General features: G+C 39.0%; 14 protein-coding genes and 4 pseudogenes across 22 annotated transcripts; 8 read left to right on the top strand and 10 right to left on the bottom strand.

Moving 5' to 3' along the window:
* Positions 1–9,829: 9,829 nt before the first annotated feature.
* LOC104767152 (18.5 kDa class IV heat shock protein pseudogene) lies at positions 9,830–10,469 on the bottom strand (annotated as a pseudogene).
* Positions 10,470–11,021: 552 nt separating this feature from the next.
* LOC109130753 (uncharacterized) lies at positions 11,022–11,478 on the bottom strand. The gene has a single exon (XM_019240751.2). The coding sequence runs from the start codon at positions 11,463–11,465 to the stop codon at positions 11,229–11,231; it is 237 nt and encodes a 78-aa protein (XP_019096296.1). The 5' UTR covers positions 11,466–11,478; the 3' UTR covers positions 11,022–11,228.
* A 1,307-nt stretch (positions 11,479–12,785) lies between these two features.
* LOC104767150 (plant intracellular Ras-group-related LRR protein 6) lies at positions 12,786–14,950 on the top strand. Its single transcript, XM_010491189.2, has 3 exons — positions 12,786–13,226; positions 13,789–13,958; positions 14,046–14,950. The coding sequence occupies exons 1-3, from the start codon at positions 12,939–12,941 to the stop codon at positions 14,728–14,730; spliced, it is 1,143 nt and encodes a 380-aa protein (XP_010489491.2). The 5' UTR covers positions 12,786–12,938; the 3' UTR covers positions 14,731–14,950.
* A 386-nt stretch (positions 14,951–15,336) lies between these two features.
* Positions 15,337–16,044, bottom strand: LOC104767151 (uncharacterized; annotated as a pseudogene). Its single transcript, XR_015591611.1, has one exon. The product of XR_015591611.1 is annotated as an uncharacterized LOC104767151 (transcript).
* A 2,769-nt stretch (positions 16,045–18,813) lies between these two features.
* Positions 18,814–25,734, bottom strand: LOC147921018 (uncharacterized). 7 transcript variants are annotated; one of them, XR_015590709.1, is made up of 19 exons: positions 25,126–25,730; positions 24,871–25,003; positions 24,301–24,767; positions 23,982–24,212; positions 23,760–23,827; positions 23,573–23,682; positions 23,239–23,305; positions 23,065–23,159; positions 22,892–22,963; positions 22,550–22,797; positions 21,678–22,373; positions 21,521–21,607; positions 21,351–21,452; positions 20,979–21,224; positions 20,668–20,756; positions 19,870–19,970; positions 19,595–19,778; positions 19,313–19,519; positions 18,814–19,202 (listed from the first exon to the last, which is right to left on the bottom strand). XR_015590709.1 is itself a non-coding variant. In XM_087500873.1 (4 exons), the coding sequence occupies exons 1-4, from the start codon at positions 21,831–21,833 to the stop codon at positions 21,109–21,111; spliced, it is 345 nt and encodes a 114-aa protein (XP_087356999.1). In that variant the 5' UTR covers positions 21,834–21,979; the 3' UTR covers positions 20,965–21,108. The 7 variants fall into 7 exon arrangements, 1 of the variants encoding a protein (XP_087356999.1); XR_015590710.1 differs by having other exon boundaries at positions 19,313–19,514; positions 19,921–19,970; positions 20,879–21,224; positions 24,871–25,734; XR_015590708.1 differs by having other exon boundaries at positions 19,313–19,514; positions 20,879–21,224; positions 24,871–25,730.
* Positions 19,289–19,750, top strand: LOC147921019 (uncharacterized). Its single transcript, XM_087501346.1, has one exon. The coding sequence runs from the start codon at positions 19,289–19,291 to the stop codon at positions 19,748–19,750; it is 462 nt and encodes a 153-aa protein (XP_087357472.1).
* Positions 25,735–32,172: 6,438 nt separating the features above from the next.
* On the top strand, positions 32,173–33,659 carry LOC104767149 (uncharacterized). The gene is made up of 2 exons (XM_010491187.2): positions 32,173–32,519; positions 33,327–33,659. Exons 1-2 carry the CDS (start codon positions 32,330–32,332, stop codon positions 33,446–33,448), a joined length of 312 nt encoding a protein of 103 aa, XP_010489489.1. The 5' UTR covers positions 32,173–32,329; the 3' UTR covers positions 33,449–33,659.
* A 1,286-nt stretch (positions 33,660–34,945) lies between these two features.
* LOC109130908 (protein neprosin-like) lies at positions 34,946–37,905 on the top strand (annotated as a pseudogene).
* An 844-nt stretch (positions 37,906–38,749) lies between these two features.
* Positions 38,750–42,105, top strand: LOC104767148 (UBP1-associated proteins 1C). Its single transcript, XM_010491186.3, has 6 exons — positions 38,750–38,953; positions 39,058–39,132; positions 39,316–39,407; positions 39,582–39,761; positions 39,969–40,178; positions 40,691–42,105. Exons 1-6 carry the CDS (start codon positions 38,867–38,869, stop codon positions 41,871–41,873), a joined length of 1,827 nt encoding a protein of 608 aa, XP_010489488.1. The 5' UTR covers positions 38,750–38,866; the 3' UTR covers positions 41,874–42,105.
* A 42-nt stretch (positions 42,106–42,147) lies between these two features.
* On the top strand, positions 42,148–44,097 carry LOC104767147 (UBP1-associated proteins 1C). The gene is made up of 6 exons (XM_010491185.3): positions 42,148–42,553; positions 42,655–42,729; positions 42,824–42,954; positions 43,184–43,556; positions 43,673–43,780; positions 43,881–44,097. Exons 1-6 carry the CDS (start codon positions 42,467–42,469, stop codon positions 43,941–43,943), a joined length of 837 nt encoding a protein of 278 aa, XP_010489487.1. The 5' UTR covers positions 42,148–42,466; the 3' UTR covers positions 43,944–44,097.
* A 216-nt stretch (positions 44,098–44,313) lies between these two features.
* Positions 44,314–52,752, bottom strand: LOC104767146 (uncharacterized). The gene is made up of 16 exons (XM_087501637.1): positions 52,323–52,752; positions 51,834–51,936; positions 50,756–51,275; positions 50,439–50,676; positions 49,624–49,919; positions 48,818–49,000; positions 47,899–48,657; positions 47,697–47,794; positions 47,545–47,604; positions 47,375–47,463; positions 46,490–46,948; positions 46,264–46,338; positions 46,020–46,090; positions 45,860–45,917; positions 45,527–45,749; positions 44,314–45,435 (listed from the first exon to the last, which is right to left on the bottom strand). The coding sequence occupies exons 3-16, from the start codon at positions 51,151–51,153 to the stop codon at positions 44,813–44,815; spliced, it is 3,630 nt and encodes a 1,209-aa protein (XP_087357763.1). The 5' UTR covers positions 51,154–51,275; positions 51,834–51,936; positions 52,323–52,752; the 3' UTR covers positions 44,314–44,812.
* Positions 52,753–53,845: 1,093 nt separating this feature from the next.
* Positions 53,846–54,994, top strand: LOC147921017 (uncharacterized). Its single transcript, XM_087501345.1, has 2 exons — positions 53,846–53,876; positions 54,582–54,994. Exons 1-2 carry the CDS (start codon positions 53,846–53,848, stop codon positions 54,992–54,994), a joined length of 444 nt encoding a protein of 147 aa, XP_087357471.1.
* A 10,587-nt stretch (positions 54,995–65,581) lies between these two features.
* LOC104768191 (uncharacterized) lies at positions 65,582–67,627 on the bottom strand. Its single transcript, XM_010492117.2, has one exon. The coding sequence runs from the start codon at positions 67,625–67,627 to the stop codon at positions 65,582–65,584; it is 2,046 nt and encodes a 681-aa protein (XP_010490419.2).
* Positions 67,628–70,155: 2,528 nt separating this feature from the next.
* LOC147921016 (uncharacterized) lies at positions 70,156–71,541 on the bottom strand. The gene is made up of 3 exons (XM_087501343.1): positions 71,537–71,541; positions 70,439–70,879; positions 70,156–70,351 (listed from the first exon to the last, which is right to left on the bottom strand). Exons 1-3 carry the CDS (start codon positions 71,539–71,541, stop codon positions 70,156–70,158), a joined length of 642 nt encoding a protein of 213 aa, XP_087357469.1.
* Positions 71,542–71,815: 274 nt separating this feature from the next.
* LOC104747873 (uncharacterized) lies at positions 71,816–75,412 on the bottom strand (annotated as a pseudogene). Its single transcript, XR_015590497.1, has 13 exons — positions 75,104–75,412; positions 74,728–74,903; positions 74,560–74,643; positions 74,213–74,454; positions 73,886–74,129; positions 73,660–73,739; positions 73,452–73,536; positions 73,135–73,271; positions 72,948–73,061; positions 72,815–72,862; positions 72,617–72,701; positions 72,474–72,524; positions 71,816–72,344 (listed from the first exon to the last, which is right to left on the bottom strand). The product of XR_015590497.1 is annotated as an uncharacterized LOC104747873 (transcript).
* A 1,936-nt stretch (positions 75,413–77,348) lies between these two features.
* Positions 77,349–81,666, bottom strand: LOC104747874 (U-box domain-containing protein 34). The gene is made up of 10 exons (XM_087500519.1): positions 81,343–81,666; positions 80,717–80,844; positions 80,504–80,625; positions 80,295–80,416; positions 80,095–80,208; positions 79,430–79,704; positions 79,243–79,344; positions 78,722–79,150; positions 77,859–78,608; positions 77,349–77,758 (listed from the first exon to the last, which is right to left on the bottom strand). Exons 1-10 carry the CDS (start codon positions 81,557–81,559, stop codon positions 77,546–77,548), a joined length of 2,472 nt encoding a protein of 823 aa, XP_087356645.1. The 5' UTR covers positions 81,560–81,666; the 3' UTR covers positions 77,349–77,545.
* A 15,614-nt stretch (positions 81,667–97,280) lies between these two features.
* LOC147921015 (uncharacterized) lies at positions 97,281–97,912 on the top strand. Its single transcript, XM_087501342.1, has 3 exons — positions 97,281–97,437; positions 97,584–97,762; positions 97,844–97,912. The coding sequence occupies exons 1-3, from the start codon at positions 97,281–97,283 to the stop codon at positions 97,910–97,912; spliced, it is 405 nt and encodes a 134-aa protein (XP_087357468.1).
* Positions 97,913–105,235: 7,323 nt separating this feature from the next.
* Positions 105,236–105,580, bottom strand: LOC147921014 (uncharacterized). Its single transcript, XM_087501341.1, has one exon. The coding sequence runs from the start codon at positions 105,578–105,580 to the stop codon at positions 105,236–105,238; it is 345 nt and encodes a 114-aa protein (XP_087357467.1).
* Positions 105,581–113,695: the final 8,115 nt, after the last annotated feature.

Below are 113,695 nucleotides of genomic sequence, written 5' to 3'. Positions count from 1 at the left end.
AACATGAACACGAACTAGTACAGGTGTATCTTCACGCATTGTGTCGGTAGGGAGAGAATTTGATGTTCAAAACCTAGAATTACAACGTACGTACCGTCTGATTATATATGTAGAGTAGAGTTCGGCTTTAAGATTGTGGGACAACCAATCATAACATGTGAAATAAAGTGATGCAACAAACAAACAAACTCACGTGTAATAGCTGGAAGATATATATACCAAAAATATAAATGGAAGGAGAGAGTCTTTTCTCTTTTGGCTTTGTCCATCGCATAACCAAAACTCTATATACTATATACTCAATCAATAAATAAAAATCACATAGACTACTCGGCGAAATGAAGCATATATAACCATATGATACATAATTGGGGAAGTTTATTTGTTTATTATGTCAATTTTTTTTTGTGATTTTGCAGACTTGTGTTTAGAAAGAAAAAAATCTCAAAAATTATACAATCTCTTTTTTTTTTGATAAAAGTTACTCTGTTATCATATATACTATTAGAGAGGATATACACAAATTTTAAGCATTAGGATTTTTTTTATATCTTTTTTGTTTGTCTGAAATTTTTAAAAGACTATGATTAAGAGATATACTTAATTATCATTTATAATGATGTGTATTTTTAATGTATTTTGACGATGGAAATAATACCGTAGTGAAATATCGATTCGAAGACATATATAATCGGTATTCAACAATTCGATGTCATTGCCTTCGCATTCCTTTCATCAAACACACCAATCATTATAAATGAAAGCAATATTTCCTAGTCATGGTCTTTGGAAAAAAATAATATATATATAGATAGATAGTCTTTACAAAATTGTTCTCTTATTATATCATATTATGTATATAACACCAACTATTACATAAATGGAAATCTTTATTCGTTTAGAACATATGTAATAGTCTCTCAAACACACCAACTGCTACAAATGAAGACGTGAAACTAGTATGTAACGTTAAGACGTTAGATTTACTGAATAGAAAAAGAAAAAGAAAAAAAGTGTTCGTTTTTAGCCATGTGTTGATTTTAAGCAACAAAATGAAACGAAACTGACTTCCAAAATTAATAATCGAGAGGGTCCTTACAAAACTTAATGAGAAGTGTTGTAGATTTAAAAAAAAAAACTGTAAGAAATTTGTATAACATAACATTCATGCTGTGACTCTTAACATACAAAAAAATCGTTTTCACAAGATAATATTTTCAGTCACGCATGTCGCAAATTATGAAACGAATTAAAATTACTTGGACAAAACATGATAATAATAACCTAATAATAAATTATGGATGTTTTGAATCATAAAGAAATGAGTGAAGAAAAATATACCAATGCATGATCAAGAACAGCTTTATCTTTATCTTTACATATTCTTATATTTTTTTGGACATAATTTTTAATAAAGTCTCGTATTTTTTTAATCTTCTGCTTAACCTTCAGAATACTTTTTTGGTTGTGCAACCCGAAGAGAATGATGCTTTTATTTTTTTCTTTCCCATAAACCTCCATTACTATGTATCATTTATCAAATTCGTTTAGCAAAAATTGGATTAAAATCAATTTCAGTTAAACAAACATACATATTCTAAAAAAACAAATGCTTTTCAACTAAGATTGATAATAGTATGATATTATCAATCTCAATTTAAATTACTTTCAATGTATTATTTAGTTAGATTTTTTATATAATACAGTCATTTATAACCAATTGTTCATTTTGAATGTGTTATTTAGTTAGATTTGGTTATACCCAATTTTAACTATGATATAAATGCAATACTGTTCAATCACTGAAAACATTCCGGTAAGTTCATGTAATCTAATGCATACTCAATGATATGTGCTAATTGCTAAACAAAATATTTCTTTCTAGAGAACTGAAGAATTACAAAAATTGAGTTATATGTTAGATAATGTCAAAAATAGAATTATACATTTAAAAAATCAGAAATTATTCTAAATTTTATTACATTTTCCATTTTTATAAGATCTTGTGAACTATCCTCATTGGCTGTAAGATTTTGTAAAGGAAAACAAAAAAATATTAGGTAAAATAAAATTATAACATCATAATCATATATCCACCACACCACATATCCAATATTCGTAGAACATTAACCGGTTTAGAACCAAAAGAACCATTCACATGGGCATATAAAGTCAGTGCAAGATTTTTTCCTAAGTACTTCATCTAATTTTTTGTAATCGTTTCTCATTAAAAAAAACAAGAGAATTTCCTTTTAATTTTATTATATAAGATCCTCACAAGTCACCAGACTATGATAAAAATGTTGGTAAGGAATCTTCCGCATGTTCCTCGTTTGTACAAAACATTCAACATTTTGGGGTGTCGTAGGAAGGTAATTATGAGCTATATATTGTTAGGGAAATACATTTTGAATATAACCTTAATAAGGGTTAATAATCACATTCAATGCTATTAGCGTATTGCCAATACATGTTATAAAAAAAACAAATTAGTAATAGTCATTAAAAGTAAAAATGTCAAATACTAGTTATGCAATTTAATCACTAATCAAAATGAAAATGCATATTAATTTCTAAAAAATAAATATCCAATCAAAATGAACATATTAGATTTGATATCTTACTTATGGTGTTTAAAACTTTTATCATCATGTCAGCAATCTAAGTCTTGATCCATCTTTCTCGTTGGAGAATTCTAAGAAGTTGACACATAGACAGTTGACAAATAGACACTTCTTCTTTTGATATGTGTCATCTTTTAAACTTAACCTTATAATTATTTATTTCCATTAATTTTAGTTAAATTCAGAAAATTATGTCAGCCACGGAAGTGTTAGCATAGCGATTTCAACATCAATCCATCTATTTCGTATATTGTTATTGTTAACTTGGTTTACATTTATCTATATTCCACCGATAATAGTGGTGAATACCAGGATCGTTAAGTTGGAGACCTCGTCTTCTTCTTGGTACACATGTTTCATCAGCAAGTATGTACGGATGTACCTATTCTTTGAATGAAAGTTGTGAGAGATTTGTAATAGGAAATTGTTTTTTGGGATTTGCAATAACGAAGGAACCCACTTAGTTTTCCTATCTCTCTCTCTCTCTTGGATATCTTATGTTTTGGATGAATCTTCAAGATCATAATACAATATCTTATGTTCTGGATGGATGAATCTTTCAGAACTGATTGCAGTTGAATGTCTCTCTCAAACACTTTTTTGTAATTGTAGGAGTTCATGATGTTTGCTCAAATATTGAAAGTGTTATGACTTACTGATGTATTTGCTTGCAAAAAGACATTTACCCTGAAGACTGTTTGAATGCCCGCGTGAAGAACCAAAAACAAAAGGGTCAATCATAATATTTCGTGGGAAATTCTTTCCTTTCTTCTAATAAATCACATTTTTAATCTTCAACTAGCACTTTAAACCTCAAGATAATTTCACTAATATTATAAATCTTTAAAATGATTTCACTAATACTTTAAACCTTAAAACTAATTTTTCTGTTTGCACCGCCATAAAAGATGACAGAACAGTAATATCCATCAACGTAGAATAGTTTAATTAGGTTGGTTTGATTTAAATACTTGTTTAATTAAATAAAATTTTGTCCAACCCTAGTCTCATCATGGTTACTTATTAGTTACACCATTGATAAATCTCTGAAATAAGTAATTAAAACACAAGAATCCGGTTAAAATGCATGTATCAAAAATATTAATAATGTGAAGAGTAACGTCATAAAAGTTTTGCTATGATGAAAAATGAACAAAATTTTATCTTTTACTATTTTATAAAAACCTAAAACTAATCTAAATTTAAATTAAACCAATATAATTGAACTATTTCGCGTTGAAGAATATTATTGTTCCATTATTTTTTATGGCGGTACAAACAGAAAAATTACTTTAAAGATTTAAAGTGTTAGTAAAATCATTATAAAAGTTTATAGTATTAATGAAATTCTCTCGAAATTTAAAATGCTACTCAGTGATACTTCAAGTTTTTAAATGTGACTTTCCCTAAAAAAAATTATGCAAGGTCTCCTAATTGTAGTGTATGTTATAAACGGATAATCATGAGAGTGATTATCCATCACTTTGATCTTATCTTCTTATCACTTGGTCCCCAAGTTACTTAGTAATCAAGTAACTTATACTTATCCATTTACAAAAGCCCCTATATATATGTTCTTTCCTTCACTTGTAAAAGCAAGACAAGAGAGTAGAAAGATGTAATAATAAGAAGTAGAGAGAAGAATTTATTTCACTTACCTCTCATCTCTTTCCCCTTATATATTATAGTGTATATAGTTATACATATAGACATACATATACATATATAATATAATAATATTCTATGTTTGCGTTATGTTTTATAACACGTTATCAGCATGATGTTTTTACCATTGGAGCTTTTACGAGGTAAGTAAATTCATATTGTTTTGGTTTATATTTATAGAATATAAATATTATAGACATTGTGAAGTTATGCATTTTCCCGGATTGATCATTATAAGTTGTAGGCATTGCCTCTTTTACGATCAAATATATACCTCTATCATATCCGGATAGATCGTTAGATATATGGTAGGCTCTGCCTCCTTCACGATCAAAGAAAAGCTATGTCTTTTCCGGATAGAAAGATCGTTATATATGGTAGGCTTTGCCTCCTTCCAGATCTAACAAAAGACTATGTCTTTTCCAGAAATATCGTTAAAAATGGCAGGCTATGCCTCCTATATGATCAAATATAAAGGCTATGTAAATTTTTTGAATTGATCGTTATAAGTGGTAGGGTTTACCTCCTTTGCGATCAAATATATAGCTATGCTATATCCGAATTGATTGTTTGATATATGGTAGGCTCTGCCTCCTTCACGATCAAATAAAAGCTATGTCTTTTCTGTATAGATAGATTATTATATATGGTAGGCTTTGCCTCCTTTACGATCATATATAAAGCTATATAATATTTGGATTGATCATTTGATATGATAGGTTTTATCCCTCCATTACGATCTAACAAAAGGCTATGTCCTTTCCAGAAAGATCGGTTTTGCCTTCTATACGATCAAATATAAGGCTATGTCATTTCCGGACTGATCGTTATACATATAGGGGTTCTGCCTCATTAATGATCAAACAAAAAGCTTTGTCTTTTCTGGATTGATCGTTATATATGATAGACTCTGCCTACTCTATGATTAAAGAAAAGTTATGCCTATTAAATTCTTATATATAAGACTATAGCTCTTATTTTATTTTCTGAATATATATGTTTGTTTATTTAATTTTGTTTATTCATAAAAATAACTATATGTGTTATATGAGATTTAAAGACAATGGAATGTCTTTAAAATAAAAATATATTTCTCTTACGAGAATATATGAAGCACTTGTCAGTATAACATAGACAGTGCAAACATAATTGAAAAGTCTAGATGAGTTAGTCTCTCGACTTTCAAAGATATCAGATTCATAATTATCGATGTCTAGTGTTCTCCAAAGTCTCAAAGAAACTCATGGATTTTTAATGACATTTTGTTTTAATAAAATTATTATGTTGAGACTATAAATAAATATGGTATCGCAAGATCGGCCATATTGGAGAACCGCATGTATATGATTATATCATGCAAAAACAAAGATGGCAAAATGATAGTAAATATGAAATTTCCTAATGCTTCAAGCATAGCGTTACCGGTCAAGCCATCCCGGTCAATCAATGATAATAAAAATCATTGTGAATTTGTTTAGAGGAACAAAAGTTCTTTTAAAGTATTGCATGTCCCCGTTCACATTTCATGAGGTTGTAAGCACTGCACTTCAATTCAGGTAACATCTATTTTATGTTGAATTGTATTAATTTATTTAAATTTGTTTAAAGTTTTTTATTTATTATTTACGGAGTAGATGGTTATATACTTCCTCCTTAATTCTGTAGTAGGCTATGCCTCCACAATCATATAATGTTGGCCCATTCACCATCATTTTGGATTAAAAGCTCATTGGATATATATATATATATATATATATATATATATATGATGTTTTGATTTCTTTGATAAATCCCCACCTCAAATATAACCGATCTAAAAATAAGATTCGGTCAAAGGTGAATAGACATAAAAGTCATCATCTTGAGAGGAGGTAATACTAATATCACATCTTATAAGGATCTACGATTATAAACATAACCAAAATCGGTATGTTCTTGATCCTAAAGTGGGATTCAGTACGAGATGAATGAACTCCAAGAGTTATCATCTCGAGGGGAAGAATTCAAGGAATCCCACATCGACAATAAGTCGATAAATTTTGGTGAATTTGACACCACAGAGCGATATAATTCTGGTGAAGTCATATCCTTTAGTTTATGATATATATATATATATATATATATATATATATATATATATGTCATATGTGATAAAGTGGAACATCCATGATGTTCACTCTTGAAATGAACTATGATGAATCGTTCATAATGCAACTCCAAGAGATTGCAAAACGATTCATGGTGATTTAATCTCCATGTTCTTTACATGAAACATGCAGTTTTGTATGTAATAAATATTATATATGAGGCCAACGGTTTGAAAGAAATATTTCTCCCATGTTATATATTCATGGTTGGAGATTAAATATTTCTCATTTTGAATCTTATGGGTGTGTGATACATATTTTAAATGCTCCTCCACACCGCATAAAATATACCATCCAAAGAGGATGAAATATATAGATGCAGGAAATGAGTCTCCGCTCTAATAATATTGAGTCATCTTATGAGAGATGTGCCTATTGCAAGATTTGCATATCATCATGTTGGATGATAAAATTCTCCATCATTATGGGAGAATCATTGAATAGTTTTGGATCTTTGAACAAATGAATATGAACTTAAAAGTTCAAAAGTTCAACAGATAACTATTCAAAATATATATTGCAAATCAAATGCAAAAAGCTGATAGATGAGATTTCATATAATTATTGATCCTCACATAAATGAATACGAACTTGTAGTTCTGAGAAATCTCACATCCCAGCTAAAAATGCTCCAATAAAAATATGTCTCTGACGGATGACATACGAAGTCTATGACACATAAGAAACGTGATAGACTACTTTGGTTCCTAAAATAAATAAAATCATCGAAAAGAAAAAGAAGGAAATTAAAAAGAGGATTATACTCTCAAAAGAGGAGCAAATGAACTCTTAAAGAAGAGTAAATAGACTCTTTAAGAAGAGCTAATAGACTCCCAGAGAGGATGCACATAGACTCCTAAAGAGGAGCAAGATACTCCTTAAGAGGAGTAGAGAAAACGATTGATATGGTTAATAACGAAATCAGGTACCTGAATTAAATCATTTATATAATGATTAAAGAGATCTCGATTAACCATGTCATTACGAGAAATTTGGAACCAAAGACATACATGTCGACAATAAAATATTATATCCCGCAATGTGATTAATGAGGATCATAAATCTCCGCTATGTGAGCATATAGAGATATATATTGGCCAATAAAGAGGTAATCAAGTCTATATAAACTCGTATAAAAACGAGTAATTTTGGACTAGTGGTCCAAGCACTAAAAGGGTATAATGATATATAACAAAATGGTGTGTCGCGCCATGTTTTGTTAAAATACCCTACCAAACAAATGAATGCTATATAGATGACTTGAAATATGCCTTATGGGATGCTTAAAGAACTTATCCCGAAAATATATGATATCATAATTATGTTCTCTAGAACTCATAACAGTGATGATTTTGAACATCATCAAAACTCTTGAAGAGTTATATGGAATGAAAGATCTTGGAAAGACAAATATGTCTCTAGATATTCCAAACTAAACATCTATCGAAATAGATGTTATACTAATCACTTCTAAAAGAAGTCAAATATGTATATATAGTCATATAAGATCATATATAAATGCTGACGAACATTTATATATCTTATGAATTATGCATAGCATTTTTCTACTAATCTCTTTGCAGCATATAACTCATTCTCTATGAGTAGATTTTGAGTATGAGTTAAAATGTATCTTCTATTGCAAAGGTATGATTAACTTGGGCTTAATATATTTTGGAACCCCCAAGTTTGGTTTAGTTGGTTTTGCAGATGGAAGATTTATATCGGATCGATATAAAGATATATCGCAAAACAACAACTTCGCGACGTTTCAGTGATAGACTTTGGCCGTCGCTTATTCAAGTCATGCTAAAATAGTTGTGCTTCATATGCCATATCGAGAATCCCTAATGGCTCAGATGATGCTTGAACGTCAACCAATAGTTATCTGCCTAAGATTGGAGCCTCGTAACATGTTGACGAAGAACTTCGAACTGAGGATTCAATCAGCATCAACTAGTTAATGCTTGTTTGGACCCATTAACAAGAAGCAACTGAAAGGCAACAACTCTATTTGAAGACTTTGTTGCATATGTCGCCCAAATCAAAGGAAGCTACACCAAGAACGACAAGACAAGATATATTCCTCTCTTACGGTCAATAATTTGAGAAGAATAAGGAAGTTGATAGCCAGTACATCAGCTCAACTAATAATATAGTAGATGTACTTACAAAGGTGCTTCCTGCTACTTCATTCAAAATGCATTTTCAAAGATCAAAATGCATATTTTGAATATGATACATCTAGGGGGAGAATATGATGATTCGCGTGGCTGCACTCTTTTTCCCTTATCATGGTTTTTATCTCACTGGGTTTTTCCACGACATGGTTTTTAACGAGGCAACAAATAACACGCAGAATATCGACCTTAAAGGAGAATGTCAATAAGAACAAGACTCGTCTATTCCAGGGGAAGATTGTGTCACTGTACTCTTTTTCTCTTATCATAACTTTTATCTTATATGGTTTTTCTATGATAAGGTTTTTAACGAGGCAGTAAACAAAAAGTAAATGGTGATAAATAATCAAAGAAGAATAAAATAAACGGATAATTATGAAAGTAATTATCCATCACTTTGATCTTATCTTCTTATCACCTGGTCCCCAAATTACTTAGTAATAAAGTAACTTATACTTATCCATTTACAAAAGCCCCTATATATATGTACTTTCCTTCACTTGTAAAAGCAAGACAAGAGAGTATGAAAGATGTAATAATAAGAAGTAGAGAGAAGAATTTATTTCACTTATCTCTCGTCTCTTTCCCTTTATATATTATAGTGTATATAGTTATACATATACACATACATATACATATATAATATAAAAATAATCTATGTTTGCGTTATGTTTTATAACAGTGTATTCTATTTTTTTTTAGTTGGAATAGAACACATTCCAATCGATAGATCCACTCAAATTATAGTAGTAGTCCACATTTTCTACATATTAGCACTTGAGAAAGGAAACAAATTAATCGACACTTACCAATGATCCATTCACTAATTTGAAGGGCTTAGAATATTCTACCCCACATTTTCATTCAAACAAATTGTGTTGGCTTTCCTAATGTAGCTCAACTCAAGGATATCAATATATATGAATCCAAATCATTTTCCTGTTGGAAAAACTCAGTAGCATCTTCTGGATTTTGTTAGTGATGTTGATGCCGGCTACTAGAATCATTGAGTAGATGTTAATTTGAAGTCTAGCAGGAGATAGGAAATCAAAGAGGAGTTAGGAGAAGGAGGTACAAAATATTAGAATAAGGTATTATGTCTTGTCTTTATGTCAAATGTGAGCTTTCTAGCGACTAGTGTACTTTAGATATTATATGTATTGTGGTTATCCCATAGTAAAGAATAAAGATTTTAGATCTAGACGCAAGTAAGTAATAATCGTAGAGAAGATAAATTTTCGCCAACTTGATCATTAAGTACATAGAGTCTTTAAGTTTTTAATTAATTCATTTAGTGCATAGAGTTTATAAACTTAAAACTTAATTAATCATCATCGCCGGTGATCTCCACGACTCTCACGTTACGATTCTCCTCAATCTCCGGCAGCTGTGATGGCGAAGAAGAACCATCTTTCGCGACGAACACGACGAGATACCCATCTTCCATCCACGCCGTGACCTGATCCGTCAAGGCGTTGTTAGGAAGCTTAAATCTGCTCATAAACTTGTTGTCACCAGTACATATCTGAAGATATCCTTCGTCGTCCACGAACACAATCGCTTCGTCTTGACTCAGTCCAGGAAGATACGCTTTGAAAACGTGAGCTGTTGGAGTCTCCGTCCAGTTGAGCTGCGTCTCGACGGTCGAAAGCGAAGGGAAGTGTGAGAAAGAAAGAGAGATGGTGATGAGAAATCAAGAAAGGTGTTCATGAGTTCACAGATTCTCTCGCCTGGAGATAGTCTCCGGCGATCGTTGATGGGAATTATTGACATCTTATTTTTCTCTACTCTAGAAAGCAACGGAAGCTTAGCTATATAAATCATAATACTACTCGAGAGAATTCTAGAGTTTTCTTGAGATGGTGACAGTTGTGATGAAGCTGAAGCTAGTAAATTACTAACTAGGCCTAGATCGAGTTGAAGTATAAAGCCCAATGGTGCTTTCTCTAAAGACCTTTTTCTTTCTCTATGACAAATTTGGTGTTTGTGTATAAATCAAATGTAGATTTGAAATATTTTACGGTTCATTTGTTTTTGGTTAGAGAAATCTAGTGTGTCATTTTCTAGGTAGATAATCAATCATATTGAGGAACTTCCTTTGCAAAAATGATATGGTGGCAAAATGTTAGTCCTTAGTAAACATGTTTTATTTTCACGATTGTGTTCAACTAATAGCTAGTGTAATATCTACCGGTGTATTTATTTCTCAAGTCGATTGATACAAAAAAAAGAGCTCGTTTCACATGAATAAAATCAAACATTTTCAAAGTTTACTTAGGAAAAAAAAACATTTGATAGGTCCTAGACTCCTAGTTATGTGTTAATCAACTGTGTTGATCAAAAGAATAAAAACAAGAAAACAAGTATAACATTTTTTTTTTCTTTTTTTTTGGACAAAGAACACAAGTATAACTTTAGGTAATTTTCTCTTCATATAAAAAGTTTCACAAACGTAAACAACTTAAATAGACAGTAAACGAACACTATCTAACACCGAAATGATATGAAACACTTCCCCACGATTTAGCCCATATAACCCAAACTAAATGAGAAACACCACACAGTTCCAAGTTGATCGTATTCATGGTCGTTGAACCCATCCAGATGAGCTACTATTCAAGTGACGAATCGATCTTCCGTACAGTTCTTGAGAAAACAAGAATATCATCCGGCTTGCCAGTGCCATTGCCGCCGTCTTTGACATTGTCATCGTCGCTGGCACCTCTGCCTTCCACTATAGATTCGCGAATGATGGCTCTCACCGTCTTGTTGTCTTGAGCCTTTCCTGCCTCACTGGTGACGTCTCTCTTCTTATCTTCGCTTTCCATTCTCTCTTTCGTTTCCTCCATATCTTTCTCTTTGTTCTCTTTCTCTCACAGGTTCACTATTTTCCTGTAAGATACTTCTCGACTTAAGACACGAGAATCCAGAACACCTGTCAACGTTAGAGATGATTACGTGTTGGTGTTTGATGTCTTTTTTTTATGATGGATACGTGGAAGGATGAGTCAAAATAATTAAGAGGAAATGTTACAAGAAAGCCCCTAAAAAGATTGAAGTATTTTGAATAAAACCTTTGATCGATCGTTGAAATGAGTTTCAACTTTCAACTTTCATTCTAAACAAATCTTCTTCAATCTAAGTGTGAAAAGTTATGGGTGTTGTGTCACCTTTTGATGCTATACTATAAACTACACTTATATGTGTGTGTGTGTAAGTGTAACAACCCCAATGGATATATATTTTCTTAACTTTTTTGATTTAAACACAAAACTCTCTACACATAGAAATGTAACAAACCAGACATAAAATTTAGAAGATTTTAAGGTAAACACAAATTTAAGTTCTTATATGTAGTTAGTTTTAACAAAGGAGATGATCATGAGCAAAAGTAACAATTTTCACAGCTAGTTTTGTGATTGAGATGAAAAGGAATTCGTAATTTTGAATCAATCAAAGAGTAATCGGAGAGAGAGAGAGAAAGAAGTGAAATTGAGAGTAGGTGTTCAATGTGTAACAAGCATTTCGTAGTATTTGAAAGTTAATATAGTAAATCCTAGAAGAAACCATGTATTTAGGATTAGGGTTTATATGAAGTAAATCTAAACTTTCATTTCTTGAAATAATATTTTTATTTTTATTTAAAAAAGTGGAGAAAGATGAAAGAGATAATGAACTTTATTTTTAGAACATCCGAGGAAAAAAAAAATCTATGGGTCAAGTCCCATATTAATGGAGAATATTTCCAACCATATCATATGCATGTACTTGCTTGCACACATACGTGTACATATCAATACGTACGGATTAAACAGAGATTGATGTGTCAAAAGTACATTATCAATTGGAATATTCGTACTTTTTTTTGTTTTAATACAAGTTCAATGCTTTTGTGATTTTTTTTTCTTTTTAATAGTTTAGTGAGAAGTGAGAACACATTCCCTTTTGATTTGGTCAAAAGATGCCCATAAAACAATAAAGACTGATTAGATATAAAAAGAGTAATTTGCGTAGCATTTTGACTTTTTTTTAATCAGGTGGTTTAGAAAACCTTGACCACGAATTAAAAATGAAGCCATGCTTCTTTAATTACCAAATTAATCTATTTTTAATTTATAGCTTTAATATTTTGTTTAATTTAAATCGATCTACTTCCTTTTTAAATTCCCACCACAATTCTCCACCGTACATCTCCTATAGTCTCTCCGTACACACACATTTGTGAAAAACATATTAAGCTTTTTAAACTCTCTCTTTCTTCTATGATCATTTGATCATTCTCTTCTTTTTCTTCTTCAACCATAACGTAAAACGAGTGAAAGATGATATGCGAGGAGGCATATCATCATCAGCAACCGCAAGTACAAAAGGAACAAATGATGATGATGGATCAACGTAATACTAATCATCATCAACGGAAGAGATCACCATTATCGTCACCATCATCTCCATCATCACCTAGATCACCATCGTTCAATAACATTATTGATAATGAGGAAGAGAGGCTAGAGGTTGTGAATCTGAGTGGGATGGCATTGGAGTCTCTACCCAATCCTTCACTCAATTTAGCTCAGATTTGCAAGCTTGATCTCTCCAACAATAATCTCCAGGTTCATTTCTAAACACACACATATCTATAATAATGAGACATTTTTCTTGCATGATTTACTGCCATATCATAAGCATGTATTTGGATAATAATTGTGAAATATCACTTCCATCAACAAAATCATATGATAATGATAATTTCATTTTTATTTTAATATTACAACAACATGTTTTTTGTTTTTTTTTGTGCAATATTACAATAACATGTATGGATAGTTTTTACTTCGGTTTTTTTTTTTTTTTTTTGGTTTGGGTTCCTCGAAATTTTTGAAAATGGCCAATTATTTATGTTAATTTTCAAATATTGCTTGGTTATTCGATATAGTGGCCGGCTTAGTACTACTTGTAGTTCAGTCTTAATCTTTGTCCGATTCAAATGTCAGTCCCTATTAAATAGTAGTAAAATTTACAATGACTTCTCCGACAGAGACAATCCAAAATTATGATTTAAAAAAAAAAACATTGATAAGATGTATTTTAATGCTGGAAATAATGTAAAATATTTTGTTTTCAGATTCATATACAATTTTCCTAACGTTTGGTGCTATTTTGGATGTTACACAGACGATACCAGAATCACTAACAGCGAGACTACTCAACTTGATAGCATTAGATGTTCACTCGAATCAGATCAAAGCTCTGCCAAACTCCATTGGTTGTCTCTCTAAGCTCAAGACTCTCAATGTTTCCGGCAACTTTCTTGTTTCCCTCCCCAAATCTATCCAACATTGCAGGTTTTCCCCCATTACTTTCATAAAACTCTGGCATTACCCTCAACAAACCATATAATTCACCTTATATTATTGGTTTTCTGTTCTGAGGTCTTTGGACGAACTAAATGCAAACTTCAACAAACTCATCAGACTACCGGACTCCATTGGATTTGAACTCACCAATCTAAGGAAGCTCTCTGTCAACTCCAACAAGCTCATTAGCCTCCCAATCTCCATTACTCACCTCACCTCTCTCCGTGTCCTCGACGCCCGTCTCAACTGCCTCATGATTCTACCGGACGATCTCGAGAATCTCATCAACCTCGAGATCCTCAATGTCAGCCAGAATTTCCAGTACCTCTCCGCTCTCCCATCTTCCATTGGCCTTTTAATGAACCTCATTGAGCTCGATGTTAGCTACAACAAGATCACTGCCTTGCCTGAGTCCATTGGCTGCATGAGACGGTTAAGGAAACTGAGTGTTGAAGGAAACCCGCTTGTGTCCCCACCCGTCGAGGTGATGGAGCAGAATTTGCAGGTGGTCAGAGAGTATCTGACACAGAAGATGAACGGTGGCTCACCAAAGAGTCCCGGCAAAAAGAAGTCGTGGGGATTAGGCAAATTGGTGAAGTATGGGACGTTCAATGGCGGATCAAGAAGCTGGAACAGAGAGGAGAGAGAAGGGTTCATCATGCCTGAGTACCGTTCCATTGACAGTCTTGCTTCGCCTAGGTATTCTGGAATGTTCTCTCCCCGTCGTCTGTTTTCTCCAAAAACCTACTTCAGCAGATAGGAGAGACAACAACCAAGAGTTTCCATATTCCTACAAGCTATGCACAACTGTAGTATCAAGGCCAAGCTTATTAGCATCATAAAATGTATAAAGAGTATCTCAATATGTTCCTCAGATTCTAGAATTCTTGTTTTTTTTTTCCAATTATTCATGCTTGCACCAGGTTCCTGTTTCTATACACCAAATTTTGTTTATGAATAAAGTGTCTTCTTTCAGAAAATCTATCCCCTTCTCTTCCTGATTCTTTAGACATATTAGCAAAAGATCCTGACAAAGAAAGCAATTCCAAAAAAGCAGAAATTTAAAGCTAACACACAGGGCGTCACATTATTTAGTTGGCTAGAACTCTCAGTTATATCCCATACTCGGACAATCACAGTCTAGTTAGATGAGCGAAACTATGTATTTCACATACCAAAGTATCAACACTTAATTCGTAGCCAAAGGAGAATATTTTCACTTTCCGACTCTTAATTCCTCTGCTATAGCTAATATATGCCTGTTTAAAGATTGAAACAAGACAAACAAATTCACTTAAAGATCCAAACTTTCCTATTTGCCACTATATTATTCCTACACAGAAATGCACAAAGATGCCAAAAGAACTCGATAGAACCGTTACTAAGACTTTGATTCAAATCCAAAGAGATACAGGACTGAGTTCGAACAAAGTCACAATGGACATACAAAACCTAGAAAACTCTTAAAAAAAACACAACTTTTTTCAAGTGAGATCACTCTTATGATTGCATCATTACACATTGCACTAATCTAAAAAACCTAATGAAGATAACCAGGAATCTTAATCCTGATAAATAGCATACTCATGACATAACCGATCACAATCGAGGAGACTCCAGCAACCGCATAAGAAGCTTTAACACTCTTCTTGGCTTTGTTCTTATCAAGAGCTAAATCAAGCATAACGATCCCAATCCCACCGAGAACGAACATGAACCCAGATGAGAGACCTTCAATAATGTACTGCCCGTTAACCCGACCCGACATAAACACCACGGGTCGTATAGTTCCAGTGATCGGATCCTGAGTCGATCCGATACCCGGAGGCTCGACGATGACGTCGTAGACGAAACCTGATACGACGAGGAAGTACGTGAGGAGGATCAGAGCGTATACAGTCATCGGAGAAGGAAGCGTGAAGGATGGGATCTTGAGACGGAGACGTGGTGGTCGGAGGAATGAGAACGGGAGGATTCGGAGAAGGTGGAATATAGGATCGATTGAGGATTGATCTGAACCGTCCGATACACCGGAGCCGGTTGCTAGGGTTTGTGAATCGGATCTTGGAGCCATTTTGTCGGATCCTCGGAAATAGCTCTTCGAGATCTGTGTACTTGGAACTATCAGGAAGAGTTTCAGAATTGGGCTTGTTTGGAAACAAGGATTAATCTAACCGTTGTGCGAATACGTCTGAGAATTCTCGCTTGATTCGATTTTTGCCACCGAAGATATTAAACGTGCAAAGAGACCCTTTTACTGATGTTTCTACTTTGGTTAGAGACTTTTTTAAGGGCGGACGCACCTTCGCATGCATACACCGGGGCAGCTGCCACGGTCAAATATTTTGAAATTAGTATGATCCTAATTTTATATGAGTTTTGAATTCTGCCCCTATTAAGTTGAATCCCTTGATGATCTCAAATAAACCATCTATCTACGTAGCTGGTGGCGTTTGCATAACATAAATATGCGTCAAAATTACATTTCATATACAGAAAAATTGGTCATAACTTTGTTTTGAAGACGATTTTGTGTGCTCACGAAAAAATGCATTTTGATTTATTCTTTGAGCTCGTGCATTTAGTATTCTTTTGTATGGACTTTCACGAATTTTATTGAAACAAAGTTATTCTTATTTTCCAAATTCTGAATTAGTATAATTTTATATGAGTTGAACTTTAAGGTTTGAACTTTTTATGTGCCAAAGAACAAACAAAAACAAAGTATTTTAACAAAGATTCCGTTCGTGTACTATTATCTGCTGAAAACATATTGCATGCTCGTCCCACACTAACAAAAGATCATGAGCCAAATATTTTGTTCCAAACAAAACGCTCAGAAAACGAAGACCAAAGTAGTGAGGTCTGAGGCTCAACTCGAAGTGTCTATGGCTGTGCAGAGACAAATCAACAGCAGCCAGATGACCATAAAAATGCATTACACGCTTCACAAACTGGAGTTAACCCGGTGTGGGTGGGAACCACTGGCTGGGAGAAACAAAAAAAAAAATAGCCATGCATGGCGACAAAACCTTTTTCAAACAAGACAATGTCAACTTCACTTTATGCCCAAAAAAAATTTGATCCCTAATCTTTAGCTTCGTTTGCTTGCCCTATCGACCGGGCCTATGTGTACAAACAGATCACAAATGGTACATAGGCAATTTAACTCCCAGAAGCCACTGCACTCGATCGCAATTCCACAAAATTTCTTTTTTGGTAGCCCTCTCAAAATATGCTTCATTTTGGTAAACTAAGATAAAGAAAACAAACGGTCCGGTTAAGCTTTTGAATGCCAACTCCCCTTGAATATTCAAAAAGCAATTGTTCAAGTCAAATTGATTAGTTTTTAATTTTTAATTATACAAAGTGTTGAGAATTGAGTTCTTGATTAAATCTGCAACAAAGAGAAATCAGTCAGTCGAAGGACAAAGAAGAAGAAGCAAAGCAGCAAAGCTCCCGTAAAGAAGAAAATGTTGTCGGAGAAGAGACGACGTGAAGAGAGGAGTCAAGGGAGGAGAAGAAAGTCAACAAACCATTTGGGTTTGTGTTTTGTGAATTGGGCCATCGGTGATGATAAGGCCCATATGAATAAGTGTTTAGTTAAGGTCCAACAAGAAGAGTTGTGATAACTAAAGTAAACCTAGTCATAGTTAGAGTTTAAGTGAGTTGTTAAGAGTTGTTGAATGTGTAAGAGTGAATCAAGGAACTAGAGTTCCAATGAGTAAGTAGAGTGGCTACTAGTGTGGCTTGTGTAAGAGAGTAGAAGTATGGCCTAAGGTATGGGCATAAGTGTGTGTGTGGCAAAGTGGAGAGAAACAACTATATGTATGTGTGCTTGTGTTGTAAGGAAGATATCCTTGAGATCCGAAAATAAAATGTAATCTCTTTGTGTTGTCTCTCTAAGTTCTCTAACACTTTCTTGTTATTCAATGAACAAAACAGAGTGTTCAAAAACAGAGATAGAGAGATGAGAGAAACTGATCTTACAAGTGAGAGTAAGATCCTGAAATGTTAACACAAAGTGAACAATGGTTTTTGTTTTTGACGTCAAGATAGTGACAGTTAAAAAGTCTTTTTAATATTTGGATATTGTTTTAGTAGTTTTAATTATACAAAGTGAACAATGGTTTTTGTTGTCGTCACTCGAACGCAATTTTACTGTGACTTTCTTACTAGTAATATCTAGTCAAAATTTTTATTTCTTGATCACCTGCAAGTAAATGATTCAAACGCAAGTTCTTCGTTTGCATTTACCATTAATATTGATTAATTTACGATATTATGTATAATAATGTTGAATATATTTATTAACCGAACATTGTTTCGTACATTGTTAACGGGACATTGTTTCGAAGAATAGTAATGCTAATAATTAAAGGCCACGTGAGATTCAAGGAGATGAGATTAAACCCTGATAGGATCAAATACAATATTCTTCTAAATTGCTTTGGGGAAATATATTTGTTAAGATGCTTGCTAAAGGCTGCCAACCCCAACCGATCCTTGTGAGTTGTGAGTTGTGAGTTGTGACATACAAAATATGGCTTGACTCTATATATCGAGAAGAGTGGAAGCGAATCTCCCAATAACATTTTCGAAGATTTTACAAAACTTCGATCACTATACAATAAAGTTAAACACTGTTTTATAACGAGAAATACCCTAAAATGCATTAACACAAGTTTTATAAAATATTACACATTTCATAAATTTTCAAAAATAGCACTATTTAACATATTAAAATATTAAAATTTAATTTTTCTTAGGTTCGGATTATCAATTTCACATTTTGAGTATAGTTTTCAAGAATAGAGTTTAGTATTTTGAATTTAGAATTTAATTTTGAAAGATTAATTTTGAAATATATTTGGAAATTAGAGATATTGTGCTAGAATAAAAATCATGATGTGGATAGCCTAGAGAAGTAGGCGACTTCTCTCCCAGGCCCAGTTCCCAAGGTAACCAAAAGCAGTAACAACTTTTGAAAAAACCGGATCTCAACCACTAAACAGTCCTACAAACGGTAATACCCAACGGTCTGTCAACTCCTCTGTAGATTGACCGGTGGTTTACACAAGCTACGGTGCTGTTTCTTCCCTCCGGAGACGGCTCTGCTTCACCATTTACCGGCCAATGGCCTCCACAACCAAAAGCAAAGAACCTCAAAATGGCTAGTATGTTTTTCTCTACCTCATCCACCAACCAAATTATCCCCTGTTGAACCTTGATCTGCAGAAGCCAGTAACCCTTTAAACCTTGGTTAACCCTGTTGACAACGATAACTTGTTCCTCCCGCTGTCTCAACTATATACAACATGGAAAAGCGAATCTCGTACTACCTCAAAGGAAAAGTAATTGATATGGAAGCCCCACCACCCCCTCGCAGAAGAATCCGAGCTCCAGAATTAGATACCTCAGCACTTATCGAGGAAAACTCTCTTACCCTCATGGGACGCCTTACTAACCCCTCGGCACAAAGACTCTGGTCCCTCTTCCCCTTCCTTGTTAGCCGCTGGGACCTCAAAAGAAAAGTTGTTGGAGCTGACCTGGGACGAGGATATTGTCAGTTCAGATTTGATTTTGAAGAAGATATCCAAAAGGTATTGGCCAATAGACCTTACCACTATGATTATTGGATGGTCATCCTCCAACGCTGGGAACCAATAATCTCTGATACATTTCCCTCCGAGATTCTGTTCTGGATAGAAGTTCAGGGACTCCCCAAACACTACTGGCAACCAAAAATGCTCCAAACCATTGGAGAAGAACTAGGGTAACTGGAAACGATGGAGATAACGGATGTTTCTGCAAAGATAAGAGTAAAAGTTGATGGCCTCCAACCTATTATAAAGGAGACTATAGTAGAGTTCTCTGATGGTAAAGAAGTGCTTATTACCCTGGAATACAAAAATCTAAAGAACCACTGTCTCCACTGTGGTAAACTTACCCACGAGATAAGATCCTGCCCCGATCTACCCACAAAAGGAGATGAAGTACCTGTAACGGGAAAAACCCAGGTTTCAAACACCAGAGAAGTGTCCAGAAACTAGGTCTGGGCACTAATACCCGTTACTCGGCTCGTACCCGTCCCGAAAAAAAGGGTACCCGCAGCTTCAGGTCGAGTAAAGGGTATTATAATTATATTACTCGTGAGTAAGGGACGAGTATAGGGTATTAGTTTAGTTTTCAATACTCGTCCCGTTACTCGTCTTTTTACCCGTTTTGTTACCCGACCCGTAAATACCCTTTAATATTTTGTGTTATTATTATTTATTATTAATTTATAAATATATTATAGAGTTAAAGTTAAAGCCTATGTTCAACTTAGTCCAACTGAAATGATATATACGACGCCCAATTAAATTAATATTTTATTTTTATTTTTTAAGTTTGTAATTTTATAATTTTTGGACCTATATGTTGTATACATTTATGAATTTTTCCTTTTCGGATTTTGGAATATGAAATTATTATTGCGATTATTGACAATTTTTTTATCGGATATTCATTTTTCCGGGTAAAGGTAAAGGGTCGGGTATTTAAAGGGTCAACTATTTTTTTCCGGATACCCGTTTTTTCGGGTACCCGTTATTTACGGGTCAAGTACGAGTAATTTTTTTCTATTATCCGTTAGGGTTGGGTCGGGTAAAGGGTATAAGAAAATTCAAGGGTACCCGTCTCGTGTCCACCCTACCAGAAACTACTACACCCCTCAAGATAACTTCAGGGCTCCCACTTCCTCTGTGCAACTCGCTGAGCCCAGAAGGGACCACCTTGAAACTCCTAGAACAAAAAAAGAGAGGTTAGGACAAGAATCAAGCCAAAGATCATACACTTCGGGGGCTAAAAACTCAAATTTCCCTAGGAGTAGCCACATGAGACAATCACATTGTGCCCATCCTTACCATGGTAGAACGTCGTCCCGTGATATTTCCTCTCCCCATCGGTATCATAGAGAAAACTTACCTTCACAGCACACTAGAATGCAGTGGAGAGAGAAAGTACCTGCAATCCTATCCTACCATACCGAAGCCTCTGACTCCTCAAGGCCAAGACGTCCTCCACTAGAAAGATTGGAGACCAATCCCGATCCTCCAACTCCTCCACCCCCCTTCACTCCTGCTGCTGAGACAAATCACCAAGTGGAAAGGAACACACGTATACCCACTCCTGTAGATATCCCATCGAAAGAACAAGTTATGAGTGAACTAAGGGAAGTCACAGTCCAATACCTTGCAGTTACTGACCCCACTGAAAGTGCAGCAAGAAAACAGAGGGTTATTCAGGGAGAAGCAAAGGGCTTAACAGATAAGACTGCAGAGAACATAATCCAAAGTACTGTCTCAGCCTCCCATATAGACACGACCCAGAACTCACCTGTTGAGGAGAGATCCCGAGCCCAAAGAACAGATAACATCAACTCAAGTGTCCAGGCCTCGGAGGAAGCTGTAAGACCCACAAAGCGAGGAAGAGGACGACCTGCATTATCGAAATCTCAATCAAAAACATCATTAAAATTATTGGGAGCAAAAAGTCAGAAGAGAAACCTCACTAATGGGTCCCCAAAGAAATCTAGCCATACCAAGGGAAACACTCAAAAGGGAACACACCTTGCTGGACCAAGCCATCAAAACCTTACAAAAGAGAAAGCACTATCCTAAGCTAGACCATCAAAAACCAACCAACCAAAAGGAGTAATAATACCTGCGATGACGAGGAAGAAGGTGGATTTTCAAAATCCACCAAATCCTCTTCCTTAAAGATTATGAGCTGGAACTGTTGTGGGTTGGGGAATCCCACAACAGTTCGGCGACTCCGTGAGCTATCTTCGGATACCTCACCAGATATCTTATTCCTCATGGAGACAAAAAATGGTGATGATATGGTGATGAAGACCTTGGATTGGATGCCTTATGCACACCACCTGTTGGTTCCCCCACATAGCCCGGGAGGGGGAGGACTTGCATTATTCTGGAAACAACATGTGGAGATCACCATACTAGTCTTATGTAACAATTATATAGACACGAGCATTACAACAGAAGGAAAAACATTTTTCTCTACTTTTGTCTATGGTGAACTGGAAAGGACTAAGCGAAAACTTATCTGGGATCAGCTTACGACCATTGGACTAAATCGTGTAGAACCGTGGTTCCTGTCTGGAGACTTCAATGAAATCATAGATGCCTCAGAGAAACAAGGGGGTCCACCACGACAAGAAGGGTCTTTTGGAGACATTCGCACCTTTATGTCAACATGTGACTTGTATGACCTCCGACACTCTGGGAATTTCTCTCCAAGAGGGGCAAAAGGAATGATCACATAGTCTTCTGTAGGTTGGATAAAGCTATGTCGAATGGAGCATGGGCTGAAGCTTACCCGTCAAGTCGTAATGAATACCTGCGATTCGAAGGCTCTGATCACCGCCCCATAATCATAAATTTTGACCTCTCACAAAAAAAGAAACGGGGTGTATTTGGATATGATAGAAGATTGAAAGAAAACGAGGAGATTAAAAGCTTGATCCACAGGGCCTGGATGGCTGATGACCAAGAAGGACTAGAAGAGAAACTTACCAGATGTTGACGAGAAATCATCCTTTGGTCAAAAGAAAAGCATCAGAATAGCCAACAGAAAATCGAGTTATACAGAGCAAAGCTTGAGGAGGCCATGACCAGTCCCGAAGCAAATCCAGAACTGATCTCCAATCTGAATATGTGCCTCCTACGTGCATACAAAGCAGATTAGGAGTTCTGGAAGCAGCGTAGTAGGCAAATGTGGCTAGCTCTGGGAGATAAAAACTCCGGATATTTCCATGCTATTACTAGGGGTCGCAAAGCAATAAACAAATTCTCAGTGATAGAGGATGAGAATGGAAACTCGGTCTACAAAGAAGAACAGATAAGTAAGGTCATTACCGAGTATTTCTCAAAGCTGTTCTCGTCGTCTGAGGGGGACACGACTACCGCAATAAATGATTCCATTGAACCCTGCATCACGATAGAAATGAATCAGAAACTCATTGCCATACCATCCCCTAAGGAAATCAAATTTGCAAGCTTCTCAATCCATGCAGATAAAGCTCCTGGACCTGATGGATTCTCGGCAAGCTTCTTCCAGTCAAACTGGGAGACAGTAGGACCATACATCATCATAGAAGTTCAGAACTTCTTCTTATCAGGAAATCTGCCGAGAAATTCAAACCAAACTCACGTAAGAGTCATACCTAAAATCCAAAGGCCACAGAAGATGACAGATTATATACCAATAGCACTATGCTCCGTGTTCTACAAGATCATATCCAAAGTGCTGACAAAGCGTCTTCAGCCTACCTGCAAAACATCATTTCTTAGAATCAATCGGCATTTGTTCCAAAAAGAGCAATCACAGACAATGTACTAATTACTCATGAGGTTTTACACTACTTTAAGAACTCGGGAGCTAAGAAGCGATGCTACATGGCCGTCAAAACCGACATGAGTAAAGCGTACGACCGCAGAGAGTGGGATTTTATACAACTTGTGATGACAAAAATGGGTTTTCACCAAACTTGGATTAAATGGATAATGGAGTGTATCACTTCTGTGTCTTACACTTACCTCCTAGATGGATCTGTTCACGGAAAAGTCAACCCACAGAGAGGAATCCGCCAAGGTGACCCTCTCTCACCATATGTCTTCATACTCTACAGTGAGGTTCTATCAGGACTCTGTAAAAAAACACAAAGAGAAGATAAATTACAAGGAGTTCGAGTCTCGAAAGCCAGCCCTCGAGTCAACCACTTACTTTTCGCGGATGACACAATGTTCTTCTGCAGATCTGATCGTCAAAGTTGTGAGGAGCTAATGAGAATCCTGAAAGTATACGAGAATGCTTCAGGACAGATGATAAACAAGAATAAATCCGCTGTTACCTTCTCAAATAAAACAGGAGAAGGTACAAGGAACCTAGCTAAGCAGATTCTCGGAATTCAACAAGTCGGAGGTTTAGGTAAATAGCTTGAACTACCTGAATCCTTTGGAAGGAAGAAAAAAGACATGTTTAACGACATTATCAATAGAATCAAACAGCGTGCAATGAGCTGGTCCTCGAGGTTCCTCTCCACTGCTGGAAAATCCACCATGCTCAAGTCAGTGCTTTCTGCCATGCCAACTCACACAATGTCCTGCTTCAAGCTACCAGGATCTTTATGCAAGAGAATCCAATCGGCTCTGACTAGATTTTGGTGGGACTCCTCACCTGAGAAGAGAAAGATGTGTTGGATATCCTGGGCAAAAATGACAAAACCAAAGAAAGAAGGGGGTCTGTGCTTTAGAGAAGTTGCTACCTTTAATGATGCACTTCTAGCAAAGATCAGCTGGAAAATACTCACCAAACCATCCTGTTTACTAGCAAGAATCCTATTAGGGAAGTACTGCCATCACCAGTCTCTTCTGGATTGCACACCATCAGGTTCAGCCTCTCATGGATGGAAGGGTATCTGTATAGGAAGAGATCTCCTAAAAGCACAACTAAGAAGAGCTATAGGATCAGGGGCACGTTCCTTGGTGTGGAAAGACTCGTGGATTTCACTAAAAGAGGCAACGGTACCAATGGGACCAATCCCTGCAGAGTTGCAGGATACGAAAGTTGCGGAACTGTTACGGCCCCAATCAGATCAATGGGATGCTCAGAAGATTAGAGAAGTTATCCCCTCGTATGAGAAACAGATTCTTCTCCTAAAACCCAGCAGACTGGGTGCAGAGGATAGATACATTTGGCTACCAACTCCTTCTGGAGAATACTCTGCAAAATCTGGATACCAATCTGCCATGTCAAAATTTAGAACCAAAACAAGATCACAAAAATCATGAAGATTTCAAATGGGAAAAGGAGATTTGGAATGTTAAGTGTTTACCGAAGTTAAAGTTCTTCCTTTTGAAAGCAATGAGAAATGCTCTTCCCCTGGGGAAAATATTGAAAGAACGCGGCATCAATCTGGAGGCCGTATGCCCTTTTTGCGGAGAAGAGGAATCGACTGAGCATATGTTCTTCCATTGCAGTTTCGCCCAACAAGTGTGGGCTCAGACACCATTCAAGAGACAATTAGACTCAAGGACGATAACAAATCTAAGGATGGGGATCGAACTGTTAAGTAAATTCCACTTCTTACCTCCAACAGGGCTTGTCGATGGATCACTGGGTACCTAGATCATCTGGTACATCTGGAAACAGAGGAATAAACTCATTTTCGAAAAGACGACTTCCTCAGCCAGAGTTTCCCACGCTAGATAATGGAACGCAGCCCAAGTTGTAATACACAAAAGCACAATCAATCAAGCCGGAAAACCTCATAGGACGATCAGTGCGAACACGATCCAATGCTTCACCGATGCTGCTTGGAACGAAGCTTCTAAGGTGGCAGGGCTTGGATGGATCTTTAGAGACCCGTGTACCGGAACAGTAGCTTCTGGGCAAGCTTCAGTAGCCCACGTTGCCTCCCCTCTTATAGCCGAAGCACTAGCCATGAACCAAGCTATCCAATAGGCCTCAGATCTGGGATACCAGACTATTTCTATCACTTCAGATTCACAAACGCTAATCAAAGCAACCAACTCGGAGATCCATCACAAGGAGATCCATGGGATTCTACACGACATCCTAAACGTGGCACAGAGTTTTGAGAGAATCTGCTTCAAGTTCATCCCACGGGAAGACAATCGAAAGGCAGATGAACTTGCAAAAAACGCTTTAACTCCTGCTTCTCTCAATTTATCTACCTATAACCCTCTTATTATCTCATCCGCTTTAAATGTAGACATTGAACCAGTACCAACCATACCGGTTGAAACTTAATGAAAGCATTTGGTTTGACAAAAAAAAAGAGATATTGTGCTAGATTTGGAAAAAAAACTTATTTTGGTGCTATTTTTGAGAATCTTCCTTTTATAATTATCTTAAATTTGGAATAATTTGTAAAAAAAATATATGTTTATGGACAAAATCTAGATTTTATATACCAACTAGATAAGACCCCGCACGATGTGCGGGTATTGAAATTGTTGAAGAGAATAAATCTTAAACAGTGTTTTAAAAATATTTTAAAAACACTGTTTTAAGAATAAATCCTAAATCTTAAACAGTGTTTTAAAAATATAAAAAGAAATTTTATTTCTTGAAGTAAATATATAAATAATTTTAGTTAGAGAAAAAATCATATTTGTATTTACCTTCATACACTTAATTTTTTTTTTATATATTATAACAATTATTACAATAATCTAAAGCTAAATTATACCCTACCAAAATCATATTTGTATTTAACTTCATACACTTATTTATATTTTAATATTTTAATATATTATAACAATTATTACAATAATCTAAAGCTAAATTAGACCCCTACCAAAACTTTTGCCAAATACTCATCTTTAAAAATATTATTATTGTCAAATTTCAAAAACGTCTCAAAACTTATTACAAAATATTTTACATGCAAAGAATTCATTAAAGAAACATATAATATAGTAACCACATAGAATTTTACTGTATGTTTCACCATTAAAATATGCTCTTAAACCCTAAATTATTTTATTGTTAAAGCATGCTCTTTATCACCACCTATAAATTTTCTTTTAAACAAATTAAACAAATTTTATGTTTTTTGGTATAATTATAGTTCTTATAATTACTAAAATTGTATTATGACATAATTTCATTAACTATTAATTGTTTTTACTCCAAATATATTTTGGATGAACAACTGGTGAAAATTATTTACTTTATTACAATGATTTTATGACCAACCCAATTAAAATTAAGAAATTGAAAGAAAGTTAATATCACATAATTAAAATAAAAATTTGAATATTATAATCATGATGGTATATATAAAGCCTTAGATAATTCAAATATACAAAATAAAAGTTTTATAAACAATCCAAAACATTTATATATGTCATAATCATGTTAAGGATCAATGTCTTATTTACTCCTCAGAAGTATCGCATTGTACCAAAACTACTTGGAACTATGACCTCATCTCAAATATTCTCGAATCGTAAGTTCTCAACTTATTTCTATCCGAATCAGAAGTTCTCATATATTTCTCTATATACCTGGATTTAAACGGTTTACGAACCAAATTCGATAGAAAACCACATATATCAGGTTTGAAACCAATTTTAAAACGGTTTATCGTTCCAACTTCCCAAATTACAAAATCGCTACCAAATACATAACCACCGACTCATTTTTGAAACTTATAACGCTACTAACTGTAAAATTACTTTTGGAACCTCCATCAGTGTCTCCATTCTCTATTAATTTAGCGGGCTTTATATACTTTGATTCCATTTCATTGCATCTGATAGCTTCCATTGAAGAACCCGCACGAATAAAAGACCCAAAATAGATCAGCAAAATTATACTGGGGAAAAAATCAAAGATTAAAGATTTTGATATAAACATGTAAATTTTATGTAGATATAATGTTATTTTCTTAATTAGTTGTTCCTATTATGTTTCAAAAATAATGATTCTTTTGACATAACTTATGTTATTTTTTATAGATTTGTTATTCACTATTTTCTGATTAATAATAATATACATGCTTAATAATTTGTTATTCACGGTTTGGCTAAGGAATTCAATATAAAGTATGACTGTTTTGTATAAGTTTAATTATTGTAAAATTTTTAGGATAAATTCTTTTTTTTTTAAGATTAGGCCAAGGAATTCAATATAATGTAGACGATTCTTTTTTCTTTAAAATTACAAAATTGTATAATTTAATACAATTTTTAATTATTATTTTAATAATCTACAACATAATAAGATTTTGACACATGTTGCGATCTTATAACTTAGTAACTTTTGAAACCATATATAAAATTTAAAAAATATGGTAAAAATGTTGGCCTCGACAAAACGAAATTACAGTGAATTTTTTCTAATCTTTGTTGTCAATGTAAACTTTTTTTTTTAAAGGCATTCAATTTAAATTGCAGGAGAATACAAATTTTTACAGGGCCAGAGCCCAATCCGGAAGCCCGTTAAGAGAAAATGAAAAACAAAATGAAAAACCAAACCCATAGTTAGGAAGGAACCAGTAGTTGAACCCAAAGTTAGAATTGAACCAGGTTTACGGTTGGGAATTAACCACCTCAAACCAACTCAAACCAAACTCCATTATTGCACCTGAATCGTCCAAATGCATTCACGATGAAGAGTTGAGATCTCATGTAGATTAGGTCACATTTGTTGTTATCATCGTCGCTTCTTTTCCAGAGAACCAGAAGTGTAGAAGTGAGAGAGACAGTTCCGGTTGAGTGTCTCGCAAACTAGAAGCTTTGTTTCGGATGAGCATGTCTATTTGACGAAGGAGGAGATCAGCCGACTTGAAACTATTCTAGTGAAGCTGATGATTTCTTTCCGACCAGATTGTGTAGATCGTGGCTTGCCAAGCTAGTAGTGCAAGTTTCCTAGAGTCAGGTGAGCCCCAGAAGTGCAAAAGTCGTTGGATAGTCATGTTCCAGGATCGGGATGTGTGGAGGTTGCAGCGAGTAGCAATAGCAGACCAGATCGACCAGCTAAAAGAGTAGTAAAAAAGAAGATGGTCTCGAGTCTCTGGTTGGATCCCACAGAGTAAACACAGTGGATCAACTTGGAGACCCCAATTAAGTAACCGATCTCTAGTAGGTGATCTATTCAGTATGAACAGCCAAGTAAGAAATTTATGCTTTGGGATACCTCCAGAAAACCAAACAAGAGTATACCAAGGAACAGAGGGTTGTATCGCCTTTATCGCTGAGCAGATGGTGCCTGTAGTATGATGGTCCTTATGCGAGTCATCAATCCACCAAAGGTAAGTATTTGGATCCTCTGTCAACTGAATAGTAGAAAATTCTATGTGGAGATTGACTTGTGATTCCAACCTTGCAGGTGGAAGATTCCAAGCGCCATGTCTCCACAGTTCTGATAGGCGAGTTCCTCGACGAATACCAACTTGATAGATCCCATCTCCTTGAAGGTAAGTCGTCATTTTTCCCGACCTACTCCAGTGATCCGTCCAAAACAGACACGTTTCGCCATTTCCAGGTTTCAACTTAATCCAAGGGTAAACCATTTCTCTAATCTTCAGCAGCTTGTTAGTTAACCAAGAGTGTTTGTTGCTTGTTTTCCTTGTTCAGAAGCTGCTAAGATTACTCGAGAGGACTTCTCGCCTGAACCACGCTACCCAAACTGATCTGGATCGAAAGAAAATTAACTAGATGAGCTTTATCATACAAGCTATATTCCAAGCCTGTAAGTTGTGAATCCCTAGCCCCCTTCCTTCTTTTCTAACGTGACAGTCTCCCAAGCAACTCTGGCTGAAAGATGCCCCTCTGTTGTGCCCTTCCATAGAAACACACTCGGAAGAGAGTTTATAATTTTTACACATTTCTTTGGCAAGACAAAACCGGAGCACCAGAAGTTGGAGATCCCTGCTATGATCGAGTTTAGGAGTTGGAGCTTGCCTGCGAATGATAGTGTTCTAGTGGACCAAGCATTGAACCAACCCTTGACCTTCTGAATCAATGGGGCACAGTCCAACAAGGTGAGCTTCTTTGTACACAGAGGTAGGCCTAAGTATCTTATAGGCAACTGTCCATGACTAATCCCAGATGAAGAAGTGATTTGGTCTATTTCAGGTTGAGATAATCCAGAGGTGAAAAAACTGGTCTTAGGAATACTAATGGCTAGACCCGACACATCTTCAAAGTCTTTGAGGACTTGTAAAACATTGTGCAGCGAGGAAGCTGTCCCATCTATGAAAATAAGCAGATCATCAGCAAAACAAAGGTGAGTTAGTTTCATCTCTCTAAATTTATTATGATATTTAATTCTTCCTTCTTCTGCTGCTTTGTCTAAACAAGCTGATAAACAATTCATGGCCAACACAAACAGGTATGGTGATAGGGGGTCCCCTTGACGCAGTCCTCTTCTTCCCTTGAAATATCCATGCACGTGACCGTTAAAACCAACTGAGAAAGAGGGAGTGCAAATGCAAGCTGTAAGCCATCGTAAGTAAATCTCCGGAACTTCAATACCTCTAAGGCAACTAAAAATAAATTCCCATATAACCGTATCAAATGCCTTAGCAATATCTACTTTGATGGTTATTCTTTTAGGTCCATTGGCCTTATGGTAGCCATTAACCAGTTCAGCAGCTAACAATGTATTTTCCACTAGCAATCGACCTTTAATGAATGGTGTCTGGTTTCTCTGAACTAGGTCTGAAAGAATTGGCTTTAACCTCGCAACCAGCAGCTTAGAAACCACCTTATATAGTGTGTTAAGACACGATATGGGTCGGAAATCAAATACAAGTGATGCTCCCGGGATTTTAGGAATCAGTGCAAGGATGGTTGCATTAATCGCTGAAGGGAGGAAGGAGGTGTGGAAGAACTTGAGAATACCGGACGTCACCTCTTCACCAAGAATTCCCCAAGAGGCTTTATAAAAAGCTGAGGTAAAGCCATCCGGCCCTAGAGCTTTATTTGCATTAAGCTTAAACATTATCCGCTTTATCTCTTCAGCTGTAGGAAGTTTTACCATAGATTGCTTCAGGTCTGAAGAGCATCTATAAGACAACGTACTCTGGTTCCAAGTGAGAGGCGTATTGACAGGCTGCATTACTGACGGTGCTAGGATTGATTTAAAGTGGGTTATCGCCATAGAACTCATCTCTAGTGGATCATTAATCACTATGCCAGAGAGAGAAGTGAAAGATCGGATTGCATTGAATGCATTTCTCATCTGCATGATTCTGTGAAAGTAAGTTGTGTTCAGATCACCCTCCTTTAGCCAATTTAATCTCGACTTTTGCCTGAAAAAACCCTCTTCTATTGTTCTGAGAAACGCCCACTTTGCGTGAATGTCCTTTCTTGTTGATAAATTTTAGGAGATGGAGTCGCCATTGCCTGAACCTACACAGTTTGAAGCAAAAGGTTAGTCTCACGCACTCTGTTTTGGATATCTGAAAAATTCTCTCTCGATAGTGTTTTTAACTCTCGTATAAGTGTTTTTTGTTTCGCACTCAAAGAGGACAAACAGGGCTCCAAGGAAGAAGAACTTCCAACCAGATTCCATGCATTCTCAATCGTAGGGTGGAATTTAGGATGCTTGGTTAGAAATTGAAAAACTTGAAGGGTTTTGTGCCTGCAATGGGGAGGGGAGCAAAAAGGTTTATGAGGCTGGGGGAGTGGTCATAGATTTCAGGGGCCAGAAATGATACAACACTATCAGGATACAAGGTAAGCCAGTGGTTGTTTATGAGAACTCTATCTAGCTTTTTGGCTATTGGGTTTGAAACGCTTTTATTGGTCCAGGTGAAGAGAGGGCCTTGAAAACGCAAGTTGAAAAGTTCAAGTTGCAAGAGACAATCCCGGAGCTCCAACATTCGAGAAGTAAAGTGGTTGATGCTAGGATTTGAATGCTCAGCTGGATGGATTATCTAATTAAAATATCCACATAGGGCTCAAGGGATGGTATCAAACATCAATCGCTGTTGAAGACTCAGAATTTCACACCAAAGGTCTGTTCTCTCATCACTTAGATTTGGAGCGTATACAGCTGTAAAATAAATGCGATGACCTCCTTGAATAGAAATCTCACAGGTGAAGAGGTGTTTGGACTGGTGAAGAACAGTTATTGCTACATGAGCTTTCCATATGAGGACAATACGACCATCCTCATCAGAGTTTTGGTTCGAGATGTAATTCCAGCTAGGAAAAGCTTGATTCATAACTCGGTTCAAATTTGGTTCTTTTATATGGATTTCTAATATAGCACCAAAAGTATGCTTATTAATAGCTAGCCAGGATGCAAAAGGCTGATGCTTATCCGTGTCATTCATACTTCAGATATTCCAACAAAAAGGTTTTATATACATAGGAACAGGTAAGAAGTTAGGAGCTTTGAAGATCCCCTCATTGACTAGGAAGAGAATCTCCAGTAACTACAAAAATAGGGTTGTCATATTTTCAAAAAAAAAAAAAATAGGGTTGTCAATGTAAAATTTCCTATTATTCGGACGTTCTGCCGTTCTTCCGGTTTAGTAACAAAAATAAACGACACGTAGTTTTCATGTGAATAGCAAAAACGGCAAGACTTGGTTGCTTTGATTAATGAAACAATCTATAATAATATATCTCCGTCATGCTTCTTCTTCATTAACTCACTCATAAAGGAAGCCAAAAAAAAAAAGAGTTTGATTTCGTCGTCTTCAATCACAGCGTTCTTCTTCTCTCGCGAGCGTAAAGAAATATTAAAATCGACGTCGTTTTGGTTCTAATCGTATTCCGGCGAACTTGACTCGGAGGCTTGCTTATTCGATGGCATACGTCGACCATGCGTTCTCGATATCGGACGAAGACCTAATGATTGGGACTTCGTACACCGTCAGTAATCGACCACCGGTGAAAGAGATCTCACTCGCGGTGGCTCTTCTCGTCTTCGGAACCCTGGGAATTGTCTCTGGTTTCTTCATGGCTTATAACCGAGTTGGTGGTGATCGTGGTCACGGTACGGTTCCTTTGATTAACCAATTGTTACTAATTCTGCGCTTCACTGTGTTCTTGATTAGCTTAGATTGAGGAATTTAGTGGATGATTTGGTAGTCCTGCTTGTGTGTAGACTTGTTAGTTTCCTGAAGAAACCTCTAGTTTGGGGAGATTTAGGGATTAGCTAGAGAACTTTTTAGGAAACTGCTTAGTGTTGTTGGACTTGGTTTTGGTCTCTGTTTGTAAGGTTTTCTAGGGATCAATTAGTGAAACATGTGGATCTCTCTCTCTCTCTCTCTCTCTCTCTCTCTCTTGATCAAACAAATCACCAGAGGCATTAGATTTGGTTGCTCTCTCTGATAATTTCCAAATCACCAGAGTCAGATTTTTTGTGGAAATCGATAAAGTTTATTCCTTTGATCTCATCTTTGCAATATATACTGAAATTACTGATCTTCCCTGGTTGCCTGAAACTTCTTAATTGTTCATTTTACACATCTACTCACTGCTATGTTAAACAAAAGCATCTGCATCAGATTCTTAGTATAATAGAATAGGTTATTTTCTTTACCAGTGCTACAGGAGACAATCACTTGTTTCTTATTCTCATTGTCACTTCCACAACTAATCGTTTCTATGTAAATCATTGTCCTTGGGGTTCTTTCTCACTTCCATCTTTTTAAACAAAACACTGGAGAAGTAATCTACACCAAGTGGGGTTTAGAACGTAAAACAGGGCACAGCCTTTCAGTTTTGTATTTCGAGAAAACTATTCAAACTAATGATTACTGAAAACTCACTCACTCTTTTTGTTTTTGTGTTGAAACAGGGATTTTCTTCATTGTACTCGGATGTCTTCTGTTTATCCCGGGCTTTTACTATACACGGATTGCATATTACGCATACAAAGGATATAAAGGTTTCTCCTTCTCAAACATACCATCTGTTTAAGCCTTATGAATCGGCGTCTCTTCTCTCGTACACTCAATGTATAGCTTGTTTCCGAAGGAAAGTTTTTTTAAATCGCTTAAAACCACTGACTTGATTATTCTCTTTAGTGTGATTTTACATTACTTGAATGACCTATGTAATGTGTTTGCAAAAAAAAAAAAAAAAGAATGACCTATGTAATGTTTGATATGTATCTCTTTTTGGTTTCTCATTCTCTATGTTAGATCATGAGTCTTTGATAAACATCCTTGTAACGTATAGACTAAGCTAATCACAGGTGATGTAATTGGTGTGTTTACTTCAAAGTTCAAACCACAAGTTAACAACTTTCAAAAAAAAAAAAAAAAAAAAATGTAGAAGATGATCGATGATTTTACTTAAAAACAAGTTTTGGCAAAAGTTGTGTTACTTTAAACATTGTAGCAGTCAAAATGCAGAGCAATAATAATTATTATGGTTGTCTTTTTTTTTTTCTTTTCATCTAAATCAGATTTATGGCAAACGCAAGTATATGTAAGTACATAGTTTGGCATTTTCATAAAAAAAGCAAACATTTCAAAAACTATAGGTTCATATTGCTTGTTGCTTAGCTTAGCCACTTAGTAACATATTACCATATAAAAGTTTGATAAACCCACAAAAGTATTTAAATGTTTTATTTCCAAAACTGTCTTATATAGATGAGCTTAGTTTTGTGAATGTTAATCGAATATTACTCAAATGTATTATGTTACTGTGTGATTGCCTGTAAAAGTTGAGTAAATTAAGTTGCTTGCATGTACATAGGTAATTGATCCTTTGATAGATTAGATTATATATATGTGTGATTCGAGTTCTATGACTTATCTAATCGATTTCCCTCGTCACTCAATTTTCCTGCATGAATAAATCTTTAAACCCCTGAGAACTTTGTGACACCCAAGTCCAGCTTTATTTACTAATATCTTAGCCGTTTTTACTACTTTAGTTTATCAATTTCGTCCATCCTCATATTATTTATACCATATACAAACACTTCATTCTACTCTAACAAATTTTGTAGTGCATATTGTTAGTTTTAGTGGATCGATCCTTCATAACAATAACGAACTATTGTGTACACTTGTAGTTATTTAGGTTTTAAATTTGAAAAATACTTTAAAATAACACTAAAATAAATTTTATGGACAGTTATAGTATATATTCCACAAAACAGCACTATTTGACACAATTACAAAAAGAAATTTTGGTTTTGGTTCTTCATTTTACATTTACAATATGGTTCTGAAAGGGTAAGATTTAATATTTACTATTTAGAGGGTTTTTTTTAGAAATATATTTAGAGGCTTTAATTTTGAAATATGACGCTATTTTTGAAACTTTATAGATAATGTGCTACATTTGAAAAAAAAAACTTATTTTGTAAAATATGAGAGAATTGTCTATTAAAATTTAATTATTTAAAACATACTACTGCTGATATTCTTTCTCTATTTGGATTTTGCAAAACATACCACCATGAAAGTATGCTTGAGTTCTTAATTAAAAATATGCCAACAAATAAAAAGAAAATTTATTTTGTATAGTAAAAATTTGATTTTGTACAATATTCATCTCTAATTATACTAACTTTTTAAAAGCTAAAATTAATAGTAAATTGATCTTAGTCTAGTGACAAATGATAAATCTACCGAGGACAGACACAATTACACCAGAAATTGAGTCTAGTTTCCTATGAATGTATGGATGTGGCTAATGGGTCAGCCTGTTATGACATAATGTTGAAAAAAAAACTAAAATTAATATAGATTATCTTTATTGATTAATTTTTCCACTTGTCAGAAAATTTATATTACATTAATCATTAGTAAGTGAAAAAAAATCTATATCAATGTATAATATTCAGTTTAACCAGATATTATTTTGCTTGAAATTAATAATTTATTATCCTTTTCTTATTACAATAATTAAAAATATTCTATTAGTGTATACATGACCTTTCTCTAGTATTATATAGAGTGTTTAACTCAATCATCTATAACCCCATGGTCTATAACCAACTAGAAACGCTTCAGAAAATAACAAAACATTTTGGTAAGTCTTAATTATCATGATTTGTCGAATAACAGCCGGTTTAATTGTCATACTAGTAGGAATATTCCAATACTCGTGATGATGCTGAAACAGTTCGGCTCTTGAAGATACTCAACAAACCTTATGTTAAATCCATCAAGGTTTATTTAATTTGTGGATTTTGACAAAATTACATTTAACTATATTTTTTTTCATTTTTGATTGCTCTTACTCTTAGTTATGTATGTTTTGTAATTCGATATCATAGATTGTGTTCACATGAAAAATCATCCTTTATTCAAAAACATTTGTACCTTTTTTTTGTCAATAGTAAGATAGAGTTAAAATTTTAATGCATTTTGTGTATGTCTTTATCACCTTTTACACAAAAATCACACCATTCATCAAGTCTTTCTTAAAAGTTATACTAGACCAAAAATTGATACTAACACTAAAAAGAACCAGTTGAAAATGGGTTACTAGGTACATTTGACTTTGCCATTTTTAAATTTTATCCACTTACTTTTCAATCTTTTGTTTTTTTGTTTTTTGTTTTGTTTTTTTTTTTTTTTTTTTTTTGTAGATGAGACCAAGTTCTTACCCAAAAGGATGGACGAATAAATATTCAAATAACGAAAACCATAATATGGTTGCTCAACTTTGAATAAATATTCAAATAACGAAAACCAATTTAATGTTTTTTTTACATTAAATTTTTCTTTAACAAAAAAAAACTTTGGACAATCAATGGAATATGTCCAAAAAATAATGTTCCGATTAGAAGAACTAGAAAAGAAGATATTTTACGAACAAAATCGATTGAAAAATATGGGAAAAAGGATCCCAACAATATCCCTCAACGTAAACCAATCAATCAACCTGTAGCAAATGAAACACATGAGGTACATATATCATACATTATAAGTATTTAAAACGCTATCATATTTTTACTTTTATGAGTATTCTTATATACGTATATCTATGTATATATATATAGTATGTCATAGTTAGAGTGGCGGTAAATTCTCTGATAAGAAAAGAATCACTCATTTATTACCTGAAAGCGATCTGATAGGAGTATAGAACCAGAGAAGCCGCTAGACGTAGCTAGATCATAACCGTCTCCCTCAGAAGTCACACGCGACTCTGTTTTCTCACAACAAACATGAAGAGTACTTCTTTCTATTTTCCACATTTATATACAACATCACATTTTAGTTTCGCACGTGTATTACTTCTATTCCACACGTTCTGTAGCCTCACTCCTCTTCTTCCTTGTATACACTTGAAATGACTTATCATTCTACTCAAGCTAAATTTCATGGAGCCCAAGCGCATGTAAACGTGTGGAGGCCTTATGTACAAGAGGAGTATGAGTTTAGCCTAGCACAAATATGGCTTTCGACTGGAAGCTATAGTACTCAACTTGAGACCGTTGAAGCGGGTTGGAACTTGGAAGGCTTATCATTTCTTGCAATTGCATGTATTATTAATTGATTTTCTTCTTTTATTAATTATTTTGTTATTACTATAATTTCTTATATATTTTTTTAATCTCCTTCTTTTGTTATTGATTAGGTGTGTAGGAATCTTTATGTTGATAATCAACCTCGATACTTAACCGACTGGACTGTGAGTTTACTTCCATAGTATTGTTATAAATAGTACATTGAACGTCTATGTATTTATAGATGAAATTTCATTCTTTTCGGTTGATAAGAATAACATAAATCTTTTGTTTTGTATGTTGTTTGTGTAACATGGAAACATGCTGATAGTTACATGAGTACAGGTTGCTATAATCACCGGCTTTGTAAATATCAACCAGGCATTTGCTCTAGGTTCACCCATTCCTCAAGTATCCGCCATTAATGGTCAACAAATTGACCTTCCCATAAGTATTTGGAAGGTAAAAAATAATACAATTCTTTTTTTGTCGTCATATAATTTTAATAATTATTCTTTAATTTATAGCATTTTTAAAACTGAGAATTAATATATGTTATATTATTATAGGATTTTAGCTCAGGCAACTGGTGGTTGAGTTTTAGTCCTCATTTAATTGTTGGGTATTGGCCTGCCGCATTGTTCAATCGTTTACGAAATGGTGGAACTCAAATTCAATGGGGAGGCGAAATCGTAAATTTAAAGAATAACTCACGACACACACATACAGTAATGGGAAGTGGGTTATTTGCAGCAGAAGGATATAGAAAGGCTAGTTATTTTAAGAATGTTGAAGTAATCGATGAACATGATATTGTGAAATGAAACAAGCTGTAGGTATTTCTTCTATTGTGACGGATGCTAGTTGTTATAACCTTAGGTATGGCACTAATCCTACAATGAAGACTCATTTCTTTTATGGAGGTCCCGGTGGAAGTAATCTTTTGTGTACTTTATAGATGTAAGCATGTTTAATTTGTGTGAATCTAATCTATTTATGTCAGTTATTTATCACCATCATCTAGCTAGCATATATGTCATGGCGAAAAATAAAGTTTAAGATATGATTTTAGTTTTGAGACTATTATAACTAGTGTAAGTCAAAGTCATCAAGAAAGTTAAAAAGAATGCTTGATGGATTGAGAATTTTAACTGATTTAAAAATCCAAACAAAATCTTGTGTGATAAGTACTTCAACTGGTTACCATTTAATATAGTCCTCGAGATTTTTAATACAAAATTTTAAAAACTGAGTTTTGTCTCAATAACTATATAAACATGAAATATATGTATATGATTATGATTGCACCAACTGATCGGACCGTAGTTGTGAGTACTGTTGACGGGTTAAAAATTATTCATCCAGCCTAAGATTGATTACCACTCAAAAGTCACACCCGATATGGCTTGCCGGTTCTCAAACCACCCGGTTGAAGTGAATGCAGATTTTGGAACCGTGATGGATGTCCTCAAGGGTTACCCTGGGGAGTAATTAATGCACTTAAATTAGGTCATCCATTGCTATGAGCTACTTGTATATCTCCGTCCACTTTTTTATTTCTACTTCTATTTAATACTCTTTTGGTAGAAATTAATTTGATGCAATTGTTCAAACACATTAGACACTCTTCGTATGTGATTCGAAATCCAACTTCAAATGATTGCTCGAGGTATTTTATATTCTTGTCTGAAGTGTTATCTCATTTAACAAAAAAAGAAATTCAAAAGCACAAACGACGCCGTTTTGTTGTTATAAAGTAACAAACCATGTCGTTTTCTAGTCTTCGAAAACAACACGTAGTTAGAAAATAAATTCATCAATCCCTCAGGAAAAAAAGAAGGGTTTCAGTTCAAATTTAAAGGGGCAATTGAATTGAGTATTTTTCCCCAATTCTAATCGATCGATCCCAAATTCCCACAATGGTGTGGTTTCAGTGCGAAGATTGTGGCGAGAGTCTGAAGAAGCCAAGGCTCCCGAAGCACTTCAGTATGTGCAGTGCCACCAAGGTACACTCTAAAATTTGAAACTTCTCCGATGATTCTTCTCTTTAATCTCTCTCTCTCTCTCTCTTGAATCCTGATGATATCTTCGAAATCGTTGTGATGATCAGTTATCTTGCCTTGACTGTGGAAACATGTTTGCGCAAGATAGTGTTCACTTTCATAATCAGTGCATCACCGAAGCGGTAAGTATTTGCGAATCAAATCTCTATCAATCATCTCGTCCTGTTTCTATTTGATGATGCTACAATCCCTAAATGGTTCTGCGTTCTATGGAATCTTTTTTTTGGCCTTTTAGGTTTAGTTATGTATTTTCTTGAAGAGATTGAAGATTTTATTTCGTGTTTTTTTTTTGTTTCTGTATTTAGGAGAAATATGGTCCAAAGGGGAATTCGAAACGAAATCATCTAGGTTTCGATATAAATGGCGAGTTATACGAGAGTCCTTCTTGGTTTTGTAGGTACTCTCTCACATCTTTAATCAAGTTTAATCTAAATTCAAGGTTTGACTAACATTGTTTTGGGTTTTGATAAAACTAATTGAGACTTTGCTCCATAACGTAGTGTTTGTTTGTGCGTGTTTTCTTGTGGTGAGGTTTTATGAGGTACATGACTTGAATGTTATCTGTTTGCAGCTTATGTGATGCAAATATGACTTGCGAGCAGGATTATTTTGCCCATGTCTGTGGAATGAGACACCGAGAGAAAGAAAATGAGGTTGCTGAACAACCAACAGATGATAAGGACAACTTAAAACAACAGCCCGACTTAGATATCTATGTTGGTTTATCAAACCACTATCCATGGTTCTGCAGGTAATCACATCTTTCACCTTCTCTTCCATTTTCTGTATTTCTATTATTGTCTGAGGTTGGACTACATTGTTTACGAGTACCATAAAATCAATCTATGAGATTTGCTGGTGGAGACTTTTATAATGTACTGGTCTTTGTGTGCTCTCTTGTGGTGAGATTTTAAATTATGAGAACATGCATTAAATATTTTCATCTATTTCGTTCCAGCTTGTGTAACATAAACGCTACCAGCCAGCAGACTTTGTTGTCCCATGCCAATGGGAAGAAACACCAAGCGAAGGTCAAACGGTTTGATGCTGAACAACAGCAACGACAATCAAAACAACATTCCACGATGGATAAGAAGGACAACTCAAATCAACAGATCGAAGTTGATATAAATGTCGGGTTATCCAATCGTCCTCCATGGTTTTGTAGGTAATCTCTTCACATCTTTCACCTTTTTCACTGCCATTTCCTATATCACGTTAGAAAAATGAAAATGCACTTTTGATGATGTGAGATTACTGATATGTTAATTATAAAATAATTGATGCTTGTCTACAATTTTATGGAGTATAATAATAATGTCATTTTAGAAGAACCTTTCTCTCTGTCTTTGGATTGGTCAAAGACTTATTGAAACTTTGTGTAAAATGAATTGACATATGCAAATCCCTTGTTTTCCTGTGTCCTTAGTAAGAGTGTTCACCAAATTTACATGCATTGCCACCTGAGTAAGTTAGTTGTGACTAGGATAATTCTAAGTATGATGTGCGTCAGCTATTGAGTGGAGTCGTGTATATGGTCGGTTTTGCATCATTGGTATGGTTTCATGGATTTCTCTTTGAATGTGTACTGTAATAATAAATAGAGATGATTTTTGTTTTCGTTCTTATCAGTTTTCTCAGGGAAGAGTTAATGCTTTGAATATGTTTATTTGGTTCCAGGTTGTGTAACACAAAGGCTACCAGCCAGCAGGCTTTGTTATCTCATGCCAATGGGAAGAAACACCGAGCGAATGTTGAATGGTTTCTTGCTGAACAACAACAACAATTCGAAACACCCACGGTGGATAAGAAGGATACAATTGAAAATGCTTCTGATGGTGATTTCAAACCGAATAAAGTATATTTGCCTGTCTCCTCAGGTGTTGCTAATGGATATTCACAGGCTGACAAAAAGAGAAAGCTAGAGACTTTCGATGAAACAGAGAACAGGGAGGTAGTTCAGGCCGAAGAAGCGAAAGGAGGGGGTGAGGAAAAGAGTGAAAGAAAGAAAGCCAAGAAGCAAGACAGTGAGAGGAAGGGAAATCAGGAGACTAAGCCAGACTCTGATTTCGAGTATGAAAAGGAAGACATCAAGCAGCTGTTGGTATCTTACTCGAAGGAAGAGCTTGTCAACCTCGTATACAAGACTGCCGAGAAGGGCTCTCGATTGTTCTCTGCCATCATTGAGTCGGCGGAACGTGACATCGCTCAGCGCAATATATTTGTGCGTGGCTTTGGATGGGACACAACGCACGAGAACCTCAAGGCCGCTTTTGAGTCCTATGGGGAGATAGAGGAGTGCTCGGTGGTCATGGACAAGGACACTGGAAGAGGTAAAGGCTACGGGTTTGTGTTGTTCAAGACGCGGAAGGGAGCAAGAGAGGCACTGAGAAATCCAGAGAAGAGGTTGTACAACCGCATAGTGGTATGTAACCTAGCATCAAAGAAGCCGTCTGGGGCTGGAAAGGTGCAAGATATGGTTGAACCGGTGAAGATTGATCTAACTCAGATGGCTAATCAGCCGGTGAAGATTGATCTAACTCAGATGGCTAATCAGAGTGAAGTGACGTTCCCGGGGCGTGAACTGCCTCACCGGTATGCACTCGAGAATATGCACCAGCAACAGGCTATGGACATGTACAGACAGAACATACCCTTTTACGGACACTCTCAGCTTGCTGATTTTGACCCGATGTATGGTGCACTGCCTGGTAATCAAATGGTAGCTGCTGGTCAACCAAACTATTGTATGTTTGGTTCGGGTATGATGATGAACCAGGGATCGATGTTGCCACCACCTAACCATATGGGCATGGCAGGGCAATATTTTGGTGATGGCGAACATGCTTGGCATCAAAGGTAGCTAAGATCAATTGGTGAAGCTTTCTTTTAAAGTAGACTTTTAATCTACGGTTAGGCTATTAATTCATCTGGTGTCTTTATGAAATCTATCATGAAGCCAGAAAAACTAGTTTCCGGTTTTCGAGTTCTGTGAATATATAATAACCAAATTAAAATTAGAGTTTTTTTGGGTTTTTTTTTTCTGGATGAAAATAACTATAAAGTTGAATAAATAATTGACTTCCTTAAACTTACTAAATACAGTTAAACCTGTCTGTATAAATTATTTAATTTTTTTTGGAATATGTAATTTTGTAACTGAATTCTGACTGATTGACTCGGTTAGGTTCGGTTTGTATATCTAGACCACAAAATTAATTTCCCCTCATCACGCGCTTGTCGTTTTACAAAAGAAAACTAAGAAACCATTTCGTTTTAGTGTTCAAAAACAGCGCGTCGTCTGACACTTCAATAAACAAACTCTTCATTGTTGTAAGCCGTTCTTCTAAAACCCTAGCTGGGCTGGGGTAACTAATCTTTTATACCCAGAATTTGATCTCTCTGCTTAAAAAATTTCGCACAAATCTCAAATTCGATCACCGGAAGAGGTGAACAATGGTTTGGTTTCAATGCGAGGACTGTGGAGAGAATCTGAAGAAGCCAAAGCTCCCGACTCACTTCAGGATGTGCAGTGCCACAAAGGTAGAGATTCTTTTGTTCATCTTCTTCTTCTGGTGAAATCGAAACTATATGATGATTGTTTCTGCTAAGTCTCTTTCGTTTGTTGTGGAGCTTATGAATAGTTATCGTGCATCGATTGTGGAGAAATGTTTGGGAAAGATAGTGTACAAGGACATAACCAATGCATTACTGAAGCTGTAAGTAATTTACCATTGTCTATGGAAGCAAATTGGTTTGAATTTTAGTTTTTTTTTGGATTTAAAAAGACTGAAGCTTTGTTTCTGTGTTTAGGAGAAGTATGGTCCAAAAGGGCAGTCAAAGTCATCTAATGGCACACCTGCAAAGCCAAAGGACAGCTCCAAGCAACAGCCTGATTTTGATATTAATGTCGGCTTATCAAACCGATATCCATGGTTTTGTAGGTAATTTATTTACATCTTTGGACTTTACCTTGTGTTTTCTTCGGTTTAGACATGGATGCAGTTTTGATGTGTTGAGGTTTGTGTCTACACTGGCTGGTTGTATCTTTCGAATGATAGAGATGAATGTAGACTTTAGTTTTTAGAGTGTATTGTTGTTTGTGTGTGTTGTTGACTCTTGGTGAGATTTTGTGAGGACATGCTTTTGAGTAATTTATGTATTTGGTTGCAGTATATGTTACACAAAAGCTACTAGCCAGCAGACTTTGCTTGCCCATGCTGATGGGAAGAAGCACCGAGGAAAAGCAAAAGCCTTCCATGCTAGACAACAACAATCCACGGTGGATAAGAAGGATGGAAGCGAAAATGCTTCTAATGGTGATTCCGAACAGAAGAAAGTGGATGTACCTGTCCCCTCCTCCGGTGTTGCAAATGGAGACTCGCATGCTGAGAAAAAGAGAAAGCTAGACACTTTGGCTGAAACAAGTAAAGGTGAGGTAGTTCAAGCCGAAGAAGCAAAAGGAGGTGAACTAAAGAAAGCGAAGAAACAGGACCATGAGAAGAAAATCAATTGGAAGAAGCTGATCACATCGGCTTTGAAATCTGTACGTATCTATCAACTCTCTCAATTTCGGTTTCGATTTTAACCTCTTTTTTTGCAGCTTGCAGTTTCCATTATTAGCAAATGCAGTAACACGTTTTTGAATTTGTATTGATACAGAACGATGATAAAACTTTGAAGATGAAGAAACTGAAAAAGCTCGTTCTAGAATCTCTGGTGGATTCAAGCATAAACAAGTCTGAGCTCAAGGCAGAGCTAGAGCTAAAGGTCAGGAAAATCTCAGCTGCCTAATTAATACACAACGAGTCTATTCCCTGCTTTTGAAAGTTCTTCTGAATAAAGTCTTTGTTTTTCCACAATCTTACAGGTGAACTCGAGCTCTAGATTCACGGTTGACGGGAAGTATGTGAAACTTGTGGCTAAAGATTGAATCTAGTTCTTGAGCCAAACCATTGGTAACATGCCTATTCAAATCGGGGTTACCCGTCACAGTTTTGTCATATGAATTGCTAGTACTGTCTGTGCCAAATGTGGAATTTCATCAAACTATCCTATTTTCTTGACTAATATTTTAGGCTCCAAAATCCAGTTTTTGAACGTTTAACCCCTTTAGATACTGCACAAACAGACACAAGCTTAATAATATCAGAAAGATCAAAGCAAACTCTTCCTTTTCCAACTCTAAACTTGAACTCATCTTACCTTTTACATTACAAATATTAAAGGTTACTAGAAACACTTTAACCATAACATCATGATGGTGAAGAGAAGAGTATAACACTATGATCTGTGACAGAGAGTATCTGAATTTTCGAATTTTATTAAGGAACATAAAATGTATGTACAGAGATGGGTACCGGTCCTGAGGTAATTAAAAGTACAAAAAAAAAAGAGAAAAAAAAACACCAAAAGTTCAAAGAAGAAGAGCCTCCATTTATATGTGTACATATATATCACTACAACATCACCATCATCACTCCCCTTTTCCTTTCTTTCCGCCACAACAGCATTTTTACAGCCAGAAGTTAACTATCAACCCGCCAGAGTTTCACCCGAGAAATCGAAGTTATAAGAAGACGGTAAAAAGAAAACCTAAGAAGAAGAAGAAGATGATGAAGAAAAGAATCTATATGACCTAATTTTCTGGAGCTAACATCCAAATAACCAATTTCCTGCGTTGGTTATTCGCCCAAGGAAGCAAAAATTTTCTTTCACCTTATGCTTTTTTTTGTTGTTGTCAACTAGTAAAACCAACAAAAGACTATACAGATAGATAAAGTGAGAGAAGGAGAGGTAACTTCATAACTTTATGTTCAGGCCTGAGAGATCATCCATTGGTATTCCAAGCTCCATGATATCGAAATCTTCTTCGTCATCCATGTTAAACCATGAACTAATATCACCTGGTTGCGTATCAAAATCTCCCAAGCCATCTGGTATTTGTAACTGAGATAAGTCTAGAATTGGTTCTGTCTCCTCCAGTGCCTCCAAGTTATTATACTCGCTGTTTGCTTCATTCGGTTTTGGTAATAATGGTTTGGGTTGCTCCGGGACCCTAACAGATGGAGATATCTGAGTTGTTTTCTGCTTTGGTTTTGCTTTCGTTTTTCTTTCACCCTTACCATTGGATAGCGAAGGCCGGCCAATCTTATTGGTTCCTCCACTTCTAGACGAAGCCTTCCCTTTCCCATCTCTGTCCCTGTCGCTTCTCTTCCCCTTTATACTACTTGAGAGTTGTGTCCCGATACCAACATCATCAAGCAGCAACTCTCTCTTCTTGACCCTATTGGACCATGCTGTATCTTCTTTCCCCGTCGCTTGTTCTAATAAAGCATTTTCAGATGGTAGAACATAACTGGCATAGTTCTCCGAGTTCTGCCCAATGCGTGTCAAAGAAGAGCTTGGCTGTGAGCCCATGGGTGCTGTCAGGGAAAGAAAGAGACATACAAATTAGCTGAGAGAACATGGATTTAAAAGAGATTTCGTTATTTTTATACAGGCAATAGATCGTACTTGAAGTCGACGGATTACACTCCTTATCCATGAGAGTATCTTCGGCTGTTGCCAACCTGGCAATGAACATATCCTTAATTTCAGGCTCACTGAAGTAGCTTTTGCCAGTCTTTTCGAATTGATGGCATCGTTCAAGTGTCCTTCTAACAAAAGCCGATGCAGCCTGCTTTGAAATCCTGTTATTGGAATTCTTCCCACCAGCGTTGTGATGACGCCGACTAGCCTGTAAAAGAACAAAATAGAGTTATCAACAAATAACTCAGAATAAGTTGGAATTACTAAGGATGCAAAACAAAGATGAAAATGACCCGACTTTAAGAAAAATCAGTTTACCTTGCTCTTTTCATATGCCATCTCGATGAGCTTATCATAACCAATCTGATCAAGCTCCCTATGGAAAGGGAAAAAAAAAAACACAGATGAAAAACCGTCAGATCATAATTCAGATCCACAATGGCGTGCCCTAAAAAGCAGAGTAAGGGAAAATTCATACTTTTCCTGAAGTTCTTTCATCTCTATGGCAGGCTTTAGTAGCCTATCCACCATCTTTTTCTTCTTGGAACCCTAAGAAAAATAACATAGAGACCATCAAACGGTGTCTAGAGAAAGTAACATGGGACACAAGGATATTGCTTTTGTCCTATTACAAGGGATCCTTAAGAAACATCAGAATGCTTCTTAAGTGCTTAATAACTCTCAAAGGAGACAATATGAATCAATATAACATAAATAAAAACCTCCTTGCAGATAGCCTCCTCCAACTTTTTTATTTCGTCAGCAATCCCTTCATCCTCCACGTTTGAGATACTAGGCTGTAAGAAACACAAGAACAATAAATAGGTTTCTAACTAAGATAGACTGTATACCATTGGTTCATCCCTTCATCCTTCAAGCCGCAAGAAATTCAGTAAGAGCCAAAATTATATAGCAGTAATAGGTTTCTAACTAAGATAGACTGTATACCATTGGTTCCAAGGATATTCCAATGGATCGGGCTTCCAGATATATCTTTTCATCTATCCCCAATTTATCATATTCAATGTCAATGGGTGAATTATCTGAAAATTTGCCATTGCAGTGGTGGGCTGACTTATTAACACCCTTGAACAAAATTGCAGACTCATCATCTTCTGATTCATCAAGTTCCAGCCTTTCATTGTTCTTAAACCCATTGAACTCCATATTATTCAAAACACTGAATTCTGAGTCATCGTCATGATCATGCATGGTCCCAAATCCATTAACTTGTAAATCTTCATTTCCACCCACCGAGTCCTCAGAAATCAAAGCTGATAGCAGTCTCTGGTAAAGTGGAGAAGCCTTGGAATCCAACCTAATAGTTGCAAATTCCTCAGGACATACACGGCTATCAAAGTCAGAGGATGTCAAAACGGGCGGAGGATCCATGGAGGAAATTTGCCCCTGAAAGAGAAGGTTTAATAAACATTACGTTATTGACTATCTTCAATGTGTTGACATGATTAGTTCCATAGCACTGCAAATATTGCTATCAAATAACATATGAAAACAATTCCAACAGACAGTTGACACAATTATTCTACTTCTCTGGGCTTTCCTCGTTTCCCTTTACATTTACGAAAGTGGGGGTGCAGATAGATACCTAGGCAGCAATGCAAAGTGAGATTTTTGATACTCTTGTCCAACTATAAATGCAAACCCTAATTTTCCCTGTAGCACATTCCTAACCAACTACACTTGTGCCAAAAAAAAAAAAAAAAAAAAAAACAGAAAAAGAACTAGACTATTACTTCAGGAGACCCAACAAAGATATATCTGTCAACTCAAATCCTTCACTATGAGATTTGAAAATGAAGTAAAAGGTATCACCTGTTGTTTCATGAAATTGATATGATCATCAGATATATAGCAAAAGTAGCGGTCCATTTGCTTCCAGAAAGAGTTGGGAAAATTATGAGCTGCATCAACAACAAGATAATTAATCCAGAAACAAAAACTGAGTACACATCATAAGAGTGACCAAGGAAAAAACATTTTACCAAAATTTACAGCTGAGTTGACAGCCGCTAGTAGCTCCTCACGGCCATCATCTGAGCCGACTAAGAAATGTAACCAATCCATGAATAAAGGAATCAATTAATAAATAATTCCATCCAAAAGAGCAATTCTTATTAAACTGAACTTGTTTTACCATGAAAATCTACTGTTGGAGCATTTGTTGCCGTGGCTCTCTGGCGTTTGTAAGCCTTACGATCAGATAGTTTCCTAGTGGGTGGACGACCCACCTTACTGCACATAACTCATAAAGAAATCTATGAGATAAACACCATGGAGTCCAACAATCATACAAGAAAGAAATTTAAGAGTACGTGAATGATAAGAATGATCTCTACCTTTCACTCTTGTCAAAAATAGGTCTTGCACTGCGAAGATGTTTCGCTGTTCCAACATTCTTAAGTTTATCTACTCCCATTGGGTTAAGAGACCTCGTGGAAGAAAAGCCACGGCCTGTCCTTCCTTGCCGTCTCACACCATCCCCAGTCTCTTCACCAGCAGCAGGCTTGTTACTTTTTCTTGATTGTAAAGCAGGGATGGACACTCTAGGAATATTCTGTGCAGCTTTCCCATCAACCTCATCAGACTGTTTCCCCTTGTCTTTAGACTTGATCTCAGGGGGGCCAGATTCTTCACTTTCTGATAAGGCTGCTGGGGAGAAGCTGCTTTCACCTTTTAGTTTCAATTGAGGTGAAGCAGCTGGTGAGCGTTTATGCAATCCAAACCCAGTTTCGCTACAACCAGCATCTGATATATTATCAGAATAGGGAACTTCATCCTTACTAGAAACAATGGGCACTAAATTTGTCCTTCTTGCTACCCGAGATATCTTTTGTGGTCTTTGACTGGCCCACTGAGTGACAGGTGGTGATGAAGACCGATTTGATGTCATACGCTTGCGATGTGTAACCCCTGACAATGTTGGAGGCTTATTCGTACAGCCAGAGATATCCCATTCAATTGGGGACGGAGTGTTATGGAGCCCTGGAGACAGTTTTGGTGGTAGTCCCGATCCTGACCTAGGCCCACGAACTGAAGCATTTGTTTTTGTATTTGCAACCAGACTTGAAGAATTGAACTCATCATGAATGTTTGACCTTCAATGAATTAAACAGAGTAATAAGCACATTGAACAATGAGCAGAAACAACAGTGGCTAAAGATCGGCAAGATGATACGGTGAACTGAAATCTTATGACCAAAATACATGTAATTAATAGAAATTTTCAAAATGTATCATTATGATTATAATACATACTTGTTGACGCCCCTGAGATTCACCCTTTCCTTATCTGATCCAATGGAGCGTTCTCTCTTCTCATTGTACAAAGAGTTATGATCAGAATCAACCCTCGGCAGTGGAGAATGCCCAACGAAGCTCGTCTGCTGAGAGAGGTTATCAGATCTTCCATACCCATTAGCTCCATTACCAGCCGATTGCCTACAAAAATAATTCAAACAGGAGATTTTACCCTACAGAATAACCATCAAAGGAGACAGAATCCAATTGATCGACAGGAGGCGAGAAAATAAAGAAGAAGTAAAACAATACAGAGTGAGCAATTCAATCAAGTGAATGGATCTCAGCATATTCTACCCTTGAAAATCTACAGCACTTAAATGGATTACAGAAATCATCAGGTCAATTCTTCAGTCAACAAAATTACAAGTAAAATTGTGGAAATAAAATGAACGGGAGATACTGATGGTGGAAGCACAAACCACACTCATGCATCTCAAACTAAAGAGTCATCAATCCAGCACATACTTCTATAAGGTCACTAAGTCAGATAAAAGCATGTAAATGAAGAGCAATCAATAGAATGTTGTGACATACCAGTTTTGATTTTATTTAATGATAAACTCAAAAAGGTGGATAGCAAAAGAAATGTAGTGCAATTATGAGGTCTTCAAAATAAAGTTTGCAAGCTAAGTACATGTAAGCTAAGTAATTTAAAAACACACATCAATGCGACACTCAATACACAAGGCTAATAAATATCAGCGTTGGACCTTGTATGTTAACTGCACAAAAATCTACCACGTACATACAACAGGTCATACCTTAACATGTTTGAGTCACCATTCAATCTCGACCGGGAGTCGCCCGTTGATTTCTGTTGTATGCCCTGCTTCAAGTCTCGGTAACCATCAACCCCTTTTGATGCTGAGTTAGGATGACAGTCCACATTAATAGATGAGCGTTTTTTCTTCATTCTTGACTTTTCCCAACCCTCAATACCAATTGAAGTTCGATCTTCACACTGAACTGGATTATTATTATTTGCTACCCGCATTATTTCTTTATCTCTGTCTACAACCGGTGACTGTCGAACAATAGAATTGCTTCGAACATCCATCTGAACAACAAAATATAGAGATTAAGGTTCCCTGAAGCAATAATGACGCACTTACTAGTTATCTGAGATTTGAAAATACTATCAGACGCAAAATTCTATAAACTTTTATCAAAACTTAAAAAAAAATAACAGTTAGTTTCATACTATCAACTATATTCAGGCCACAACAGTAATACAACAGACTTATAAGCAAAAATAGTTGAGGGCCAATTAGATATAAGAAGACAAATGCTATAACATATGATTCCTTGATGTAACACTTTAACTGCATGCAATCCGACATTGAATATATAAAATACTACTTTTGGTACCAAAAATTGCCTTTACGACGAAGCTTCTATATCGTATTAAAACTACAAATTGCAACCACGATAATCTATCACAAATTCACGATTGAATTGCTGCAAACAAAAGGACTGTTTTACAGCATATAAAGTTTTTTTGTTCAGGTATGAAGCAAGATAACAACTCCGTACGGCTGATGCAGAAAAGGATGTAATTTAAAAAATCAGGAATTACCATGGAAGTACGTGTTCGTTTATTTGGAACACCACTTTTAGGTCGTTCGTCCAACTTTTGGTCAGGCTCAAAACCACCAGCCAGGGTCTGACCTTGAATTCCCATTTTACCAAGACCTGGTCCTGATACCAAGCGATCAGTAGAAAATCCTTCTGGTCGAGACCTCTTCTTTGTATGTACACTTGGGAAAAACTTGTTAAATACAGAGGAAGCTTCATTGAAAATTTTTACGCGCTCCCTGTGACCACAAAAAAAAAAAAAAATGAGCCAAAAGAGCACCTCAAACAGAACTAACGAACTTGTGGTAGTTAAACTACCTGGCCTTCACATTGTTTTCACGCAGACCAGCCTTGAATCTTTTGATCTCTTCTGGTATAGGAGATGGAATTAACTTCCCTTTCAAAGATCCACTAGGAGACTCATCTTCTTGTATTCCAAGAGCAATACTCACATGCCGCTTAAAGTCACCTTGACGAATAGATTTGTGATCCGCGGCAACCACCTTAGGATCAAAACGCAAACACTGAAAGAAATTTGTTACATCGGTTTGTGCTATTGGTGAAGTGGTCCTCAACATGTTTGGATGAGATGGGACGGGATGTTCCATGGACTCGCGAAAGCTACTAGATCTTTCCATCTGAGCGGCAAAGTTAGATCTGTATAGAGGCCTATCTAGCCCACCAGAAGAATAATCAAACTTCCCAGGTGCTGACATTCCCTCAGTTCCCGAAAGTCTTATGGTTTATTATAAACACTAAACACACAGTGGAGCATGACAAGCTGTAGCACATAAAAATGCTGATTTCTCAGCTCTTAAATAACTGATTTAAGATGCACCTGCCATGTGACAACGGGAATTAATACATTAATGTCATAAGTCTTTTCCATGAGAATGGCATTTGTACAATTACTTGCAAGACAAACAAATCCCAAGATATTTCATGTAGAACTCAAACATAAAAATAAGCGAGAACCTGAAGTGAAACATTTGATTTACACTGCCCAACACTTGAAAAAAAAAACAAAGACCAAATTCTAATATCTTTACACACAAACACAGGAATCCCTTTACGTGGTTTCAGAATAATCTGGTTTCATCATACAGTGACAGTTATTGCATAATTTTGGCTTTGTAAGCAAAAGTTATTGATTATGATCTTTAGACAGAAACTACCACAACCATGTTTAAATCCATAATAGCAAAGAAAAAAATTATTCAAAGATACTGCAACTAATCTGCCCCAACCTAAGAACTAAAACCAACCAAGGGAATGCATTAAGAGATACTAAAAAATGCAAAACGTCCAGTAAAATTCGAAAACAAACTAAGCAAGAACAGAGATGTTATTTTCAAATCATTCTAAACTCACTTCCAGAAACTATCCTTTCACTTACAGAGAATCTAGGAGACCTGTGTTGGAAAAACACCTCTTCCGCTTACTTCGTTGAGCACCGGACAGAATTAGACAACCAAAATCACCAATCCAATAAATAAACCCTGAGGAAATTTGAAAAGCACAATCCTTTAGTTGCCTTCATCACAAATGATCTGCATTGTCTATTAATCACAAAAAATCATCCCCCCCAACTTTGAAACAAATTTAACTTCCAAGCTTAACTACAAATTCGAACTAATCCTCTTCCTCTCCAAAGATTGTTACTTTCACCTATAATCTAACTTCATTACCACAAAAGCCGCAAAATTAATCAAGATTGAACTAAGAATTATCAATCCCTGTATTAAACACGAAACCCTAGGGGAGAACTGAATCAAACATAAAACAACTAAGCAAAATCTTAATAAGCAGCGTAATCAACAATTCGATGCTATCAACAAAACCCTAATAACCCAGATCAAAGTTCAAAGATTGAAACAGCCCGTACCTCTGAATCAAAAACCGCGGCAAAGGGAACACACACACAAAAAAACTCAAATCCCCGATAACAAAAATCAAAGATTTTGAGGATTAAGATTGTTTCCACGAGTTCATCAACAAAAGAAAAAGAAAAAAAAGAGAAGAAGCTCCAAAATCGAAATTAAGCAACGCCTTGTGCAACAGCCATGAGAGGAAGGGATCGAAGCGAAAACCAAAGGCGCTTCGGTTCGGTTCGTTGTTAGTTTTTGATCGGCGATGAAACTAGAACTACTGAAATTACCATCTTACCCACGTTTAACCCCTCAGAAATACATACCCCCTCCAAGGTGAAATTAGGGGTAATTTAGTAAAATTTAAAACAAGCCGGCTCGAAGAAGCTATGGGCCTCTCTCTGGCTAATATTGTACTGTTTACAAATTTTATCTAAAATATCTCATTAAGTCTTGATGACTTGCTAATCATTATTAACATGAGATGCAATTTATTTTAAATTATGCTGATAAAAAAGGAACTAAATTACATGTAGTAAGATGACTATGACTCATTAGAGTATTTTCATTCATTACATCATCTAATTATAGAGAGAATTTGCCAAGTATTACAATTCTATCAATGGGACAAAATATACCAATATTAACTAAGTTGACATATGTTACATTTCAGATTATTCAAATTTCGAATAGAATGAATGAAAAGAGATGTGTAAATAGATTTTAATTATTATATTTAGAAGATTGTGGTGGCTTTTGGATTAGTTTATTATGGTTGAAACAATAATTTAGAAACACCAAAAATAATTTAGAAAAAAACATTTGACAACAGTTCTTTCTCTTTTTCTTACATTATTACTCCTGAAAATAATTAGAATCAATACTTTTATTTAACATATATTTTAGTGATTTGAAAATCTACTTTTAAATCCCCTCTAATTGAGGATTGTACTTTTAATGATTTTAAGAGATTTAAGTGGTTTTATTTTGTTTACATTACAGAATTTTAAATTTAATGGTTTTGGGTGGTATTTATGAGGATTTTACAATAAATCATAAAAAAATTCCTTAAATTCACCCACATTCATTAAAATCATAAATACAAAAAAAATCATTAAATCCTTTCGAGAAAGGATTCAGAGTAGGACGAATGGTTGGACGGCAAATTTGCTCTCGAAAGGAGAACGGGAAGTGATGATTAAATCTGTTGCTACTGCTGTTCCAACTTTCGTGATGTCGTGTTTTTGGTTACCAAAACAATTACGTCAAAACTTACTAGTGCAGTGGCGAATTTTTGGTGGAGTAGTAATGGTCAGTCGGGGGGCATGCATTGGCTTGCTTGGGAAAAATTGTGTGTTAGCAAACAGTTGGGTGGGCTTGGGTTCAGGAATGTGGACGATTTTAATTCAGCATTACTGGCCAAGCAGCTATGGCGACTGATTGACATTCCGGACTCACTGTTTTCCAAGGTTTTTAAAAGTAGGTCTTACAGGAATACACACCCATTGGATCCAATTAGGTCATACTCTCCATCGTATAGATGGAGAAGTATATGTTCCGCTCACTCTCTGGTTAATAAAGGGCTTATTAAACGGGTAGAGATGGAGAAGTATATGTTCCGCTCACTCTCTGGTTAATAAAGGGCTTATTAAACGGGTTGGCTCCGGGGACACCATTTCCATATAGTCTGATCCTTGGGTACCAGCTCAATTCCCGAGACCAGCTTTGAGTAAGAGCATGTTCAAGGACCCTTCTCTTCAAATGAATTAGTTAATTGATTGGCAAACAAACACTTGGCGCATAGATATGCTCAATGAACATTTTGACCCCCTTAATGTTGCATTGACTCGGGCTATACCATTAGGAGGGAACCAATAGGGGGCCCCATTCAGTTGGCATTTTACGAAAACGGGGCTGTATACAATTAAGTCAGGCTATCAAACGGCACGCCTTGATGTCCCACGGACTTTTGCGGGTTCTGGTTGTGGCCCATAAATTACCTCCCTCCTGCCTAGTGTTTGGCGGGTTCGTTGCCTTCCCAAAATCCAGCATTTTATGTGGCAGGTTTTATCTGGATGTATTTCGTTTTCGGCGAATTTGGGTCGACGTGGTATCGCTTTTAGGGTGTGTGCGGTGTGGTGCTGATGAAGAAACAATAAATCATGCAATTTTTGTTTGTCCTCCGGCTTACCAGGTTTGAGCTTTAGCACATGTACCGGTAGGGCCAATTTCTTTCCCGACAAATTCGGTGTATGCGAATGTTGATCACTTTTTAGGGCAGCAGAATCTTGTGGCTCATGTTGCGGCCTTCCCTTGGCTTATGTGGTATATTTGGAAAGCTAGAAATGCACGCGTGTTTGAAAACATTGTGGAGCGGCCAGAGGATATTGTCAGGGTTGCCGAGGGTGAGGCATCCGCGCGGCAGCAGGCTCAGGCAGAGGTTGATTTGGAGGTTGATCCCATTCCTCCAGTAGCTTCAGGACTACCAGTTAGGGGGGCTGATGCTAACCTCTCTACGGTTGACTCGGGTTATCGTTGTTTCATTGATGGTTCTTGGAAAGCAGGTGACCCGCTGGCAGGTGCCGGATGGTTTTGCACCTTGCTTCAGATTGCATCGCCGATGAAGGGAGCCAAGAATTTTCGTCGAAGTCTATCTCCATTAAATGCTGAAGTTGAAGCTTTCGTTTGAGCAATGCGCTGCATGATCGGCCATGACTTTAGAGATGTGGCTTTCTATACGGATTTCTCAAACCTTGTGAAGATGGTGTCTTCTCCTTCTTCTCCTTCAGACTGACCAGCCTTCTCGGTGTACCTTGACGACATCAAGATTGATAGGGAAGAATTTTCATCTTTTTCTTTATCTTTAATTTCTAGAAATGCTAATGTAATTGCGGACTCTTTGACACGCCAAGCGCGTACATGTCCACACTATGTCTTGTTTTTAAACGATTTTCCATTCAATTAGCTCGTTTGAGCTGATCTTTTGTTAAAAAATTATTAAAACTCAAATTTTCGTATTTTAAATTTAAGGTGGTATACGTAGAGTGATGAGAGATCGAGATTGGAAGAATTGTATACTACTCTCCTAAGAATAATGATTCATGGATTTATACATATAAAAGAAAATTTTAAAATAGATAGATACAGATATGTTAATATCTCTATATCATAAGGACACTTCGATTCTACTATACACCCCTTCAAACAAAAGACGGTGATGGAGAGAAATCAAAATCAGCGATTTAAGATTGACCAATAGTGTGAAAATGGAAGCTATTGAAGGTGTTTTACGGCTTAACCTTGTGTCAAGAATATGATGGTGGCGTTCCTTTCTTATTTTTCTTTTTAAGAAATGATAATAACAATTTTCAAAAAAAATATATTTTTTCAGTAAAACTTGGTTTGTTATAAGAATTTTGGTTTGATTCGGAGGTCCACTATAGACTTGACTTATGAAAACACTAAAGAAAATAGATTTAAAAACTTATAGCTTTATATTCAAAGGCATATGATATGCTTCTCAAATTTCTCAATCACCTCTTTATTTGCATCTTCATCCACCTCTTTTGGTTGCTGCCTCACTCACATCATCTTCCTTTTTTGACTTGATGATGTTGTGAGAAAGAGAAAGCCTAGGCATCATTAGAATACTTAATGGAGGAAGTGTTACTCGAGAAAGAGAAATCCCTTAATTAAGACAACATTGAAAAGCTTGTTAAATCCTAAATTTCTAGGAATGAGAATGAAGATCCAAGCAAAACCATGGAGAAAAAAACTCAAAAAAAACAGAATTAGAGAAGAAAAGTTTGAAGATGAGTAACAAAGAGCACATAAAAACGTTGAGACAGATGATGATGCAAAATGCTTAGGTATTATCAATCGCAAAAGACAAAGGAAGAGAAGATTAAAAAAGAGACAAAGTTTTCTCAATGAAAAATGTAGAAACTAGGTTTCCACAATGAATTTGTTCGAGGAGGGAAACAAATTCAATAGAGTTATATCTCTAGAAAACAGATCTAAGCCTTCGAATTAAAGTAAAGAGGTAGAACTCAAAGGAATTAGGGTTTATTGCCAAGAACAAAAGGAGAACTCGATTATTGTATTTGATTTTCGATGCCTTACAATGGAGAAGTCTCTCCTTCTTTATACATGTTCTAAGATTACAATATATATTCACTTTCCTTATCGGACGAAGTGAGATATGGAAAAATGCCTCATTGCTTCATTCGGCCGCCGTGCCGAAGTGGAAGTCGGCTCCTTCTTCTTCAAGGCGACACTTTGGCCGAACTGACTTCTTGTTGACCTAATCGAGCCCTTAACCGGTTTCCCGGTTAACTAATCAATTAGTATTTCTGGTTTAGCTCGGTATGTCGGGGGTGCTGAATCCCGCACCAACAATTAGTCCCCCCCCAGTTCCGAATATTCGAGATTCAATTCGAATGTTTCGAACTATGGGAAGAGAATATCCGATCTAATCCATAAAAACTTAATTGATTTTACCCGGATTCTCGCGTCATCTCGCCGCGAATTGTTCGGACGACACGTGTCGTTTGCATCACATCAGCTAGCCCGGAATTCGAAGAGTCGCATAGGTCATAATTGCTCTGCGTAGGGTTGCCACCCGCTCGACTCTATAAATACGCCTCCCCTTTCGTCATTTCTCATTTTCTGATTCCTCGAGAGGACCAACGCTCTTGGAACCCTCCGGAAGGGTATATATGTCTATACGAATGTTACTTTACCGAATGTCGCCTCTTATTCCCAATCCCTGCGTTGATATCGCTCTACGCCCAAAGACACAGGATAGCGATCTGCCAATTCGTCCCCGGAGCTATTTGTAACTTTATGGCTGCCCTCACTATAGCAGCCGAAGTCGGGGTCAATATTGGAGTTCAATGTTTCGAACAGCTATCCAATTTTAAGTTATCAAAGAGTTTACACCGCTGGGAAGTGAATATGAGGCCGACGCACAATTTCCTTGTCGGTAAAAGAGTGAGCAAATTCCAGAAGTGGATGAACCGCTACTTCTATGTCCGCGTCGATCAGTACTCACTCGCTAACCCATTGGGTTTCCATCGGAGAGTGTGGAATGAAAATCCTGGTAGACTTTATATTTTCAGCACGTTTTAATTGACTTCGGCACCTCTAACCAATTTTAACTTTTTCGTGTCATGTTTCCAGATCGTCCATTCTGCGCGACGCGGCTAGCTCCAAACTACCATCCCGTCAGAGACGCTCTATTAACCGGAAACAATCGTCAGTGGGAGTTCATCACCCGTATCCGTGTTAAAACAGCGATGGGCAAACCCAGGACGACGTTCCCAAGTTTTGCTAGGTCACTAGGACGAACTGCGGAACCTACCGAGGCACGTGTCCTTGAATCGGACAATCTCCAGATAGTTCGCCGTGACACTCAGGCTGCCATTGAAGCTGACATTGACCCATCTCAAGGTCGAACTGAAGTCGATCCCATCCCAGACCAGACCGACGTTGACCCTACTCAGGCTTCTGGAGAAAACGTCAACACAGTCGATGTCGCAGAAGAAGATATTCTCCCTTTGGCCTTAGAGAATGCCAATCTTTCGACCGAAGAACTGGATGTCCCGCAACTTGAAGCTGGATCCAAAAGAAGGAAGAAGTAAAAGAAGCAAACCAGAAAAAACCCAGTCGCTGAGCCACAGCCGGTAGTGAACCGCAAACGCTCGGTGGAAGAAGCCGGACTGGAATCTGCCGATCGATTTCGCCTGGAAAGGAGAGATGATAAAACAGATCGCTTCTCCTATCATTACTTCGGCGACTATCCTCTGGTGACCAATCGTGAAGCCTCAGGCGAACTCTTCCGAACCTTTAAGACCTCCAGTCGAATCCTTCCGTCGGCGGATGATCTTGAATTTAAACAGGTGTTCCTTGATGTCGCCGAGTGCCACCTAATGGTATGCCCTATCATTTTGTTTAATTTGCTTGAAATTTCAACGGGTGAACTGACATACGTTCTTCGGGTTTACAGACTGCCGCCAAGATGAACACGCTGACTCAATTATACGATAGGCGTGCCAAATCCAGTAAGAAATCTGGATTGGAGCTCGAAAAGGTGAAAGAATGCGCAGAGCGAATCCGGATTGCCAGCGACGCCAAGGATGCGAGGATCAAAGAGCTCGAGGCGCTTGTTGCCGAAAAAGATGGTATCATTGCCAGCTCCGAGCTGAGGATTAATGAACTGAACTCCCGAGCGCTTACTCTCGAGGAAGAGAAGAACGAATTGCAGGAATCATGCGACAGGTTAAAGGTTCAGCTCAACTTTGAAGTCAAGAGACTTCGGCGGGATCGTTGGGAGAAGGTGGAGCGAACAACGATGAAAGCGCAGACTCGACTGGATAAGGTCAAGGCCTATCTACTCGAACATGAGAAAGTTCGTCCCCTGGAGGATCTGCTAAACCAAGCTTCCGGGATACAGGAAACTGTACAATATCTGGTCGAAAATGGGGCCATCATTCCGGCGGAACGAATCAAGGAGATTGACGAGAAAAAGGCCGAAGCCGAGGAGACTGTCAAGGCGATCGATGTCCTTGATCTGAATGAAAAAGATCTCAACATGTCCCCGGATCAACTTGGCTATGGATTTCCCCCCCCCCCGGAACGACGGCTCCAGACTCCGTCCAACATCCGCACGGTTCCAATGCCGATAGCTTTCAGGCCGATTTGACCGGTGCTTATGATACTTAGCTGTATTTTCGTTTCCTTCTCTTCTTTTTCTTTTGTTGTTAATCCTACGGGTTTGAGTACCCTTGTAAAACATTGCCGACTTGTTCGGCCCATTTTCTCTTTTAATTATCATAAAAGGAAAAACTGATAAATTTGCATTCTTACCATTTTGCACGGAAAGTTGCCATTTTTAAAAAAGGGGATTTTCCTCCCAATACTCGTATAAATCTATCCGACGCTGCCTACGGATTAAACATCCCAAGAAGAACTCTCAATCAAGACAATGTCAAGCTCGGTTAGCAGCGTGGAATCCCCACTAGTTGGTAATGATGTGCCGACGTTCTCGAATGCCGAAGCTATCGAAAGGGGGATGGCGTACTACCCGAACATCCGAGCTCCCTGGATGTTGATGTTCCACGTCAAACCGGAAGAAAGGCGCGAACTGGAAGAATTTCTTCATGAGGTGGAAGATCGCCATACGGAATATCGCGATCGTCTTGCCGCATCGGAACAAGTACAGCGAGATCTGCTACTCAAACTCGAGATGCTGGAATCTCACCCAAAGGATTGGATTAAGAATGGGTTCGACAAGATAGCTGCTTTGCCGCCATGTCTTGTTGCGTACTGCGACGAATGCCGAAGGGAATCAGATCGGAGACCGACGCATACGGATCCTGTCCTGATTGGTGACTTCATTCCCGGCAACGTTAAGCCGTTCTACATTAACCGGCGTGCAACCGGTGCCGAGCTTGCCGAGGCCGACGCCTTTTTCCGTCAGGTAGCCACTACCCTCTTTTCCTTTTTGCTTTCCTTATGAACGATCGAAATTTGTCTTCTTCGTACTAACCCGTTGTTGATTTTGCGTTTGCAGATTGAGGGTACGCACCAAGAACTGACTCAAGATCTTCAGTACTTTCATATGAAGAAAGGCAGGATCGATCGACGGCTGAGGACTCTGGAGTCCGAGATCGCCCTACTCAAGGCGAAAAGGAAAAGAACTACTGACCTGCTCGATGAATCCGAACAGAAGGCCAGAGCATTGGAGACTCGTCCCGAGGAATGGGAAAAGACTGGGTTGCAACTACTATGGCCAATGCCGAAGCGACTCAAGACGAGCATTCGCGAGATTGCTGCAAATGGCGCACCAGTTCGGAATTAGGATGTTTCGTTTGATAATAAAATACAACTGCAATATAGCAGGCGAACTTGAACTTTGCTTGTTGTAAAATCTCAATAAAACTTTTTCAGTAATAATAAGAGATTTATTTTGCTACTTTATTCTCAAAAATGTGCCATAAGCGAGACGTCTCCCGGCTTACGTTAGGCAATTTTTATTAAGTGACGGTAGACAAAATCGATTAGAGCCTCAGAAGCAGTCTATGAATTTTGAACGAAGTGTGTTTGGTCGGAGAGCGAGATACTGGGCTCGGCTTATCTCTTTTTACTTTAGTTCGGTGGCCGGAGTGCGAAATTATTCTCTGGGTTCGGCTTACCACACCGTCCGAACCAAAGGTTGAGTGCGAAATAAATACTCTGGGTTCGGCTTACCCCAACAATTAAGAGATTGGGCGCGGAATAAACGCTCTGGGTCCGGCTTATCCCAATGATTGAAAGTTCGGGTGCGAAATAACGATTCTGGGTCCGGCTTATCCCGAAAAATAGTAGGTAGTTATACCAGCTGATCACCTGGCCAGGGTGTCAACAAGGGGTGAGTTCGGTACGAACTAATAGATACTTAGTCCCAGTCGGGCTAAGGTATACGTATGAGTATATAGTTTTTTCTTTTTTTTTTTGTTTTTTTTTGTTTTTGAAGGAATTTCCTTTTTCCGTTCTGGAAATAATGAACGTGCTTTATTAAATGCGCTGCGCGGTCTTTGAGAATTATTCTCGGGACCTCGCGAAAATCACGCTGCACTCTGATTAGTGGATTCAGCGACGGTTACTTCCAATAATCCTGTATAAATAGGATTGAGAGTTTGGGAGATCATACTAACTTCCACAACTTTCCAAAATATTGAGAGAAAGAGATGGTGACTACTCGATCTGCGTGGCTAAGACGGGCTCTGGAAAGGTTAACCGCTTCGTCGAGTGGTTCCAACCGAACTGAATCGTCGGATGACTCCTCTGCCCAAGAGGGCGTAGAGACTTTCCGAGTACGCACACCTGTCCCACATGTTGATATGGCGGGTGTAGAAGGGAGCCTCGTGTGTCAAGAACTCCGAAGGTATCGGGCTCACCGCTATAGGCTGGGGGCTCACCTTATGGCGAGACGTCGTAGACTGGCCGAAGTCTGTCGGCTTTATCGTTTGGACATGACTATTCGGGTCCTGCACGAATTAATCGCCGAAGGCTTCTTCTTGGAGAAGTGGCGTATGACCGGGCTGCTTGCCGCGCGTGCGGCGTGCCAAGAACTGGTGGCGAGTATGGAGGTGCCTGTCCTTTTTGAGGACGACTGTCAGCCCCTCGAAGATACCGCACACCTGTTTACCGTGGATATCTGGGCCTACCGGGCTTCCGTAGAAAGGTTAAGGCGGTACGCCAATTTCCTGGAATCGGCTGGTCCGATTTTCCGTGAGAGGCACCTGGTCGAGGGCCCGTGCACCTTCCTGGAAGACTTGGTGTCAAGAGGCGTTGAAGTTCCGAGGGAGAGACTGGAGACCCTAAGGCAAGCTCGTCAGTTCTGGCGAAGCGAACTGGATAAGGTAACAGTAGAGGAACCGCTGGCAGACGATCTGTCAGGTCCGCGGCCTCCACTTCGTCTACTGGACTGCCCCAAACAGTGATGGCGAAACCCTGACCGCTCCGGACGTTTTTTTTTATTTATTATTTTTTGTTTTTAGGAGAACTCAGTCGTTGAAGGGATTTTCCCCCTTTGCGTCTCTTTTCTCTGTTTTCTTTTTTGTGTTGGTCATCGCTCCAAAGCATGTAATGGGGATTGAGTTATTTAGAAAAACTTTATTTTAATTGGAATTATCAAACCATGTAAGAGAAATCAAATCCATGGTCGATATTTCGTACATCAGCTTGCCGACGAACTGAATGTATTCGAATAATAAGAAGAAGTTTTTCAACCGGAAAAAACTTTATTAATATATTAGCTGCATTCGCTTCATCTTTAAAAGATAAGGAATTGCCTACGTACCCCGAAGTGGGGATCAAGCCAACCGTAGTTCGTACTACAAAAGAAAGATAAATGGAGTTCGGAGTCCCGAAAACTCCTGGGTAGGATCGTAACAGCGACTTAGCTGTAATAACGTTTCAAGTGGGCTGCGTTCCACGAGTTTTTGATCTGTTCCCCGGCCATGGTTACGAGTTCGTAAACTCCTGGACGAACCGCTCTAGACATGAGGTATGGACCCTCCCATCGAGCGCCGAGCTTACCGGCGTTCACTTCCTTGGTGTTCTCGAAAACTTCTCTCAGAACTAGATCGCCCTCGTTGAAACGTCGCTGACAAACAGTCTTATTATAGTATCGAGCTGTTGCGTCTTGGTAATGTTGCACTCGAACTAAAGCTTTATCGCGCAACTCCTCGGCAAGGTCGTTGTGGTCGATCAGAATTTTGTCATTGAGTTCGGGATTATCAACCATCATAGTACAGCGAAGTGTCCGGACTCCTGCTTCGGCCGGGGCAAGTGCTTCGAGACCATATGCGAGAGAGAAGGGGGACTGTCCTGTGCTTCGCCGCGGGGTTGTGCGATATGACCATAGTACACCGTCCAAGTGGTCTGCCCATGCTCCCTTCCTTCGACCGAGTCGTTTCTTGAGTTCGTCGACGATCGACTTATTCGTGGCTTCAGCTTGACCATTACCTTGCGGGTACCGAGGAGTCGAAGTGCTGAGACAGATTTGCCACTTCGACAGGAAGCGTCTGGTGATCATCGAGGTGAATTGGGTGCCGTTGTCAGTGACAATCTCGTACGGAAGTCCGTGGCGACATATGATGTTCTTCCAGATGAAGTTGGTCACGTCTAGGGATTGGATCCTCGTGAAAGATTCTGCCTCCACCCATTTGGTGAAGTAATCGGTCAGCACCAGGACATACTTCTTGGATTTGGACGCCGGCAAAGGTCCTATGGTGTCCATGGCCCAGCGCATAAAAGGGTATGGAGCTGTCACGGTATTTAGCAGTTCGGGCGGGACATGCCGCATTGGTCCATGGCGCTGACAAGCTTCGCATTTGGCCGCGAAAGTTTCGCAATCGGCCATCATGGTAGGCCAATAGTGACCATCCTTTTTGATTTTAAGAGCGAGTGCGCGTCCACCAGAATGGTTGCCACCCTCGCCTTCATGCACCTCCATCATGATGCGTTCGGCTTCGTCCCGAGTAACGCAGGTAAGGAATACTCCTGACGCACTTCGGCGAAACAGCTCACCGTCCAAAAGGATATACCTGGCACTTCGGGCCTTCAGTCGTCGAGCTGCCCATCGGTCTGTCGGGACGATACCATCGGAGATGTAAAGTTTGATCTCAAGTTGCCAATCCTCCGGAGGTTTGGCGACGTCCGTCATATCTTCTATTGGCTCATCGACTTCCATCGGGACTGAGTCGTTGTTGATGACGGCAATCTGGCTGTCCGGATCAATGCTGGGAGCATCGATGCACTCAATTGGAATGGTACGTCGTAGCTCGGGGTCAGAGCGGTTTGCCAGGGCTGCGAGGGCGTCCGCTGATGCATTCTCGTTCCGTGGGATCTTTGTCAGAGAGAAAGACGCAAACTCCCCGGATAACGTGCGGACCAACTGTTGATATGCTCCCATTCGTTTGTTTTTGGCGTCGAATTCTCCACTGAATTGGCTGACTACGAGTTGGGAGTCGCAGTAGACCTGCAGGTGTTTGACTCCGAGTCCCCGGGCTAAACGGAGTCCCGCGAGAACGGCCTCGTATTTGGTTTCGTTGTTCGACGCTTTGAAGTTGAGCTTCAATGCTTGCTCAAGGATCTCACCGGTGGGGGATCGGAGGATGAGTCCCACCCCAGATCCGTGACTTGTTGACGAACCGTCGACGAACATTGTCCATTGTTCCACCGCGGGGGTGGGGTCGTCGAGCTCAGGCGATAGTTCGGTGATGAAGTCAACCAGAACTTGCGACTTCAGACTTGGTCGAGAACGGTATTCGATATCGTACTCGCTAAGTTCGACTGCCCACTTCGCCATGCGTCCGGATTGGAGAGGGCTATGGAGGACGGTTCGGAGTGGTTGGTCAGTAAGCACGACGATAGAGTGCGACTGAAAATAGGGGCGTAGTTTCCGTGCAGCGATGATCACCGCAAGGGCCAGTTTTTCCAGCGTGGGGTATCGTGATTCCGCGTCGTTAAGTGCTTTGCTCGTATAGAAGATGGGCTTTTGATCTCCGCGATCGTCTCGGACTAACACCCCACTGACTGCCGAGCTTGAAACCGAGATGTAGAGGTACAACGCCTCGCCGTCCTCCGGTTTGACTAACACTGAATGGCAAGTCAGATACTCCTTTAGCTGACGAAAGGCGACCTCACATTCCTCGTCCCAATGAAAATCTTTATTTCCGCGAAGCAATTGGTAAAAGGGGAGGCACTTGTCCATTGATCGGGCGATGAAACGATTCAGAGCGGCGATCCGGTCAGTCAGGCGTTGTACTTCTCGCTTGTTGGTCGGTGAGGGTAGTCCCAGGATGGCTTCAATCTGTTTAGGATTCGCCTCTATTCCTCGTTCAGTGACGATGTACCCCAAGAACTCTCCGGAGGTTACTCCGAACGTACATTTCGTTGGGTTTAATTTCATTTCGAATTGATCCAAGATGTCAAAACACTCCGTCAGATGTTGGACGTGCTGTTCTGCGATCAAAGACTTGACCAGCATATCGTCTATATAGACCTCCATAGTTTTGCCGAGCAGGTCTGCGAACATCATGTTTACCAATCGCTGGTAGGTTGCTCCAGCGTTTTTCAATCCGAACGGCATCACCTTGTAGCAGTAGGTGCCCCTATCTGTGATGAACGCCGTTTTCTCGCGGTCGGCCGGACTCATGGCGATCTGGTTGTACCCTGAGAATGCATCCATAAATGAAAGCAGTTGGTTGCCGGCCGTAGCTTCGATGAGACGGTCTACGTGTGGCAGAGGGAAGCTGTCCTTAGGACATGCTTTGTTGAGATCGGTGAAGTCCACGCAGACTCTCCACTTGCCGTTTTTCTTTTTGACCACCACCGGGTTAGCCAACCAATCAGGGTACTGGACTTCCACTATTTGATCTGCCTTGAGTAGTCGTTCGACTTCGTCTTGGACCGCCTTGACTCGATCCGGGCCCAAACGCCTGCGTTTCTGTCTGACCGGCTTGAATGTGGGGTCGATGTTGAGCCTATGGCACATGACTTCGGGGCTTATCCCGACCATATCTTTTGTTGACCAGGCGAATGTGGAAGCTCGAGACTGCAGAAAAGCGATCAGCTTCGTCTTTATGCGTTCATCGAGTTCGGACCCGACGGTCCGCAAGGGGTCGGAGGGGTCTATATTGACCTGTATGATTCGAGACTTCGGAGATTTGAAGCGATCCCGCTCCGGCTTGTGGGGACCGGTAAGACGGTCCCCGCTCTGTAATTGCTATGCGTTCTCCGCCGTCCTCTGCTTTTTTTCGATAACAGAGCACACTCGGGCTACCCTTTGGTCGCCATAAAGTGTGCAAATTCCTGTGCTGGTCGGGAATTTGAGGCAGAGGTGATAGGTCGACGGTACGGCTTGCATCGAATATATCCATGGTACCCCCAAAATGGCGTTGTAGATGGGAGGTGCATCAATGACTGCGAACTTAGTCTTCTGGGTCACTCCGCCAGCTCGTACTTGTAGCTTTACGTCGCCCATTGACATCTTAGCGACCCCATCATAACCTGTCAGCGTTCGAGTTTCGGGTTTCAGTTGGTCTGGTGTGACGCCCATTTTCTCTAACGTTTGCCAGCATAGTACGTTGACGGTGCTCCCGGTGTCGATCAGGACTCGTTCGACGTCGAAGTCGCCCATTGTGACCTCGATAACCAAGGGGTCCGAATGGGGATGTTGGATTCCTTTGGCGTCCTCCGAAGTGAATGATATCGGGTCCGAGCAGAGTGAAGGTTCGCTCGGAGCTGTTCGAAGGGTGCACACTTGTCGTGCCCTCTTCTTTAATGCGCGGACGGAGTCCGGGCAGTCCTCCGGTGGGCCAAGTATCATGGTTATTCGTCCTCGGGGAGGGGAATTGGCCCGCTCCGGGTTTTGCCCCCTCTGCCGCTTGGGAGGGCCGGGCAGTTCGTCTGCTTGGGGCGCCTCCTCTTGGAGGTTCACGAATGCTTCGTTGACCGGCTGTTGGACTACGTTAGGTGGTGCGTTGTAGCCTCGTCCACCACCCGCACCACGGCCTCCGTTAGATCGTCCGCCGCGCCATCCCCCACGGCGACCTCTGCCTCCGCGAACGCTTTTTGGCTGAAAGACAGCGTCGACTTCGTCAGAGAGATACTTCCCGTACAAATAATTCTTCAGGTGGACGCACTCATGTGTGGAGTGACCGGGGGTCATGTGAAAGTCGCAGTAAAGTTCCTTCGGGTCAGACGGCTGCTTGTCTTGTTCATCCGCCTTGGAGACTGCGTGGATGATGCCTTTTTTTCGATCCTGAGGTTCGTGGTGCTTGCGGGGTTCGTGATGTTCGACCCAGTTTTTAACCTTGGGGGGATGCGTCGATTGTTCGTCGTTAGTTTTCGCGGCTATTTGGGCCTCTTCTTCCTCATCGAGCGCGAATCTGGAAGCTCGATGCAGTGCGTCATCAAGGTCTTTGGGTTCCCGGATATTGAGGTCCTTTCGTAATGGTGATCCAGGGATCAGGCCCTTCCTGAAGGCTGCCATTGCAGCGTCCTCCGGGATGTTGACCTTTGTTAGCTTCTCCTTGAATCTGTTCAAGAAGCTGGCGATGGGCTCTCCTCGTTCTTGGGCCATCTCCCAGAGATCCGAGCTTGTCATGCCTCGTTCGATGAGGATTCGGTAATTCTTGAGGAAAACCTTGGACAACTGGTCGAAGTTGTCGATTGAGTTCGGCTCGAGCCTTGTGAACCATACCAAGGCAGGGCCGGAGAGGCTATCGATGAATAGCTGACAGCAACCGGCGTCCCTTTGTTCGTCGGTGAATCGTGCTTTAGACATGGTCGCCATGAAGGACGTCATGAACTGGACCGGATCTTTGTCTCCCTGGTAGATTGGAAGTTTCAGCTTGACGTTTGGTACGGCAGCTCGCGTTATCCGTTGAGTGAAGAGCGACTGCCGAGTCACCTCGACAATTCTATCAATCTCCGGAGCCGTGCTGATAGCCCGATGGAGGAGTGTGTTCATGCCGCTAATTTGCGACTTGATTTCTTCGAGTTCGAAGCAAGGTCTGGGGTTTGTGAGGCGGGCGACCGGGGCGGCCGAGCTCTCGTGTATCCGCGAATTCGGATTCGTTGGTCGAATACTCGACGTGGTGTGAGGGGGAAGATTCCTCCTGTCGAATTGTGCGTCCGAAAAGTCGAGACGACGAGTGAGACCGCCCAAGTTAGGCGATTGTCCGGCAAAGACTTGCGATGGGGTTGTCTGGGTTACTACGGCGTCGACCCTGCGATTGGTATCGGAGATCATCTTGAAATCCTCCATGGAGATGACTTGCGGGTTCTAGACCGCCGGTGTGGCATGAACAGGGAGATTTCCGTTCTGTGCGTCGAGCTGCTGCTCCGTGACGCGCGCATCCTCCTCGTTGCGGTGTTGTTCACCGGTGAGCTCTGTGTCGAGGTTGACTAGCTCTACTTGAGTTCGCCCCGCTCCCTGGCTGGTCTCCCCTTCGGATCTGATCCCGACTGGGAGTTCGGCGGAGGTTTCGGCCGGGTTTGTCGTTGCGTTGACGCGCTGACGAGAGTACATGGCGATGGCCGGCCTGGTCGAAACGCCACCTCGTGTTGCGACGTCATCCTGAGTGGATGCGACGCCTGTGAGATCGAGCATGCTGGAGGTTGTGCGGTTTGCTTCGGGGATTTCGTTGATGATGGAAGACATTATTGTCGGGCTAGAGAGTAAGTTTTCTAGAGACGATTTGCGTCCCCACAGACGGCGCCAATTGTAGAAACTAGGTTTCCACAATGAATTTGTTCGAGGAGGGAAACAAATTCAATAGAGTTATATCTCTAGAAAACAGATCTAAGCCTTCGAATTAAAGTAAAGAGGTAGAACTCAAAGGAATTAGGATTTATTGCCAAGAACAAAAGGAGAACTCGATTATTGTATTTGATTTTCGATGCCTTACAATGGAGAAGTCTCTCCTTCTTTATACATGTTCTAAGATTACAATATATATTCACTTTCCTTATCGGACGAAGTGAGATATGGAAAACTGCCTCATTGCTTCATTCGGCCGCCGTGCCGAAGTGGAAGTCGGCTCCTTCTTCTTCAAGGCGACACTTTGGCCGAACTGACTTCTTGTTGACCTAATCGAGCCCTTAACCGGTTTCCCGGTTAACTAATCAATTAGTATTTCTGGTTTAGCTCGGTATGTCGGGGGTGCTGAATCCCGCACCAACGAAAAAGAAAAAGAAAAATGTTATGTGAGAACGATATTACAAGATGATGATGTAAACTGTTGAGGTATGATCAATCACAAAAGAAGAAAAAAATAGAAGATTAAAACGGTGACCAATTAATTATTATCAACGAAAAAAAAAAGAACAACATTCAACTTTTCATCTGCGATATAGTGGATAAATGAGCTGAACAATTTTTCTTTGTAATTTGTTCAGTTTTTCAATTTTTTAAGTTGAATAAATTTTCCAATTTATTCATCTCAAATCGTAAAAAATAAGATGAAAATGCTTATTAACATGATCGTTAGATCATTGTGGTATTTGGGAAATTTGGGATTTTGAGAGATTAAGTGAGGTTTTAGGATATTTTTTTGGAATTGATTATTTATTTATTTTTTAACTTTTTTGATGATTTTGGGAGATTTTAGAAAAAGAAATAAAGAAAATTTAGAATTCAGAAGAAGAAGAAAAATGTAACAAAAGCGACAAAGAAACCAACTAGGATTGAGATCAATGCTTTTTCAAATTCAGAAAATGAATTCAAGGTGATGATGCATATGTGTTCTCATTTGGAGATAAATATGATTTTCACAAACATTGAAGAATGATGATTGAAAAGCATGAATATGTAACTTAAAAACAGAGAATGTAATCAATATGAAATCTCAAGTTCAATAAAATGGAGTTTACTAAGAGACTTAACATAAACTTCAAGTTCAATAACATGGTGATTGATAAGAGAATTTAAAATCTCAAGTTGAATAACATACTACTTTAAAGAAAAAAAACTCAAATCTTCCAAAATACTAGTTTCAATACATCCCTAAGTACATATGTTAATAATACATATGAAAGAAATTTCCTAAATTATATAAATATAAATATGTAAATATTTTTTATGATATAAAGTTACAATATTTGACAATATTATTGTGTATTGTAAATCTTGGAGAAAAGTGTTGTAAAGTCTTACAAATCCACAACAATTATGCTTTACATATATTTTTCAAGTCCACACACTTCTGTTTTTTTTTTCTTTTTTCTTTTTGGGCTATAGAAACATTAAAAGCTACAACCAAAAATTTTACGCTGAGGAAAATTGATAGATATTTTTTTGCTTAAGTTTTATTTAAAAACAAATTGATAAGAAACCTAAGATTAAAACTTATAAGTTATTTGATTATAAAACCTTAGCTTGACAACAACACTTGCAAATAGAATGATTGAGAACATGTTTTCTTCTTAAGTTTTTCTCTATGTGTGAAGGATTTTAGACTACATTTTTCAAATGAAATGTCTGATTTTTGGAGTAGTCTTTATCTTCCATAAGGTTTTATATACAGAGATGACAAAGGGGCTATTATGAGAACAAGTTAAGCAATATGCCACAAAGTGATCAATCAGCTCTTGAAAGTGAGAATGCCAAGGATTAATTCAAGCGATGCAATACAATTGGGTTAAAGGCCACAAAAGAATCATTTTTTTTTAATCTTATGTTAAATTATATTCAAAGAAAAAATAAACTGTTTTACAACTTGTGCAACATTTTTAGCAACATTTTTTGAAACACAAAATAGCTGAACCCATACACTTAGTCAGCCCCTTCTACAACTATAGTCGAGCCTGTAGCCATAATTGGAACGCTTCCTCATAACGCCGATCCCCCAACAGTCCAACAGCAAGGATCTGATCCTTAACTTGTTGATCGATCCACTCAATTAGAATTGCAGGGGTCTTTGGTTGGTCCCCATGACTTCGACCATTGCGTTCCCTCCAAACTGTATAAATCACGGTCTGGAAAACATACCTGATGAGAAAACCGCGAACCAAAGGGAGCTGAGAGTCAGATAAGTGATCAAGGAGAGTAGACCAATCGGTTGAGTAGCTGGCTTACAACAAACCCTTGGTGAGAGCTTCCCACACAGGAGAGACGAAATCACAAGCGAAGAATAGATGATCCCGAGTTTCTAGAGCAAGTTGACATAGCACACATGTGCCAGCCGCACTCCCATTCCAAGCAACCATGCGAGCACCAGTCGAGAGTCTATCAAGTGCAGCCAACCACACACAGAAAGAGAACTTTGGGGTGGCATGACGAAACCAGATCCCCATATGCCATGCCACCATGTTAGCCGTAACACGTATATGATTCCAAGTATCACGGGTAGAAAACTTTGGCCGATAAACATCGTTTTTACCCCTCCATAAAACTCTATCCGCACAGTTTTGACGCTGTTCCCTCTGCATAGCCAAAACGTTTTCAATAGCATTAAGGTGGTCAGCTCCGTGACGTCGTCGCCATCGGGCCCACGCCTCAGCAACAGAACTACGCCAACTGATCCCCAAGTCCAGAACACCACGATCACAAAAGAGTCATTTTCGAAAGAGATTGTCAAGAATTATACAAGATTCTCATTGGTGAATAATTAAACATTGCCATTCACAACTGGGTACAATATTTACAATGGTGGAAATCAAGATTTGATGAAGTTCAATTTTGTTGGATTGGAAGACAACAAATAAACCAATAGATTATCTATCAAAGTCTCCAATGCCAACATTTCATAGCTAAATTCTTGTACCAGTTTCAATTACAAAGGTTTTACATTCAAACTATTGTAATTTAGTTATCAATTAATCAACATATCGATGTTCAAAATAAATCAAATCTTAAATCAAGGCATTGGAACGTGACTGTTCGAGGCAATATGTGGAGGGATTTTGTGATGAGATTGCAATGAATTTATGGAATACTAATAGGTAAATGTGAACATTAATTTATTGTTATGTCAAAAACTCATAAGCTAGTAAGTTTTCTAAAAGATGGATTTTATTCGTTATGTCAAAATAAAATTAAGTTTAAGATGGTGTGTTTACATGTTTTAGTGTATATATATTTTTCTTTGTTCAAAAAAAAAAAAAGTGTATATATATTTTTCTTTATTAATATAGACAAAAAAATACAAATCTACAATATACACATAAAACTTACCACATGTTTTCATATTATAATAGTCACAATTGTATTTACCAATCATGCTTTCACTTAATCCTACTGCCTAAATTCTACAGGTACAGACAAATTTTTACAGCCAAAATCCTAAACAACTATTACTATAGTATTCAAACAAACAAATTGTACAGAAAAACAATATAGTATTCAAACAAACAAATTGTACAGAAAAACAAATGTGGTTGTCTATAAAGAGAATTCTTAAATCTTGTTTGTAAAGAAGTAAAAAAAAAACCTCGTAACCAAAATCAAAAGAAGTAAGAGAAATGAATCCGATATCTTGGATAATATATAAGAGCGTAGACAAAAAAAAAACATTAAAGAAGAAGAAGGTCAATATGCTAATACAAAAAGTGTTTTTTTTGGATGTTGCTAATAATAATAATAACTAAAGTAGCAACAACCACTGGCGGGAAGAAACGGTTGGAAACTGCTACTAGGGGAATGGCGGTACAAGAAAATTGCATGAACGCCGATTCTCTGGGCAGATGCAAAATAAATACAAGAAAAAAAAAAACAGCTGCGGAAAAAAGAAGGCAGAGAGATGATTTCTCGACATCTTCTCTTCTCTCTGCAACCGCGATTATGACTGTACATTGATAAAAAAAAAAAAAAAAAAGAAAAAAATGTTGAATGAATCAAGAAAAATAGTTACAGAAGATTTGCTTTGTAGAATAAACGATGTCTGGATTGAAATCAGCAGCTTTGGTGTCTCGAGAATTCGAAAATCATTGTTGGGAACCATCATCACCGGTTGAGAGTTTTGCATAATCAATTGCAGAGTCACCTGAGTATTGTAGTCAGATTAATAATGCAAGGAAAGTTCAAATGGAAGCATAATGTTTTCGGTAATGGTTTAGTAGCCCGAGGTGAGGAGTCGGGAGGACCATTTTAAATGTTAATAAACAAGACTTACTTCGGGTAGACTTAGTTGATGAGCGTGGTGGCGAAATGCCTCCTTTGATATCTACATTCATATTTCCACCAAACTATGAGAAAGGTAAAAGCTAAAATGACATAAGTCCACAAAAGAAATGAAAAAACAAACAGTTGTTGCACCTAAAGAATGGCGAGAACCACGAACGGCGTCAAAGTTTCTGTATGTATAGCCCACGAAATTGATATTTTGAGGGGTTATGCTCACCTACAGCCAAAAAAAAAAAAATACAAGAACAAAGGTCCGTTAGATCTATAAGTACAGAGTATGATCCTCAGTATATGTCAATCGTGATAAAGTTTTATAGCGAATAGTAGTACCTTCCATGACGGTCCAGATCCTGTTCTTGCTGGTTTTGGGCAATCGACCTAAGGAAAGAATCACGATATGATATCACTGAGAAAGAGCTAGCATAGGAACTCTTTTTATCCTCGAGATGGCACAGATTTTTACCTCATCGAATTTCATAAAATTCTGGGTATCAAGTTCTCCATTGACCACTGGCTTAAAAGCTGCATCCATCTCATAGAGTTTGTCCCATTCGACGTCTTTGAACCAAGGATGAGCCTACATGTGTATTGCTTTGTCAAAAAGAGAGAAGACTGAACAGTCTTTTTACTATATATACTGATATACGTACTTTAATTTGTTCGGCTCCGGCTCCATGAGAACCAAGCCTATGCTCAGAATCACAAAGCAACCTACAAATGAGATCTCTTGCCTCAGGTGTCAACCTTGCCTCCTCGGGGAATATTAAATGATTCTCCAGCTCACAATCTAAATCCATCAAATGTCAATTTATATTAGAGAGAAAAGAAGGTGTGAAGATCCTAAGAGAAACAGAGCCAACATTGAAAGCTTCCACCATCTTAAACTCTCATCTTAGCATCAACAAGCAAGTTCAAAATGATGTAAGAGCAAAGTGAAAAACACTGTTAAATTTAGCAACAAAATGACCTTTCTACATGTTGTTACGGAGTCATCTGAGTAAAATGGTGGATAACCAACGAGCATCTCATACATAATGGCCCCCAAAGACCACCTGCACTCAAATGAATGCATATGAGTCGATGAGATATATGTTATGTTAACGTAGGATAACCCTACTGACATAAAAAATCATGGAGGAAGAGTCATATGGAGAAGGACATTTTCGGTGACCCACCAGTCAGATTCTACACCGTATCCCTTCTTCAGCAACACTTCAGGTGCAATATAATCGGGCGTACCTACCGTAGAATATGCCTGTTTCAAGACAAGAGCACACAAAAAGCCAGAGGATTTCGACATAAACCCCAAACGAACATTTAAAAGCACACCCCCAACGGAGCAAATTTTAACGCATACCTCAGATGCGATATGAATAAAAAAAACAGAGTTTAATACTATACCAATTTTCTACGATTTATCTGCCAATGCTGCAGCTGTTCCGAAGGGCTCTTCCAACGCCTTCCACGACGTCCTATTGGGCAGTTCTCATCACCATCGATTGATTCATTTATATTCTCATCATTCAAAGGTTCATTTACGTTCATAGCCGAAATATTTCTACAATCGAGAGGCTTACAAAGACCAAAATCTGATAGCTTCATATGACCATACTTGTCCAACAGAAGATTGTCTGGTTTTATATCCCTGCAAAAGATCTAACCTCAAAGTATATACACACAATATATCGCTGCATTCAGCACAATTAGACCAGTAAGAAGTAGACTAACCTGTGAACATAATTATGCTTATGTATCGACTCAATAGCCAAAACACTTTGGGCAATGTAAAACCGAGCCACGGTTTCAGTCAAAGTCTCTTCCCTCATAAGCAAAGTCATCACGCCACCACCAGACAGATACTCCATGATAAGGTACAAATATTCTGGATCTTGGAACGAATAATAAAGCTTCACAATACAATCACTAGCAACTTCTGCTAGCAAGTTCCTTTCTGCTCTGACATGTTCAACCTATTTAGAACAATCAACCAAAAGGGTATCCTAGACTTAAAGCCAAACTTTATAACGCATAAATGTAAAATAAAGAGAAAAGAATGAGACAATTGTAAGACTCACTTGCCCTCTACTAAGCATTTCAGACTTCTTCAGCTTCTTCATGGCATAAATGTTGCATGTCTTTTTCTCACGGCATAGTCTTACCTAAGAAAAAGATACCGTATTTACAAATATTTAAAGTGGATAACACACCGAAAGTTCAAAGTTGGTAAATCCAAAAAGACTAACCTCACCGAAAGCTCCTCTACCAATAATACTGAAGAAGATCGAAATCATCAACGCAAAGCCTGTTCCTCATTAATCTAGTATACTCTGTCTCTTTCCTCTGCAAATCCTCCAGCAGCTCGAGATGTTCCTTTTATGATACATCTAAAGATGCTATCTTTTGTTCTAGCACCCAACGTCTGCAAAATCAAAACAACTTCCATTGATACTTTGGAGATATACACATCTCTGGATGAAAGATCTCTCATTATTTAACAAAAAAAAACGTTAAAGCTCCTAAACCAACACCATTCAATGCAGCACACAGCTTTTTCTTCTCACAGGAATATTAACAAACAAACAGATGATGATATGCAAACAAATTACACCAAAGATTAACCTTTCTCTACGTTGTTGAATATGCCTCATGCGCTTATTGTAATGGTCTTCAATATACTTCTTGGCTGCAGCAACTTTCTCCAATGTCGAATCTGAAACCAACCCTTCATCCTCAAAATTCTCCTCAGCCTCCGGCGTCACCTTCACCACCACCTCCTCGTCTTGATTCTCCATTTTTTTTTTTTTTGGTTTCTCTCCCAAGAAAAGAAAAGAAGAAAACAAAAAAACAAAAAACAATTCTTTTGGGCTCTCTCTAAATCTCTCGTCCTCTCTCTGTCAATTGTGAGAATAATATGATTGCGAGAACGAAAACAAGTCTCTTCTTCTCCATCGATCAAATGGCAAATTTACAAGTTTGGATTTTGCAATTCAGAGAAAAAAGGAATCAGAAATTATTACCTGGAAATTTTGTTTTTACTATTTTTGCTATTTTTAGGCAAAAAAGAAAGATTAAAAATTACAAAAAAAAAACACAAAAAATCAACAAATCAAAACCCGTGGAATACTATAAGTGGGTTAAATCAAAACTCTTACAATACTACATTACATTTATAATTAACCCTTTTTAATTATCATTTTAATAGTATAACTAATTTAATTACACTTTTTATCAACAATTTAATTTATATTAAAAGAAATATCTAGTAAATAGTTATTTGAAAATGAGACATTATTGTAAATTTTATATTTGTCTAAATTCATTTTATATAAATTTAATAAAAAATTATATATACTAAAATTATAGAAAAACATTACTTTGTGAATTTATATACATGTTTCATGATATATCATGGTTTTTAGGTGTTTTTAGTCATGATATAAGTCTTATTTATAGAGTCTTTTTGGTATTTTTAGAGTCTTTTGAGTTTTTACAGGATTTAGCATGGATGAGAGCATAATGAAGCTAAATAGGAGGATTAGAGCTTAATCAAGCATCGAGGCTGAAGCTGCAAAGTTGGGAGACGAATTCAGAGGATGCATCGATCGATGCAGATGATAGTGTCGATCGATGCTGGGCCAAAGAAGAAATCGGAAGTTTTCCCACAAATTTTAAAGATTTACAGAACCACCCCAAAGTTTCCTTATTTGCATCATTAGTCCCTGGACGTTTTTAGGAATAGAAATAGGATTTTTGAGTCATTGTTTAGACCTAAGTTATTTTCAAACTTTATTTTCCCTGCAACTTTTGAGAGAGAAATCCCTAAGAAAAGATTCAAAACTCCTTTTCTTCTTCCTTTAATCTCTTAATGCTATCTATTTTATTCATGATTTGTGTTCTTGCAATTATGTATGAGTATATCTGCTTGTTAGGTTTAGGGTTTTCAAAGGAATTCATGAATTGTTAGGTTATCAGATTGTTAGGTTAATATCTATAGAATTCTTCGTCTAGATTGGTTTATTGTGTATTCTAGAGTAGCGAGAGCAACCTAGAATCTGATCTTAGGTTAATTGATAGACATGAGAATGTTATTAATTTCCTGAAATAATCTTAGATGAGCAAAATACCTATTTACAAAGAGATTTGATTTAGGGATTTTGTGAACTTATCAAACATGAATTTAATGCTAGTTTAATCATTAGGATTTGCAAAGAGATTTGGAATTCTAGTTTTTAGACTTAGATAATTTCGTAGCGAGAGCTGGTTAATTTTACCTTTGTGATTTGAGTTCTAGAATTGTTCTTAATAAATCCTGACAATTATTTTATCTGATTTTTATGAATTTCCTGAGAATTTCCCTGAACCTATCTTCTCTTTTATTGAATTAACTTTTCTTTTTATTGTTTTTCTTGCTCTTTTGATTTTAATACGATTTATTTCTGTTTAGCATAATTAAAAGATTATTAAATCTATTGTGTGATCTAGAATCCTTGTGGATACGATCCTTAAGTACTACAATTCATCTCTTAATTTGAGAGAGTAGGTCTAGGGTAAATTTGAGCATATCATTTCATATGAAAGTGGAAGCTTATTTCTGAGTAAGGAAGATGGTGTTGTTGCTTCGATTGTTTTTTTTTTGAACATTACTCATTGAATGGTTGGTTCTATGTTAAATTTGTTTGCATATTTGAAGTCATCGAGCAAAAGCCTTGGATGGATTTGTTTGTATGTATGTATCTTTGTGTTGTTCGAACTTATTTTAGGCGTATCAATGACATGGAGGTTCATGGTTCGTGAGAAAAGATGATGAAAACATCTTTGTTTTTTTAAAATACAGTATATATTATGAAAAAAACATATCTTCACATAGTAAACCAAATAATACTTCAACAAACTAAATTTTCCATTTTTGTGGATTTACAACCATGATCCAAACCACAAAACTCTCTTTTTTGGTTTTATCGCATAAAACTACAATTTACAAACCATTTATTTACATGCATATGAGAATATTTACTGCAAATTCAAATAAAAAAATTTACAGAAAATCTCCAACGAGAGAAATTAGCCAGTTATATTGACAATATCATTAGAAAACCGGAATCTTGATTTCCAATCGTGAATCGCAGACCGGAGTGTATGGTTTGGTGTGAGCTTGAAGTGGTCGAGCTTTTGTCGAGTCACTGGTGAAATGTTGTGTTTCTCGAGCCACGCTAAGATCGCTTGCTTCTCGTACGTGAATCCATCTGCTGCTATCGCTGGCTCCTGCATTATCTCCTGTATATATATAAAAAAAAATCATACTTCAAAAATCAAAACATTGCTTCAAACTGCGGTTATTAAAATCGTGTACCAAACCAGGTGAGCTTTTCCTTACCCGTAAGATTGGACAAAAGTAATGACTAGGTGCTCGTAAATTGCTTCCTTCTTTCTTTGTTTTCGAATTGGCTGTCTCCACAAGCCGTTTCAAAGCCGGTATAACTTCCGATTTAAGATCCGGTCTATCTCGGCATCGAAATTCCGCACATTTTAAACCAATCCGAGCCAACTCTTCGGTTTCTGCCAAAGGCCAATCGGTAACCGATTTATCTAGCATTTCGGTTAACGTTCCTTTCTTTACCGCGTTTTCGACCGCTGGTACAAGCCCCCCCGGCTGACGAGCCGTCAACAGCTGAAGAATGGTTATGCCAAACGCGTAAAGATCCGATTTTGGTCTAATCGTTCCGGTTCGATGGTATTCCGGATCAATGTAATGCAATGTACCAGCAAGGACCGAGTGTCGGTACATCGTGACATTATCCGGTGCAACATCCGTAACCAGCTTGGCTAATCCCACGTCAGCAATTTTGCTCACGTAGTTCCGGTTTAACAAGATATTCCCCGGTTTTAAGTCGCGGTGAACAATTGGTTGCGGTTTAGAGCTGTGCAAGAAGGCTAAACCGCAAGCTACCTCGAAAATAACCCTAAACCGGATAAACCAAGGCAAAGGCGGTTTATTATTCCTGTGAAATATATATTCCTCGAGGCTACCATTCTCCAAATACTCGTAAACCAAACAACCATTCTCCGGACAAGCTCCGAGGAGAAGAACCACGTGTGGATGTCGGAGTTGGCTTAGAACCTCAACCTATAATAGAGTAGTGACACCAAACCGGAAAATAAATCGACCGGATTAAATCAGTTAAAGCTTAACCGAAACCAGACATAGTTTAGATAGAAGTAATGGTCATTATTAATTACCTCCTTCAAGAACTCCTGTTTCTTCTCCGCTGTATCTAGCCGGACAACCTTAACAGCTGCTGGAGTGCTATCAAGACTACAACGGTAAACTTTGCCGTATCCTCCTTCTCCAATCACTTTTTCCGGTGAGAATCCATCGGTGGCTGTTACGATCTCATCTATTGTGTATTTCCTGTACCGGTGATCGGTTCCTAAAAGCTGATCGATCACTTTCTTCTTCTCCAAGTAAGTCTTTAAAGCATTCACCTCCGCGATCTGTCGCTGACAAAACTCTCTTGCAAGCAACGCTTTCGCGGCTTCTACCTCTTTCACCGCCTTCATGTGCCGGTCTTTCTCCAGCGTTGCGGTTTTCCTCTGCAATTCTTCTTTCTCCACAGCACTGGTCACTCGTCTTGCGCCTTTTGAACATTCAGTGGAAAGCATTTGAACCTAGTAGAAACACCAAAACAGATAATTTACTTGGGGAACAAGAAAGTAAAATGATTTTGATTCAGAAACGTACGGGGTCATAATATATATACCTTGTTTTGTGTGGAGTAAAGCTCTTCACAAGCTTGTTTATATTTACCGACCGTACTTTGTAACTCCTTCTTCAAACGCTCGACCTCTGCTTCAATCTCAACCTGTCAAATTAAACGACACCATATTATTCAAACTCTTTTATTGTTCATTCTTTACTAATCTAAATCAATTCATTAGTAATGTAACCTTCTTTGATTTTCTAGATGTTGCTGATGGCGAATCTGAGCTTTGCTGTTTGCTAACGTTTTTCTCAAGATTCGATTGGGGTTCCATACAAGTCTCATCAAAGTCTGAGTAATTTAGCTGCGGTATATCGGATCCTCCACGCCGCCTAACAATCTTTTGAAATATTGTTGCACTAGACGCCTTACTACTTGGAGACGTTTGTTGTCTATTATTAAGGAGGCTTAATGCATCTAACTTAAGCTCTTTGGCTGATGCTGACCTCCTCGTGCCTGCCTCTTCAACACCCAAAAGAAAGAGAAAACCTCAGCCATGCATGGAAATCATATTTTTAAAAAATATATATAATGGTTGTTAATCATCTTCATATACATCAAAGGTTTATATTATATGCATTTATCATTCATGTATTTTATAATATGAATCCCTAATCGATTGGTCCATGTTGGTTGCAGAATCCTTCAAATAATAAATTTCAATTCAGAGTTATAAAGATTATGAAACTAGTTAAATATTTTTCCAATCATAGGTTATAAGTCAAAATTTGTTCCTTTTAAGAATGTACATACCTGAATATTTACTACTATATGTTGGACGACTTAACATTGCAATTATATTAATGGACATCTCCTATGAAACTACTATATATGTCTATTTGTATACTTTACCTGTGGATTGTCGAGGATCGGATAACGTTTGAGACCGTAGAGTGTGGAAACTAGCCGCCCAGTTTCTCAGGAAGTCATGGGACGTCACGGCTGAGGATGGACTTGTGCACGGCTCTGATTATTAAAAGGGTAACACGATTAAAGAAAAGTTTTATGGAAAACGAAAACAGAGAGAAAACAAAAAATCCTACTTATTTTACCTCCGATAATTAATGTATCCATAGATTTTGTAGTGATTCTGTCTTTACACACAATGTATACTTCACATGTTTCTGGTACGTATTTTAAGACAGTCAATGGTACTCCTGAACCTTTTGATCTCCTACACCGGAGAAAACACAGCCGGTTAGTGTATATAACCGAGTGGATTGAGAAGAATTTAAACCTAACCGAGCTATGTAAATTTTACCGTGTGAATATGTTTGAAGAGAACGATCCCATAACCAAACTGTTAACTCCTGATTTGGATGTGAATCTGAGAAGTGCTTTGGCAGGATCGTCGTACTCTAGCAATAGAGTCTCTACCTGACACTGAAGGTTATACTAATTCAGGGAACAGTTTGACCCTAAAAATTCCCTTAGGTGTATATAAATTTTGGAGTTAAAATAGAAATGAACCAACCTTGGTACTAGTAGCCTTACACATTTTCAAGAAGGGTACAAAGACCGTTTCAAATTCTTTTTTCACATCCCTCACATACATTTCCACCACTCTCTCCTCCACTTCCTCCACCGGTAGTCTCTCTCCGGCTGCAACAATAAACCGCCATTCTTGTAAACATTACTCTTAAATTTGTTAAATATTCATCAATCCGCTACCAAAACTACACTTATAATCGAATAAATTTTTTACTTATTAACAGATCGTTTTTTAGTTTTTACCTTATTGAAAAAGAGTAAGATAAAATAAGTAATTAATTATAAATCCATTCTATGAATTTAATTCTAATTTTCGACGAACATGTGAAAGAAACAAAATACATAACGTTTTGCTTCTCTTTTTTTTCTTGTCTTTTTGGTTATATAAAAATGTAATCGATCCATAAACAAGACAATCGAAAATGTTTTATAGACTTTCGGAAAACAAGAAAGATATTTTTGGTTACATCATGAAGAAATTCTGTTTTACTTGGTGTAATGAGGTTTCAATTATTTTCTTTTGTCTTTTGGTTTCCTTCACTTTTACATTAGTTTATGAAAAAAAAAACATCAAAAATGTGAAATTGTGTTATTGAGAGAGATACTTACAAGGGGTAGGAATAGAAGTAATTGTGGGGATGACGTGAACCAACACGAACCTATCAGCCTTAGGTGAAAGATTATCGAGGGCCCACCGTACGGCACGGCGACTTCCTGCGCCGCCAAATTTGTCTCCGATCAAACCCTTCACGGCCACCGCCACAAACAACTGACCCTCTTTCGCCTTTTGACCACCACTCATTTCTTGCGTCAGCATCACCACCATCTAATCACTTCTACTTACGTAGGCCACAAGTAACCAAAGAATAACAATTCAGTTGCAGAGATGGGTATCTCTCTGATCACGACTATATTGTATTGAATATTGATAGCTATATATATGTGGGTAGTTTAGGACCAAGTATTAGATGTTTTTTTCTTTGGTAAACAATATATATATATATATATATATATATTTGATTAGTAGCCGAACAATGATTGGTCTTTTGGTCTAATTTTTGCTGTGATTTGTTTTAATCAATAACTACAATCCTAAGATACGTTTTAAAATAAACTTCAACAAACAAAAACTATGACTCTACGGGATCTGAGTTTTAGATGGACGCATTTATAGCTTTACAATTTGATTGGAAAATAAATGATTTGAACACTACTAACAAATTCACAACTCTTACCAATCATACATTTAGTATCACTTAATTTGACCGCAAAATATATACTGTGTTGCAAAAGGTAATTGTAGTCCTGTGCTAATAATAATCTTACTGATCGGAATCAAGGATTGGTATCTCCCTTTTTTGTTTAATAAAACAAATACAAAGTAGAGTCATAGGGTTGGATATATTAATTTGTCTATTGACTTTAAGAACAGAAATAAGATTTGAATTTTTTGGTAATTATAACCATGGATCTTGCAGTCCTGAATATATAATTAATTTTGAAATATTTTGGCAAACAGAGGAAGTAATCGATGGGATGATGATGGCCTCCAAGAGTTTAAATACTCTACCTAATACTTTTAAATTCGAAATTTTCTGGACGGCCAATTAGTTAATTATTATTACTATGGAGTTTTATTATACGAAGTCTTCTTCTAGTTCTATCAATCTATCTACATGGTATTTGGAGGGTTTAGCTAGGTAGAGATTTCAATAGTCTGTCAGTTGTATGACGTGTATTTCTTCCACCAATGTGAACAAAATCTGAATTTCATCCTATAACCACTGAACAGGGACACATAATCTAGCTAGTAGTTTATTACTATCTGAACTCGAACTCGTATGAAGTTTGTTGTTGATAATAAGCTCAAAATATATTTACAGTAGACCTCTATAAATTAATACTTGCTATAAATTTAATAATTTTTCTGATTTCAAATTGGGATAGTGTAAAAAATAACATAATTCGATAAAATAATAAGATAATTCTTTTTTTTTTTGAAATTCTATGTAAAAATATGGTTCCATAAATGTCATAAATTTATAATAATATAAAATTATAAACTAAAAATATATATATATATATATATATAATTTAGTGAAATATGATTCTATTTTGTTTGTCTATTCTTAAATTTACATTCTTATTGGAGCTCATCTATAATCATTTTCATTGCATCAATAACTTTTTCTGTTGTTTTTTCAAATTGCATCCAAAAATTGTGGTGCATCCTAAACGCGATAGTTGTTTTCTTTACGTATATTTGGTTCTAAAGATATTGTAATATTTTCTTGGACTTTATCATGAGAATAGAAACAATAATTTATTCTATACTCTGTACTTCTAAAAATTTATCATTCTATATTACGATAGCCAAAATTATAAGTTAAAAAATTATATAAAAATGTGAATTACAACAAAAGTATCTTACTTTTAACAAAGAATGCTCAAAACTATGAAAACAAAAATCTCTTCATAAATTGGTGGTCCCGACCTTATTAATCTATAGAAGTTTGATTGTATGTGGGTTTTGATTGATAATTTTGTATCACTGGGTATATCATTTTAACAGTTACCAATCACAAAAGCGATATCAAAAACGTTAATAAAAATATATTATTTTTAGCTTTTTTTATAAATTTCATATATCACTATTTTTTATAGTTTTATATTATTCTATAATAATTTGTCGTTCAAGCTTACAGCTAAAATATTTGTACAGCTTTGTGTTGATCCATGAAATAATCTTTGCTAGTAAAATAACTTACCTTAGTAAAAGCTTTCAGAATAAATAAAATAAGGAAATGACCTAAATAAGTTAGTTAAGCTACTGGATTAGATCTGAAGTGGTATGTGGTCGCAACAATTTGAATCTCTTGGTAGATGTGGGATAGACATAGTTGTGGACCTTGTGGTCTTGTGGTCAAAATTTGTTCCGGTTAAGACATTATCATTTTTGAATAAATAATTTCCACGATTTCTTGCACATAATTAATACTTCTGATAATCTAATATGGTAATATTTTGGCTGAGTAACATTGTCATGTTAGCGATTATTCTAATAGGTATCCAGAAGTTGACCAAAACAGTCTAAACTTTATATTTTCGGTTAATGTTTGCTGAGCACAAATGAGGATATACCGGAATATTAGTGTTAGAAAAAGTAGTAATTAACTGGTCGTTTACAAGAACGACATATTTAAACTAATTAAATATCTTGACCACTGTCGACTCTTTGACTTTGTTAACTAAGCCATGACATTTTCTTACTCGCATACAGATATATCTCTATATGATTAGTCCAATCGTAGAACAGCAATTTACAGCAGACTTATATCGATTTTACATGTATACGAGAAAAGAGAAGCCAGAAATGACATAACTGATAACTTAATAAAAACTTATCTAAGAAACACTAGATAAATTTATATATCATATGTACTCACACTAGGTGTAAAATGTAAATAAGGGAAGACGTTAGATAATTTATTTTGCTAGAGGTCAATCTTTTGGTTTATTAATCCATATTGTAGATGCTATGTAAATTCTTTGTTTTTTTTTTTTTTTTTTTTTTTTTTTCTTTTTTTTCTTTTCAGACATTAAAAGAAAATGTAAACAGAACCTAATAAAAAATATTTTAATTTGATGTTAACTGTTAGGGGTAGATCCTCACTCTAACACAAGGTCCAGTCCAGAAAACGCCCAAATAAACCTCAAAGCAAAGGAAAGATATTATGGTCTTTTTAGGAGACGAACCGACATGATTACCTATAAATACGGACGTACGACGTTCGAGGAAGGGATCCGCGAAAAAAGGAAAAAATACGGATATAAGGATAACAAGCGGTCTCTCGTCCAAAACTTAGAATTGAAGAGCTCGCAGCTTGTCCATTGCTTTTCTTTTCACTATTTTAACTCGTCTAGTCCACTTTTTAGTCCGTTTTATTGTGCTCCGGCACAGAGTTATATAGAGAATTTTGATCTCCTTTTCACCAAACTAAACTTTCTAATTGTGACCAATCTGGACATCAACAATTTGGCGCGCCAGGTAGGGGGATCAAGTAGAAGTTTTCTTGAAAATTCGAAAAACGGACCTACTAGAACTAGACGAGATGACAGGACCCGCAAAAGATGGAAGCAAAGGGGTCAGTTCGTCGGGAGGAACGATAACCCCGGGAACGGACCAGGTGGAGCCAACCATCCTTCCGACTCCGGATGCTCCGAGGAAAGCTGTAACGGCAGAGAGTCCGGAGACATTCATCGTCGCCACAAATCTAACAAGCCCGGCGAACACAGAGGCAACACTAAATCCTCCACAACTTACTCTGCTCGGTAGTCAACCCATCTCTAGCATGGATGAGCTATTCCACGGGATACTGATGCATATTGACTAATAAGAGCAGCGAACCAACAATCGTTTGGACGCACTAATCGCGTCACAGGCTGGTTCCCAGGAAGAAATTAACAATCTCCATGCTGCTCGACAGAACTCAGCGAACCTCCTCTCGATTGGGACAACAATAAGGCCGCAGGTACAAACCAACGAGTTAGGACGTAACCCGACCACACATGTCGACAAGCTACATGATAGAGTGCAGGACACGGAGTTGAAGGAAATCAAGGAGCAAATGCAAGAAATGGAAACGATATTTCATACAGCAACGAGCAAAGCATCAGAGGTGGACCTCGTGCTCGAGGCAACACAACGAACGCCATTTTCCAGAAGACTCACGACCACACTTGTACGACGAACGATCAAACCAAGGCTGGGCTACTACGACGGCATAGTCGATCCACGAGATTTTATACTTACCTTCGGAGTAGCGCTCGACCCCCTGCGATCCAGTCTGACTGAGTATGATGCCGGATCATGTCAAGTTTTTTCCGAGCAATTAACAGGAACGGCCCTGAGTTGGTTCTCGCGACTCCCGTCTGGATCAATTGACAGCATCAAAGATCTAATGACAGAATTGCTGAAGCAGTTTTCTGTCTAAATGGAAACCAAGAATTCACACGCCGATCTCTATTCTCTGACTCAAGAATGCCAGGAGTCACTCAGGTCGTTTATTGAACGATTCAAGGAGGTCATCGTCAATGTCTCAATACCAGACGCGGCAGCCATCGTCGCACTCAAGAACGCACTATGGTACGAATCTCGATTTAAGGAAGAGCTATCTTTGTCAGACATCGAGACAATTGCGGACACACTACTACGAGCCGCGAAGCATATCGAAGTCGAAGAAGGAAAAGCCGTTCATGCCAAAAATCAAGCAGTAGCAAAAAACGTCGTAGCAAAGGAGCCAACAGTTGTAACTACAAAAATCGACCAAGTCGAGCCTCGGCAACACTTTGCTCGCAACCAAGATCAAACTCGTAGAACCTTTGCAATTGGCGAGGACACACAGACGGGCTTGCCATGGAACAAGTACGTTCAGAAGGAAGGAGGGGAGAGTAGCATGACACAATACTTCCATTACCATCAAAGTAACACCCACGCGACCAAGGAGTGTCGCTACCTCCAAACCATCCTGATGGAGCGATATAAAAAAGGTGTGATAGTCGTCGATTCCGACAGAAATAAGACGGCACGACATGGAAAAAACGATACTAAACAAGCCAAAAACATCGCACAAAAGTTCGTAAAGGAACAACAGCAACTTGGCGACCAAAGTGGAGACGAGGTAGATATGTCGGGAGACATCGCTTAGGAGAAGCGACCACGTTCGGATCGGTACCCCGAACAAAACCCTCCAACGCCGAGACGTCGGATTAACATGATCATGGAAGGACTGACAGGGTGCAATGACTCGATAAGATCGATAAGTGACTATACCAAAAAAGCTGAAATGAAGAAATCTTGGCCATCAAGGGTCGAATCCCCAAACAAGTCGATATCTTTCGACAATAGCAACCTGGAGGGATTAGATCTCCCACATAATGACCCATTAGTCATCGAACTCCTAATCAATGAAAGCCAGGTCACAAGAATCATGATCAACACAAGGAGTTCAGTAAACGTCATCTTTAGAAACGTCCTAGCACAAATGGAAGTCAACGAATGTGACATCAAGCCGAATTTCCATTCTTTAACCGGCTTTGATGGGGACTTCATCATGTCAGTCGACACCATCGACCTACCAATCTTCATTGTTGGAAAAGCATGATTGTAACACCCCCGAACCATCCTATGACCATGCAGGCTAACAGACAGCCACGGAACGCTACGATGGGAAATGCGCCGAGGTGGTCTAGCCGAGGGACGGAAGCTGCAGACTTCCCGACCGGTCCTCCCTAGCACAATTCTGCCCGCAACCGAGACTACTTAGGCTTTGCAACCCTCGCGGCCTGGTGCGTTGTGTTGGCCCGGACAAGGCTAGTACCATTTGAAAACCACACAACTTAAAGAAAATAACTTTCATACTTTATGAATTCATAAAATGAGTTCAGAAAACATTCATACGAAAATGGCGCCAGGCCTAAGGCCAAAATACGATTAACTTAGATTATTACAAAAACAGCTTGCAAAGGCAATACAACTCTACACCGGCTGGCCTAACGTCCTGAACTCCCCCTAAGGCTTTTCCCCACTAAGGTTACCTGCAAAACAAAATATGGAGTCTTGAGTGCTAATCATTCAGTGAGTTTGGGAACCTAACAAGAACCAAAACCCAACCCCAACCCCAGCAAGCAACACACAACATGCAAGACTAAGCTATCAACATGAAAGACTAAGCTATCAACATGCAAGACTAAGCTATCAACATGCAAGACTAAGCTATCAACATGCAAGACTAAGCTAAGCTATCAACTTGCAAGACTAAGCTATCAACATGCAAGCAAGCAACAAGCAATCAAACAAACAATCAGAGAAAGCAATGCGGAAGATAGTGAGCTAAGCAAACTAATCTAGCAAGCAATCAAACAAGCAATCAAACAATCAAGCAAGCAAGCAATAAAAGCAATAAAGCAATTAAACAAGCAAGCAAGCAAGCAATAACAACAACTACAATAAACTTGAATAAAAGAAAATTAAATTAATCTTTTAAACAAGTTTTAGTTACGGGCCCGGTATGCTTCCTCTCGTCAATCGTCCAATGAACACCCGCGCTGCAGCCACAAAGGCACGCAACCGGAACATCACTCAAGCTACACCGTCATCTAGACAGCTGCGGCTAGGGTAGCGAGCCCAGTAACCTCCGAGCTCTTCGTCCCCCGACCCTACAACTCACAACATGGGTTACATGAACGCGGCTGTATGCTGTATGGAAAAATCATGAGGACAGCCATACCAAGTCTTACTACGCTAGCCGAAATTTCTCGCGACTACACGCATTAAGACCTATAACAATTGATACCTTGAGTTTTTATGGTTTTTAAGCTCATAAATTTACAAGTATCCTTACCAGTTTTAAGCTCTCCGGCACTAGAACCTGTGTACAAGCATTTCACCTCGCGCACAGTCTAGTCCGAGACTAACCTCTTAGCAAGTGCAACTGAACAAGAAATTCAAGCAAGAAAATCAAGTAAAAATCAACTATGCTACACTACATGCAAGCCTAAGAAACTAGAGGAATATCTAGAGACTAAGCGCTAAGCATTCAAACAACTACCACTGACATGCAAGTCTAAGAAACTAGAGGAATATCTAGAGACTAAGCGCTAAACATGCAAACCTACTAGTATTAACATGCAACTTAAGAAACTAGAGGTAATCTAGAGACTAAGCGCTAAATACTAACATGCAAAGCACACAAGCAATCATGCAATAACAAACACTAACATGCAAGCCTAAGAAACTAGAGGAATATCTAGAGACTAAGCGCTAAACATGCAAACCTACTAGTATTAACATGCAACTTAAGAAACTAGAGGTAATCTAGAGACTAAGCGCTAAATACTAACATGCAAAGCACACAAGCAATCATGCTACACCAAACACTAACATGCAAGCCTAAGAAACTAGAGGAATATCTAGAGACTAAGCGCTAAACATGCAAACCTACTAGTATTAACATGCAACTTAAGAAACTAGAGGTAATCTAGAGACTAAGCGCTAAATACTAACATGCAAAGCACACAAGCAATCATGCAACAAAACAAGCAACTTAAGAAACTAGAATGAAATCTAGAAACTAAGAGCTAGACGAAACCTCACTCTAACATGCAAGGAAGCAATAAACGAGACTTAACTACCTAGAATTTAATCTAGAAGAAAAGAAGCGAATCTACCCAATAATGCCTAGATTTAACACAAAAATCCTAAGCAAAAATCAACTAAAACCCCACCTATCATGTACCATAATACATGCTTCGAGACTCACCTGGACTTGGCTAGAAGAATCGACTCTAACAGACTTCTAGTCCTAGCTAGCGACACAGAAAGGCCTAGGCTGACACGGCTAACTACTCGCGGAAGAGAAAAGCTTCTAAAGAAAGAACTCTCTCTAACTCTAACTTTCTCTCTTTTACTCCAACTCTCTCTAACTCTCTAACTCTCTAATTTTCGTCTAAGGGTGGGATGAAAACGAAATGGCTCCTAAGACTCTCTATTTATAGTGTAAAGGTGTGAGTTTGGGCGGTTTCAACGGCTAATGCATGGCGAGCAAGTATCTAACTTCTCCTCCACTCCTTTGGCGAAACTTGGTGGCAAGTTTTCTCGAAAACTTGGTCAACAAGCTTCTTGAAAACTTGGTGAGCAAGTGTTCTCCTCTTTGCCACAAAAATACTTGGTGGAAACACACAATACTTGGCTAGAGAATGTCCTCTTCTCTCCTTTGTCTCACATCCTCCTTTGCATGAATTCTTATTGGTTACTTTTTAAGAAAAGTAATGATTGTGTCTCCAACTTTCTTGCATGAAATTTTATTGGCCATCAAGGGGAGATGAATCTCCCTCTTCACGCACTCCACATGGACGTCCAAAATTTCCGGGTCGCGGTTCTGCGTCGAAGTCAACGGTACGGCGTACGGGTCAACGGTCCGGTCAACGGATGATGTACAGTCAACAGTCAGATCATGGTACAGTCACAGTGGACTTGCGGTACATGGTATAGTCCATGGTACACGATACGTGGTACGTGTTACGGTACCATTGGCCATCTCTCGATCCGTCAATATTCTCTCGGACATTTCTTCGGCGATTAGTCTACCTTTATTCCTTGCCTTCCTTTCAAGTCCTTTCCAGGTCCTTTGGTTATGGGTTTTTATTTTAAATTTTACCTGGTGGTGAGGGTCATTACAATGATACTCCTCGCTCGCCGTCATCGACAAACCAACCATCTATAACGTCATCCTTGGCACCCCGTGGCTCCATAAGATAAACGCAGTTCCGTCGACGTATCATCAATGCATCAAGTTCCCAACCCCAAAAGGCGTGTATACGGTACGCAGTAACCAACAGGTCGCAAGGCAATGTTTCCTCATCGAACATAGGATTCGCACAGCGAAAAAGTTATAGCAACCAAAGCGCTAGGTTGGCGATGGCAACCCATCACCGACCGACGGAAAGCCGACCCGATCCAGCAAGGTGTCGCCGCAATCAAAGAAGTGAACCTCGATGAGACTGATTCAAAGCATTGTGTGAATATTGGAACAGAGTTAACTCCAGAAATGCGCGATGAGCTGATCCTTTTTCTTAAAACCAACATCGCGACCTTCGCTTGGACAGTAACAGACATGAGAGGAATTGATCCGACAATTACAACCCACGAACTCAATGCCGACCCGATGCATAAGCCAGTAAAGCTGAAACGATGCAAGTTAGTCCCCGTAAGGTCGCAAGCAGTAAACGACGAAGTCAAAAAACTCCTTGGCTCTGGTCCATCATGGAAGTAAAGTACCCCGAGTGGCTGGCTAACACAGTGGTTGTCAAAAAGAAGAATGGGAAATGGCGAGTCTACGTAGATTTTACTGATCTCAATAAGACCTGGCTAAAGGATAGCTTCCCATTACCACGAAATGATCAACTCATCGAAGCAACCGCAAACAACGAGCTCTTGACCTTTATGGATGCCTTTTCGGGGTACAATCAAATCCTCATGCATAAGGACGAGCAGGAAAACACATCGTTTATTACTGACAGGGGAATCTACTGCTATAAGGTGATGCCTTTTGGCTTGAAGAACGCAGGAGCAACCTATCAACGACTGCTCAGCAAGATGTTTGCCGAGCAACTCGGCAAGACCATGGAAGTATACATAGACGACATGCTCGTCAAATCTCTGCATGCTAACGAGCATATTACTCATCTCCGGCAATGCTTCCGCACTCTGAATATGTACGAGATGAAGTTAAATCCAGCAAAATGCACCTTCGCAGTCAAGTCAGGAGAGTATCTCGGCTACCTGGTAACCAGGAGAGGCATCGAAGCCAATCTGAAACAAATAAAGGTGATTATCGACCTACCGTTGCCAAGAAACGCCAGAGAGGTTCAGCGACTAACCGGACGAATCGCTGCCCTAAATCGCTTTATCTCCAGGTAGACTAATAAGTGCCTGCCATTTTACCAACTCCTCAAGCCTAAAGGAAAGTTCGAATGGAACGAAGCTTGCCACTACACGTTCAGCAAACTGAAGAACTATTTGTCAACACCCCCAATCCTAGCTAAACCAGAGCACAGCGAAGTCCTGTCCCTTTATATCGCGGTCTCAGCGTCGGAAGTTAGTGGAGTGCTCGTAAAATACGACCGAGGGGAACAGCGACCAATCTTCTATATAAGCAAATCGCTTGACGACGCCAAAACTCGCTACTCGACAGTTGAAAAAATTGCTCTGGCAGTCGCCATTTCAGCAAGAAAGCTCCGACCGTACTTTCAGTCGCATACCATCGCCGTCCTGACCAACCAGCCTCTGCAATCTATACTGCATAGTCCAAGCCAGTCTGGACGATTAATGAAGTGGGCAATCGAGCTTAACGAATACGACATCAAATTCCGCACCTGCCTGGCCGCCAAGTCCCAAATCTTAGACAATTTCTTAATCTTTTTGCCACTAGAGGGAACCGAGCCAACGCCCGCCGACCCTTCAGATGGACAGTGGACCCTGCACGTTGATGGTGCATCCTTCCACCTAGGCTTTGGCATAGGAATCCGTTTAACGTCCCCAACCGGAGAATTTTTGGAGCAGTCATTCCACCTCAGGTTATAGGCAACAAATAACGTTGCCGAATACGAGACACTCATCGTCGAGCTCAAACTCGCTAACGGGATGCAAATTAAGCGAATCCAAGCTTTCTGCGACTCCCAACTCATCGCCAACCAGTTTAGCGGAGAATACGACGCTAAAAGCGAACCGATGGCCGCTTCCCTCGACATTAACAGGATCCTCTCCAAGCGTTTCGACGAGTTTGAACTGATCAAAATCCCTAGAGGCGATAATGCTCCAGCCGATGCCCTGGCAGCACTTGCCTCAACTTCAGACCCTCACCTCCGATGCGTTATTCCAGTCGAACGCATTGATACGCCAAGTATTAAAGAAACTCAATCGACAATCTGCGTCGCACTTCATCAGCCGAACAAAATAAGAACCATCTGGCAGGCTGCGAGTTCGAAACAACAGTTTGAACCTCCTTCGGAGGATGACAGGACGGATTGGCGAGTTGTGATTCGCGAAAATCTGGCGGATCGCGATTTTCCGACGGATAAATGGGCAAAGTGACGATTAAAAACGAAGGCCGCCCACTACACCTTGATGAAAGAACACTTAATCTGGTGGACCGCACGGGGAGTCTTGCTGTTATGTCTACACGGCGACGATACAGAACGGGTCATGATGGAAAATCATGAGGGAGCCGGCGGTAACCATTCAGGAGGACGAGCCTTGGCACTACGAATTAAAAAGCATGGCCACTACTGGCCATAGATGATATCTGACTGTAAGAAGTTTGTCGCCAAATGCGAGAAGTGCCAACGCCATGCCCCCATCATCCAATAACCAACCAAACTACTACGAGCCGACGTAGCCCCTACCCTTTCATGCGTTAGGCAATGGACATTATCGGGCAGCTACCCTTGTCGAGACAGAAGCGTTACATCCTCGTCCTCACCGACTACTTCACAAAGTGGGTCAAAGCCGAGTCTTATGCCAACATCAAAGCCAAGGACGAACAACTGTTCATATGGAAATTCATCATTTGCCGACATGGGCTACCATACGAAATAGTCACTGCTAACGGTTCGCAATTCATATCCCTTCAGTTCAAAAATTTCTGCGCTAAATGGAGGATCAAACTAAGGAAGTCAACGCCGAGATACCCACAGGGGAACGATCAAGAAGAAGTGATGAATAAAACAATACTTGACGGCCTGAAGAAAAGGATAGACGCCAAAAAGGGTGCTTGGGCCGACGAACTTGATGGGGTGATCTGGTCCTACCGAACGACCCCACGACAAGCTACACATCAAACCCTGTTCTCCCTAGCTTATGGGATGGAATCAATGGCGCCTGCCGAGGTTGGCAATATGATCCTCCGTTGGACAATGCTCGTCAAAGACACAAATCTCAACACTCACATGATTATGGATCGACTCGACGATCTAGAAGAAGAGCGTGACAAAGCACTTCTACAAAAGTCCATAACCGACACTTCTACGAGGGGATTTTGTCCTCCGGAAGGTCTTTGACAACACCGCCGAGCCAAATGCCAGAAAAATGGGGGCTTACTAGGAAGGACCGTACCAAGTATCCAAAGTCGTTCACCCTGGCGTGTACAAGCTGTTAACAATGGGCGGCGAGCCAGTTCCTCGATCCTGGAATTCGATGCACTTAAAGCGTTTCTATTATTAAAAAAAAAAACTAAAAAAAAAAGAGAGGGAAGCTCGGCTACCTATAGCCCACTCCCCATATTTCCAATTAACCATGTAACGTGAACTACGGGCGGCTTGATCCCTCCTGAACGGAGGGTACGTAGGCAGTCCCATTCATGGGACGCAGCTGCTAATAATAAAATTTCTTTTTGTTAAGACCTTTTTTGAATTTATCTAAGCAACAATGCAACACGAATAACAATTCATATAGTTATTATCCTGGCCCGATAACGACTCGACTTTCTGACGTTATGTTTAAGCCGAGTCGCAACTCGCAATTCAGGGGTAAGCTGATCATCACGTGTCGCACCTGAATAACCAAATAAATTAGTCGAGTCGCTACTCGCAGTTCAGGGATAAGCCGATCGTCACGCGTCGATCCCTTCTCCACGTTGAAACAAAGAGTCCATCGGTGATCATATGCTTGAGATATTCCACGGTCCCGTCTACACGGCAAAACTGGAAATGACGCTCGAACTGGCGGCGTGTAGCTACGATGTAGGCCCTCAGGCTCTGGATCCAAGCATCATACGACTCTATTTCCACACAAATTACATCATCATCAGAGACGATCTCCAAAACTTGGTCTTCGGGAGAGCGAATGTACCTCGCAGCAACCGCTCTCGGGCCCTCTTTAACCACGCCAACCTCGTTGTCACATGCATAGGAGCAATCTCACCTTTCTAACAAATAAGTTACCTCTTGAAAGAAAAAGAAAGGAGCGGAGTAGTGAGACATGAGTAGTCTGAAGGGCTAATTTATAGAGCAAAATGCGCAATTTTCCGAGATTAAAAGACCAATCGAGCGGACTTCGGAGATCAAACCCATTGAATGATCAACACAAGTCATAAATCAAGCAGAAATCAAAACGAGAAAATTTATTAAGGGAGCCAACCCCCAACCTGGCAATAAGTCTCCAACGGGAGCCGACCCCGATACAGCAAAAACGAACAATTAAATAAAGTGAGCATACCCCAATACGGCACAAGATAAACGAAAAGGAGCCAACCCCCAAAAACGGCACAAGACGAGTCAACAGGCGCCGACCCCGGAGCAACAACCAGCAAATCTACCCTTTGACAAGACCACCAACCGGGGAACTTGGTTTGGTAGCCGAATCATCGACTTGCTCAACCCGCTCGTCACCTGCTGCGATACCCTGTCGTTCTTTGACCTTGTCATCCGCTGCAGCGTTCTCTCGTTCTTCGACTCCCTGGTCATCTTCTTCCTCGCTAGATGAGTCCTCTCTTAGCCCGGTTTGATCCCTTTTCTCCCGCCCCGGGGATTTGACCCATTGCACCTCCGGGAGAGGCTTAGAAAAGCATGTGGAAACATCGAAATCGCTCTCGACGGTATCTGTGATAAAAACTTGTCCCACCTCGTCTTTAAGCTGGCTCACCATGCTTGCGATGCCTTCCACGACACCATCAACAAAAAATAAGATCTGACTATTGACATCAAGTGCCTGAAGCATACGAACATTCCCTTTGGCTTGGTTGTACTCCAGGTATTTCGGACAAGACGTCTCGAACGCGTTGGCATAATCCCGGTGCTTCGACAGAAACCTCTATGCACGACTTGAGCGTAGACGATACGCGTTGATCTTGCAATAATATCCATACTTGTCGCGACGCTCCCTAAGCCTCATCGTCTTGGCTTCAAACGAGAGTTTTAACTCGGTCTGCGCGGACTCAACTAATCCCAACTTCGAGCGAAGATCGTCCCTCTCGGTAAGTTACCCGCTACGTTGGTGCTCAAGTTTAGCAACTTCGTCACTCAGTTTTTGGTTCGAGCGAAGAGCCTCTTCGAGTTTCCCCTCAAGTTGCTTGATTCTATCAGTAGATTGGTCAGAACGGGCAGCGGACGCCGACTGGGAAGCTTCCAACTCACGCACACGACGCTCGTAGCGTGAGGTTGCACGATTTATCAGCGCTACGAGCTGGACAAACACGAAAACAGCAATCAGCAAATATCAACGATAAACAAACAAGCAAAAAAAAAACATCAATCTGCGGACGAACCTCGAAAGAAGCCTTCGCAACGTCGACAAAATTACATACAAGCTAGAAATCTTGTCGTCGACAAATTTACATACAGGAAGTCTTACCTATGTTTTCAATTTTTGTTCTTTTACCATTTTTTTTTTGAACAAAGTTTCTTTTACCATTTATATATCTGTTTTGTATTTATCCAGAACGCGTCATAGTCTAATAGTGTTTGAATTATGGATTTCCTATCGGTATCTTTTTTATGGGAAAAAGGTATATTTCAACCTGTATTTTTTTGAAGTGTATTTTTCTAATCATATAACAATATAGTGTTTTTTTCAACCTCAACCTTCTACAAAATTTAAATTAACTACCTTTTACTTTTCTTTTAGAGTTGATATCAATATTGACTCAAACAGACGTTAGTCAACCTAAAAATTATTCTTCTTCCTCTTAGCATTTAACAATAATGTCTAATTTCACTTATACTTCTACTTTTAACCTATCCGAGTCTCCTTTAAATTCCGCCATTGGTTCATCTTCTTCCTTGGCGTTCGTCGTAGCCTCCGATGAAGATTTCGATAATGCGTGTAGCATTTGTCTCGGGCCTTTCACTCACCTGGATCCTTCCGAGTTCCACAATCAGATTCTTAAATTCTTTGTCTCCCTATAAATATATTTGTTTCAAAGTTATATCAAAATTGACTTTGGTTCAGGTGGTCTAATACATTTCTCTGATGTAGTCTTTGTCTCCGGTTCGAACTCAAAGCATGTTAACCCTTCAATTTTTGTAAACAAAGTAACGACGTCGTTTTAAGAAAGATGCCACGTGTCATGCGACATCAGTATTTTTAAACGGTTGACTAACGTCTGTTGAGTCAACGTTGATATCAACTCTAAAAAAAAAGTGTAGGTAGTTGATTTAAATTTTGTAGAAGGTTGAGGTTGAAACAAACACTATATTGTTGTATGGATAGGAAAATACACTTCTAAACAAATAAAGGTTAAAATATACCATTTTCCCCCTTTTTGATGCATGATCCATCATATTTTTTTTTTGTCGGCCAATTCATTTTTTTTAACATGAAAAACCCAAATAGATATTACAGATGGTAAAACAAAAGCCCAATTCTTCCAACATTTACAACTCCAATTTAAATAAAATGGGCCTTTTTTTCTTCGAGCTCTGTCTCAAACTTTTCGAAAGCCCTTTTCGAAAGCCCTTTTCGAAAGCCCTTTTCAAAAAAATGGGCCTTTTTTTCTTTTTGGGTTACCAAACGGAAAACATTGACCCTTTTTATATGGTATATATTATATTGTTGTCATAAAAAAAACAAAATAAGTATATACTTTTATTTTATTTATAAAATTGATTAAATTATCAATCATGGACCCCTTTAGATCAAAAAATGAAAAATAAATAATTTTAACCATTAACGGGTCTTTTATGGACTGTGGAACAACACAAAAATTCGATCATAATTTTTAAGGAAAAAAATCTATCTATGGTTTTGATTCAATCATGGACCCCTTTAGATCAAAAATCCATCTATTGCTCTTCCCAGAATCGATGAATTGTTGGATCAGTTGAGAGATGCTACTTGGTTCTCCAAAATTGACCTGGCGTCGGGTTACCATCAGATTCCGATAGATAAGGCAGATGTGAGGAAGACTGCATTCAGAACGAGATATGGGCATTATGAGTTCGTGGTGATACCTTTCAGGTTGACTAACGCGCCAACAATTTTTATGAGATTGATGAACAGTGTGTTCCAGGAGTTTTTAGATATGTCTGTCATCATATTCATCGATGACATCCAGGTGTATTCTAAGATTCCTGAGGTGCATGTACTGCATCTGAGAACAGTTCTGGAGAAACTAAGGGAGCAGAAGTTGTTTGTCAAGTTGAGCAAGTGTAGTTTCTGGCATCGAAGATGGGTTTTCTTGGTCACATTGTGTCTGCAGATGGAGTTTCTGTAGATCCGGAGAAGATTCAGGCCATCAGAGATTGTCCTAGACCGTAGAATACCACGGAGATTAGAAGTTTTCTTGGGTTGGTAGGTTACTACAAGAGGTTTGTACAGGGGGTTGCGAGCAGGGCACGGACGATGACTAAGTTGACAGGGAAGGATGTTCCTTTTGTTTGGTCACAAAAGTGCGAGGATGGTTTCACAAGCCTGAAGGAGATGTTGACTACTACGCCAATGTTGGCACTGCCAGAGCAGGGGGAACCCTATGTGGTTTATACAGATGCATCCATAGTTGGTTTGGGGTGTGTGTTGACGCAACATGGGAAGGTTATTGCCTGCGCTTCGTGACAGCTGCGGAAGCATGAGGACTATTATCCTAGTTATTATTTGAATATGGCTGCTGTAGTTTTCGCCCTGTAGATTTGGAAATCTTATTCATTATTGTGCGAAGGTACATGTGTTTACAGATCATAATAGCCTTAAGTATATATTCACTTAGCCTGAGCTGAACTTGAGGCAGAGGCGGTGGATGGAGCTAGTGGCGGATTATGATCAGGAGTACCACCCTTGTAAGGCTAACTTGGTTGCAGATGCTTTGATTCGGAAGCGGGCGGCTTCGGCTCAGGAGCAGGACATGGAGACTTTGGTTAAAGAGATTAGTGCATTGAGGTTGTGTGATGTCTTTAAGGAGCCATTGGGTTTGGAGGCGGTTGATCGAGCAGATCTTCTGAGCAGAGTGCGGTTGGCTCAGGAGAAGGATGCAGGACTGGTGTGCCTCTAGTGATGCTGATGCACGGTTGGATCTGTGTGCTCAAGGATGAGGATTTGAGGCATGAGATTCTTAGGGAGGCTCAGACGAGCAAGTTCTCTATTCAGCCAAGAGCGACTAAGATGTACCATGACCTCAAGCGGTACTATCACTGGGTCGGAATGAAGAAGCATGTAGCTAATTGGGTCGCGGGATGTGACGTCTGCCAATTAGTGAAGGCTAAGCATCAGATTTTGGGCGGGTTGCTAAAGAGTTTGCCCATTCCGGAGTGGAAGTGGGACAAGATCAGGATGTAATTGGTGGTAGGATTGCCAGTGTCTCGGACCTATGATGCTATTTAGGTCATTGTAGACCTGTTGACTAAGTCAGCACATTTTTTGCCTATTAAGAAGACCATTGGAGCACCGGTCTTGGCTAAGAAATATGTGAAGGAGATAGTCAGATTGCACGGGGTGCCAGCGAGTATCGTGTCTTATAGGGCATTCCAGGCGGAGATGGGCACTAAGGTAAATATGAGTACAACCTACTATCCTCAGACATATGGGCAGTCAGAGAGGACGATTCAGACATTAGAGGATTTGTTGAGGATGTGTGTTCTGGATTAGGGTATTCATTGGGCTGATCACCTGAGCTTGGTAGAGTTTGCTTACAACAACAACTACCAAGCGAGTAACGGGATGGCTCCTTATGAGGCGTTGTATGGGAGGCCACCGTTATGCTAGACTCAGGTGGGGGAGAGGAGCATATATAGAGCGAGTTTTATTCAGGAGACCTCAGAGAAGATTCAGGTTCTTAAGCTGAATATGAAGGAAGCTCAGGATCGGCAGAGGAGTTATGCCTAAGAGGAGGAGAGATCTTGATTTTCAGGGTGGGGATAGAATGTACCTCAAGATGACCATGTTGCGGGGTCCTAACATGTTATTGACAAAGACTAAATTGAGATTGAGGTATATGGGTCCGTTCAGAGTGATTGAGCGGGTGGGGTCGGTAACATATAGGCTGGAGTTGCCTGATGTTATGCGTGAGTTCCACAAGGTCTTCTATGTATCGATGCTGCGGAAGTGTGTTCTTGAGGATGGCCAGTTGTTGGCTAAGATTCTTGAGAATCTTCAGCCTAACTTGACCTTGGAGGCGAGACCGGTGAGGGTTCTCGAGAGGAGAGTCAAGGAACTTTGGAAGAAGAAGGTTTCTTTGATGAGAGTCCTATGGGATTGTGATGGTGTTGAGGATAAGACTTAGGAGCCAGAGGCGAGATGAAGGCAAGGTTCAAGAAGCAGGCTGCAACTTGAGCTTGTCTAGCCTGGTCCCAGATGTAGTCCATGGCAGAAGCGGGAATGGAGTATTCTAACCCATCTCTCTTGATACTTGGTCACTTAGGGGTGGTTAGTTGTGTGACTAAGTACCAAGACGAGGAGGTGTTTGGGATACGAGATTTCCGTGAAGCTAGTGGTAAGAGAAAAGTTTCCTGAAGTGGAAGTTTCTAAATGTGGAAATTTCCAGAAATTGGAAGTGCTAAAAATAAAAAGTTTTATGGGAGCTAGAATTTGTCTATTTTCAGCGGTTGTGAGCCTTGGTGGGGCTTGGGTGGCCTTTTGTGGCGGGCTGTTTAGCCAATTGTGTTGCCTTTGTGGCGGGTTGTTCAACCAATGTTGCCTGTTTAGACGGTCCTTCGGGATGTATGGTCTTCATGACGGTCCTTCGGGACGTATGACCTGTTTAGGCAATCCTTCGGGATTTATTGTCTTCGTGACAATCCTTCGGGACGAGAGGTCTTCATGACGTACTTCGGGACAATTGGTCTTCGTGACGGTCTTTCAGGACGATTGGTCTTCGTGACGGTCCTTTGGGACAAGTGGTCTTCGTGATGGTCCTTTGGGATGTATGGCCTTGGTGGCGGTCCTTGTTAGGACAATTGTTTGGCCTTTGTGGCGATCCTATTTAAGACATTTGTTTGGCCTTGGTGGCGGTCTATTTAGACATTTTGGCCTTTGTGGCGGTCCTGTTTATGACATTTGCTGGCCTTAGTGGCGGCCCTAGTGGCACGTTGATGATCCTTGTGTGGTCATGAGGTATTATAGTGAGGAGATATGTGGTTGATAGGACATTTTGATGTTTTATGCGAACCATGGGAGGGAGACCTGGTTAGGAGATATGACTCAGACGTGTTCTGAATTGTTTTCTCTAAGGACAGTTGGTCATGAAGATTTTAGTTCTCCTAGTACCGTCATATTCTGAGACTTTGTGGCTCGAGAGTATGGCTGGTATATCGACTTCGGATGACGATTCGGGGGCGCGATGTAGGGTGGCAACCCGAGAGACAAATATTGGACTTCCCTTATATTTTATGGTGATAGGCTCAAATTAACCCTAGAGCTACTCTCTCAAATTAAGAGATCACTATAGTACTTAGGGTTAATTTGAGCCTATCAAATTTTGGCGCCGTGGCCGGGGACTCTTTTGATCTACTATTAGATTTGAGTTTTTAATTTCGTCTAAATTTTTCTCTTTTTATTTGCAACTAACACGCTTTTGTTTCTCTTCTCTTGTGTGTTTTAGGTTTATGCCTCCTAAGCCGAACACTCGGAACAATAAGACTGGTCCAACTGTGAAACTTTCAAACCAAGAGTTGGGAAAGTTCGAGGGTGAAAACCAAAAAGCTGATCATTGAAGATGGTTAACACAATCATTCTGAGACTTGATGAGGCTGTTATTTTGAGGGATCAAGAGGGCCACTTGCGCAATGAGCAGGGCCAAAAGATTGATGCAGAAGGTAATGTGATTACTGACATTGTTGTTGCTGACATTGTTGTCGCTGAGGAGCAGGCCGATGGTGTCGACAGACGCCAACAAGGTGTTGATCGACACCCTCCTCCAGCAGACGCACGTGGAGCTGCCAACCATGTTAACAACCCAGTTCGACGACAGGACCAAAACCAGGATTTGATCAGGACCATTGCAGACTACAATAGAGTTGATCTAATGTATGAGAACCGCTCTGCTATTGTTCCTCCTCCTTTCCAGAGGAATGACTTTGAGCTGAAGCCTGTATACTTCCAACTAACTGGACAAAGACCTTTCTCAAACCTGCCCAATGAGAAGCCTCTGGACCATATAGAACATTTTGAAGATCTTGTGACTAGTATCAAGGCTAATGGTGTTACGGAAGACTACATTTACTTCAAGCTATTCCATTACTCACTTGCAGGAGAAGCATCTCAATGGTTAAAATAGTTGCAGCCCAGATCTTTGACAAATTGGCAAGAAATCAAGGTGGCTTTCCTCAACTACTTTTATGATGATGGAATGTCTGATGAGCTGAGAGTCAAGCTGTCCTGTTTCAAGCAAACACCATATGAAGCCTTCAAAGCAGCTTGGGTGAGATTCAAAGCTTCTTAGAGGGACTGTCCACACCATGGTCTCTGATAACAGGATTTTCACCCACGGTACCAATTCCCTATGCAGTTGTAGTACAAAAGGTTATCAATCCAAATGGTTGTTATGCTAGCAGATAAGATATGATCAGAACAAACAAGTAAAGCCAAGCAATAGTTGGGGTTTGATCTAACAATCCTAAAATAATTAAAAGAAAATAAATAAACAAGAACCATACGACCTAAGTACTCGATGCGAGCATTCGAGTACAGGATCGGGTGGAGTGATCGGGTAAAGAAGAAGAGTAAAAACAACTCGAAGGTGTACACGAAGCTGGTGATTGGGTACCAGTTCAGGTATATGGTCGAGTTATGAATAAAAACGTAAACAATCAAGATGCGAAAGCTCCTAAGGATGGGGTAATCGACTCCTAAGTGTTCCTGACCAGTATGGATGTCCTACATGCCTCAAGCAAATATTCCCTAGACAATGAATCTCTAAAACCTTGTTAAAACACTCTCGTGATAGAAACAATCAACCTTGATCACTCCCCTACCCAACTCTCGTTGGAGGAACATGACCAAGCAAGCAATACAAACCGATTCATTATTGTCAATAAACTCCTTACACATCTAATCTCTTAGGCTAAGTGAGTAAATCTCTAGCATTGATTGATTCAAGCATTTCAACAACATCTCTCGATGGCAAAACACCCTAGATCTACTCTCAACCTCTCGGTCTGAAAATAGCATTAAGAACACCAATCTAGAAAGGAATTTATATAACATAAACAATCAAGCTAAGACTTCCTAACCGATCAAGAACACATATTTGTCTATCCCATCCCTAGGAACTTTGTTTCACTACTCAGATCTCATTGCAGAAAACATAAAAACACAAATAAATGAAAATTGCATTGTATTGAAAATAGAAATAGAGTAGAAGAGTACATAATCGAAATCTAAAAGAATAGCAAAAGAAAATGAAAATAAATCCTAACAAAGTGGAAAAAGAGTTTGAATCGCTCAGTTTCTCTCCCAGAAGCTCTCTCTCTCTGTTCTGAGGGTCTACGGCGTCCTAGGGCGAGAGGAAGAAGAGGGGGGGGGGTTTATATATGGAAACCCTTTAAACCTAGCTGCCCAGTCCTGCCCGAGGGTCTGCTCGAGGCGGTTCTCGAGGATGTGGTCGGGTTACTCCTTGGATAGGTCTTTGGGTTGTTCTTCCTTCTCTTGGATCTTCCTCGATCGTTCTTCCTGCTCAATAGCTCCTTTGGGTACATGCTCGGATTTGACCTTGTTTCTCCCCATTTTAGGTTCTAAAGCACCTGTTTTCATCCAAAATGTGCAAATGCAAGAATGCAACACCCTAAATGGCCTAAATGTGGATTCCTACAGTTAATGACCTAAAAATGTTAATGTTAGGATATATATAATGTAAAATATGGACAAAAAAGGATGCCTAAAACATGTAAATTAGAGAGTTATCAGACCCCCAAAACTGAAATCTTGCTAGTCCTCTAGCAAGGAAGTAGGAGGAAGAGGGTAAAAAATGGGACTCATAACTTTTTTGAGCTAAGCGAAGGATTCAAGCCATAGTTCTTAAAGATAGTTTAACGGTGCTAAGATCAATTAACATATTTACAAATATTTTTTTCTATGCTTATTACCATGCACCGATCTAGTTCAACCTCCAACTAAAAGTAAAGACTTGCAATTCCAAAAAACATCTCTTTCATATTCATTAAAGTGTTTGGAGAATTCTTGCAAATGGAAGGTGAATCAAGCTCAATCGGATTCAAGGGTAAGGTTTTTTTGGTAGGGTGGTTGCAAACAATATCTTTGGGTGGTTCTCTCTCAAAAGATGGAATGCTAAACAGTCGTGAAAACTATCTAAGATTGAGAACAATTAGGGCATACAAAGCTTAACTCTTGATAATCTACCCTTTTCTCATTCACTTTTTATTTTTTTTTATTTATTTATTTTATTTTTTATCAACCCCCTAGAATAGAACTACTCACATCCTTGATTTTAACTCTTTTTTTTTATAATCCCTAAGGTCTAAACATTAAACATCTAGCTCTTTTTTTTTCTTTTTTTTTTCCTTGCTAAACTCCTAATAATATTCCTATATTATTTTTTTCTTTTTCTAGGAGACTATAACAAGATCTTTTTCTCTGTTTTTTTTTACTTAGAGACTTAGAGCTAATTAAACCGAACCTTAGGGACTTTCTTCTTTAATTACTATTTTATTCCTCAACCCAACCCCAAATAGTCATGCTAACCACCTATCTTTCAAAACTGATTCTAATAGCTAGTCCAAATGATTCTAACTTAGCTAAATCAAGAGCCAGTTCTTTGTCGTTCTTAATACTCTCAAGGTTTCACAACCTATAGCACAATGAAAAGGCCTCACTCAACAATTCATAACAAGGTTTGAAAGAAAGGTTTGGGTTCAATGGTAGGGAAACGCGAATCAGGTTAAACGAAAAGATTAGTAAAAATTGAGTGCTAACCCAAGTTCAGAGTTACCATGAGCAAGTATTCAAGGTGATTGTGCTAGAAAGATGGCAGTGAAGATCATGGATGAAGAGCTAGTCAAGCAAACACAAAAAGGGCTTTCTACATATGCACGTCGTCCATTATAGGCGCCTAGAGAGAATGGTACTTGGAGATGATTCTAGATTCCTAAATGAGTAATCCATAGATTACCATTGATGTCCAATAGCTTTGATCGTAATGGCTGGATCTACTACTACTTCGTCCATTGAAATTCCATAAGTAAGACAATTTAAGTTCAGTTTAAGTCCAATAATATAGAGATGATTCAATGTTCAAGCAAGTGGAGGAAGCTTTCAAAAGACACAAGGTTTTAACAAAGATTTTTCATTTTTTTCCAAAGATTGATCTAGCAACAATGAACTGTGATTAATGGCTATAGCTTCAATCCTAAGGTTTGGCTTTAAAGAAGGTGGTTTTAATCATTGTCCCCTAAAATGCATATTCATCAATCCTATATGAAGCAATCTAGACTCAATCCTAGTATGGAAATGCAACTAAATGAACATTCTTTTTTTTTTTTTGTTTTTTTTTTAATTTTCAATTGTTTTGGATTTTTTTATGCAAATAGATGCAGCCTCAAATGAATAAAACTAGCATGCAAAAATTTGAAATAAGAAAATAAGAAAATAAAACACACAGTCCCATGTGTAAATAAAAGTCTGAAAAAGAAATATGAGAATCACACAAAATGAAACAAAATAAAATGCAATGGTATAAACAATGGTTTGGATGAAAGTGGTACCTCATGGGTTGGTGAAGAAGGAGGTTGTGGCAGCCTCCATGCTTGCCAATGTGTACCCAGGATTGTCACCGGCTTCAGCAGGCGCCGGGATTCGCTCATCAGAAAGCTCGGTTATACGCACGGACGATCTGCTCGGCACAACATCTGAGGGGTCGATCGGGTAAGGCACCAGATAGCTTGAAAACACCAAGGAGAGAAAAAGACTTAAAAACGTAAGTTATATTTACAATTCTGCCGTTGGGATTTCCTCCAAAGAGATCTTGTTTATAGTCGTTAAGCTTGACTTTTGACTCTTATCAGACTAGTGCGGGATCGGTGAGATACATAGATGACCCCGCCTCTTGCTCTCATTTGCCATGTATTTCTTCACTCTCTGCCCGTTTACGGTAAACTCAGTCCCATCCTTCCCGAGTAAAGTCACTGCTCCATAGGGCATAACTTCTTTAATTGTGAAGGGTCCTGACCATCTCGACTTGAGATTCCCGGGGAACTGTCGAAGCTTCGAGTTGAATTGAAGGACTTTGTCTCCAGCTCTTAAATCCTTGTGTTGGATCTTTTTGTCATGAAAGGCTTTGGTTCTTTCCTTGTAGATCTTCGAATTATCATAAGCCTCTAACCGTATTTCATCAAGTTCGTGGAGATCCATTACTCTTCTTTCTTCAGCAGTCTTTATGTCCAAATTCAGGAGTGTGGTCTCCTAGATCGCTTTATATTCAACCTCAACTGGCAGGTGACAGTTTTTTCCATAAAGAAGCTGGAAAGGAGTTCGCCCAATCGGTATTTTGTAAGCTGTCCTGTAGGCCCATAACACATCATCTAGCTTGAATGCCCAATCTTTTTTTGTGATTCCCACGACCCTGGCCAATATCGCCTTGATCTGTTTATTACTTACCTCCACTTGTCCACTGGTTTGTGGGTGGTAAGCTGTTGCGACTTTATGCTTGACTCCATGCTTCCTTAACAAGCCATCGAAAACTCTGTCAATGAAGTGGGTTCCTCCATCACTGATCACTACTCTTGGGATTCCAAATCTTGGGAAAATGATGTTTTTGAACATCTTTGTTACGACCTTGTGATCATTTGTCATGCTGGCGATTGTTTCGACCCATTTTGAGACATAGTCGACGGCCACCAGGATGTACATGTTTCCATTCGAGGGTGGATTGAAAGGTCCCATGAAATCTATTCCCCAAACATCGAAAACTTTGACTTCTAAGATCGGCTGTTGAGGCATTTCATTCCTCCTACCGATGTTACCCATTTTCTGGCATAGGTCACACTTTGTTATGAAGAGCTGTGCGTCTTTGAACATGGTTGGCCACCAGAGACCAGCTTGAAGTATCTTTTGGACGGTTTTTAAGGTAGCAAAATGACCTCCATAGGCAGATCCATGACAGTGCTCTAGTACCCCTCGGACTTCTTCTTCTGCTATACATCGTCTGAACAGGCCATCTGTCCTTTTTTTGTATAAATAAGGTTCATCCCAGTAATAGCTATTGACGTCCCTGAAGAACTTCTTCTTTTTGTGAGCATCATAGTCCTTAGGAATTTCCCTGCACACCATGTGTAGTTCACGAAATCTGAGTACCAAGGTAGCTTAGCCGACTCGATTGCCATGAACTCGATCAACCCGGTTGACTCGGGGATCGAGTGAGCTATAGTGTGTCTGATCGTGTGGCTCATTTCTTCCAAGAAGTCGATGTGCATCAGTCTATCTTCGGGCATTGAGTCATCTATTGGAAGTGGATCCTCAATTCTCATTCTAGACAAATGATCTGCCACCCCGTTTTCAATTCCTTTCTTATCCAGAATCTCTATGTCCAATTCTTGCAGAAGAAGGATCCATCTGAGGAGCATAGGTTTGGTTTCCTTTTTTGAGTAAATGTACCTTAGGGCGGCATGATCCGTGTAAACAATCACTTTTGATCCGACCAAGTAACTCTAGAACTTCTCAAACGCAAAAACCACATCAAGGAGCTCTTTTTCAGTTGTCGCATACCTTTTTTGGGCATCGTCCATGGTTCTGCTAGCGTAGTAGATCACATGAAGCTTTTTATCAATCCTTTGGCCTAGTACTGCCCCTACAGCGTAATCTGATGCGTCGCACATAATCTCTAAAGGATGATCCCAATTAGGTGCTTGAACTATTGGTACACTCACCAAAGCTTCCTTTATCTTGTTGAAAGCATCCAAACAGTCCTTGTCGACTATAAATTCTGCTTCTTTGCAAAGGAGCCGCGTTAACGGTCAGGCGATCTTAGTGAAGTCTTTAATAAATCGCCTGTAGAACCCTGTGTGACCTAGGAAGCTTCTGATGTTTTTCACTGATTCAGGAGGTTGGAGCTGAACCATCACTTCTATGTTAGCCTTGTCAACCTCTATCCCCTTTTATGAGATCTTGTGGCCTAGGACTATCCCCTCCTGAACCATAAAGTGGCACTTTTCCCAATTTAACACTAGGTTGGTCTCTTCACACCTTTTGAGCACCTTACAGAGGTTTGAAAGACAAGATGAGAATGAGGCTCCACATACTGAAAAGTCATCCATGAAAACCTCCACCATCTCTTCTATTAAATCCGAGAAGATGGACGCCATGCATCTTTGGAAAGTTGCGGGAGCGTTGCACAAACCGAAGGGCATCCTCTTATAGGCAAAGGTACCATAAGGGCAGGTGAATGTCATTTTCTCATGGTCGGCAGGATGTATAGGGATTTGGAAAAATCCACTATACCCGTCAAGGAGATAGTAGTATGGGTGGTTAGCGAGCCATTCCAGCATCTGGTCGATGAAAGGCAGGGGAAAGTGATCTTTCCTAGAGGCCGAATTAAGCTTCCTATAGTCAATACACATTCGATGACTCGTTATTGTCCTAGTGGGAATTAGCTCATCTTTCTCGTTCTTGACAACGATAATTCTTCTTTTCTTTGGAACGCAGTGCACTGGAGACACCCAAGTACTACCAGAGATGGGGTAGATAACTCCAGCATCGAGTAACTTAAGAATTTCCTTTTTTCACCACTTCTTTCAGGTTTGAGTTTAGCCGACGCTGAGGTTCACAACTAGAATATGATTCATCCTCTAGGTTTATCTGGTGGGTGCAGAGATCAGGGGATATACCCTTGATGTCATCTAGAGTGTAGCCTATTGCTCTTCTATAATTTCTTAACTGAGTGCAAAGCAAATTCAGCTCTTTTTCGGGCAGGCTAGAATTGACAATAACTGGATAAGTTGAATTAGGTCCTAAGAAAGCGTACCTTAGCCCAGATGGAAGAGGTTTGACTTCTACCTTAGGCGCCTTTGACTCAGACCAATCATCAGTGGCTTGTAGTTGCGACTCGGAGTGGTGCTCGATCACCTCTCGGTGTATTGGTCATGTTAGTGATCGGGATGGTGATTGGGTGGTCTGGTGTTGAGCAGCTGCACGACATGACGCAAGTGGTGACAACTAACTTGTTCAAGCTTCGGTTGTCGAGAATCATCCTCTCCTTTTCAGCTTCCCCTGTGTCTTCACTTAACTCCGGTTTGATGATTTCCCGATAGGTATCGAGCAATTCCTTATAGAGATCCGTTTCTTGGTGTATGAATCCCTCCTCGCTATCTTTATAAAGTTTGTAAACAATCCCTGATTGTTACTTCCTCAAACGCCTCGTCACGTAGTTTTTCTAATTCCTCTATCCAGAAGGTTTGCCCAGCGATTGTGGGCTCTTTCATAGTTTCCCGAATATCAAACTGCATAGTAAGGTCTTCCCCAAATTTCAGATCGATCTTCCTGTTCCTCACATCTATCATTGCTCCTGCGGTGGCTAAGAATGGTCGTCCTAAGATAAGCGGATCCCTTGGTTCTATATCCATTTCCAAAACCACGAAGTCGGTCGGTACGTGTACTGATCCTACCTTGACCGGCAAGTCTTCCAATACTCCACTTGGCAACCTTGTAGTTCGATCTGCCAGAACTAGTTGGATGTCGGTGGGTTTGAAATTCCCAAACCCAAGACGTTTGGCTACAATTAAAGGCATTAAGCTGACTGATGCCCCCAAGTCGCAGAGACATCTTCCGAACGTTGATATGTTTATATTTTGTCTCTCCTTAGCATATATTTATCATGCATTTAGCTAGGATAACTGATTGTTTTGCATCTTTTTCTAGTATTTTCTATACACTTTGCATGTCCAGGTAGTTATTGCATCATCCTTGCATACATTGTGCATTTTAGAGTATTTCAGGTATCTAGCATAGGGGTTGATGATGATTGTAACCTTCTTAGCATGCTGAATTCAATAGGATAGGATCAAGGCCCTTGTTATTAGTTCTTTGATGCATGTTGATTGAACTTGAAATGTAAGACTGAACCAGACTTTGAATCCTCGAAATTGTATTCTAGTCTTGATTGAAGCATGTTTTGAATTGACATCATTCCCTATCCATCTGAACCTAATCTTGACTTGCAATTATCTTGTTATGCATTGAAGTTGAACTCATGGATGCCATATACATACTTGGATTGTCTTTCACATTTTTACCACCCTTGTCAATCCAAGTAGCTGATTCCCATCTTTGGAACAGTTTCCCGCACCCTTAACCAACCATTCTTTCAAGCCAATTGTATTCTTAAGTGTCAGGTCTTTTCCGAGTTGAGCTTGTTAGAAAGTGTTAGGTTCTAACCGACAAGAGTAGGATCTTGTGTAGTTCTAGTTCGCGTTATCCAGACTAGTAGGACTAGGTGAGAACTCGATTTTGGGTATTGGGTACGGATTTGTGCAGAAAAGTAAAGGGTAGAAATTCTTAAGGAGGGGGATGTGTGTTCAAAGTTTACAAGTCTAGTAAAGTATTTGGGTTGAGCAAGTAAAAAGAGTTATTGGTTCTGGACATAAAATAAAAAGATTAGACAAAGAAAGGAAAGTACAAATGCTTAAGATGTCTAGAGTCCTTAGAAGAAAAGAAAAGGAACCATAGTGATAATAAAGATTTCCCAATCCGCTAAAATGAAAAGAAGTGAACTCCTCCTAAGACAAACTGTAAAGAGTTTGAGATGATGTTTCTGACGAAGGGTAGAAATACGACCAACTTCTGGGTTAGAATGTTAGGACTGAGTTTCCTTGGGGACCTTTGGGTAGACAGGGCGCTGCTCTTGTATGTATCAGTTGGTTTTAACCTTTAGCCTTCTCCTAAGCTCAACTCCTTTTCGTGAGAGAACCTTGTTCTGTATTGATAAAACCACTTGAGAAGGAGACCATCTTTGTCTCTGACCTTTTAACATAGCCAAATGAGTTCAATGACATTGTTCAGCTTAATTCACGGTTCTCTGTTAATGAATGTTAAAGGGAGTGGTTGATAGGGTTGCATGCGTAGATTAAAGATCAGAATCGTTTCGATTAAGTTAAAAAATAAAGTTCCTTCACCATGCATCATAGAACTAAAAACAAGGACCTTGATTCTAACTACTCTATTCAGCATGTTTTAGGATCTGAGACCCCATCTTCACACCTCTTCTCCATACGTTGTACTTGATCGTTTGCTTGAGGGCAAGCGAAGAATAAGTTTGGGGGAGTTGATATGTCTATATTTTGTCTCTCCTGAGCATATATTTATCATGCATTTAGCTAGGATAACTGATTGTTTTGCATCTTTTTCTAGTCTTTTCTATAAACTTTGCATGTCCAGGTAGTTATTGCATCATCCTTACATACATTGTACATTGTGGAGTATTTCAGGTATCGGGAACACGTCGCTCAACATCGCCATTCGAGTCGTCGTTCGAGCCATCCTTCACGACGTCGTTGAAGTCACCGTTCGAGTCGTCGTTCAAGCCATCGTTTGAGTCGCCATTCGAGTCATCGTTCGATTCGTCGTTCGAGCCATCCTCCAAGACGTCGTTCGAGTCCACCACTTGAGCCACTCTCGAGTCACCACTCGAACCACTCTCGAGTCACCACTCGAGTCACCACTCAAGCCACCACTCGAGCCATCACTCGAGTCACCGGTATAGGGATTTAGCTTTCGACGTCTTCATCAAAGTTGTAGGGAATTGAGTTATTTTTCCAACTCTGTTTATTTCAAGCCAATCGAAGATGTAGTTCAAGAGTTATCATCGTTTTAGTGGACGCGTATACACCCGTTCGAGCCACTCGTCATGCAACCACTCCACCCCGTTCGAGCCGTTCCACTCGAGTGGGATTTAGCTTTCGACGTCTTCATCAAAGTCGTATACAATTGAGTTTTCTTTCCAATGCCGTTTATTTCAATCCAATCGGAGGTGTGGTTAAAAGGTTATCATCGTTTTAGTGGATGCGTATACACCCAGCTCGAGCCGCTGCCCGTCGACTCGACCCTCCAGCTTGAGCTGCTGCCCGTCGACTCGACCCTCTACCTCGAGATGCTGCCGGTCGACTCGACCCTCCACCACTCGAGCCAACACCATCACCCACTCGAGCCACCACTCGTTTGCACATGTCAGGAAGACGTTCCGTCTTACACGCTTCAGGAGATTCCCAAACCGATTCTTCATCTTTGTTTTAAGTTTTAGGGATTTACGTGTTTTACTATAAATATGTTTTGTTAAGTCTTTGCGGAGACATATTATCTTTTATCTCGTTTTTTTTCTTAAGGTTTACCTAGACACCAAAAACATTCTTTGATTTTGTAATCCAGATAGCTTTGATTTCATTGAGTTTTTGCATTTGATTTCTTCTACAAAGTTGTTGTTCATCTCATTTTTGTCTATCTGATCATGCATGATTCAATGATTTCTGGATTTGTATCTTTGGTGATGATGATTTCCGTATCTGAGTAGTGTGATAGTTCTTGAGGATGGGATAGATTAGGTAGAGGATCTTAGTCTAATAGGATGCCTAAGCTTAGATTGTTTGATTTCCCTTCTGGATTAGTATTCTTACTGCTAATTTCTTACTGATCATTTGAGATTAGATCTTAAGCATCTCAGCACCCAAAAGGTGTTTCATGGGATGCTTGAACAAACTAATACCAGAGATTTGCATTTCTAGCCTAAGAGATTGGATGTCTAGGGTGTTTATTGACGTGAATGAACTTGTTTGTCATGCTAGCTTAATCATGTTTCTCTAGCGAGAGTTAGGTTTGGAAGTGATTGAGTCTGAGTAGCTTCTATCAAGAGATTGAATTAGCTAAGCTGTGATGTTTGTTATCTAGGGATAGCTTGATTGTGTTCTGTTAGGCGTTCTAGGTAGATTAAGAGACTCCACCGAAATTAATAACCCCATCCTTAAGGCCTCTACTTATCTGATTGTTTCTGCATCTTTAAGCTTGTTCTTTATTTCTGTTCCAATAGCTTGCTCATTTGTCTCTGCTCGTTAGCTTGTTTTTGCTCTCTTAAGCTATTGCATTTTAGCTCTTGTTCTGCAAACTCGTTTTGTTCTTGCATCTCGTTCACTCTAGGCTGTTAGACAAAAACTCATTTTGAATCTGGCTTAACTTGTGACTGCTTAATTGCATCTCGATTGTTAGTAAAGTTTCCCATTTGGATTGACACCTTCTGTACTACAACTGCATAAGGTTAATTGAGACCTGCTAGGAGATACAAAAATATTAGTATCAAACGTCAAAGGTCCAATCGATCAAGGTAATGTGAACGACCCTGGGTCGCTCAGTTTCTTAGGTGTTGTAGTCCTTTGGATTATAGCACTGCACTCGTGATTGAGTATGACCATTCCTTGAACTTGCTTGATCCGTACCATCACCGCATCCTTCATGAATTTCTGGTAAGGGGGTATCAACGTCCATTAGAGGCATGCGAAGCTCGAGTTTCTGCATCTGGTTTTCGAACAATGCCTTGTACTTCTCAAGAAGTTCCTTGCGAAACCGTCCAGGAAATGGCAAGGGTGGCTTGTAAAGTGGAGGGATGAATCGTCTCTCTTTCTGTTTCTCTCCTCCTGGTTTGTCTGGAGGTAGTGGACTTACAGGAATGTCTACCCGATCATCTATCTGGGTGGTGTGATCGGGTAAAGGGTCGGGTTTTTCTGTGGAATGGTTTGGTGGATGAGTAGGAGTGGGCGGCTCACGGAGATCCTCCCCATCTAAATCATTGCTGTCTGCAAGAATGTTTATTGGTACCTCCCGAGGTGGTAAGTGGCGTCCACTCCGTAGGGCTATTGCGAGCGCAGACTCCTGACTTTTTGAAGTTGAAGCTGATTTATCTGTAAGCATCTGAATTCGAGAGTTCAAAGCATCAAACCTGTTGTGTAGTTGCTGATAATTGGCCGATAATCGTCTGGCGAGATCATCGAATCGTGTATTAATTTGTACCGCATCGGTCTTCTGAGTTGACAGGACTTGGTGCATCATTGAGATCAAATCGAGGGATGAAGAAATGTGTGAAGTGGTTGGGCTGATAGTCTGGTGATTGGGACATAGGTTTTGTGCCCTATGTTGTGACCTCCTTGATTATTGATGAAGTTCACTGCCGCCAACTGAGTACTCTCCCCATCTTGTTGTTGAAACTGGTCTTCCTCTGAGATGGCGTGGACATGCTGCTTCTGGTTGAGGAGCTTGTCTAATTTGTCATTGAGCGCCTTCATGTCGCGCTTGTACTTTGCATCATCCTCTTCGGAAGAGCTTATAGTGCGATCATACTCCGCATTGTAATGCCCATCAGATTGAGGCAAGTTCTCTACTAGATCCCAACCTTCATCGACATCCTTGTTGAGGAAATTCCCATTACTAGCGGTGTCCAACAACATCCGTATCTTAGGGACCACACCTCGGTACAGTGTACTTAGCAATGAAGCA

Source organism: Camelina sativa, chromosome 19 (genome assembly GCF_030686135.1).
Source record: "Camelina sativa cultivar CO46 ecotype springtype chromosome 19, ASM3068613v1".
Taxonomy (NCBI): domain Eukaryota; kingdom Viridiplantae; phylum Streptophyta; class Magnoliopsida; order Brassicales; family Brassicaceae; genus Camelina; species Camelina sativa.
This window is presented reverse-complemented; position numbering and strand designations above follow the sequence as displayed.

What these genes read in the sequence shown, in the direction of transcription:
- LOC109130753 (XM_019240751.2), bottom strand. Translation starts at nt 11,465, where the DNA reads ATGGAGGAAACGAAAGAGAGAATGGAAAGCGAAGATAAGAAGAGAGAC.
- LOC104767150 (XM_010491189.2), top strand. Translation starts at nt 12,939, where the DNA reads ATGATATGCGAGGAGGCATATCATCATCAGCAACCGCAAGTACAAAAG. An exon ending in TCTCCAACAATAATCTCCAG is followed by an intron (nt 13,227 to 13,788) that starts GTTCATTTCTAA and finishes GATGTTACACAG; the next exon opens with ACGATACCAGAATCACTAAC. An exon ending in AAATCTATCCAACATTGCAG is followed by an intron (nt 13,959 to 14,045) that starts GTTTTCCCCCAT and finishes TTCTGTTCTGAG; the next exon opens with GTCTTTGGACGAACTAAATG.
- LOC147921019 (XM_087501346.1), top strand. Translation starts at nt 19,289, where the DNA reads ATGGAAAAGCGAATCTCGTACTACCTCAAAGGAAAAGTAATTGATATG.
- LOC147921018 (XM_087500873.1), bottom strand. Translation starts at nt 21,833, where the DNA reads ATGAGGAATAAGATATCTGGTGAGGTATCCGAAGATAGCTCACGGAGT. An exon ending in CCTTTTGAGTGTTTCCCTTG is followed by an intron (nt 21,453 to 21,555) that starts GTATGGCTAGAT and finishes TCGATAATGCAG; the next exon opens with GTCGTCCTCTTCCTCGCTTT. An exon ending in TCGGGATCTCTCCTCAACAG is followed by an intron (nt 21,144 to 21,350) that starts GTGAGTTCTGGG and finishes GGATATCTACAG; the next exon opens with GAGTGGGTATACGTGTGTTC.
- LOC104767149 (XM_010491187.2), top strand. Translation starts at nt 32,330, where the DNA reads ATGGCATACGTCGACCATGCGTTCTCGATATCGGACGAAGACCTAATG. An exon ending in TGGTGGTGATCGTGGTCACG is followed by an intron (nt 32,520 to 33,326) that starts GTACGGTTCCTT and finishes GTGTTGAAACAG; the next exon opens with GGATTTTCTTCATTGTACTC.
- LOC104767148 (XM_010491186.3), top strand. Translation starts at nt 38,867, where the DNA reads ATGGTGTGGTTTCAGTGCGAAGATTGTGGCGAGAGTCTGAAGAAGCCA. An exon ending in GTATGTGCAGTGCCACCAAG is followed by an intron (nt 38,954 to 39,057) that starts GTACACTCTAAA and finishes TGTGATGATCAG; the next exon opens with TTATCTTGCCTTGACTGTGG. An exon ending in ATCAGTGCATCACCGAAGCG is followed by an intron (nt 39,133 to 39,315) that starts GTAAGTATTTGC and finishes TTCTGTATTTAG; the next exon opens with GAGAAATATGGTCCAAAGGG.
- LOC104767147 (XM_010491185.3), top strand. Translation starts at nt 42,467, where the DNA reads ATGGTTTGGTTTCAATGCGAGGACTGTGGAGAGAATCTGAAGAAGCCA. An exon ending in CGATATCCATGGTTTTGTAG is followed by an intron (nt 42,955 to 43,183) that starts GTAATTTATTTA and finishes ATTTGGTTGCAG; the next exon opens with TATATGTTACACAAAAGCTA. An exon ending in AGGCAGAGCTAGAGCTAAAG is followed by an intron (nt 43,781 to 43,880) that starts GTCAGGAAAATC and finishes ACAATCTTACAG; the next exon opens with GTGAACTCGAGCTCTAGATT.
- LOC104767146 (XM_087501637.1), bottom strand. Translation starts at nt 51,153, where the DNA reads ATGTCAGCACCTGGGAAGTTTGATTATTCTTCTGGTGGGCTAGATAGG. An exon ending in ATTTTTGACAAGAGTGAAAG is followed by an intron (nt 47,795 to 47,898) that starts GTAGAGATCATT and finishes AGTTATGTGCAG; the next exon opens with TAAGGTGGGTCGTCCACCCA. An exon ending in TCCAACAGTAGATTTTCATG is followed by an intron (nt 47,605 to 47,696) that starts GTAAAACAAGTT and finishes TACATTTCTTAG; the next exon opens with TCGGCTCAGATGATGGCCGT.
- LOC147921017 (XM_087501345.1), top strand. Translation starts at nt 53,846, where the DNA reads ATGGAGAAGTATATGTTCCGCTCACTCTCTG. An exon ending in TATGTTCCGCTCACTCTCTG is followed by an intron (nt 53,877 to 54,581) that starts GTTAATAAAGGG and finishes ATCACTTTTTAG; the next exon opens with GGCAGCAGAATCTTGTGGCT.
- LOC104768191 (XM_010492117.2), bottom strand. Translation starts at nt 67,627, where the DNA reads ATGGAGGATTTCAAGATGATCTCCGATACCAATCGCAGGGTCGACGCC.
- LOC147921016 (XM_087501343.1), bottom strand. An exon ending in GCTCTCACCAAGGGTTTGTT is followed by an intron (nt 70,352 to 70,438) that starts GTAAGCCAGCTA and finishes TTTTCTCATCAG; the next exon opens with GTATGTTTTCCAGACCGTGA.
- LOC104747874 (XM_087500519.1), bottom strand. Translation starts at nt 81,559, where the DNA reads ATGGTGGTGATGCTGACGCAAGAAATGAGTGGTGGTCAAAAGGCGAAA. An exon ending in TACTTCTATTCCTACCCCTT is followed by an intron (nt 80,845 to 81,342) that starts GTAAGTATCTCT and finishes TTATTGTTGCAG; the next exon opens with CCGGAGAGAGACTACCGGTG. An exon ending in ACTTTTGTCCAATCTTACGG is followed by an intron (nt 77,759 to 77,858) that starts GTAAGGAAAAGC and finishes ATATATATACAG; the next exon opens with GAGATAATGCAGGAGCCAGC.
- LOC147921015 (XM_087501342.1), top strand. Translation starts at nt 97,281, where the DNA reads ATGAACAGTGTGTTCCAGGAGTTTTTAGATATGTCTGTCATCATATTC. An exon ending in GTTTGTCAAGTTGAGCAAGT is followed by an intron (nt 97,438 to 97,583) that starts GTAGTTTCTGGC and finishes TTGGGTTGGTAG; the next exon opens with GTTACTACAAGAGGTTTGTA. An exon ending in AGCAGGGGGAACCCTATGTG is followed by an intron (nt 97,763 to 97,843) that starts GTTTATACAGAT and finishes GCTTCGTGACAG; the next exon opens with CTGCGGAAGCATGAGGACTA.
- LOC147921014 (XM_087501341.1), bottom strand. Translation starts at nt 105,580, where the DNA reads ATGGATCTCCACGAACTTGATGAAATACGGTTAGAGGCTTATGATAAT.